At 42.9% G+C, this 137,370-nt stretch overlaps 4 protein-coding genes and 3 long non-coding RNA genes across 16 annotated transcripts; 2 read left to right on the top strand and 5 right to left on the bottom strand.

Moving 5' to 3' along the window:
• The first annotated feature begins 18,126 nt into the window (after window positions 1-18,126).
• LOC144060660 (uncharacterized) lies at window positions 18,127-39,812 on the top strand. The gene is made up of 2 exons (XR_013295970.1): window positions 18,127-18,356; window positions 39,347-39,812. It is a non-coding gene; the product is annotated as an uncharacterized LOC144060660 (long non-coding RNA).
• Window positions 27,686-29,404, top strand: LOC144060661 (uncharacterized). Its single transcript, XR_013295971.1, has 2 exons — window positions 27,686-27,769; window positions 28,953-29,404. It is a non-coding gene; the product is annotated as an uncharacterized LOC144060661 (long non-coding RNA).
• Window positions 34,659-58,535, bottom strand: impg2a (interphotoreceptor matrix proteoglycan 2a). Of its 4 annotated transcripts, none has more exons than XM_077580396.1 (22): window positions 57,779-58,534; window positions 57,479-57,709; window positions 56,972-57,138; window positions 55,460-55,485; window positions 55,328-55,360; window positions 54,278-54,324; window positions 54,121-54,176; window positions 53,709-53,864; window positions 52,990-53,048; window positions 52,839-52,859; window positions 49,512-49,720; window positions 48,855-48,898; window positions 46,599-46,782; window positions 44,687-45,354; window positions 44,340-44,615; window positions 44,048-44,267; window positions 41,058-41,268; window positions 39,302-39,490; window positions 37,758-37,959; window positions 37,596-37,675; window positions 37,431-37,487; window positions 34,659-36,206 (listed from the first exon to the last, which is right to left on the bottom strand). In XM_077580396.1, the coding sequence occupies exons 1-21, from the start codon at window positions 57,840-57,842 to the stop codon at window positions 37,445-37,447; spliced, it is 3,186 nt and encodes a 1,061-aa protein (XP_077436522.1). In that variant the 5' UTR covers window positions 57,843-58,534; the 3' UTR covers window positions 34,659-36,206; window positions 37,431-37,444. The 4 variants fall into 4 exon arrangements, with proteins under 4 accessions (XP_077436522.1, XP_077436521.1, XP_077436520.1 ...); XM_077580395.1 differs by having other exon boundaries at window positions 54,121-54,179; window positions 57,779-58,533; XM_077580394.1 differs by having other exon boundaries at window positions 54,121-54,179; window positions 57,479-58,535.
• Window positions 58,536-59,494: 959 nt separating this feature from the next.
• Window positions 59,495-79,610, bottom strand: LOC144060878 (sentrin-specific protease 7). 4 transcript variants are annotated; one of them, XM_077580789.1, is made up of 22 exons: window positions 79,455-79,610; window positions 76,829-76,920; window positions 74,377-74,492; window positions 73,251-73,481; window positions 72,586-72,692; window positions 70,250-70,356; window positions 68,746-69,040; window positions 67,669-67,841; window positions 66,935-67,066; window positions 66,812-66,845; window positions 66,013-66,234; window positions 65,477-65,943; window positions 64,584-64,711; window positions 63,136-63,252; window positions 62,948-63,064; window positions 62,774-62,869; window positions 62,404-62,597; window positions 62,293-62,324; window positions 62,130-62,173; window positions 61,994-62,062; window positions 61,768-61,918; window positions 59,495-61,618 (listed from the first exon to the last, which is right to left on the bottom strand). In XM_077580789.1, the coding sequence occupies exons 2-22, from the start codon at window positions 76,886-76,888 to the stop codon at window positions 61,493-61,495; spliced, it is 3,018 nt and encodes a 1,005-aa protein (XP_077436915.1). In that variant the 5' UTR covers window positions 76,889-76,920; window positions 79,455-79,610; the 3' UTR covers window positions 59,495-61,492. The 4 variants fall into 4 exon arrangements, 3 of the variants coding, with proteins under 3 accessions (XP_077436915.1, XP_077436916.1, XP_077436917.1); XM_077580790.1 differs by lacking the exon at window positions 76,829-76,920; XR_013296031.1 differs by lacking the exons at window positions 59,495-61,618; window positions 61,768-61,918 and having other exon boundaries at window positions 62,404-62,554.
• Window positions 79,611-80,828: 1,218 nt separating this feature from the next.
• Window positions 80,829-82,847, bottom strand: LOC144060522 (uncharacterized). Its single transcript, XR_013295934.1, has 3 exons — window positions 82,735-82,847; window positions 82,191-82,280; window positions 80,829-81,240 (listed from the first exon to the last, which is right to left on the bottom strand). It is a non-coding gene; the product is annotated as an uncharacterized LOC144060522 (long non-coding RNA).
• A 393-nt stretch (window positions 82,848-83,240) lies between these two features.
• atp6ap2 (ATPase H+ transporting accessory protein 2) lies at window positions 83,241-89,778 on the bottom strand. The gene is made up of 9 exons (XM_077581054.1): window positions 89,632-89,778; window positions 88,489-88,619; window positions 88,203-88,331; window positions 88,028-88,123; window positions 85,538-85,675; window positions 85,396-85,449; window positions 85,160-85,309; window positions 84,973-85,092; window positions 83,241-83,858 (listed from the first exon to the last, which is right to left on the bottom strand). The coding sequence occupies exons 1-9, from the start codon at window positions 89,705-89,707 to the stop codon at window positions 83,664-83,666; spliced, it is 1,089 nt and encodes a 362-aa protein (XP_077437180.1). The 5' UTR covers window positions 89,708-89,778; the 3' UTR covers window positions 83,241-83,663.
• A 729-nt stretch (window positions 89,779-90,507) lies between these two features.
• On the bottom strand, window positions 90,508-130,558 carry bcor (BCL6 corepressor). Of its 4 annotated transcripts, none has more exons than XM_077579253.1 (14): window positions 129,827-130,556; window positions 117,035-117,116; window positions 113,817-116,921; window positions 111,343-111,399; window positions 110,629-110,809; window positions 109,507-109,758; window positions 108,064-108,333; window positions 105,396-105,703; window positions 104,183-104,467; window positions 97,070-97,236; window positions 95,973-96,118; window positions 94,056-94,133; window positions 92,601-92,754; window positions 90,508-91,549 (listed from the first exon to the last, which is right to left on the bottom strand). In XM_077579253.1, exons 2-14 carry the CDS (start codon window positions 117,035-117,037, stop codon window positions 91,195-91,197), a joined length of 5,361 nt encoding a protein of 1,786 aa, XP_077435379.1. In that variant the 5' UTR covers window positions 117,038-117,116; window positions 129,827-130,556; the 3' UTR covers window positions 90,508-91,194. The 4 variants fall into 4 exon arrangements, with proteins under 4 accessions (XP_077435379.1, XP_077435377.1, XP_077435378.1 ...); XM_077579251.1 differs by having other exon boundaries at window positions 130,093-130,556; XM_077579254.1 differs by having other exon boundaries at window positions 91,398-91,549; window positions 92,618-92,754; window positions 130,093-130,558.
• Between the last annotated feature and the right edge of the window lie 6,812 nt (window positions 130,559-137,370).

Below are 137,370 nucleotides of genomic sequence, written 5' to 3'. Positions count from 1 at the left end.
CCTGGTGGTTTGGGGTGAGCAGTGGCGCTTTTGTATGAGACAGAATCACGCTGCCATGTTTAAGTGTGCCATACTTGTTAATCTATGTGTATTTTGAATGAAGAATTCCAGAAAGCTTTTATTAAGACACTCTGGAACTAATTGTGAAAATTACACAATACTGTATGTCTACTTCAAGCAGACCACACATATTTCTATTATATTAATTATCTGCTGCAATAAACCCATTGCCAATGTTGTGGCAGTACATTGTCTATTTTTCTACATTGAAGTTCTGGGTTCATTTAAGTGCCCCGAATATTCCCTTTCATCGTGACTACACAAGACCAGCAGACACAATTTCATCCCCCTGGGAAAGCAATTTGTGTTAAGTGCCGACATCAAGGGCACTTGCTTGGCTCTGGTCACAGATCACATTCCTAACCAACATTCCAAAGACAAAGAGTGAGGTGGCAACGACCAGAGATGGTTTGCTTGCAGTAACTCATTCTGTTAGTGACTTGACTGAAGCATTACAGGGTTAAAGGTTGTCATCCTGCTGTCTGACGAAGAAATACAGACATCTGAGTGGTTGTGGAGACATGCTGGTCAGGTCAAGGTCGCAGACCTTCGCCTCCAATCTTATCTTATTTTCCCTTGCTTGTTAAGGTATGAGATTCAATTAGAATATACATATATGTAATATATATATAACGCACAACCGCATCAACCTGTGGAAAGATTTTCATTTTTAGTTTCAAATAACTTACTTGAACCTCCAGGATCAGAACCCATGGTGTTTTTTTTTTTTTTTTTTTTACATTTGGTAAAGTTTTAAATTTAAGGTAAAAGGTGCAAAACCTATACTGAACTCATTTTTCTTTTACAGAAACGCGCTATTCGTGTCGTGTTTGGATGTGGATACAGAAACTACACTAATCCAATATTTATAAAACTAAAAAATTAAAATAATGTATAAAAGCCCATCACGAAATGTTACCAATTAACATTGTTATACATTATTAACATTTTTAATTATTTATTTCATATATTAACCATGTTGAAATGTTTTATAGATGTGTAGAGTAGGTGATATAACGTTGAACTCAGTATAATTCGACCTTAACCTAAGCTGGTAAATTGTTTGGTCTAAAATTCCTTCTCAGTGTTCGGTGCGAAAACATTTTGTTCGTGAGAGAGAGCGCGCACTCCCACAACTCTACTACATTAGGAGCTGTCCAGTTCAACTTGTTTGTGAGATTTTGTTATGGGAGAAAGTACGAAAAGTGCCCTGAGAGTGTATTTTGTCTAGAGATGAAAACAGGTGCAGTCTGTGTACGAAAATAATATTATGTAACATATTGTGTGACAACCAATCTGTTCTACTCATTCTTTGTAGGAGGAGAGAGGCGTTTTACTTTACTATAAGAAGCCATCTTCCCCGAGGGAGGGGGCACATTTCGGCACTTTTCAATTCCACCTTTTTACGTGATGTAAATTGTTGCCGGTGACCGGAGAATTCTCTGTTTAATAAATCATCCTTGCAAGGTGTTTTTTCTTACAAGAAATCTGTCTTCAAAATTTTTGGAACACGCAAAAGAGGACAAATAATTAGCCTCTTTCAACATGCAAATATTTTTTTTTTAAAAGTGAGTACAAATTAAGAGGAACAGATATTTTTTTCCAAACATAAGTACAGAGCAAAACAAAAAGAAAGATGTATTTCAACTCAAGGTGTCAGTTCAGTCAAACAATCTGGATTATAAAACTAAATCATCTCAGCCCATTTATATTTTTAAAAAAATGTATAAAAGCTCAATTACTGGAAAATATATATATATATAGCACTAAGCAATGCTCTTGAATCATTTTGTCTTTTACTAAATAGCTTCTTGACTGCTTAATATTATTATTACTATAATTGTTATTTTTTTCATTTTTAGTCGACATTTTTTGTCTTTTTTGTTTGACTTCTTTCTGTCCCTTTTCATTTATTTTTTAAAGAAAGAAATACATTTCTTTAATTGGATTGAATTGCATTGAAATCCACCCAAATTGTGTCTGTCATAGCAGCTAGCTAGCGCTAAATTAATCCTTGTGAATTTTGCTCCCTCCAGTCCAGCAATCGAAGTAATGAACTGCCTAGATGGGCCTTATTGACTGATTGCTTTACAGTTTGATATCATGCTAATGCCCAATTCGTATCTCAATTCGACCCACCACCGTGGTAAACGCATGCCACCTTCATAAACCGGACCTTCATAGGTCACTGTTCGTACCTTCTCCAAGGACTTAAAGTGAGTGCACCGCACAACACTAAAAAAAAAAAAAAGTACACAAGCACCCCTTTCAGGTATTTTTTTCCCCTAAAAACAAACTACTCAGACTGTTTACTGCCATGTTTGTCATCTTTTGGTGAGCCAGAAGAGGCGTAGACCATGCAAACGCCGCGCACGACGGCTAACCAAACAATCAAGATAGCGACGTGCATGTGCGTGCGCCGGCGCGACTGCCAAACCAATTTGGAAGCATCCTTTCGATCCCCTTAAAAAGAGTCATCGTGCTTAGGCCTCCTGGTTTGGCTGCCCGCGTTAGCCGAATAAACACGCACACACGCACACACTGAGTCAGCTTTTTGGGAGTCCAAAATCGTTAAGGGCTACCATTATATTCCATGGAAACATTGTCTCTCATCATGCAGTCTATAAATATATTCTCCGGTGATGCCATGGAGACACACCAAGGTCAAATGTAGCACCAATATGCCTTGCGACAGCGCTCATTACAACTTTAGCTTCCTTTCAAGTGCGAACTGTACAATATATCATTGTTTACAACCGACTTTGTTTTCTTTTAACATGTGTTTCTGGGCAGTTTACGTGCGCGCGTTCCTTCCCCTTTTTAATGGTGGCCGGCCAAGACTTTCTGGTGGGCCTCAAGGACTCGACGTGTGTAGTAAGTGTGTGTGCATGGCGCACACATGTCGGTTCGCACGTGCGTGTACGCGTAGCGCGGCGCGGCGTCCCCGCCCTCCCAAAGTACTTGATTATCTCACATGTCATTGCACGAGACAGGAAACGGAGGGCGCGCGCCAGCGGGGGCGTGTCCCCCGAGGAAGCAGGACCTTGCGATGGAAGCACGCCTTTCATCACAAGCAGAGAGCACATTCAATATAAGAATGACAATAATAATAATAACAGTCTGCTTCGATGATGGACGAGCGCGGCGAGTAATCAACCTGACCTGGCCTGCTTGCTGACTGGATCTGTCAGTTGGGAGGCAGTTCATGACATCACGTTACATAACATACCAAAGTTTTTTTGTTTTGTTTTTAATGGGGTCTACGACTGTTGCTACTTTGAACTACAGTGGACAAGGCAAGCACGAATGTATTTTATTTGACGTCGTTTATTTCTTAAATATGATATGCTACCATTTTCTCCGGAGCAATAAAAAAGCAAAACGACTGTTCTCGGACAGTTTTAGCACCACACACGTAAATCTTTTCGGAATAATGTTTTCCGACGCTTAAGCGGATGTTTTCGGAATGTCGGCAGGTGTGAGTCACATGCTTTCAACTTGTTGCTGACTTTCAAAACAAATCAAGTAGAGGAAGGCAAAGCATTTCTGTCCTTCATGAACTCTGAATGCTAATGCGGGAGGAAAAAAAACTTGCTTCTCTTAAACGTGTGTGCCTACAAATCAAAGAAACAAGACTCATAGTCAAAGGGGATTTGTTAGTTTTAGTTTTTGGAAATGTTTGATTTTAGTTTAGTTTTTATTATTAGTTTCTGTATTAGTTTTAGTTTTTTAAATACCTTGTGTGCAAATTTTAAATAAAAACATCACTGTAGCTATTGTGTAATAAAAATTCAAAAATATATATTTTTAAAACAACCATCCACAAATGAAATACAGTTATTGTAACGGTCCACAGAATTATGTGCAGTGCATAATACTGCTTTTAAAGTTGGATACATCACAACCTTATGTCTAAGCTAGGAAGGTCTCGCTTTCCATCCCTTGTTTGCCAACTTCTAAAGTGGATTTGCGGCGTGAATTCCTTTTAAACCCAGTTGTACAGTGTACTATATTTTTTATACCAATATTTTTCGTATATGAACCAAAACAGGAGAGCTGTTACCTAGTGTGAAGTTCGCTAGTAGTAGTTATTTCATTAGTTTTCCTTAATTAAATGACCTTGTACTGTACGCTACTTAGAAAACGTAAGGGATATTTGCCTTCCATGTGAAATTTCAGTATAAGTCTAAAATACACAAAAACCTCTAAAAATAACTTCATTTGACCTTCCCTAAACTTTTGAATGCTTGTCCAACTGTTCAATGTTTCAGTAAATTGAATGTCAAAATTTTAAATGAAATATGAACAACAGGATAATTAGGGATGTTTAAATAGCAATTCAGGACATTTATTGGTTATTAGCTCTGGTGTGTGTGCAAACAACATGTTTCTAGAAAATGAATCCATTTTCAAGTATAGTGTGTTAAAAAAAAATCACACTTTAATTGTTAGATTTACATTTATGAGAAAATAGACATTATTGCCAATTCACATTAGGTCCATTATCCGATTATGAAAACAATGTAAGGACAACCAGTTCTTGTCTTGGGGGGGGTCTTTACTTTTCTTCAAGGGAATATGTGGTCAAAAACGTATGTGTTGGCTGCGTATGGAGATAGCTGTCCAATTTTTGTCTTACATTCTGATGGACAAGCAGATTTGATGTAGAAAGTCCAAATCGTCATAAGCAAACATAAAAGAATATCCACGTTACGCTTCCCTTTGCATCTTGCCTTGCCATGTAAACTTGTCTTGACACCGACTTCTCTTCTTTCCACACGCTTCTTTTTCTATCCTTTCAGCTATTACTCGATTCCAGAAAGAGGCCCTGCGAGCTGGCTGTGTGGAATTCTGTCTGGTTTGTATCAACATGCAGAACAATCGACCTATACGATGCTCCCTCTAAAGCACTGGATCCAGTCATAAGTAAGCCTCAAACTCTCAGATAGTTTTGATTACCATGTGTTGCGGTTCACTCATCACTGTCTTTCTCTGTTATGTTTACTCAACTTCTTTTAATTCGCAGTTGGACGCAGCGGGAATAAAAACAAATCCAGAGTTCATGTAAAAGTTTAGATGTTTCCTGATTATTTCTCGTCACGGCCCGTATTGAAAGGCCGACTTGACTGAGTAAAACACCACACGAGGGACTGAATTTGGCATCTGGTTCTTTGTTGTTGTCAGGGTTGTCATACTTGAGGAATAACATTTGCTTTGGATTCACGTGGTCGTCTAATAATTTCAAAAGTTGCAGCGATTGCTTTGACGACATTACCTCTCTTTGTTTCACACCCCGTCTCCTAACCACTTACGAGTCCCTGTTTGTCAGGGCTGTGGTCAGCTACGTCTCCGAGGATTTTTTTTTTCCATTATGGGTCTAAACAAACTTTTTTTTTTCTTTCCCTTTCAGCTTAACCTTATTCATGGGTTGCCACAGTGAATCATCCTAATCCATCTCTCCCTGTCCTCTGCATCTCCTGCTCTAACTCCAGCTGTCCACAAGTCTTCTTTCATCACATCCATAACTCTCCTCTCGTGTCTTCCTTTTTGCCTCTTACCTGACGGCTCCAATTTCAGTGTCCTTCTAGCAATATAGGCACAATCACTCCTCTGAACATGTCCAAACATTCTCGATCTGGCCATACTAACTTTCCCACTTGGCATATTGGTTGCTGGCGTCTGGTCTATAAGAAATTGAGCGCTAATTCAGCCAATTGATGCCCCACTGAGAGAGTCACATGCAAAGACTCAAGACTGACTGAAATTATTGTTGGCCTGTTTTCAAAACAAATGTTATCTCTTCTTGATAACGCTTGACTGCTTGATGTGGACACTAGAGTTTTTTGTGTCCCTGATGAGGCCAGCTGAGGCTGTCTCCATGGCAACGAGACAATATGTTTTCACATGTGCAAGTCTTGAAATTGGTTTATAACGTGGCTTTAAGTGTTGTGGTACATCATCGCAAGGTTCAATGTTAAATTGTGTAGATGTTAATTTAATAATTTTTTGTTTAATTTTAGGGCTGTAATTTATGATTAAATTAATATTTAGTAAATTAATTGATTCATCTGATTTTTTTTTTCAAGATATAGTGGTCCCTCACTACTTCCCGGTGCACTTGTTGTCAATTCACTTTATCGCAGATCTTTATTTGGGTCCATTTATGTTGAGATTTTGGTCCTTTTTTGTCATATTTGAGTAAATAAAAATAGCTCTTTTTGTATTCACCACAATCTATTAGATTTTTAAACAAAATATATAATATTTGGTAAATTAAGAAACGTGTACAATGATTAGAAAAGTTAACATTTTTCCTCTTCTTTTCCTCTCAAAAAACAAAACAAAACATTTTTCTTCTTTTAATTCTTCTTAGCAAGTCAATGTCCCATCATTGTGAGCTATTACGTAACCAAAGTTAGTGAGGCCAAGAGGCGCTTTCACTGCAGGAGAAGTAGACAAACAAGTTAATTGAACTCAATTAACTTCAACCAGGCCACTGTTTACACAACTCTGCAGGAAGAACTCATTAAGGTGACAGATAGTATTAGAGGTTAATGAAGGGGGAGGATTCTGACAATTCTAAATTGAACAATGTCTATGAATTGATTATCAAAATAATTATCGGACGAACGCTGTGCGTTTGGATCTTGGGAAATGTATTGTAAATTTAGTTGTGAGGTGTTTTTACAATGCCAACTTAACTGAACTGAACCGTACTGTCCGTCCATCCGTCTTCTTCCGCTAATCCGGGGTCGGGTCGCGGGGGCAGCAGCTTTAGCAGGGAAGCCCAGACTTCCCTCTCCCCAGCCACTTCAGCCAGCTCATCCGACGGGACCCCAAGGCGTTCCCAGGACAGCCGAGAGACATAGTCTCTCCAGCGTGTCCTGGGTCGTCCCCGGGGCCTCCTGCCGGTAGGACAAGCCCGGAACACCTCCCAAAGGAGGCGTCCAGGAGGCATCCGAACCAGATGCCCGAGCCACCTCAACTGGTTCCTCTCAACGTGGAGGAGCAGCGACTCGACGCTGAGTCCCTCCCGGATGACCGAGCTTCTCACCCTATCTCTAAGGTAGAGCCCGGCTTGTATCCGGGATCTTGTTCTTTCGGTCACGACCCACAGCTCGTGACCATAGGTGAGGGCAGGAACGTAGATCGACCGGTAAATCGAGAGCTTTGCCTTTCGGCTCAGCTCCTTCTTCACCACAACGGACCGATACAGCGTCCGCATCACTGCAGACGCTGTACCGATCCGCCTGTCGATCTCCCGCTCTAACCTACCCTCACTCGTGAACAAGACCCCAAGATACTTGAACTCCTCCACTTGGGGCAGGACCTCCTCCCCGAACCGGAGAGGGCACTCCACCCTTTTCCGACTGAGGACCATGGTCTCGGATTTGGAGGTGCTGATCCTCATCCCAACCGCTTCACACTCGGCTGCGAACCGCTCCAGTGAGAGCTGGAGGTCACGGCTTGAAGAAGCCAACAGCACCACATCATCTGCAAAAAGCAGAGATGCAATGCTGAGGCCACCAAACCGGACCCCCTCAACGCCTCGGCTACGCCTAGAAATTCTGTCCATAAAAGTTATGAACAGAATCGATGACAAAGGGCAACCTTGGCGGAGTCCAACCCTCACAGGTAACAAATTCGACTTACTGCCGGCAATGCGGACCAGACTCTGACATCGGTCGTACAGGGACCGAATAGCCCGTATCAGGGGGCCGTACTGCTTGGTGCAAAGTGGCTGTACCTAATGAAGTCTCTGGGGGTCTTTTAAGAGTCTTTCCCCGTATATGAGTTTGTGGATGGAGGACAATGGGCCCTCGCTCTGCTTTTGTCATCATCCTTTTCCATCGTTTTATTGCTTTTCAGCACATCATCAGCATCACCCGCCAACACGCGCCCGCCACGCAAGCACAAATCTGTGTCAGGGAGAGATAAAAAAGAAAAAATATCTTGACAAGGTCTCGTAAAAGAGCGACATTTCGCGCCAGTTTCCGTAAGCCGGATCAGATTCAATGAAGAAAACCTCCAGGATTTTTGTCCCCTCTCATCCGGCCACCAAACTCCCCGAAGAAGAAGAAGAAGAAAAAATCACCACTGAGTGGAAAACCGCTGGCCCAAAAAATCCCTCCCAGTGTGACAGTGCCATGTTCGGACGTGAAGCTCGTGTCGTGACTTTGGAAAGGTCTAATTGTGGGCCAAGAGCAAGAAAGTCTTTTCACAGCTCAGCTTTTAGGCCTGCATTTTTTCCCTCGCTTGACCTGCTTGTGATGCAGAAGATGGAAAAAAAAAAAACAGAATTGAGATAATTTTTCCACTCACGGTTACCTTGAATGCAGAATCTTGCATGCTGCAGGCATTCAAAGTGAATTTTCAATTCGATAACCTCTGTGCAGACTTTTTGATCGTATGGATTTGCTCAATTTTTTTCAACATGACAAATTTCAACATTCAGTAGCAAGTGGAAAATATGACTGCATTGATTCTTAAACTAAACAGTGGCTTGTGTGCGTGCATGTGGTTCTATGATGGCTGCCAAGTGTTCCCATCATTTGTGTTTCACTACCAGAGGATATTGTTCAGTGCAAAGTTTCATAGTTTGCAGTCAAAGCCTTTGTGAAGGCAAAATTAGTACTTCTTATCCATTATATGCATTAAAATAATCTCCCGCGGCTTACTATTCACAAATTTACCCATTGCTGTTTTTTTTCGAGGGGGGGGGGGGGGGGCATGTATTTATGTTTTCCAGGAAACACAACATACAGTAGATAGAACCAGGTATAACACTTATATAAAGTTTTGTGGGCAATTGGAGACTACCTTGCACCCCCATCTATTTCTGGGGGTTGTATTAAATATTTTTATTTTAGATGATAATGCTAATAATTTGAGTAATGAACTGATTTCTAGAATGATTCTGAAAGACGCTGTTGTCATATTTAAAAATGAAATCTAATGACATCCAACACACACGTCCGCAGAACACCAAATCCGTCTCCCTACGCCTCGATCCAATCCAACAAAATCCAATTACACCACCTGCACCACTAGTTAGACCTGGTTTTACTGAGTCTAAAATCTCATCCATTTTTGGGGAGATGCACCGGGGGGCGCAGCAGCTCAGTGTGCCTAAACCCCCAGCAAGGAATGTACCAAATTAAAAAAAACATGCTTAACTAGACTTGCCCCGGCACCAAAATGACGACATGCCTGTTTTTGTGCCAAGCGGACGTGTGCCTGTCGATGAAAATACGGACCAGTACCATGGACAAGGCCGCTTAAAAAGACAGTGTGTATAATTTTATGCCATCTGGTGGTGAACTAATTGAATGCAACAACCTAATTTGGAAGCGCATGGACAGGTGTGCCTCAGGGAGAGCACACTTCGCAAGCCTACTAACAGTTACTAAAGTTGTTTTCCTTCGGGTATCCGTAGCAGAAAGATGGCGACGAAACATCAGCTTCCTGTAAGGTGCGACGCAACCTATGTAATACGTTTAATTAGCAATTAAAACATCTAAGATGATATCAAAGAATGTACATGGATGTAATAGAACATGTTTTTTTGCATATTATTGAAATTAATACTATGTTTTTAAGATGAATGATCATCGGAAACACAGTCCTCTTAAAACCCCTTTTCACACTGCACTTAGCTGCATGTCGTCAATGAACCCATTTATTGTGTGAGGGGCAAGCAAGAGCAGTGCTGCGATCCCCTGTCCGTGACCCCGCCGCGCCACCGGTTGAGTGGTGGGGGGGGGGGGTCTGGGGGCGGCTGGGGCTAGGTTGGGGTGGATGAGGGCGGGGGGTCGTGGGGGAAGCGACTGTGGACCGGTGGGGTGCCTGGCGGGCCTGCAGTGCCCCGTCCTGCTGCGTTGGGTTGGGGGCGCGGTCCGTGTTGGGGTGGGGGGCGCTCCTGCTCCTAGGTTTGTCCTCCGGCCGGTGGCCCCTGCGGAGCCCGGGGGTTGTCCCTTGGCCCTGCTGTGGCCTGGGGGGCCCTGAGGTGTTGCGCTTGCTCTGTCCTGGCAGGGGTCAACGGCTCTCCTCTTTGGTGGAGATTTTCATGCATGCCAGATCCACCACACCAGCATCTATCGAAACTCAGACACAATCTTCCTCAGGTCATTGAATCGGTGGAGGCTGGTGTCTGTGGATCTCACTCTGCTTCGTCTGTCCTTCCTTCCTTTCCTCATTCTCTCCTTTGGTCTCTTGAGGTCTCCCTGATTTGTTGAAATCTAGATGTCTCTGGGGTTGGTGAAGGACTCTGGTTGGTGGCCTGGTGGGTGGTGTCTGGTCGGTGCTGGATTTCACTTTCCTTTCTTTTCTTTGGTCCTTCCTCGGGTCTCCTGACGGCCTCACGACTCTGGCTGGAAGTATTCGGTTTAGATTAATGGTATGTTAATAAATAAAAAAAAGAGAGCAATGATGATGACATGTCAAATCGGTAAAATTACCGAATGAACAATACTGAGCAATCCAGAAAAAAAAAAAACTTTTCACACTGCACTTGTGTGAGGGGCAAGCATCGCTGAATGGACTGAGTGCGATGGTGAGGCGCCTCGAATTGGAAAATATTCTAATCGAGAACAGTGTCGCCGTGATGTCAGACAATCAGTCAATCAAACTTTATTTATATAGCAACTTACCTACATTAAAATGCAACTCGAGGTGCTAAACAATTAAAACATCCATAATACTATAAAAAGAAAAAAAATACACAAAGACCCCACAAGGGGGGGAAACAAACAAACGTGGCGGAGCACAGAGAAACCATGTGAGGAAAGGCACCCAGGAAACACTGGAGCTCAAAACTAAAAGGCAACAAAATAAAATAAAAATTAAAGACTAAAAGAGAACAATAAAGAGCAAAAACAAAGCTAAAAGACAATATGATAAAAGGAACTGGGAACTAAGAAAAGGGGTTAAAAAGATTATTTAAATGCCAAACTAAAAAAGTGTGTCTTTGGCGCACACCCTAGGAAGAGTTAAACGGCCCCTGTAATCTGTGTAGCCCAGTTAAGCCCCTCTAGTTTTTTTTATTTGATATTCTAAAATATATTTAATATAATTTCTTTTGTCAGCACGCCTTTAAGTTCCGAGAAACCTGGACCAGAAATTTGACATGTACGAGTAAACGGAGTTGTAAATTTGGTCACGGAACAAATGAAACGCTTATAAGTCATGGTACCACCTCAGTTCTGTGTGTGCCCACAGCATTCCAGGTTCATCTGCAGCAATGATTAAGTTCCTTTCTATTTGCATGACGGTATGATGACATGTTTCCTGCTTGCATCCAAGTTTGTGTTGAGGGGCCTCGACAGTTGATGGAACATCGAGGCGGTACCTGGACTCTCTCTCCTCGCTCATGACGTCAACGCTGATGACTTGAACACTTGTTGCGGTTGCTGCTCAACGACTCAAACATCAGCAAGCACCACTAAAGACTTCAGGTGAACAGCATGTTCATGCACGGAATCTTTTTTTTTTTCATTCCCAGCAAACCTTGATGTCAAAACCATCATTTCCTCGCAAACAAATCCAAATGTTTATTACCTGGGAAAAGACATGGAGGGATTACACAGTGCGAGTCTCAATGTGGTTTTCATTTGTGCGCTAGCGCTAGTGTGGTCTTATATATCTTCACTGTGAAAGATGGATGGCCACGTTACAAGGATGATGATCACGGTTGACGGCAAGCAAATCCACTGGCAAGAAACTGAAGTCTGGCAACGATGTAGCCACTTCCCAAAAAAATACTTTTTACGCATGAGCGCAGATTTAGTGCAATGTTGTAAGAACAATGCATGAGCAACAGAAAATGGTAATTAATGCTTAATTATGCTGTTTCCCAGCAGGCATTGGAGCACAATTTTAGTTATTGAACGGCAGAGAATATTGTATGCGATGTCAATAGGGGCATTTATCATAGACAGTACCTGACATGCATAGTGTGGATTCACTTCCCACTCGGTAACAGAATGAATGTGAAAGTGAATGGTTGTCTTTTCTGTAAAGTAACGAAAAAACAAGTCTAATTCACGCACACCCAAAAATGTTTTTAAAGTGCTTGAAATGCTTATGTCAAGCATGCAGTACATAAAACGATGGAGAAGCGCTGCGATGTCAATTTGGCCGCTGGTAAGTAAATTTTACACAATAAGGATTTTATGGAACTACAAGTAAAACAATTTTAAAAAAGATAACCAATCCAGTCCGATCAAAATACGGACCAATATATCAATTTAAACAACTTAAGTTATTTACTTTAAGGTCACCGCCCACTATCCATGGGGGATTGGGACTGGACCGGCCCACAAATAGCCACATTTTGTGTAAAATTGAGCCCTATTGAAACGCATTGGGGGGGGATCATAACAATTAAACACTAAAGATTCTCCCAAAACGCTGATAAGCATTCAACACCCAGAAAATAAGGCGTAATATTATTATAATTAATTAATAATTCTTGCCCAAGCTCCCTCTACAGTATTGACCAAACGCCAATGGTGTACATGTAGCCAACCTATCGCACATACAGTATAGACAAACAACCATTCGCACAATTTGATCCTCAATTAACCTAACAACATGCATGTTTTTGTAATGTGGGAAGATACGGGAATAACTAGGGAAAACCCACACAGACACGGAAATAGGATGTAAACTCCACACAGGAAAGCCACAAGCCAGAATTGTACCCGCAACCTCTGAAGTGTGAGGCGGAGGTGCTAACCACATGCTACTATAGTGGGAGTACCATGAGGAAAAAAATAGGGTGGGAAATATGGAGGGAAATATCTCACAAAGTTGTAATACTACAGATAATCATATAATCACATGGTAAAATTATTAGAGAAGCTTGAAATTTCATAATGAAACATGAACATTTCATAAGGAATCTTCAAATTAAAAAGAAAAAAACATTTTATGGGATAAAAAAAAGTAGAATTACTTAGGAGTTAATACTATAAGTGTAGATGTATTAAACATACTGTACCTGAGTTGTGTTAAGGACCGTTTGTTTGAATTCCAGTTGTACAACCACAGCGGGTTCTTTAGCACTTTTGTTGTATTCATGCTAAAGCTAAGCTAACAGATATCAGTAAAATGTCAACAATCCCATTCATACTGTGCAGGCTGCTCAAGCAACTGCAAGAACGTTTTCATGCACTGTGACTTCCTGAAAAGGAATTTATGAGAAAAAGAAATAAGTGGAACCCAATGAGGTGTGTTATTAAACAATCGGCCATTTTGTGTTACAGTATCAAGTGCATTCTTCCTGGATTTCTAGGATTCCACCGCCACATTTAGAGTCCAAATTCAAAAAGCAGATGAACATCTTTACTATACTCGCTCGAGTCACATGGCAGATGTCATTTTCAGCTGGCGACACCCTGAAAATGACTTATCTCGTGTTTGCTTTCAAATTGAAGACACTTTTAGGTGAAGAGAGGTTTACTAGCGGAAAGTTAGCCGGGTGGGGGTGTGGTTGCTTATTGTATGAAGGTCGTGGAGTGCGGGTGAGAAAGGAGACGGCGTGGAGAGAAAACACAGCAGCCTTTCAGCGTATAAACTGTTTACAAGTGTTTGTACACAGTGACCACAGCGCCACACGCTTCATGTCTCCCGTCTCCTTGTGTAATGCTCCAAATTGTTGTCACACAACTGAGCAAACGCATGCTAGCATAGCTTGTCAAAGGGCTTATGCTAAGCTCCTATTCCCAAACTGAAGTTGGGTTCAGAGCATTTAACATCTCACAGCTGCATTCACTTTGAATAAGACACAAATTCAATCATAAAAATTACATATTGTGATTTAAAAAAAATATATACTTCAAAGTAAGTGCATATATATTTAGATGAGCAGGATAGCTTGTAGCATATACAGTTAATGACGAGTAAAATTGATTCCTTCATGATTTATTTCTGCTGTCTGATTTTCACTTCCGGTTTTGGGATGTTTTCCCATAGATGCTATTGTACACGTCTTGGGACTCTGAAATGTCCTCCACAGCAAGAGATGCTCACAATTAAGCCATCTGACTAATTTAACCACCATGTTGAAAGAAGCTCGGTGTGGCGGCGGTTGCGTGAATTAGCGCCACTGTTGCATTGAAATTCTTTTGAATACGCTACGTAAACACTAGATCTCATTCAGAAATGCTAAATGTGATATTTAAGTGAAAGCTGTTAAATTAAAGCTGAAAGTCAGCACTTCAATACATTGCCTAATGTCAAATTCACTGTGTTGTATGAAGACAAAATCACAACGCTATCAGGCCGAGTGCAAAAACCAAATCCATAGAGACAAAATATGAAGAAGACATGTCGTCTGATTGAAGCTAGTTTGTTTTCTTGGTTTTGTAATGTGATTGAACCACACACAAAAAAATCGGTCTGCTCTACATATGATTCCTCCGGTTGATTAACATAAATAAACGTGAAGGCACTGATGGAGACAGAAGGTTGGAGGACGGGAGAGATGTGGACACATTTAGGACAGCCAGATCACTAGGTGAGATGGAAAATAATCAACCACCACCTAATTTCACATTTACAGGATGTCAATGACACACTTTATCGAAAATTATGCAATGGATCGAGAGAAAAAAATCTTCTGTTTGACACAAAGGGCTGACTATTAAGGCAAAGGGGGAAATGCGAAGGAAAAAAAAGGACTTACAAGAATAAAGCCATCGAATTGATAAAGACTGTATGAAAATAAAGTCACAAAAATAAGAAAGAAATACTGTATATTTTCTTGAATAAAGCAATTCTATCATCTGGAAAAATAATGAAAAAATTGTGAGGAAAAAGGGGAAAAAAGAAAGCCGTATTTATGGTAATTATATACATGAGAGCTAGAGACCTCATTAGAATAACAAAATGATGTGTATGAAGGGGGAGTTGTATTTTTTCCCCCAAAAAATGTTATATTACGAGACAAGGAAGTGAAGTGATGGTACAAGAATAAAGGAGTCCAAACATTTATAAATTTATGACAAATTCATAAAATCAAGAGGAAGAAAAACTTGAAATTAAACCAGATTTAATTTGTAATATTCCAAAATAAAATCTGCACTATAAGTCAATTTAAAATATATATATATTTTATGTAAGCACATTTTAAAATTTAAAAGAAAAGTAATTAAATGTTACAACATTTTAGCTGTCATAAGTGAAAAATACATTTTGTTTAAAAATTTAAAAAAGAGAAAACATTTAACATATTTATTTTTAACTTGGCATTTTACTAGAATTAAGTTACACTTTTGCATTGTCCTCTGTGTGGAAATTTAAATTCAGTCATTAACGTCACAACTTATTTTCTGCCTCATTTCTTGGACCAACGTCTGTAACATAGCAATGCAACTTTTTTTCCGTGGACGCAGCATGTGTCCTCAATGGCTTCGAGCGAGGCCGGGCTGTACCGAGCATGTTAGGCCTTGATTGTGTTTAATTTCATGCAAATGACGACATCATTCCAGCAATAGGAGACAAGACCGCTGCGTCACGTGAAAGTTAATCCGCAACCGTTCGACGTGGAGAAATGTGCTGCAGGTGTTAGAAACCGACATTCCCTTCAAGAAAACTTCCTGACACAGACAGACGGGCCAGCGTATAATTAGTTCTGGAGAAACGGGGATCTTTTTTCTTTTCTTTTTTTTATGATTCGTCCTGACTGTGTTTTCCATTAAAATAGTTTCCAGTGCAAAAGCCTCAGGTAATACCTGCAGGAGGCTCTGCCAGAAGGTCGGCCTGAACTCCAGGCACCTCTTATGCTATTGTTCTCTCAAGCTTAAAAGAGGCATTTCATTCCTGCTTTCATCCAAAATGAAAAAAAAAAAAAATCGTCTCTAGTGGTCGAAATTAGATGAAGAAAAAAAAGGAGGACAAAGGACGCTCCCTCACGTGTACCTCAGTACATTAAATTAAACAGTCAAATTTTAGAGCACATCGAAAGCAGGCCTTAGCCACAAAAAGCAAGAGAAGAAATGTATCGAAATAAAAACCACGAAGACATCAATCGTCATCAATGAAGCATCAATCGCTAAAGCTAAATGCTAAATCTTAGTTGACTGTTCAGCAGCTCTAAACAAGCCGATAGAGATCCGGACGTCACGTGACTATTTCTCTGAACGGCCCCGTGGCAGGAAAGTAGCAGCACAATGACGAAGAAAGATAAAACTAGCGTTTAACTTTCCGCACAAGAGCATTAACACTCATGTTGATGAAAAGGACATGATTTACATGGTGTCAGGAGTGTTTTTTTTGTTTTGTTTTCTTCAACTCGACAACGCTGCTCCATGGAATTACCGTCTCTCTTACACCGGTGAGTGCTTTCAAATCTGATCATACAAAGGCTTTACAAGTTTGTACAATCCGAATTTATTTCCTCTTTATGTGTGGTCAAAATGCCATCAAAGTTAGCAGTTTCACGCAAGTCTTAATTGGCAGTGTTATTTAGGTACGTTAGCAACTTAGCATCTGCTAATTCGACCGATGCCGCCGTCATTTATGCCGTAAAAAGCCGTTAGTTATTAAATTCAACTGTGTAATATCTATTAAACCGTAGCAGCACAAACGAACAAAACAGATTATTTGCCCCGTATTTTGCGTGTGCTAACACAGGCAATTTAGCATCTGCTGATTCAGCCACTACATTAAAAGTGCCCGATCACGTGTTTTGCCTTTATTTAATAACTATACAATCAAACTACATCTACACGACTGATTCAGTCTGGTCCACAACCGCTGTCAATCATTGTTAAAGTGTGGCGCTTACTCACGTTTACTCAAAGTGGCAGATGCGTTTTCGCCTATTTTGGGATGCGTGACGTCAACGTCCGGATCTCTGTGCACTCACAATTATCCAATGTTTTTGCTCGGTCCTGACAGCTATCAGAAGCTGGCTGTGCTGTTTGCCTCGCGCTGCTCATGCATTGTAACATTGCAAATATACAGCTAGAAAGCTCAGCTTGCTTGCATTGTCTGTCCGGCGAATGGCAACCCCAGTGAATAGTAGGACCACATTTCCCATGATTCTTAGATGCAAAAGCAGGAAATTGTTGTTGTTTTTTTCTCCTGGAGAGCTCAGTATTGTTCATTCTGTAATTTTACCGATTTGACATGTCATCATCATTGCTCTCTCTCTTTTTTTTCTTCTTTTTTTCTTTTTATTATTTTTGTATTTATTTTTTTGTATGTGCATGTGCGTGTGTGCGTGCGTGTGAGTGTGTATTCATTAGTTCACCTAAAACCTATTAAAAAATCCCATACCGTTCACCTAAACCGAACACTTCAGAACCCAGCCAGAGCCGTGAGGCCGTCAGGAGACCCGAGGTAGGACCAAAGAAAATCCAGCAGGAAATAGTTCTAGTGCCGGTCAACGCCTCTACGTAAGTCTGTCCTGCTACCGACTAGATGCGAATGCGAAAGCAAACGTGTATTTGGAAGGAATTTAACAGTTACATTGAATCACTATGAAAACTGAGTGACGATGTTAAATATCCGCAAAAGCCAACTTGACATCCTCTGCAAGTGGGAATCTCGCAGTTCCTTTTAAATACGTTTTGCGCGGGCCGGTCTCCTGCATCTATCATGCAGACTGCGCAGCTCTCTCTCTGCACTGAATTTAAAGGGAATGAGGGGAGCCGCTTTTATCGGTAAGGAGTCGGCTGCATTCCCTTCCACTACAGCGCAAATGGCCACTTTTTTTTCTGCTCAAGTCGAGGAAAATACCAAAAGAAAGAAAACTCCACAAATGTGCACAGTTAAATTGCGGTTTGTGTTCGACTTGCACTGGGGCACGAAAATACGGCCTAAAGAGTAAATCCTCTGATAGTAAAAGTAAATAAATAAATACAATTAATTTGAACTCTGATACTAAAAATAAAAAAAAATATGAAAAAAATGCTGCTACATGTTTATATTTTGTTGAATATAAATGTGCCTTTTTTTGTTTGAAATGGGAACTATGCCACCTAGTGGCCAGGTGTGTATAAAACATTACCCTTAATAGTGTGTCTGCAGCCTCATGAACGAGCCAAGTTGATTGAACCAGGTGCGCTGATTAGGAGTGTGGAAACTTTGTCAACAGCGCCTACAAGGCTGCCTCTTCTGATTTTGATTTAGCAACTACAGTTTATTTTAAACATAGTATTTTGGGATTTAATACCTTGTGCACGCATACACACACATACACAATCAACACGATTACATGTCACATACATACACACGTCTGAACAAAGAAAAGGTCAAGGAAAGACAGAGACTGAAGTCATCTGAAATAAGTAAGTCAAACAAATCTTTTATGTCTGTGGGGCATGTTGGCGTAATATCCTCCAAAAAAAAAAAGAAATTAATTTATTAATTTATTAATTTAAATTAATTAAGGCCAACAAGATCCACATCTTGTTGGCCTTAATTAATTGTTGGAAAGGAAATTAAGGCTAAAACATGTTGTCTATTGAGCATTACAAATTTGGAGTTGCAGAATTATCTAAGGGCCAACTTCTTTGCCAATCTCAAGAAGGAGTCATGCCGTATCCCCCACATCTGCATTTCCTTTCAGCTGTGGCATTTGGAAAGCTATCATGTGTGTTTTAAATGCAATGTTACACAGGATGGACTCATACATGTCCATAATAGATCTCAATGTTAGTAAATCACTCAAAACATGAAATGTTAGGAGTCTCGCCAGATGTTGTAGACAAGTTCACCTGTGCAGTATAAGAGATGAACTTGCGTTATGTGGAGACGAATGTGTGCATCTCATTTGCTCTCTTGAAACCTATTAGATCAGCGCAGTAAAAAAAAAAGATCTCATTTTAAATGAAGAAGGCATCGTAATTGTTTTTCCAGTAGAGTCTGACGTGTGCGGTTGCGTTTTTGTGTTCCAGAACTAATACGTTGAGTTGCTACTTGACATATTAGTGGAATTAAGGACAAGCTTACGTTATGTGGAGACTGTTTATGTTTTAGGGAGTTATGCAACTCGATAGTTCTGCTCAGTATTATTAAAGATGGATCTCTTGTAGACCAGCATCTTTAAGAAGGCTTTTGGTAAACGCCGACCTTGTTTCTCGCAAGGTTTTTTCCGCATGCCACATTTGTGGTCGTGTTACCTTAAACGACACCTGGACTTTTGTGTAACTTTTTCGTTGGTTTTATGCAAATATTTGGGTGTAGGGCAGCAACAATTATTTTAACAACCAATTAATTTTGATTATTACGGTGTCAATTAATTGATTCATATATTTTGTTTGTTTTTTAACACATTTTAATTTGCATCCCTATATTCATCATTGTTTCAAATTGACCAAATGTAATGCCAAAATGTAAATGATTTTAGAATCACATACTGGCGTTGACAATTGTTTTCCAAAATAAAAGCAGATGTTTGCAAATATCAGGCCTACAGAATCAGAAATGTGCTGTTGAGAAGCTCAATTCCAAGAATTTGGAAACATTTTAAAATTAAGATCTCTAAAGATCAAAATAATTATTGATTAGATTGACAATCAATTAGTTGTCAATTGCACCTGTAGTTGGTCCTACATTTTTTTAATCTATTTTGGAAAATGTGTTTGTGAGCCTTGCTAATTTTGCTAATTCTGTTGTTGCAATTCAGCTCATTTTCATATAGCAAGTTTTTCCAGCCATGACCTGGCAGCGAAGTTAAGCAGAGCTGCAGTTTTATCACAGATTAGCAACTAACTGTGTTACCAATGTTGTATCTTGTTTTAACCGATTGCTAAATTGTTGAGATTAGTAGTCGGGTGTGGATTTGTTTGATGATGCAAATATCCACAAACTGCAATTCAACTGCTTGCTGAGAAAACACAGTCAACTCTAGGTTGATTATTTTCTATTATAACTATTGTTATCAGTTATCGTGGTAATAAAAGTCATCCTCTGCATTTGTGTGCCTGCAACCACCTCACAAAAATGGAGAAACTTTAATAAGCATGATACAAGTGGATGAAAACAAGTGCTGTAATTTTTTATAATTTGTGTGCTTTGACAGACAAATGTCAAACTTCTTTTTAAGACAAATGAGAATTGTTATAAATGTCTAGTTTAACAAAGGCAACACTTGTGCTCAATCATTATATTGGGGGTGTTAAAAAAAAATCGATTCGGCAATATATCGCAATATTACAGTGCACAATTCTCAAATCGATTCTATATGTGGTCGAATCGATTTTTAAACATCAATTTTTGATGGAAATATTCAACAAAACGTGTTACTTAGGGTTAGGATTCACACATTAAGCATTAAAGAATGCTATATTAATGGAACATTAAGCCTTAATATTTTATTTCAGGGCTGTTCAAACATGAAACAGACTGCAACCTGTTTGTTAAATACAGTAGCTCAGTTATAAGCCTGAAGTTTCAGGTAAATAAATAGATCTTCATACAAATCTTACAGTGTACATGTAGAAGTTTACTGATTAGTATTTTCAAAATTTGAGTGAAAAAAAATCGCAATAATCAATTTATAGATTTGTATCAAGATTAATCGGCATCGAATCGAATCGTGGCCTATGAATCGTGATACGAATCGAATCGCCAGGTACTACGCAATTCACACCCCTACATTATATGATTACTTGATTACTGGAAGTCATCCCGACAGCCGATCTTAGCTAACTTATTTTTACACTTGAAAATGAGATAAGGTGCATCTGCGAAATAAAAGAAGGCAATTTCACATTGCCCATTAGTCACTGGAGTAAATATCAAGTGTTTTATTGCTGATTGTTTTCTCGTCTTCTATTCAGCAGTCTTTTTACACTTCTGTGACATTTGAAAAGAAAATAAATTCCACCTGGAATTTGTGGGGCTGATCTGCAACGCAAATCACTTTTGCAGCTCAGTTTCAACTTGCTGAGTCAAAGATCAAGTTTTTTTTTTGCATTCCAAAAAGTTGTGAGGCTTGTCGCATTTCTGCATTTGTGCGTGCGCTTGCGGTCCTTGATATGATTGAGAGGCGCCCGTCTGGCCGTGATTATGCGTCCCAAAGTAGTGAAGACATGCAGGCCTAATTGTAAGCAGCTGACCGTCGGGCTCGCAGTGGACACACTGGGGGAATAAAAAAAATAAATAATGCAACTCACCTTTCAAATGCCACAAACTGGCTTTTGTCCATCAGAGGCCTTTCTCTGTTTTCCACATTCCATCATCCACCTGCACGCGTACTTGCAGACGTATTCCCAATCCACGCTGCACGCGAGTTTTGATGTGTCGTGTTCGCTTGGATTGTTTATTGTCATTTGACAGGTTAGTGTGTAAAGCGCGGCCTCCTGATTACACGGACTTTGTTTGGGCAAACCACCATCTGGTTCCCATACGACTGTCAGGAGTAACTTACCGCTGGCCGCCAGCCACAACATATCAGCCAGGGAGCCGAAGGGCCCGCTCGCCAATCTGCGAGATTCCCCACACAACAATGGACGCTTCATCCTACAGCCCACGTTTTGCGCCGCTTAGCTTCTCCCAAGTGCATCCAGTCTTATATGCGCCATTTGGATGGCTTTCCACAAACGTATTCAGTCCACCAAAAAATGGTCATCACAGGAGAAAAGTTTCCAATTTAAATTTGGTACACTTACAATTACATTTGCAATCATTCCAAGACTCCAAACTATCAGCATCTTTTTTATTAACTATACAGGCTGTGTTATAAGTAACATTTGTAATCAACCAATCTAATATCAATCAGTTAAAGTGGCACTAAGGAACTTTTCAACCTTGATAAATTATTTTCATAACTCTTCGGATGAAACATCGACTTAAAACTAGTTGACTGGTACCTTTGCCATGGCCTGAGGGGGCGTGTATCATTTATTTTTATTATTATTTATTTATTTTTTTGTATTTGTATGCGTGTATCATTTTTACTGGCACTAAGCAACTTTGAGGAGGATGGTAGGAACGCTGCCACACAAAAAACTACAAATGTGCTGACGGCTTTATGGCATACGTCACTTCCCCCTTTCCACATTTGTTACAAAGACGGAAGTCAATTTGAATGTTGACGCACGATTACTGCTTTCCTGGCAGGAGCTGAGAAACAACGGAAAAGTTTTGTCTGACGTGACAAAAAAAGAAAAAAGGAAAAGTGAAGCTACATTGACATTTCACTCCTGGCGTGAGCTAAAAAAAAACGACGCAATGCGCTTGTCCTCATGGGAAATGTGGTCTTCCTTCAGACATAACAATACCACTTTTGTCCATTTGGCGCCGCCATAATTAACGTAAACTGAAAGTTTCTTAGTGTTGCTTTAAAAGCATTGAAACTGTAAAAAAATAAAAGTGAAAAAACATCCATAAAGGAATACCTGAGCGAGACTCGAACCGAGAACCTCACAGTTGTAAGCCACTAAATCCATTGACGCCAGCAAAAACCTAAGCAGTACCATTTTTTTTCTCAAACATTTCTAAAGAAGAACTTATGACCATTTTCTGTTTTATGATAGCTGTAAAAATTGTCCAGCACAGAACCCTTAAAAATAAAACGTCACACCTTAGCAAACTCATTACGTTCCTTTCAGAAAAATGTCTTCCCGGATTCCCGCAGAGTCACTAAAAGAGTCGCCTCCTGCGGTCCAGCACGTTCTGTGGATACGTCGTGTGACTGCTGAACGTCACCCTTGGCTCCAAACGAAACCTCGCGCAGTTTGAAATAACATCCAAACAAACAAACAAAAAATTGACGAGCTCTCATTTCAGGCTCTCTGAGGATTTTTGAGGCTGCGTCATGGCCTCCGAATCAAATATAGTATGAAAACATTATAGGAAATTTCAATTCGTAAGTTCACATCTCACACACGACGACTATCCAAATCAAAGCAACAAAGAAGCTCCTTCAAACAGTCAGTTTTCTTTAGAAAAGTGCGAAAATGGAATTCTTCCCGTCCCTTTTCCCTTTGAGGGAATCTGGTTCACATCAAAGTGGGAAATGGAACACTTTTGTTTTCTTTTCTTTTTTTTATGGATGATTCACCAAGAAGATCAAAGATGATTTATTTTTGTATGTTTATATGAGAAGAATTGGTAGAGGTCGGGTTCACTTGGGAGGCTTCAAACCGCTTGGAACCTGTTGCTCATCTCTTGAAGGTTTACAAAACCGCCTAGTGGCCAGGTGTATAATCACAGGCCCCTCATAATGTGCAATGCATTGGATTGATATTTTCACATTATTTCTTGATAAATTATCACAAATGCGTATATTAAAATATTGTGTATAAATTCACCTTAAATAGTTGCATCATCTGGCATGGCAAGTTGTGTAATTATGTTTTTATGTCACTTGAGGAAATCGCTGAATAAAGGCAGAGGACCGTAAAAGTACTTATGGGACAAGGTAGAGGGCGCCGAAGATGCTTGTGCTGATTGGTGGATGATGGATTTTCCTCATCAGAGTTGTAGGTTTTAATTTCTTTCATGCACACAACTTCTCACACACTCTTTCACTTGGTAATGTCAGCGTATGAAATAATGCCAGGGCAAGATTTTATCAAATGTCAAAAGTAGGGTGTCAAAATTTGTGTGTGAATTTTGAGTTAATTTTAACTTCCTTTAACGCCACTCATTTTTTTAAACAGGCAATTAATAACCGCCCCTTACTTGGAAAGCCTGTACTGGGGGAATTCCAGTCGCAACGCGGCAGACACGTTCATTCACAGCACAATTTAGCAGGAATAAATTTAATAATAGTGCATATATTTGTGGAGACTAGGGTCAAGTTGTATTTTACAATTTAAAAAAAAAAAAGTGCAGAATTTCACAAGTTACTTCATGTTAAATATTGGATAGCTCGTAATATGAACAGAAAAATTCACTGCCACCAATGTCTTGCAAATGCAATTATGCCATCTAGTGGCAGAAAAATGACCTAAACAAATCAATATCACACTTTTTTACAGTGCAGTACATCTTTGACCAAATTTTATGAATTATGAAATTGTTGTATCATTGACTAAAAGATGCAGCCATATTTCTATTAGTTTAACATTTTTGTTCCACTTTTATGTTAATAAGAGTATAAAACTTAGGATTTTTTTTTTGTACATTTTATTGTTTATTTACAAAAGATATAAAATTTGCGATTAATCGTGAGCTAACTATTGAAATAGCGATTAATTGCGATTACAAATTTTAATCACCTGACACCCTTAGTGAAGAGACAAGGGGCTGATTGGTGGACACAAGGGACCGGCCTGACGAGAGCAGGTGGAAACAAGAAAGCAATGAAAAACAGACACGCATGAAAAAAAAAATTAAACAAAATTTAATTTGATGAAAATGATCAACAGAAACACAAGTCCTGATTGGTGTGAATGCGAGCGTGAATGGTTGACTCTGCAACTGGCCGGCGACCAGTCCCGGATGTCAGCTCAGACACAACCCCTCTGAGGACAAGCCGTACTGTATAGATCATGCACGGAAAATGCGTGAAATGCCCCTTCCTCACTCTCCTTTCCCTCCGCCCGCTGCTTAAAATATGGCCGCCTCCACTTGTAAAATCCCCTTGGTTTGGAATTCGGACTGGACGCCAAACCGCACAAACGAGTAGGTGATGTCACGGTGGCTGCGTCCGCTCGCCAATGCTTCTCAGATGCTCTTTTATTGCTTCTGTGAGGCCCCGGGAGAGCACTTTGTCCCGTGAGGAGGAAGCACAACGTGCGTCTGACTGCGTGTTACGTAAGCGCCTCGCACACAAGGTAGCCTCTGGACAAATATTCATCACACTTCAATTTCACACGTGAAAAGTGCCCACCTACCGCATTCAACAAGTGTGAGGTTGGAATGACACCAAAAGCTGGATTTTCAAGGGCAGACAGACACACGTGCGCATGACATCAAAACAAGCGCTTGTTAATTTTTCCTGCCAGGGCAAGTCTAGTTTACCATGTTTGGGATTTTGGCAGACCGAGGGCATTTTTTTTTTTGCACCTGACAATTTGGTGACAGAAATTAAGACTACATTAGTCAAGTCATCTTTATTTAGACATTAGACCAGATAAACAGAGGTCTAAGTTGTGGTACAGGCAAACTAATTCAGCCCGATCCCTCTGACTCATTATCAAAATTAATTAATTAATTATTCTTATTGTCATCTTTAATATATTTCGAAAAGCACCGACCTGACCGCAGGCGCATTGTCACACACGAGTGACATAATAATAATCATCATACTAGTAATGCATTTTATTTATAAAGCGCGTATCAAAAGAACTTTTAAATGTACTTTACACATGCCAATTTATTTTATGGACTCTAAGGCTGTGCAGATCGATCCAAGTATTGACAGAATCAATACTAAAGTGAGCATCGGTATCATATCGATACCAAAAGAGCTAGTATCAATCCTTTACATTCTCCCCAAACCTTGCAGTTCTAACCACATTTTGTAGGGAGGGGAGAAAAATGCCTCAAAAGTTGCACAACAGCTCAAGAGTTTCAATGAATCATTTTTTAAAAGTAAGGATCTCAACTTGAAGGATACAGTATTTGTTACTGTTTGTTCTGCATGTTCTTTTACAGCTCACCAAGCTTTAACCGCCGGATATCACAGCAAGTGCCCTTGGAAATAATAATTACTGCGCTGTGTTATTCCCGGAGCAAAAAGAAAACAGGCTGACTTCCATTCATGTTCGTCTGGGATATAGTCTCGTCCTCTGAGACCCCCCGAACGTTGTTCTTATTCCCGGCCGATGCCGAGCAGACTATTATGCAACCGCGGCCAAGAAATCATTTTGGCCATGACATCACTCCATGAGCTCGTTGAGAAAGAATGGCCGCCAGAAGGCGAGGGAGTACAACAATGTTAGTTTATCAGCGTTTCCTTTGTTTACCGTTCACGCTGACCCTCGTGCCGTTCCGTGCCGGGAGTTTGTGGAACATAACAACGATCACCAAGACACCGTACCAAAGATCTCGCTCGCTGATGCTTGCTGACTCACCATCTGTTCTGTTCCGCTGCCAAAGGAGCTGCTCCGAATCGAACCCTGATTACAATGTCCATTCCAATGTCAGCCTCCCTGATAAAGGCCAAACCACAACCACCTCCTGGAGGGCATCGTGTGTTCGGCGTCAGCGGCACACTGTAGCATTCGTGTAGGATTGAATCACACCACACATTTTGAGAGAAATATGTTGAAGATGCTTTAGGAAAGGAATTGTGGTGATATTTTTTTTTTTTTATCTTATTAGACATTTATCAAAACTTTTCAGGCAATGTGTATAAAGGTCAACCACTGTTTACCTTAAAGTTGCTTTTTGTAATAATTTGCCCAAAAATATATTTCCAATAGCCTTTTTATGTGACCATTCATGACTGAATTCACTGAAACATCTTCTAATTAGTAGATTAACACTTTTGCTGTTCATAATGGCCAATGGTTTTCAGACCGAATTCGGGTTCGAATTTCACATCCTGTCCCTGCGGCTGCGGCGTCCCGTGTTCATTGTGTACGTGAAGAAGGGAGTGCGTAGTTTCATTTTCTGGCCACAGGTGGCAGTAGCGATTCGAAATCCAACTTTCGGCGTTCAGCAACTTTAAAGCGTAAAAGCAATTAACAATAACAATAGCGGATTTGACTACGTTTTTACAAAGTGCAAAACGATGAAACACTACCAAAGAGATAGCAAAGACTAAAATAAATTCAGCATAAAGTAACATAACATTAAGTAACATAAACTTTAGTCATTTAAAGCAATGTAACGTATACGGTATCTCAAGTAGAAAAATATAGCTTAAAGTAATATCACCAAATGCAATGTAACATAATGTATCATTAACTAATGCAACATTGTTTATTTTGACCTAAAGTAACAACATTAAGCAATGTCAACTAATGTAAAATAATGTCGCTAAAGGACAGGTAAAAATATAAGACATGTAACATAAAAGCAATTTAACATAACGAAAACTGATTCAACTCAGTTAACTCCCGTAAACGTACATACGCTATACTAAGTAAAACATGTAATGTAGCATAGTCAAATGACGTAGCTTGACATGAAGAAGTAACTGTCTGAAAGTTATGTCCATTCAAGTAACGCGACGTAATATTGCATCATGTAACGTAAAGTCATTTAGCAAAAACTCATTTAACAATTCATATAACGTACAGTAACTAAGTAGTACTAAGAAATAAATCATAATGTGAGGTGACAAAACAAAGTAAGCTCATAAAGCTAATGCAGAACAGAAATGTAAAACGACAGCACAGCGTAAACGCATGGAACGTAACGTCTCGTGACATAAAGTCACTAACTGTAGCTTAACGTAAATGTAATGTAATGTAAAGATGCGTAACCTGGCAAAACAAAGTAATTTTGTATAACTTAAACATAAATGTATCTTTAGGTCAACTACAGTAAAGTGATGTATAAAGTAAGGAAAAGCAACCTTATATAAACAAATGCACTGTTATGTAAACTATCACTTTAAACAAGCAATCAACGTAACGTAAAACTAACGCAAAGCAACAAAAGACTAAAAAATAATTAAATTTAGCATCGTGTGTGTGCTGCCCTTTGCTGGAGAAAGTGGTGTTATTTTTGTCCCTCAAGTGCTACCGTAGTGCATTGTACTCCAAGCAATGCTTCTACTCGGCTACACAGCTAAGCTAATCCAGAGTTTTGAAGCCTGTAATGTTTAATTTTGGCTCCAGAAAGATCTCTGTCTGTAAGTATATTATTTCCAGGGGTGTTGACGTGCACTAGATTATTGAATTGGATGTTAAAATAGGGTTTTAAGTTCTAATGTGACATGAGTTACTAGGCGCTAGTTAGCATAGCATTTCCATGGTAGTGCCCATGGAAACTAGCATTATGCTAAGGGCTAAAAACAATCCCGTTTTTTGTAGGGTTTGCAGCTAATTTTAGTAAATGATGCAAATTTATATTATTTTAAACTTTAAAGAACATGATTGTAATGTCTCCTTATGTTTTGTATATGACAGTTTTACAGTTTCATCCAGTAAATTGCCAAAAACAGCAAGAGGCTTCCTGGTCTTTATTAGAAAAGCTGTTAGCTATCTGTACAGCTAGTTCCTAAACATTTGCGAATACAGAATAATTTAAACTAAGCTAAAATGACCTACAATAATGTAAACTCAATCATAGTGCTAATGTTGGCCAATTACGTCACCTGATTTTCTCTGTATATTCCTTCAGGTTAATTATTTGCTCACTCCCGTCAGCCAATGTGATAAAGACGAAATCATAACAACCTCCTGCAGGGTGTCACACCTCACATTATGATTTATTTCTTAGTACTACTTAGTTACTGTATGTTATATGAGTTGTGCGTCTGCAGATGCTGATGGAGTTATGTCAGGAAATGTGGTTGTTCGCTTGATTTTTGTGAAGCATCACGCCAAAGCAATCCAAAGACGCCATGTCGCCAGCGCCCGATTTGATTGAACCCTCAAACCAATTTGTTGCTTTAGCTGCACCGTCTCGTCCAACGTCAGCACTTTCTACTAACTTCAGGTTCTAGCTGCTTACTCACGACGTTATTCCCGTGATTGCGCTCCGGTCAATTTTCATTTTGCGCCTACTTTTAGAAGAATCAAAGCTCCGTGACGTTTTTTTCCATTGGCCTCTGTGGGAATTCCGCTTGGAAGCAGCTTGTTTTTGGATCAATGCTCCTGGGAGAGGTGGAAGATCCAAATTTTCAACAATTTCTCATTGGCCTGTTGCTGCAGACTACTTTGCAAATTAGTGGAAAATCTCATAAAAATGCAGAGGATTCCGCTTACTCGACAAATCGTCGTCTGAACATCCCGAGATCGGAGCCACTGTTTTGTTCATTTGGAATTATCGAGGAACTACGCAGCCATCCCTTTTTTTTTTTTTTTTTACAGCGCTTGTTGTCATTAGTGTTGCTGGTGAGTTAGCGCCTATCACAGCGGACTTTGGACAAGATGAGAGGAACAACCTGGATTGGTCACCAGTCAATCACAGGATACATGCTGGAGACAAACACTCACACCTATTCACACCTATTGACAATTTTAAATCTAGTAGTAAGGATGAACTCAATTTATTGGTGATGATCCAACAGAAGGGAAACAGTCACGACATAAAGGAAGTGTAAAGATAGCCATAGAACTCGCTTCCCGTTCTCCTTTTGTTAGTCATTGTTTTCATTTTTCTACTCTGTCCTAATTGCTCAGTAGCAATTGATAAAGCTGTCTTGTGTCGCGTACACTTACCTTTTGCTCCATTTTTGTCCTTTTAAACGTTTTAAGTTATGTTTATGTTCTCATACTCATGAAATTGCATATCTTCAATAAAATGTTTTGAACTAAACATAGGCCAGCCTGAGCCATGAAACTATTGTGAACTATTGTGTGAAATTTGGTATACTAAAGTAACAAAAGACAAAGTAACATAACCAAAGATCATGTAACAAAGTCATGCAACGAGAAGTAACTAAATATTACCGAAAAAAACTAATGGAACATAACTTAACGTGATGAAACCTCATTAGCTAACCAAGTTAGCATATATAAAAGTTAGCTAACAAAGTTAGCCTATATGAGTAAGGTAAAGCAACATATTGAAAAGGATTTAATGAAGATTCTTCAAGTAGCCATAACATTTTTTTAAATATTTAACTTGTTCTTGATACTTGACCATTAAATATGTTTTGGATATCAATTTAAAAGATAATAAAGGCAAATCCCAAAAGTTATGTCCAAATAGCAAGGTCACAGCAGGACAATCGTAATTCAATGAATCTCTGTTGACAGCACTGATGATTTTTGGCAACGGTGTCACGATTTGCTTTTTACGATCCCCCTAAACTAAAAGGCACTTTGTCATCTATTGGACCTTCAAGTGTTTCCCCTGCCGAATATGCTGGAAACATGGCAGATATTTGTTTTACAGTCTCCACTATGTTGAGTCATCCCAACGGCTCCGCGCATCTGCGTCATATAAATCAAACTCGGCGAGACATAGAAAACCCCTCGATTTAGCACCGCTAAGAGATAAAAGCACCATGAGCCCAAATGCATCATTTGGAATGGACAAATTCATGCAAAGTGTAATCCGACGGGGGATGCACCTGCAAAAGCTTCGTGTTGTCTTTAAAGCGGGACTTATTGAAAGCCACTTGACAAATGAAATCCGATGTTTTGCTCTCCACTAAACATCTGAGCGGTCGCCATAGTTGTTAAAAAAATTATTTGAAGTTCTTCGGGATCATTCTCTCGGTGTCTGCAAAGCGAGGCCATCTGCACTCGAGTTGTCGTCAGGTGACTTGAGGTGATGTTATTGTTGTTTTTCAACCACAAACATCTTCTTGACATGCTGACGAGAGAAAACCAAACCCAAGTTCAGCATCTTGAAAGCGAATAGAGGGTGAAAATGCTCAAAGGAGCCAAAAAGAAATGCAGAGTCCTCTTAAAAGCAATGATTGTCAAGGTTTGTCTTCAAAACCTATTTCCCCGTAGGGAAATAATGGCAATGGAAATCATCTGTTGCAGTTTCAAACTGATAATATTGAACCTATACTGTAATTATGCAGGCATTTTTCAAAATCAAAAAGTAGTAAAGCTGCTCATATAAGAAAGCGCTTCTCTGGTCATTTTCATGCTAAATCGTTTATATCTATCTATCTATATATATATATATATATATATTTATTTATTTATTTATTTATTTATATATATATATATATATATATATATATATATATATATATATATATATATTTATTTATTTATTTATTTATTTATTCATTCCAAAAAACTGAGAAAAAATGTTCCATCAAACAGAAAAAAACATTAAAAACTGGAGAGAAAAAAACAACAATTTGAGAAACAAATAGAAAAAAATGTATTCCCAGAACAAAGCCCCACAAAATTACCCCCCAATTTTTTTTTTTTAAACGTGACAAACTGATTGCAGTGCGCTCCGATAAGAAAAAGTCTTTATTTTGTATTTTTATATAAAAATAAACATGTAACCTATGTTTTTAAATAGACAAGAAACCTATTTATTTTAAGTGAAATCCAAAAACACTCATTATTTTTAAAAAAGAAAAACAAAAAAAGCCTATTTTATTTCTAAAGTAAACTTTATTCTTAAACATTACGGCTAAAAATACTTCCAATAAAGTCTTGGCAAAACTAGTTGCCATTTTTATATTGAGGCGTTGTTGTCGGCATCTGCTGAATGTAACGAATTAAGATACTTGTAATATAAATGAGTTACTTTTAAAATCAAACGATTAGCAAAGTTCTTTTACTTTCTTTAAAGTACTTTTTAAACCAATCAACCAGTAAAGTAACAAAGTTCATCTTTGTATTGTGGAGATGCAACTCAATATTTTCACTTCACTGGTGCATCACGACTAATCAGCGTCTTCACGCATCCTTGTGTGTGTTTTTCATCTACATCACACGCTCATAACTCATGCTGGCTTTATGAGACACTTAACGAGAGCGTCTGCATGCGGGCTCATTGAGACGTCCACCGTATCCCCCTGCAGGCTATCATTACTGTCAAGTGAAGCGCGACCGCAAAGCCAAACCATCCCCGACCCATTGGTTATGATGGCGCATATTTTATTTCGCCCCGGTTGCCACGGATACCGGCTCTCGCATTTCAAACACGGGTGCCCTTTAAACGCTTGTCGATGGCGAATTAAAAATGCACGTCGGGAGATTGATGAGGCCTTCAGTCAAGTTGATGCATGGACCTCTCTTGCGGTCTCATTTTCCTCCGCCGCCGCCACCGGAGTGCCAGGAGGATTTTGAAGAGTTAGCTCATCCAGTTAACAAACAGAAATAACAGCCCCCGTAAGTGCTGATCGTGCGCATTGGAAGTGAACTTTTGCTTCACCTGAAAAGGCTCATCAGTACAATATGGAGGAGTCCCTCAGGGCACTTTTTATTTGGACGCGTCCAAGGCCTCGCTTAATTGTGGACGCGCTTTCTGCGTTTCATCACAACTTTCCGTACCTTTGCGGCAGAGCAGCTCGGAGCAGCTTGTTGAAATCAGTTCTGAGTCTCTTCATATGACCTTGTTGTTGTTTGAGTATAGGAACAAGCACCAGATATCTTATCAGGATGGTTTCTTTCCACCCGGTGAACTTTTGACTGCCGCTCATCAGCACAGATCCGGATAAAAGTGCGGATTACAACCTTGCCGATGGTGTGGGATCGATTGCTGATTAATCGCAGAAAGGAGTGCACTACATGGCTGCAACCAGCAGAGGTGCCGTTGTTTCATTCTACTCAGAGCCGTTGATAGAGAGAGTTTGTCCAACTCGGTTTCAGCAGGGTAACAAGATGGCGTCCATATGTCATGTGACCAATCACAGCGTACCACATATAGACACTGAGTTGTTACCCTGCTGAAACTGAGTTGGCCACAGCGTAGTACTCTATGATGTGATTGGTCAACTGTTGCTCACATGACATATGGACGCCATCTTGTTACCTTGCTGAAACTGAGTTGGCCAAACTCTATCAATGGCTCTGACTCTACTAGCATGTAAACAGGATCAGAACAATTTGGAGAGAGATTCTAAAATCCATCTACTTTATCATTAATGCTTTTCCTTCCAATTCAAACACCCCAGAGATCATACAATTTGGAACATGGCAAACCATACGGGCTATTTTTAAGAGTAGAAATAAGTTAACCACTGATACTGAAATAATTGAAATTAAAAATATATATATATATATTTTTTTTTTTTTGAAACTAGGTTATACACACTCATCCTTTTTCGTTAGTTGTGATTGTTTAAAATGTATAAAATTGTATTTTCATTTTAAAATGTTTGTATTCATAAAGAGGTTAACATGTTTTTATATACGTGTGGCCATAAAAATTGCTATCAGATTTAGTCTTTTGCAATCAATTTTCCCCATTGTAAATAATGCCACCATAAAAATTAGGAGACAAAAGTTTTTAAGTGTAAAAGATATTAAAGTGTTGCTTATAATTTTAATAAAGCTAAAAAATGAGATGCACTTGTCGTCCGTTGTTAAAAGTTAAGCAAGTGTTTTCTTGTTTAACGCATTCCTATGTACTGTGTTTGACTTGCATGACGAAAAATGCTGATCAGTGATCCATATCTGATTTTTTTTGTATTTGCAACCAAGGAAATAATGGAATGCCAAGATGAAACCAAAATGAACTGTACAGCCCAGGCACTGTTTGAAGTAATGATCATAGGAATGTAAAATAGGTTTTAACCACTAATAGTAAAATGTAAAAACAGTAAAACCAACTAATAATTGATAGGCTTTTTGCATTATTTGCTCGTTAAAAGTGGCTAAAGAGTGTTTCAATATGGCAGTAGTAGTTTCCATTTTAAGAATGTGAGGATACTTTTTTTACTTTAAACGTTGCCTAATTTTACCTATTTCTTATGGATTGTGTTCTACTCGTACCTTAGTGGATTCACTCTATGTCTTCCAAGCAAACACAAAGATATTGTTGTCGAGTATCTATAATGTCCAACATGCCAGGGATGTCTAAACCTTTTCCACTCAGGGCCACAAACAGAAAAATGGAAGAAAGTAGGGGGCCCATTTCCACTTGTGTTTATGTGAAGCGAGCTAAAACTAATTTAATATCCTGTATGTCAACAACATGCTAAGCAGCAAAACAAACCGTGCAAACCGTCTCAGCTTCTTGGTATTGATGACTAAGCAAAACGCTTTTGTGATATCAAAATCTTTTTAATTAAAAAAAAAATAGCGTGTTTTGTAACATTCAACTTAAAAAATAAATAGTTCAATTGTGTGATACCTTATATATTTTTAATGAAAAACAATGTGTACTTTCTTTCTTTTTTAATGAAAAATTTATAAAATTGATACCTCATAACATTCAACTTTTGCTTCATTTTTATTTTATTTTTTAATTATGTCATATAGTTTAACATTATAACTTTTTCTCATAACCTTTTGATGACTGTGTTTCAATTTTATTGTTAATAGGCAACAAACGGGCCAGTAAAAAAAACACGCAAAGAACCATGAGACAAAATGGCGGCCCCTGTAGACACATTATGGGTATTACACTTCTTAACTCAAAGATGCCATTCATTTGTCATTTCCACACTAGTCCCTGCTTCTTTTTTTTTTTTTTGGAATCTTTTTCTGCCTGCTGCTTTTCATCCAACATCGACATTTTATACTGTCCTGCTCCGTTGCCACCAGGCACGGCTCCAGGATATTTTCTCTCCCGGTGCTAAAGGGGGCTTGAACGATACATAGGGGTCCGACAAAATAATTTGAAAATATATTTTGGAATATCGAAGAAATCTTGGAGTGGTACACCGACGCCATCGCTGAGTTCACCAAAGTAAACAAATGCGAGCATCTGCGTCCGTTTGTCCCTCCCAACATCAACACACCCGCACGCTTGCGCCACTTGTTAAATTTCGACACGTGTGCGTGTGTGACGTAGGCCGATTAGCGGCGGCTCGCAGGCGGGGCCGCTAATCCGCACCCCTGAGGCTAATCCGCTCTCTGGGTTTAGCTGCTAATTCCTCAACCCGGCAGAGTGCATCAAGACAAAGTGTCACATAGAAAGTCTGATCTGTTACAAAGCATTTTATTTTGCACACATGGCTTTGGTTTTTGTACATGGCGTTGAAGCAGCTGCGCAGTATGGAAACACATGATTAGATGAAGAGTATAAAAAGGAACACATTTGGGAGATACATCTGAACTGATATTTTCAACGGTTATATTTACATAAGACGGTGTGCGCAACTGTGCAGGAGTGAAAGTTTGTCTATGTTGGCCTTTGCTTGAAATGTTAATTTTTTTATTTATTTTTTTAAATGCATAACTGAACATCGAAAGTGGCCAAAAATCACTTTTAGAATCCTTACAGGCAATAGAAATAGTCTGACCGTACTGGCAACCTGTATAATAAATTAATTTAAAAACAATGCTGACTATAAAATATTGTGTCAAGTTCCAAATTGTACAACCTGGTTGGACTTTACCACTGTAAAAAGTGAGTGACTGCAAAAGGCATGGTGTTCATCAGGTATGTGTGCGTGTTTGTAGTTTTCTAAAGCGAGCTAAACATGGTAACGAAGTGGGACAGCCACGATTTACTGCTCAGCGGGAGAACACTGATGGAGAATAACACGTCCAAGGGTGGAATGTGAGCGCAGAACCAAAGAAAACACAATGACGGGGCCAAACTGGTAGTCGCATTAAGAAGGAATTGCTGCTAACCTTCAAGTGTTTTTGTCGCTTTCCCCTCGTTCTTCAGCAGTGACATATGAAAGCCCACCATTTGTTCACAACATTCTCCCTGGGCAAAATGTGTTTTCACTTATTTCTGGATGCTGCCGCTAAACGGGGTTTGCGCTTTCTGCCTTCGCCGTCCGCCTCGCCACGTCCAAACATGTCCACGCAAGTGATTCGGTGGAGCCTTGAAATGTCGAGAAAAGCTTTTCCACAAAAGTGAATATTTGGCCACCTTGACGCAAAGTACTCCATTAGACAAGAGTTTATCCCAACGTGTCACTTTCATGCTAGTTGGCTACATTGAAAACATCGATAAAACACCAACAACGAGCAATAGCACCATCCACTAAATAGCAGCTAACTGCATCTCTCGGCTCTTTTGGAGCGTTACGAACACGGAGACAAGTGTCACTTTACTATTCTATTAGCTCAGAGGTGGGCAATCTTGGTCCTCGAGGGCCGGAGTCCTGCAGGTTTTGGAGGTTTCTCACTTCCAACACAAGCTGATTCCAATCAACAGGATCATTATCAGGCTTATGCAGAGCTTGCTGATGAGTTGATCATATATCAGCTGTGTTGGAGAAGGACAACATGCAAAACCTGCAGGACTCCGGCCCTCGATGCCCACCTCTGTATTAGCTACTTTATGTTGCTGTGGCTACATGAGCAATTCTTGACGTTTTTCATCATCATCAGCTTGACAATATTCAAGTTTAAGTACATTTTCCATGGAGGCACAGAGGAAGGAGGAGGGAAAAAGGGACAGCCTGCAGCCGCTTCTCATGCGGTGACGGATGCAGACGTGGAAAGAGGTGAAGTTGCGTGACGGCTCGTCTTCGATTGCTCAGACCAGGCATTCCGGAATATGCAGGGCTTGTTCTGTGAACAAGGAAATACAGGTCAAATTGCTACCATTAGTTGGTTAGTAACTTAATATTTATTTGGGTGATTGGCTGCTTAATTTAGTTAGTTAAATCACCCTTTCATTTTATTTTGACTAGTTGCAACGTCAACTGCCGCCTTCAGAAGCTTTTAGTTAGTTTGTTTTAATTGGGGGTTGCTTAATTAGGGTTGATTGATTAGTTAGCCAGCTTGTTGGTTAGGGTTGCCTAAATAGTTGGTTGATTGGCTGCTTCCTTGCTTGCTTAATTTTTGGTCTTGGTTGGCTGTTTGCTTAATGTTGGTTGGTTGGTTGAATAGTGATAGAATAAGGTTGCTTAAATATGACTGGTTTATTGGTCAGCCCATTTGTTTGGATTAGTTGGCTAGGGTCGCTTGGTTTAGTTGGTTGTTACTTTGCTGATTAGCTTTTAGTTGATTTTAGTTGGTTGGCTGGTTGATTGGTTGGTCATTGGTTATTTTTTTGTCAGTTGGTTGTTTTGTTTTGGTTGGTTGGTAGTTGGCCAGTTGGTTTTAGTTAATTGGTTAGGTTTGTATAGACTGGCTGTTAGTTAGTCATGGGCCATGATCAGAGGGATGTTTTTTTTTTTTTACCGTTACTCTGCTTGCATTGAGGCCAAACGGGGCAGTGACCCAAAAGTGGGGGGAAAAAGCTCGCCTTATGTGGTAGTTGACACATTTCAAAAAGCACAGAATGTACTGGGTTGGAAGAGTATCTCACAGAATGTCATTTTTCCAATCAAACGAGTCAGACAGAATTAGGATCCTTCGGCCTTGGGGAAGGTCTAATTTTGTATTCACAAGAATGCAATCTGCCCGAGGGCCACAATTGTTCTGTTTTGTAGAGAGTCGGAGGCGCATTGTAAATGTCCTCGAAATGCAAAGTTGCAGCCAGAAGGCGACTAACCTTGGCACTGCTGGAGCTACAAAATCCTTGTAAGAACCGCAATACAAACACTCGTCTCACAGCCATGTGGTGGCCTGGCACATTACACCCTCTTCATTCTGCAACACCACTTTCTGACTTAGCAAACTAGATGGCGGGCTTTATGTGGTGACAATACATGCTTTTCATTGGACTGCCACCTTTTTATTTTTGAATTATCTTGTATTTTCATCACACGATGATGTCTTTTATTCAGGGTTACAGAAAGGCATACTTTTCATTTAGATTTTCAGAGGAGACAATTTTACTAGAAATACCTTCTTTTCTTTTTTCATGTGTGCGCAGAAGAACTTTCTCTTCGGGTATCCAGAACACTGCAAAAAAACACGCACTTGAGAATCACTTGCAATATAAACACGTGGATGCATTTGCGAGGCTTTTATGAGGAATGGAGGGTGAACAAGTGTGTGGTGTTTGTTTACGCTTGATGCTGCCGCACGAAATCTGCAAACTGCCGGTCCTTGGCGTAGAGCTCGATGATGCGTATCCTGTCTTGAATTTCCTGTCGGAAAGGAACACACAGATCATCACACACAGATAAAAGTTTACACTGAGCACAAGTGTGATACCGCACGGCGACCCACCTCCTTGGTCAGTTCGCTGTTCTCGTAGATGTGTCGGATCTCTTCGCTGCTGAAGTCGGTGGAGGCCTCGGCGCTGGCGCTGCTGTAGACGGGAGCCTCGGGGTAGCGGCGGTAGTAGTGGCTGTAGCCGGTGGTGGCCTCGCTCTCGTACATGGGGTTGTACTTGGTCGCCCTGTCCAGCGACGGAATGCTCTCTGCGCGCCTGTGGAAAATCGTGACGCAGGGGCTTGGGTTGGCTTCTTTCACACAGGCATATTTTGGAACTGAAGTTCATTTTCTATCCGTGTGTATCATAACAGTACACTTCCAGTACTTTGGCCCTAGACTGTTGTAAAGGTACGATTCCCTGGCCCAAGAACAGTTGTAACAGTACACTCAATCGTCCAGAGAAGGACTGTAATCGGACACCTCCTTGGCTCTTGCACTGTTGGATTGGTGCACTTGCTTGGCCGAAGCATTATTGGAACTTACTTTTCTTGGACCCAGAACAGGCATAGTGATACACTTCTATCGCCCTAGCATCATACAGTTCTTTGGCCATAGCACAGTATCCCCTTGTTTTGGCCCTATCGTAGCTTTAACAGTCCACTGCCTTGGTCAGGTGTGAACACGGTAATCAAACTGTGTTACGGACTTAATCAAGCAGTTGGTCTGGAAGTAGTCCGAGAAACAAGAAGTCAACAGAATGGCCTGCAATAAATGTACCTTTAATACCCCTTAATAATGTAGAATAATTCCTCTAAGCCTAAACCACACTCCAGACTATCACAAGGACGATTGCCTTAATACTGCAAATCACCGTCCTATCAGAGTAGATAATCAAATCACTTGTGGATCGAGGGTAAAGAACGTGTCCTCCTTTTGTGTGACTGCCAAAAAAAAGGATAATGAATCAAGAGGTAAGTGAAGGATTGTGTGATGACTAAAGTTGAGGGGCCAACTGCCAGTTCAGCCATGAGAAGTGTCCACTCATCATTTGACCCCTTAAACAAAATAACCATTGATTCTTTAGGAAATATTATTTGAAGGTATGAAAGTCTTCCATTTTAAGCATTTATAGCACACCCACACTAAGTAAGCTGTACTTAAGAATGTTAAGCCACTAAAAGATACTGTTGGACTAGTTTGGGCATATCATACCATATAATCAAGAATGGTACATTTTATTGGCCTTGGCATGGTGACAATTCCAAAGCATTATTGGAACAATTTCCCTTTCTTGGACCCAGCATGATTGAAACAGTACACTTCCTGGACTCTTCCAAATCTGGAACAGTTCACTTCCTGGATCCCAGCGCGGTTATAACGGTATACTTCTAAAACCCAGTAAGGGTCTAAGGTTCACTTCCTTCATGGTTGTAGCACATCACTTGAAAATAAACTGCTTTCTCTGAAACCTCCAAAACACTTCATGAAGACTTACATGTACCTTATCAAGAAAATATGACATTTAAAAGAATGAATGATGCTTAGGCATTGTACAATCTAGCAAAATGTGAGTTCAGGCTAGGCTAGTTCAGGTGTATATGAAAAAGTTCCCTTACCGTAATGGGTCCTCGGACTCATCCTTGTCGTACTGATCCCGTAAGGTCCTGGCGAGGAAGAAGATGACTCCAGACGCCACCAAGAGGAATCCTGCCACTGAGGCCACCGCGATGCCGACCACCAAAGGCTCCGAGACGTACTCCTCGCAGTGCTCTCCTCTGTACCACCAGTTTTCTCCAACACGACACCTGGGAAGGGCAGTGTACGTCCATTTTGTTTTTATAATATATAGAATTGATAGAACTGTCAACCAGTCCTGAGCAAGCATTTGTGAACCAAAGACTTTGAATTATATCTTGTGTGATCAGTGTCATGTATTTTGAGCTATCTGATACATAGCATTGTGTGGGGAATGTATACAGTTATGTTAGCTTCTCACGCTAGCCACCGGCTGGTTAACTGCCATATGCTTGTTACTTGTGCTCAAAAGGTATAGTTTTAACATTTTACAATATGTACGTTGGGTTGATTTATGTTTTATTGGCGTGGCAGTAAACGTTGAAAACATGAGATCCACCATCATTTGTTTACTTTAAACAGTACCCATAAGTACTTTATGATGAAACAAAAGGTTTGTTTGACTTACAGCCTCCAGCGTGTCTGTTCATAATTATTTGGGTGAAACCGCAGTGAGCACAACAACCGCATGTTCCAAATGCCCTCTTTATCAGGGTTAACCTCATGCATGGGTATAATAAAACAACAAGACGATCTAGGACAATGAAAAAAATAGGGCTAAAAAGATACCGGAGGCACAGTATTCTTTCTCATAATTATAATCCCAACAAACAATGCTAAGCAGATATTGACATGCAATCAAAATGGATGCCACGCGTCGCACTAAAAGGCAGATGTGATTTCATGTCATCATTTTTAATACTGTGCAAGTTAATATGGCAAGACTCCAAACTTAGTTTCATCTCAGAAACCGATTACATGCCTCTGTAGGTGCTGCAATTTTAAGCAGCAACAGAGTCTATATTACATACAAAATATTCTTATAATATTTTATCATAGCAGGTAGTTTAAGTCTAAGACCATTTCACTTACTTCAAGCATTTCTCTTCTTAGAAAATCTCATGGTATTATAAGTTGTCATTGTAATGATTATAGGTGCAGGTTTTTTGACATATTGTATTGCCAGGTCAAATTTTACTGTTTTATTGGTTAATAATTTGTTTTTAATTTAGTAATATTTTCCTCATTTTATTAAATGTTTTCTTTTTTTTATGCCCAGGTTATGAAATGTAACTAATTAATGCCCGTGTAGGAATGGATACTTACAGTATATGCTATCTATTTGTGGGAGGCGTTTATTTTTCTTAAGTGAATGATGCACCATTTCCTGACGTGCTTTAAAGGATAGCCACTATTTAAGGAAAATTAGACACAATGGGGTTATATTATAAGCATATACCGTATAATAAGTGTTCTATGAAGGGTTAAAGCAAGTCCACAGTTGTATAAGTCGTCATTGTGTGTGGAAAAAGTAACACAGTGTTTTGAGAACTCAAATATATTATGTTGTATATAATTTTAATGCTTTCTCAGTATGAATTGGAAGATTTGGACGGAGGGACATTGGACTCTTGAGCAAATATAAAAGCAGCAGGAGGCGTTCTGTTTTCCTCTCATACGTTTCAATGCAAAAGACAAGACGTGCCTGCTGTGATTTAAGCCTCGAAACCCGGCAGACGCGCTCGCCTGACCCACACACACACACACATGGATCATTTCCCCCTAATCTCCACCCACCTGCAGATGGCTCCTTGGCCGGGGATGATGTCACACTTGCCGTCATTGAGGCAAAAGTCGCTGCGTAGATCGCAGATGCTCTGACAAGGCAGACCGTCCACGCTGAAGTAGCCGGCGTTGCACACGCACTCGGCCTCGCCCGACCACTTGTTCACCTTGCACTGGGCGTACTCGTTACATGCCTGGAACTTGCACGGGTCAGCCTGGTCGCCTGCAAGTCGCAGAACCACAGGAATGTTATTGTGCAGTAAGTGTCAAAGCAGATCAAAAACACATTTAGTACACATGTGGTATCAGCACTTTAATAAGAAGGGGAATAGTTTCGCTTTTTAGCAATCATGTTGGGGCGCTGGTCGCAGTTCATAAGACATTTTGTATGCTGATCATGTTTTGCCCAACAGAGTACTACTTGGCATAGTAATGGAAACAGTATAAAAATGCTAGCTAATGCTAAGTTGACAAATTGTGTTTAAGATGTTCGTAACAACTGCTAATGCTAGCAGCACAGATAACAAATACAAGAGTGGCTAATTAAGGCTCCCAAAACATCTGACCTGAACAGCCCCTTTTTGTTGGGGTACTACTTGGCATAGTAATGGCTACAGTATGAAAATGCAAAGTTGACAAATTGTGTTTAGAATTTTCGTACCAACTGCCAATGCTAGCACCACAGCATATATAACAAATACAAGAGTGGCTAAGACTCCAAACCTGTATAGCCCCTTTTTGCCCAACAGGCTACTACTTGGCATAGTAATGGAAACAGTATAAAAATGCTAGCTAATGCTAAATTGACAAATTGTGTTTAAGATGTTCGTAACAACTGCTAATGCTAGCAGCGCAGATAACAAATACAAGCGTGGCTAAGGCTCCATCTGACCTGTATAGGCCCTTTTTTGTTGGGGTACTTGGAATAATAATGGTAACAGTATGAAAATGCTAGCTAATGCTGAGTTGAGAAATTGTGTTTAGGATGTTCGTAACAACTGCTAATGCTAGCCGCACAGATAACAAATAAAAGAGTGGCTAATTAAGGCTCCCAAAACATCTGACCTCTATAGCCCCTTTTTGTTGGGGTACTACTTGGCATAATAATGGCAACAGTATGAAAATGCTAACTAATGCTAAGTTGAAAAATCGTGTTTAGGATGTTTGTAAGAACTGCTATCAGCACAGCACATATAACAAATACAAGAGTGGCTAAAGCTCCAAACCTGTATATCCCCTTTTTGTTGGGGTAGGCTACTATTTGGCGTAGTAATGGAAACAGTATGAAAATGCTAGCTAATGCCAAGTTGACAAATTGTGTTTAAGATGTTCGTAACAACTGCTAATGCTAGCATCGCAGATAACAAATACAAGCGTGGCTAAGGCTCCATCTGACCTGTATAGCCCCCTTTTGTTGGTGTACTTGGCATACTAATGGTAACAGTGTGAAAATGCTAGCTAATGCTACGTTGCCAAATTGTGTTTGGGATGTTTGTAACAACTGCTAATGCTGGCAGAACATAAAACAAATACAAGAGTGACTAAGGCTCCCAAAACATTTGACCTGTATAGCCCCTTTTTGTTGGGGTACTACTTGGCATATAATGGTAACGGTATGAAAATGCTAGCTAATGCTAAGTTGACAAATTGTGTTTAGGATGTTCATAACAACTGCTAATGCTAACAGCACTGATAACATATATAATAGTGGCTAAGTTAACATTATGGCTATAGCTGCAACAAAACTGTAAAGATGATTCTTAACCGTTGTCATCTGTTCCTACGAGAGCAAGATGTCTTTCTGTCTCAATAATAAGCACATAAGCTATGTTGGTTGTATCAACAAGGGAGCAATAAAAGAAAGCCGACATGTGTTTGAACTTTATTGCTACAGAGGAACATATGAACAGGAAAAAAAAGACCTTAGTCATGTTTTTTGCAACCTCAGAAGTGTGCAAAGCATTTGATTTAGAAAGACTTTGACAGTCTGCATTGCAAACAAAACATGAGTGACCGTTTTTGGGGATGGAATATTAGAAACTGACTCATGGTCTCATGTTACGTGAAGACATTATTTTCCAGGGTGACTTCATGGGCATGGCGGTAGCCTTTGATGTTCAGTGAGGAGTTAGTCGACCCACTCATGATGTCATGTTTGATGTCACTACTTAGCCCTTGCCCAAAAAAATGTAAGCCACGTGTACAGGTTACAGTGGACTATTAATTTCACCAAAAACACTTCTGTGATCCAGCCATTATCTGAAACCCTTATTCGGATTTGTTTATTTGTTGTGACGTTGTACTACATCGGCCATTCTCGCTGTCAATGGGTCGAGGTAAGACTTGTATGCCGCGCTCTCCTAATAGTCGTGATGTTTAACGAGAATCCCTGCTCTTACTACCAAAAAAAAAAAAAAAACTGACTCGCACCCTCTTTAATAACTTCTGTCATATTTCTTCTATATTTACCTTCTTTATGTTGTGGGTGGCGGGGTGGTGGTATAGTGGTTGGCACATCCACATTACAGTTCTCAAGGTTTGACTTCCTGTGTCTAATTTGCATGTTCTCGCCGTGCTTCCTCCCACATTCCAAAACCATGCATGTTAGGTTCTTGGAAGCCTCTAAAACTATCCTTAGAAGTGAACGTGAGTGTCAATGTTTGTTTGTTTGGACTTTGGGCTCGGTGATTGGCTGGCTCTCGCCCAAAGTCAGATGGGATTCCAGATGGAGTTCCAACTCACGCGTGACCAACATGAGAATAAGCAGTATAGAAAATGGATGGAACAGTCTTGCCGTGAAAAAAAATAATCAATCATTGTCATTACACTCATCCACACCCCCTGTTTGGGAATCTTTGCACTACCGCAAAAAACAACAACTCTCTGACAGAGTTGTCACACCGTCTCCCTTGAGGAAATACTCATATTTAACCTTTTTATTATTATATCGGACATCTATTACACTTAAGATCTTACCCATAATCTCACAGTAAAACACCAACCTGACTCGACATCCAGGGAGTACTTATCGATGGCCAGGTTCATGGTCTGGTAGGCCGTGTTGCAGAAGTCCTCCAGGATCAGATAGACGGTGGTGGTGACGCCCTGAGCCACGGGCTTGCCGAACTTCATCCGGCTGTTGACTACAATGCTTCCATTGCGGAAGTTCAGGATCTCCAAGTTCTCAAAGTTGGTTAGGTTGGACTGGAGGTAGGGAACAAGCTGCAGGACGAAGTTGTACACGTGTTAGTGAAAATGTAAATTAGCATAAGTGATTGTTTGTTTTAGGTGTACCAGTTCTAGGAAGCGTTGCTCCAGTGCTTTGTACTCAGCGGAACTCTTGTTGAAGAGATCCTCAGAGAAAATCATGTTGGTCACCCTCAGGCTGAAGAACACCATGAGTGCTCGACCCGGGTTGGCCGGCATGGCAATGCTGGCCGGATCGGTGCCTTGTGATACGCTGAACGGGAACCCTGTGCTGCCTTCTTCCGTGTGGTTGGTCAAGCCGTAATGGAAGATGTCATAAGCGAGGTCATCGATGGGAGAATCATTTTCACCATTGTTGTGGATCTAAGGAACAAGGGTAGTTTCTTGTGAGTCAGCGTCAACCTTCTTACCTCCTGCGCCATATTCAGGCTTACCTCCACGAGTGAAGGCACGTCAATGTCAGGATGGCCCTCAACAGCTATATTGACATCAGCTACACGCGTGAAGGGGGACTCCTTCTCGGCGGACATTGCAGTTGGTTGGGCGGGGCTTAAAGGAACGCTGACCGATGATTCAGGTGCATCCTTGTTGACCAGCAGGATGTCGTCGTCTGCGACGTCGTCACTTGCGATTTCGGAAACTTCTGGAGGTTCTTCAAGAGACGCCGGAACTGAGCCTGGTGCTCCTTCAGGAGTTTGCCCGTCACTCTCTGTTGCTTCTTCCATGACAGCTTCTTCAACTAAAGGTTCCTCAAGATGTTTTGAGTCTCCTTCCTCAACTGCTTCACTCACTACATCAGGAACAAAGTCATCCTCTGCGGTTTCGCTCACGAGGAGGTCTTCAGTGTCGACCCCATTGTCCAGATGTTCCTCTTCCAGAACAACCACGTCTTCAGTGCCTTCTGTCGCCGGAGTTGTATCTGGCCACAGCAGGTTGTCCACGTCACCTGTGCCTGAGGCCTCCACCACCACTGGTGGTTCAGGCAACGTGGCGCCATCTTGATCCTCTGAGGGGGGAGGCTCCCGCTGGTCTTCGTCGGCGGGTTTGTCTGCAGCAGTAGTCTGTACGGTGTTCTCCAGAAGCAGATCCTCTTCCTGGATGCCTAAACAAGAAATTTAGTGAAACTGGTGCGTTAGGAATGAAAAGATGGGATCGTTTTTTGCAAATTTAAAGAAGCCCCTTGCTCACGGAATCCTTGGCCTAGTTGACATAATGCTGTTAGACTGAAAACTGAATATGTTCAACCAGTGAGCGACTAGCAATGGTTTAGGTCACGGATCTGCAGACTGCGGCTCTGAAGCCACATGGCTGTGGCTTCTTAAAAAATATTAGTTATTAATATAAATTTTTTAGATAAAATATTCTTTAAATTAATTATTTAGATAAAAAAAAAAAGAAAACTAAATATTCAAAAAATGTCTCAAAAAATTTAATTGACAGAAAAAGAGAGACGAAAAGTAAATAAAAAATGTTTTTTTAAATTACTAAAAATGCCAAAAAAGTGATAAAAGATGTTTAAAAAGAAAGAGGAAAACAGACAATTACCATAAAATGTCATGAATTTGCCAAAAACGTCAGATAATTCAATTAAAAGGCACAAAAAGAAAATGCTCAAAGTAACCATAAAATGTCCAAAAACAAACGTCTGAAAATGACCATAAAATGTCTTTAGAATTGCCAAAAAAGCCTGAATTTTTTTTTTAAAGGCAAAAAAAAAGTTTACAATGTAACTATTAAATATCCCAAAACCAAAGAAGAAATCCAGAAAATTACCATAAAATGTCCACAAAATTGACCCCCCAAATTTTAATTGATAGCAAAAAAAGGCAGAATTCCCCCCCCCTCAAAATAGCCATAAAATGACCAAAAACTGGAAGAAGAGAGGCAGAAAATTACCAAAATATGACCATAACATTGATAAAAATGTCAGGAATATGACAGAAAGGCTGAAAAGTTTGTGTATGATAAACCAAGTATGAAAAATGTCACCAAAAAAATCAAAAAGCGGAGAAAAAAAAGGTAAAAGAAAATGAATCTCAAAGTATTGGATGCTGCATATTTATTATATTAATTTTGTTATGGTCACTGCATTAGACTAGCACTAACAACTGTTTCGTTCATCGTTTTTTGGCTCCAGACAGATTTTTTTGTTATTTCTTTGGCCTAAAATGGCTCTTTTGACAGTAAAGGTGGCTGACCCATGGTTTGGATTAACCTTATTATAACACTAACTCTAACTGACCAGCTACTATTAACCATGCCCAAACTAGTTCATAGAAAATGTTCAAAACATGGTTAAGATTTCTCCATGGAGATTCAAAACGTGGTTTGACAATAAAAACTCACTGCCAGTTTCTGGTGCAGATGTCACAACCACAGCAGGGGCGGGTATCTCAACACTCTCCTCCAGAACAACAATGTCGCTTTCAGATGGCTCCACCGTGTCTCCTTCAGCGCTTTCAGGCAGCAACTGGTCTCTCTTGACGTCATCCATGACGTCGTCCGGGATGAGAACCTCCGCCGGTTCGTTCTGCATCACAAACATGATTCATTGTTTAAAACCAGCAAGCCCGTTCAAGGTTGTAGTGGGCTTGCGACATCTGTTTCAAGTCAAGACCTATATGGTAATTTTCAGGAAGAAATTCCAGAGAAATTGAAAGCAATGAATGTAACATGAAAGTTGCCGTGTGTATGTGCGTACTCCCGTAATTCAACCCTGTGAGTGTCGACACAAAATGGGTTCAACATGCTCGCTTAAAAGCTTAACTGGAATTACCCACTGGCTTTCATTATAATAATTTATCTGCAAACACATTAAAATGCTTGTAATATGTTGGCAATGTTTTAATTGGTTGTATTAAGTAAAAGTTAATGCTGACACAATTCTGGCTTCATCCACGAGAGTCAAACATTTGGAGCTCTGCTTTTGCTATTAATTCAAATTAATGAAGATGAGCCGCACCAAAACTGTTGAGACGATGTGTCAAACATGCGTAAGTACGAGGAGTGCAGTATTAGAAACACTAGAAAGCTTTGCTGGTAGGCGAGTTATGGACGATTCTTCCTATATAGCGTGTCCGTTTTTGTTTGTGTATCTGCGTTTCCATCAGGGCTCCTTTTAGCGTTCCACTAAGTGAATCTGTTTTTGTGCCCGGGCCAAAGTTTATGGAACACGATGCCGCCATCAATATAGTAACGAAATGATATTTTCCAAAGAATGTCTGAAAAAGCACTGCAATCAGCCGAATCAAGGATTTGCTTTCAGCTTTTATTTACTTCCCGGCATTTATTTTTTCACTTCACGGAATTGTGGCTTTCAATTAAGTCAACCACCAGACGTTATTTAGAGCAGCCCCGAAGGGCTCCGCCGCACAAGTCAAGTCAGACGTTAGATGGTATCGCTTGACCCCAGAATAGCAGCAGATTATTACAACAATAAACAAACTAATCCGCTTCATCCTTCGCCTTGGTGCGCTCATCCCTGTTACACCTGGTGAGCTGCTGCTAACTGCTAGCTAGCTTCAGTCACAATACACATACAGCAAAGAATAAAATCCTATTTTATTTTGTATTTTGGAATACAGTGGAGCCTTTAAATTTGAGTTTAATTCATTTTAAAATGACCAAACTCATAATTTGAAATTAATGGAAATGCTATTTTCCATTCAAGCTCACTAAAAGCATTAACATTTTTAACTCATTTGCACCCAAAAACATATAAATACGTTCTATTTTAAATATTACCAGTGACGCAAAGATGCATTTATACATTTTTATGTTTTGTTTTTTTATGCTAGAGCATACAGAAGGCTTTGATGCAGCCTCTAAACTGCAGAGAACGGTTAAATTAATGGTAGTTATTACAAAAACAACCAGCAGGTGACAGCAGAGTATAAGAGAATTATCCAGACCAAGTTGCAAACAAGCCGTTTTCCCCAAAGTTTAAAACAGATTTGTGAATAATGATTAAACTTGGCTATATTCTAATGCTAATTGCTGCAAAATGAAAACTTTTTTTTAACCGATGAAAGAAGAGACTCTAATCTTTCTTTTGGTAGGTTTCATGTTTTTTTAGCAATAGAACACAATATTCTGTAGGCCTTGCAAAATCTGTCAAAATCCAGTCAAACAGCCGGGAGCGAAGGGGGTTGCTTCAGTGAAAATGGGAGTGAATGAGTTAATCAGGAAAAATATAAAGCTATAAAAAGAAGTGTAATTAAGTGGGCAGGTACTTGAATAATGAGGGTACGGTCTATGTCACGACAATGTAAAATTCATATGATTTTTGAAGAATTTGCAAACGACAAACCGCATAGACTTAAACAATGTTACACACTCATTGTGACCGATGTTACACATAAAACAATGGAAAAAACTAGTGTTTGATGGCCAAAAGTCCCGGCTTTATCATCACTTCTTAATAGCACAATTACTTGCACATTTCACTTTCTTGGGAGCCGTACTGATTGCTAATACCTGACATACGTGACGCACCCGTGACCCTCAACAGGATAAGCGTTATAGGAAATGGACGGATACGATTAAAAGTGGGCTAATCACATCTGTGTCACGGTTATTGTGCTTGTGCCGATCCGGACTCACCGAGGTTTCTCCTGCAATGTGGACGGTCTCGGGGGTCTCGGACACTGTGGAAGCAGGAGAGAAACACCATCATGAATACAAAAATGAGGCTGGAACGGCAAACTCCGAACTCGTGCAACATGTTTCAATCTGACAGCGTTTACCTTCCTGACTAAACACCTGCAAGATATCTGAAAAGGTCATCAGTTGACAAAGCCATGCCATTAAGTTTCAGGTGCAGCAGTAGAGGCTTTAACCTACTTAACGAGCAGATGTGTGCAATCTCTCCACATCTTCCCACGGCCAAAACAAAAGCCAAGTCAAAATCCCCAGCGTCTCCCATTTCTTGTCCTCATGGCTTTGCGGCACAGTCGGTGACAAGGACCCAAACCGCAGCGCAGTCGGGTTACGCCGTCCCGAAAACCTGCCGCTGTTATTTGTTCATTAAATATGGCCCACTTTTCTTTTCTATTTTGCTTCTGTCCTCTCTGACGACGAGAGCAGACAAACAAGAAACAGATGAGTGTGCTTCAGAATGTTTTCTCAAGTGGCAAAAGCGTCGTGTCGTCATGTCGCTGCAGCGTCTGCCGAGTGTCGGGTGACACGCCAAAGTTTGCGTTGGACGGCGGAGCAAGCGCCTTCACAAGTAGCCGCTGTTATAATACAGGCGCGTCTTACCGCTCTCCAGGGCGTCCTTCAGGAGGTCCTCCGTCACGAAGGTCTTGAGCTCGCTGATGGCGTAGACCAGCGTCGGGTGCTCTTTGACCTCGCGGTACGAGTTCTCCACCTGGTTGGACTGTAGGGTAAGGTAGTCCAGTTGGTCACTGCTGATGCCGGCGTCGTCCACCGCCAGGGTGACGGCGTAGTCCACCACGATGCCGTCCAGCCTGGGTGGACAACAGACTTTCTGTTAGTTCCCGGAAATTCGATTTACACATAAGTTCTTGTTGACATGCAGGGGATTGCGCTCTGAGCAGTTGACGGGTATGCGCCTTGCTCACATCACCCCGGCAGTGCTTGGGGAATCTAACTGACGTACCCTAGTAAGTTATAGGGGAAGTCAACCTCAAACATTTCTTTAAAATAATGTTATGTGTGACATCACTAGTCTAAACATGACATTCTGACTTCCCCTTTTAACTCATTCACTCCCAGCTATTTTCACTGAAGCAACCCCCTTTGCTCACGCTATTGCTATCTGTCCGTTTTGCAGCAAATAGCATTAGAATATAGCCAAATTTCATCATTATTCACAAATCTGTTTAAAACAGTGGGGAAAAGAGTTTTTTGCAACATGGCCCTGGTTGATCTGTTATACTCTGTGCCACCTGCTGGCCGTTTTTGTAATAACTACCATTGCTTCAAGCATTCTCTTCAATGCCTTCTCTAGCATAAAAAACAAAGAAACATAAAAAATGTATAAGTACGTTTTTGGGAGCATGATCATACTTAAAATAGAACGTATTTATACGTTTTCCGGAGCAAATGAGTTAAAGGCACAGTGTGTAATAAGTGACTACTAGATGTCACTATAGCATAGAATGCAGCTGAAATGTAATTTACAAGCACGCACACTATGGTGGCTCAGACAGACCACACTTTGCAAGTCTACCACCAATTCTTATTTAGCGTGAGCAAACGCGCATCTTGACGAGCGACGGCAACTTGGCAGCCTGTGTGAAGCCCGGTGAGTGACACAAAAAGACCGAGCGAGTCACATTTAGCCGAAGCATAGGCTGGAGTGGCTAACAAGAGCAGCTAGTGGGAAGCTAAAGTGACAAGAGCCCGAAGGCCACAGCTGTGGAAGGTAAGCGATGGTCGACCCACTGGGTCCGACACTCGATGTAGCAGCAAGATGGCGACGAAACATGGCAGCCTCTTGTAATATAATTAGTGATTACTACCTACGATTATACATATATATATATATTTATTTATTTATTTATTTAATGTACGTTAATGTGATATTATTTTTGCTTATTGAAATCAATAGTGAGTTTTTAGATTGAATTGATTAGTTCACCACTAGATGGGGCTAAAGATCATACACTTTGGCTTTAACCACAAGGGGCAGACTGGCCATCGTAAATTTCAGGAGTTTTTTGGTACAACCGGTCAATCAAGAACCCTGACCCAGAAACATCCAGAATAATTGGCTTCCTGCTGAAACAAAGAGCGTGTATGACAGTGAGGTGTCTCATCATGTGACGCTAAAGGCTGTTAAAAGAGTTGTTCATCGCCCAGCCATGACGGATGACTCGGCCAGTCGACTCCTGCCCGGGAGGCGCTATAGGCCGAGTCAGCACAACGATCAATATTTTGCTAATGGTGCGGGACACGTCCAAAGAGGCTTCGGAGAGGAAAAAGTCATCTATCAGCCAAGGATGACTACTGCGAGTTGTCCACTCTGACCTACTTTGCACACAGTGGAGACATTGATTTACTCTTTTCTTCTGCCCCTCCTCACAGTCACATGGTCTTGGTGACATCATCACGGTGAATAAATGTTTTGTCAGCACACCTGGTGTGTGATTCAAAGAAGGGAACTGGCTAATGGTGATGATTGCGCAAATGTATTTAATTGGATGCACCTAATCAACATGCAATCACATCATCGCTTTTTTTAATCCTACATTTCACTGGATGAAAATGAATTGAGTGGTTCACAAACTTAATTCATTCTGATATTCCAAATACAAATGTAAACAATACAGTTTTCCATTGAGATGAATGGAATGATCTGTACTTTGAGATTGTTTGTGTGAACCGAAGCATGGTGCGTAAACAAAGGCAATACTTCTTGGAAAGTGTTGTGGCATTCACGAGCCAAGGTTCCACTTAGTACCATTGCTAATGTTAGCTGCTAGCACCACCCGCAGATTGACTGGCTAGCGAATCGTTAGCTGAGACACTAGTAAGGATGTAACCATAACCATAATGGCAATATTGTGATATCGCAATATAAAAATTGCCACAATATCGTCGTCGTCATGTCACGATACTAAAAGCAGAACATAAAAACGTGAGAAACGGTTCGATTCCATTGGTGACGTTATAGCACCTTCTGGTGCTTAGTTTATTAGAGCAGTTTAATTTTAATTAGGAATTATTTGGCAGTGGTTATCTTGCATATAAATCAATCATACCAGCAAATATTTTTCAACATCTCCATAAATAAAATAAAAAAACATTACTACTTTAGTTCAGCTGAACACAACATTGTGAACTACATAGACCATGATACTCACCAATACGAGCACATGACAATGACATGGCCAAGCCTATTTATCCGTTACTGCTGTTATGTATAAAAACACAATATTGTACTCAAGTATCATATTGTTTGCCTTAAGATGGAGTATAACAATAACTAAGGTATTAGTAGCTGCTAGAAGACATTTAGCTGTGAGACGGTGGATTTATGCCGCCACTGCTAACATTAGCTACTAGTGCTAGCTACAGTTTGACTGAGTAGCATCTTTTTTTCTGGGATATAGCATATAATATTGAGACACTTTTGCAAATGTTAGCATTTTTGTCTGGGGATGAGTAAGCAGAATGAGGACTGGGTTAAGAAACAACTTTAGAATGGTTCAACTTCTTTCAGCACTTGTTTTAACTGTTAACTTACACCAGTAGAGACGATAAAGGTTCGAGGATGGCCACAGTTTGACCCTGGAACAGACTACTGAAAATGAACATCTGAGCATCTTTTCTTTTCTTAAGTCATCATCTTCAGGTGCTAAAGCGCTAATAATCATTCTCACCGCCCCCTCCGGCCTCGCCGCTGATCCACTTTAACAGGTGACTGAATCCTGCTAAGACCATTAGCACAAGCGGCGAGTGAGACGCGGGAAACACGTGCCCACTCTCCCAGCTACACACACACCAAATAAGCACGTACACACACACACACACACACACACACACACTGATGAGGATCTACAAGCTTAAGGAACTACTGTTTTTTTAGCCACAGTTCAAGGTGAGAGAAGGCTGACTCACCCTTGCAGATCCTTGTGAGGCCTCCATAAAAACAAGGGAAACGCCATTTTAAAGGAGCGTCACTTATGCACGGCGTATCTGGCAGTAAACATCAAGTGGATCCGACACAAATGGGATGAGGTAGGATTAAGCCACGTGAGAGAAAACTCACCTGAAGTCCATCACTGACACGCTCTTGAAACCGGGAAGTCCCGACAGAGCGTCCTCAATCTACACAAATACACTTTGTTGTGATGTTTTGACACTGGACATTTCATTAGGTACAGTACTGTGTATTTTTGTTACATGATGGTGAGAGGAAATAAATAATAGAAACGATTGTGCGAAAACTACCACCACAGTCAAAAAAACATTAGCATTAACGGGAAGGAAGGTTTAGCGGTTTAACAAAAAAAATAATAATAATAATATATATATATATATATATATACTGTGTATTATTTTTATTGCTGACATCAAAGGTGGCAAATCCAGGTCCAGAAAGTAAAAACCCCACCACAGTTTGGCTTTAGCCCGTGGTGCTAGCTAGCTCCGTAGCAGGTAAAAGAGCACCATGGGAGCTAGCTAGGGAGCTAGCTAGCACCACGGGCTAAAGCCAAACTGTGGCGGGGTTTTTACTTTCTGGACCTGGATTTGCCACCTATGATTGACATACATTACATCTCAAAATATTTTTCCCAATGTGTTCATTATAAAATGTTCATTTTTAAAGAAGTGTACATACTGTACAGGCTTTTTTTTTAATATAATATATACCTGTACATATATTACACCTGGCTTTCCAAATCTTTACTAAACTGTGTGTGTGTGTGTGTGTGTGTGTGTGTGTGCGTGTGTGTGTGTGTGTGTGCGTGCGTGCGTGTGTAAGACCTTCTGAGCAAGCTGTCTGCTGAGCGTCTGATAGTGCAGCGAGTGGGGGTCGCCCAACTCATCGTTGTACATGACTCCCGTGAGGAGGATGCTCAGTTCCACCACCTGCTCCAATACGCCCGCAGATAACGGCTCCACAGGAATGTCGTTGTCCAGCTGTGGAATTGCGGTGAAGAAAAATCAAGCACATGAATGAATAAGCAGAAGAAATGAATTTCAGCTTTTCTCTGCCACGGGTCGCCACGGCGAGTCTCTCGCATGATTCTGCTCGGAATAGTTGTTAAGCCCTTCCTGGCGCAACGCGTCCATTTTTATCTGAGCATGGGCAGTGGTTAGGTATTGGTGCACTGACCGGGAATCAAACCCGCACTGTCGTACGCTGCCAATATTCATGTATAGAGCATGGACTCACCTCCATTTCTGGCACAATGACAGCTGCTTCCTCCACTTTTTCTGTCTCTCCAATGTCTTCTGAATGATTGAGATATAATATTCTGAATTAATCAATACAATTAACAGGATAATTTCATAATTATAAAGTATGCATTTTTGGTGGAAGGGATGCTCACCTTTGGCAGAGGCCTTGGTGGTGATCGTCACATCGGGAGCCGGAGTGCTAAAAATAAAAAACAATAGAATATGGATATACTGTAGCTATGGAATTACTAGTACTAGTAAGAGTAAAATAAATATTAGTAGTAATATAAATAGATTTTGATATAAAAATAACCACCAGAAATTTTAGATTGGCTCTAATGTTTTGAATAACTTTTTTTTAGGTTTTTTTTTGAGTGAAGTGGCTAAGAAGAGTTTATTTACTAAACTGTAGGTACGCAACGTAATTTTAATGTGGTAAATACTGTGAAATAGCAAAAAATTATTCTTACTTACTTATCATAAAAATATTTTTTTTCCATAATTAAAATACAGATTTTTCCTTATTTTCAGTCTGTTTTTAATGTTTAATTAGAAAAATTAGCACATTTTAAAACAATTAAATTATTTAGAAATATAGTAAGTATATGTTGTATCATGAATGCTAATGCTTAAAATTACAGAAATGTGCTGTTATCAATTGTTTTTAATGACATGATTTTATGGAAAGATGGCAATTTACAGGGGGAAAAAAAGCATCTAATTGGGAGAAGCTTCATTATGTAGCAAGACAATCACCCAAAACACACCGCCAACACGAGAAAGGAATTCATCAGGAAAAAGTAGAAGGTCTTAGATTGGCCAAGTCAATCACCAGGCCTGAACCCAATAGAGCCTACATTTTACCTCATGAAGAGGAGACTGAAGGGAGAAACAAATAAGAACTGAAAGAGGCTGCAGTCAAAGCATTTCAAGTTTTTGTCTTATATTTTATCTTTAGCTCTGAAACACAAAAGTCTTCATTGTTCAACAAAAACAAGGGAATTGACCTTGCCGCTCCAATACTTTTGGAAAGGACTTTACATAATAATAATAATAATAATAATAATAATAAAGGTTTACCTGTAACATAAGATAAATTGCATCCTCACTAGTATGCATATGCAATTTTTATAACGTGTTGATTTAAACGACGATTGACTGAGACACGGCGACCAAGATTTGAAGAAGTCAGGTGACCTTACCTGCATGTATGGTGTCCGGACCTGGTGGGTTCACTACACATTATCGGAGGGGGAGGCAATTAAAAACAAAAGAAATCAATGAAGTCAACAGGCAATGTTTTCATGCTGGCGAACACCATTGATTGGATTTACCTCTTCAAGCCGGGCGCCGCCATTTTCTGCAAGTATGAAGAAGAACAAGGAAAGGTTAACAAGCATTAGCCTCCTCCTGCTGAGTTTGTTGTTGTTGCACTCTGTGTCAATCTCAAGCGCCCAAAAGGATTGACGGAGGTCAAGGGGACCTCCAAGGAGACGTACAGTGGATGCTAATGTGCTCACGTTAGCCGCTGCGCACTAGACAAAAATAACATCAATAGAAAATAAATCATGATTAATTCATCAACTACTGTAAGGGACTCTGTAAGGTCTAGTAATATTATTAGTCATTTTTTGCATAGGTTTTGTTAGAATTGTTAGACTGTCTGTCTACAGGTGTTGCTGCAGTTTGTTGGTCAAATATCAGTTACTTAAACTGTTGTAACAATGCAACATGCTACCTGTACAGAAAAAAAAAAGTCAGAAATTTGATCATGTACATCAGTTGCACATGATTAAAGGTGATAATAAACTGGCTTAATTATTCATAACAAAATCTTTGCTAATATCATGTGACGGATATACAGGCAGACTGTTACTATTTTTAAATGCACCACTATTGCCAGTGTCAGGCAGGCTACTTGGAAAATGTAATGAGCGAAGGTACACGTTAGTCTACATTAAAGAAATGTTATAACACTGAAGCTACCCAGGAGAGAAATATTGCAAGTTAAACTAAAATAAGGTGGCAAATGTAAGTCAAAACATTAACGTTCTTTTAGTTATCATGAGCTTGTTTAGGCAAATGGCTAATGTGATGGCTCAGCTAACGTGTGCTAGCTAACTTTGATCACTAACTTCACACTACACTGCTGTTAACTAAATAAAAATAAAATCATAATCAAAACTCTGAACCACTCACAGTTTTAAATGACTTTAAGTATGTACATTTAATAGAAGAAACCTACTTTTGAAACTTAAGTACATTTTATGTTAGAATATTTACTAAAGTGATATTCTACAAGGTTAACTTTTTAGTTTCATTAGTTTAGTTAGTTTGTGAGCTCAGACTCACTAAATCCTAAATCGAATGGTTACTTCATGTACACACCCCCCCCCACACACCCAAAAAAACATGTCACAGGCCAACAAATGAAAAATCTAATTTGATCAAAATGCTAAATGGTAAATTAAGTGCACTAAGTTATGTAGCGCTTTATCTAGACCAGACGGTGTCCAAAGCACTTTACAAAACCTAACATTCACTTATTTGAAATATATCTATTGAACCGAAGAGTACACGTTTGCGTTCGCCGTTTCTACAGCCAGGAAATGTTTTCTTTTCAATTTAAAATGGCTGATTTTAACCAGGTTCGCTTCATTCATTACTTGATTCGTACTTCATTCATTCATTTGTTAGTTAGTTGTTCATTATTTAGTAAGTTCTCCTCTTATATTGTCAATTTGGTCTACTTTCATGTTCTAGTTTGTTCATTCTTGGTGAATTAGTTTCGTTCCTTCTTTGTGACTTGACTTTCCCGCGATCACGTGACCTTAACGTCCACACACCTTTTTGACCACCCCCTGATGCTCCTCCGATTGGCTGAAGTAGGTGCCGATGTCTCGCGCCGTCACCACTCCTTCCTGGCACTGGTTCATCCAGCTCTGGTACTCTTCCTGCTCGGGGAGGCGGTCCCAGAAGATTTTGAAAGCCTCCCACACCGTCTCCTGGCACACTAGACACGTGAGGAAGCACCAAAATCAATACAAGAGAGCGGACCGGACAAGGATGTGGTACGAGAAGCACGTTTCGAAATCTAAAGCAAGTCCTCATTCTAAAACCGATCGTTTAAAGACGTTTCAAAATTTGACCAATCAAGTTGAGAATTCAGTTCAACTCCCTGTTACGTGTGATGTCACACGCAAATTCTGCAAATCTCAAAATAATTCCATTTAGTAAGCTTCAAATACATGAACTCAACAGGCACGTTTTTGTTGCTCCCTGGCTTTTTGGGACAAAAAAACAACCACAACGGGACATTTTGGGAGATATTTACAGAAGTAAGTCGGACTTACCTCTGAGATGGAAGAAACTGAGGTGGTTTGCGACCACCTGCTTGGCGCTTTCCTGCGCGCACAGCTTGACTCCGCTGGGGAACAGGATGTTGCGTTTGCGTCTGAACAGAGCCACGCGACTCCCTCGGGACACCGTGACGTCGGACACACTGACAACGCGCCGGAACGGCGCCGCTCGGTCGCCAAGCGGCGCCTCCAGCGGACCCATGGAGGACCCTTCCGGAGTGGCGTCTGGCGGACACACAAAGAATACCTCAGGCTGGACTTTTGGAGGAAATCCCACAATGAAGTCATACGTACCTGTCCTCGGGTCCCAAAACGTGAGCACTAAACTAAATAAAAGACATCTCCACAAGATGGACATTTTAAATCCTTTAAAGTCTCCCGGTGCAGAAGGAGGTCACAACTTTGGGAGCGAGCGAGCACTTGTTTTCCCGCAGAGACAACGGCGAGGCGGTGGCATGGTGCTCATAGACACTTCCTAGCTCAAAAGGTAGATGGGCAGATGGCTGCGGGAGAGAAGATCTTTGAACGCGCTAATCCTGTTTAATCTAAGCCTTTGAGCGGAGTTACTGGAGCAACTGGGGGAAAGGAGAAGGTGCTTAGTGCTGCTGGATGAAACATGGGCAGAGAAAACTTGCTTGTTTAAACGTGCCCTACCTACTAGTCAGCTAAAATAGGCACCAACACTTTTCCAAGCTCATACAATAAAATCATCTGAATCTGGATGGACTTGATGATGATAGTAATAGGATGGCAAATGGGGAGTCAATATGGAGTAAATTACGGGGGGGGGGGGGGTCCTCGGATAGATGAGGCCAATGTGCATGTGCGGCAGTGTTGATTCATTTGCTTTCTCCCTACCATAGACACCAAAAGGATTGAGTTGCCTGGTGTGGAGCCCTATTATTATAAACAGTCCTTATGATTGTGGTAACTATTTGAACAGACTACAGCTCAGTGTGAACTTAACTCATTCACTGCCATTGACGACTCTAAAAAATTCATTTGAACTATTTCTAGTTTAAAAAAAAATTTCCACGTAAGTTAAAAGTATAAAAACCTCGAATTTTTTTTTGTATTAGAACAGATATAAAATTTGTGATTAATCGTGAGTTAATTAGTGAAGTCATGCGATTAATTACATTTTTAAAAAATTATCTCCCGACGCCCCTAATTAAAAATAAAAAAAATCTTAAAGAAAAATATATATTTTTTAAATAAAAATTAAATTAAAAAGATTTTTTTTGTTTTTTTAATAAAAGGTTATGAAAAATTAGGGGCATCAGGTGATTAAAATTTGTAATCGTAATTAATCGCATGACTTCACTAGTTAACTCACGATTAATCACAAATTTTAGATCTGTTCTAAATGTACAAAAAAATCTAGGTTTTCATACTCTTGTTAACAAAATGCAAATAAAAAAGTTTAAATTACATTTTTATGTCTATAGCCGTCAATGGCAGTGAATGAGTTAAACACGATAAGGCTTACAGAAATAATTGGTGTTTTTATTTCCGATCAAACACTTTCCAAAGACTCCAGATTAGCTCTCAGCGCCACTATCAATATGATTGGTCAGTCTGACCACAATGTCATTGTTCCAGGAGTCAGCGTCAAGCTGGCTTTCTTTCCTGCGTAACTATGATTCAGCTGTTTCTAATCATAATAGCTGATTAAGAGCAAAGACGGGAACCATGACCCGCGCAACTTTAGCCACGTGGGCCGCGACGGCTACGTGGCTCGACGCCACACTGGGAATTACGTCAAGTCACATCGAGAGGATGGGCCAGACAATAAATAAACACCTCAGTGTAAACCTCTGAACAGATTAGAATGGCCGACATTGTCATGTAAACAAGCTAATAAGAATCAGCACTATTTTGTCTACAATGTAACTAATCTGTATAACCTTATTTTAAAATCTAAAAGTGACATTTGTGCTAAAGGGGACAGAAAACAAGATGAATGAGGAGGATGCCGTTAACTCCACCAAGGAGTATTAGCGAGCCACATTGAAGTTGGAATATTACGAGGGATGTTTATTTTAATCCAACTCTTTTTTTTGGGGGGTCAAACTTCAATTTCCGATGAGAGAAAAAAATCATCAAGTTGCAAAAATAAAGTGGTAATATCACAAGAGTTTAAAATGGTAATCATGAGGAAAATGTTATACTACTAATGTAACTATAATATAAACATATTCCTGTTAAATAATATAATTGTCTAGTTATTCTTCAGTTGTGGAAAATAAAAGGTTGCTTGAGAGTAAAATTGAAATATTAGTGGAATAAAACTGCTTAAATCTTGCAAGATTTGTTAAACTATATATATTTAAGAAGCATTTCTTGCATTGACACGTATGTCACAACTCAGCTTTTTCCCCTCATATTTAAATTCTGTCTCATTTAAATAAATAAAAAATTGCTAAATTTTTTTGTGGTTTGCCTATTACTGATTTATTCTTACAACCATTTATGGAAAAATGCCTATTTTATCCATTATTCTGGCAATTTTATGGCTTTTATTATATGACTCAAAACAAGTTGTGATATTATTATTCTACTATTGCAGTTTTCTTGAGAAAAAAAATTAAGATAAATTTGACATACTGCTGGCGAATCCTTGAACCTCTAAAATAATCACTTTTCAGGAGACCCACAAAACACTATGCATGTTCAAAATATAACGTTGCATCCTCAAAGCCATTTTCAACACTAACTCCGTCAGTATAAATTAATTTGACAAATTGCTTTTGTCAAAGATTTTCATCATCAAGATTGTTTCTCGTCAACTAAAACGTGTGAATTTGGGGGGAGTCTTTGATTTCCTGAGCTAAAATTCTCCTACTTCTAGTTCAAGTGAAATCATATAAAAAGTTAGTAACTGCAATTGATTACATTACTCAACATTTAATATGGTTTACCATTTCCTCCCTTTATGTCCATCTTCCATTTCAAACTCGTACTAGCATAAAGAACATTTGTCCTATTCCTAGTTAGCTGGTCAAAGGTCAAAAGCACAAGCATAAACATATTTTATGTTGCATGATCAAATGCTAGCTGCTTAAGTCGCACAAAGGCTGTTGCCTTTGCATCGTTTTTTGTTATACAATAAAATGCTTCGTTTGTTTACATTTTTTTTTTTAAATCACTCCAGTGTAAAATGTTTCTAGACAAAATAGTTAGCAACTGCAATGCACAAAGTGAAAAACAACAACAAAATATTTGGTTGTTCATTACCAAGTGAAACATACTAAATTAAAAAAAATAGTTTATCCAATTCTACAGAATTTTCGGGAACACACATCAAAATATTCAACAGCTGCAGCACTACAATCAACTTGTCCCTGGGATTAACCTGAAAAACTTGCTCCTCAAAATTACAAAATTCTTCCTTAAATGAAATCATCGATTAGCAAAATTGCTCATCAAGGATAGAAAAAAAAAAAATAAGTTACTTCAAGCTTGACAATATAGATGTTAAATATCTATAAAGGTGCTTTTGTCTCCTGCCGCAGCTCCGCAGTGTAAGGAAGCACTTTGTCCTTTTTTGCCCAACGTGTTTGTTTTTTTGCGCAAAACCTTTTGTGGCCTCGAGAGATGCAATGTGAAGCACAATTAATGAACATCTTAAATTCATTCCAATCATAACAATTTATGTGTTACACAAATCACATTTTGAAAATTTGGGGGGGAAAAAACACTTCTTGACCCATTTTTTGTTTGACTAGTGAATTTGTGTAGGAGTTAAATAAAGAGCATTATATTTATCAAAAATAAAAAAAAATGTAAAACAGTCTATAAAAACCTCTAAGGTGAACACTAAAACAAAAGGCAATGTACATTTCAGTCAAAAAGTAACTGGCGGTCGGCTGCATTTTCACTTTGGTCGTCCGTGCGAGGGTCCGATTCGGAAGGGTTCAATTTCAGGCAGAAATGGGTGGCTCAGTATGAGCGATGCCGATTCCTTGGGTGGGCGGGCCGTGTTCTTACTGCGTGGCCCTCACTTTTTTAGGTCATCTGCTGTCGGTACAGCTGCAGCACCAGCTCGCGGATTTCGTCCCGCTTCCTGCGCACCTGTCGCCGCGAAAACCAACGTCGCAGGTGTAGAGGCAGATCGAAATGCACCACGGGGTCCTGCCAGCACAAACAAAAAGATTACATCAGCCATCCATACGTTTTCTGGAGTGCTTGCCCTCATTAGCATTACCGCTTCATCTCATACATTGATATGGTTAAAAAAACAAACAAAAAAAATGACTTTTTTTTTCTTCTTCTCCCCCCACCTTGAGGAAACTCTCCACGTACTGCAGCAGGTAGAGACCACAATCGCTGCTGTTGTCCTGCAGAGGAACCTGACAGTGGGAACTTTTCACCTGGTCGGGACCAAAGCCGCGCGTCGTGCCGCGTCGTGATTCCCATTCCGACTGCAGGTACCTGCCAGGATGAAACGGCCGCAGCGTGAGCGCTTTCCTGAGACACACGCCGCCGCCACGACAACGGTCTACTCACTCTCGCAACACTTTGAAGATGCGCTCGTGAAGAGACAATTTGAGGGAGTCCATGATGAGAATGCAAGGCCTAAAGGAAATGAAGAAGTCAAGTCACTGTGATTGCAGTAGGAAGCTTTTAAACGGAGTAACCTCACCTCTTTGATACAAGCTTTCTACGGCAGGTTTTCTCTGTGCAGTTCTATTAGGGGATAAAAACAGTATTTATTGCAAAGACAGACAAGCTGAATCGCTCCTTCCAAGGCTGCTGTCATGGATGCTTGAGGCAGCGTGACATCAACAAATGTGTTTCTGACTCACCACGTGACTAAAGGATTTCGCCGTCTCTTTTCCTAAGAACACATGAAATCAATTTGATGATTTGCATTCATTCTATTGAAAACGATGACGGATTCACTTGGTGTAACAGACCAGATGGCGTGTCCACACTGTCGCCGCAGGTCAACTTGAGCATCGCCGTCGTGGCATCGTTTGAGTTTCCCGAGCCTTCCGCTTCCTCTTGCTCGGGTGACTCGTCTGTCCCGTTGTGGCTGCTTTCTGCCCAGGGCTCCGACCTGGACTCCTCCAGTCCGGGAAAGCAGATGAGCACCAGATACCAGTGAGCCCTTAAAAAAAAATATATATATATATATATATATATATATATATATATATATAAAATCATGTCTCTTTATATTTTAACTATTTTTTTTAAAGACTTTAATTCTTGTAACTTTTATGAATGAAGTCTTGCGACTTTGTGCCAATTCTTCACCACTTTTGTGCATGCACGCTAACTTACTCCTGATTGACAGGAACAAACAGGAAGTCCTTTTCAAAGATGTCCACATGGCGTGTCCACGTCTTCACTCTCTGGTGCCGCTTCTGTCGCTGACATCTGAACGTTCGGAAAAAAACGGATTTCATTCATTGTCATTTTGACAAACATTTTTCATATTGAGATCGAAAGACTCACGACTCTGTGACATTGCCTTCGCTGGCGTTGTCTCTGCGGGTGAGCTGCTTGTAGAAAAAGCTGCTGAAGATGTGCGACCGCTCGGCAACGTCCCGCAGCGAGTTCTGGAGGAGGTATCTGAGGGGAGAACGTACACATTAGCGCCAAGCGAGCAAAGGCGTTGGGTTTATAATCGGCGTTACGCTGACTTGAGGTAAAAGTCGATGATGACGTCGTTGAGGTACTGGCCGCTGTCAAGACACTGCAAGTCTTCCATTGTCACGGTGATTCCACCTTTGAGTGGCGGTGGAGGAAACTGGATCAACCTAAACACAAGTTGAAGAAAGACCAAATAAGCAAAAAAAAAAAAAAGAGACAAGTTACAAGAATAGTTTGAAAATGACAAGAAAATCAGCTACACCACAATTTGATTCTTTTCCAAGCTTTCTACAGCGGCCCTGAAGTGAAAAGCACAACGGCACTTAACACAACAGCAAATTCAAGTGGAAGTTCCCCCACTAGCCTAAAATTGGTATTCTGATCAAAGTTGCGTGTGGAAGGTGAATTAAGCAGCAAAAAAAATTTTTTTTAAAAAATAATAAATTAAAAAAAATAAAAATATCCATCTCAAGGGGCCGCCATTTTGCCCTGTACTGACACCGTTGGTGACTGAAATTGACGTCACAAAGCCCTCGGGCTCAGTTTACCAACGTCACATCACCAAAGTCGGAAAGCAGACTAGCTGTTTTTGTGTTTTCCCAACCTTCACGGTATAACTGATGACGGTAGGGGTTCTGCCCGCTACAATTTTTGATATACATATATATATGTGGTCCGGTATCAAATTTAACCAGTGGTTGGGGACCCTTGCCTCAAAGAAATTGAAGATTTTTCAATGTTCATTCATTTTAAAAACCCAATATGGAATATCACATCAATATACACTTTTTATTTATTTATTTGTAGGTCTTGTAATTATTATTAATATATTATATTATTAATGATGTTGCATTGGTTGTGCCGCACCTTACACCTGTAAGATGACATGTTTCGGCGGCGGCATCTTTCTGCAACGGATACCCGAAGGAGAAGAACGTCGCAAACTGAATAATTGGTGGTATGCTTGTGTGTGGTCTCTCTGAGGCACCGCAGTGAACTTAGGTTGTTGCATTCTACTAGTTCAACACTTGGATGGCAAAATATTCGACACACCATCCCTTCAAAGTGTCTCTTTCGAGTGGATCTACACGTGTCACATGGGGCAAGGCTGTGGCGTGTTGGACGGACCCAATGCACGTCAGCTGGTCCAGCTATCTAGCTCATAGCTAGATTTGCAGGCCAAGTCACAGTGGAACGGTCCAGTTTGCTATCAGCTTGCTCCGTGCGCCACACATGCCATTACAGCCGCAAAATTGGGATGGTGACAAAGAGTTTGTTATATCTCAACAATTAGGACAAATCAAAACAAAATGGTCCCCAGCCTTTGCACATCTTTTTAGCACTTGTCTTCAAACCTATTTAATACAGTATATGAAGAAATCATGAAAATGATTTGAAGAGGACGTTAGCTGCCTGTGAAATTCAATACACCAGGAATTACATTGGGTGCAACAGAACAGAATCATTTCTGCTTCCTTTATACATTCCTAGGACTTACCGATGGGCCACGCCTTGATGTTTGTATGCAACCCAAGTGGAATCTGGATGGCACATGGTCACCGTGTATGCTCCTGTAGTTCTACGCCGACAAAGTGTGTACGGAGGGGTGCCTGCCATTTTCTCCTCCTGTAACACAACAGGAGAACGTCATCGTTCACTGCAAACCTCTTGAATACTCCTTGGAAGACTTGTTGACACTTATGGAGTGGAGGCATTCTTATGCTGTAGCTTTCACTGCACACAAGAAAACTGAAGTCTAAATAATAATGCAATCACATAGAGACACATAGGTTTTAGAATAGGCAGTTCTTCCTGTGACGGCGGGGCTGGCACTGATCCGCCTGACTTCCTGATGATCCCAAGGGAGACAGAGGTATGACCCAGCACTCATGTTTATACTCCACCATAGTTTTTGTACTTCATGTTTGTTGTATTAAAGAAAACTTTAGTGTAATAGAATTTTATTTGGAATTCCTTTGAGGGTATTTTTTCACCGATGAGGCTGCAGGGAACTTCCCCTAGGGGTCTCATCTAGGAATTCCTTAAAATGTCCACACTTCAGCTTCTTTATGCGGCTTGACGGGTGCTGCTGTTTTTGTTAGCAACAGTGTTCTAAAGAAGCTAGCTTATTTAGTGTGTGTGTGTGTGTGTGTGTGTGCGTGTGTGTGTGTGTGTGTGTGCGTGTGTGTGTGTGTGTGTGTGAGTGAATAATAAAATCTATGAACTGAGCTTGTGACTGCTGACTGTTATTCAATGTGGGATATAAGTAATATCAAATTCAGGTAAATGGTTCCGGCAGGTCTGCCTATTTAGGTGAGGTGCGTATTTTCTTAAAATGACCAATAAGAATGTGAAAATAGGCCCTAGAACAAACTTGACGGGGTGTCATACCGCTTGATTCTCCTGATCCTCATCTGGGCTGTGCTGCATTCCAAGATCCACCTCAGAATCCTGCTCCTCTGTGGGACTTGTCTCCTGCTCAATATCGAGTAAGGTCTGCAGCTCAGACATGTCCAGCAACAGCGAACACTCCGCCTCTGATGCCGTCTCCTTTAGTGTATCCACGTCCACATCGGAGCATGAGCTGTGTTGGTCCAAATCGGATGTGGAGGTGGCCGTGTCCAGACAGAGCATCCGCAGCAAGAGGGGATCTCGGCCGCTTGATTTGATCAGCTCCAAACTTTCATCAAATGAAAGACATGGACTGACGAAGTCCTTCAGATCGAGCGTCTCAGCGTGGCTTTCGCCATTTGACAGACACTTGAGACAGTCGAGTTCCAAGAGAGAGTGCAAGAGAGCCCCTTCCATGCCCAGCAGAGGGTCCTTGAGAGTCAGCACGAGGAAGGGGCTTGGGTTTCCTGTGGCAACAAGAACAATCAGAAACACGGAGTGATGTTCTGGACCGGCATTGATTGTGTAAGCATTACCAGTGGTGGATGGTGAAGCATCTTGGGTGCAAAGGCAGACAAGCTCCTTCTCCACAGTCACTGCAGCACTTTGCTTGACACATAACAAAAGGATGGTGCAAGGCTCAGCGACGGATGCCCATCTGAGCCCTCTGGATTCCAGTTCCTCCTGCTCCCAAACGCTGTACCTCCTCAGCATCGTACAATCCAAGGTCAAGGTCACATCCAGCTGGCGGTTTGAGTCTGAGGATGAGATGACAGCAGAATTGTCTTAGCACAGCTGCCTCATTTCGTTAGATGATACCCTTAAACCTGATCCCCACACCACAACTTGTGAACAATAAAGAAAAAAAAGGATATTTGGTATTTATACTATTTATTATTTACAGAGTATTTTTTTCATAAATATTGATAATTTAACAAAAATTCACATTATAATATAGTACTAGAATAATAATTAAAACATGTTTATCTTTATCTTCATTAATCTTTTCAGATGATGTTGTATTGAAGTTCTGCCAGGGTAATTACAGCTCAACATTTCTTCCCTGCACTGGAAAGATTTATATAAGGTGCATGGATTATTTATTTAATGGACAGTCCACTTATTGGCCATCTATTGTGGTACACTGTACATGAGAACAGAGGTCAGTCACTATTATATACTCTTCAGGATTTGGTAGTTAATGCTTTCAAAAGGTTCTCTGGACTCTTGGGAGGGCGTGTACTTTTGGAAAACACATTCCAGTAGACTTTTCTATCATCTAAAATAGACCACTTAGCCTGTGAGGAGGTGGCGTGACGGGCAACGACACATTACCTTTCAATGGTATGATGATTTTTTGGTCCAATATCTGTCAATGGGGGGGGGAAACAAGTCCATTTACATCACGGTCATTTCCTGAGAATGGTGATGATAATGTGATGAGGAATCATCATTTACCATGAGGTTTCCATTTGCTTCCCCTTGGTAACGTCCACAGAAAATGGAGGTGAAGGCCACATCTAGGTAAGAGTGGTCAATTTTGGGGGTTGAAGAAACTGATCCGGAGTCGCCAACAACCATATGCAACACCTGTAGAAAAAGACATGCATGACTTGCATACACAGCATCTTAAACAAAGGGTCAAAATCAATGGTCTTTTCTTTTTTTTAACTACAAACCCAGTGTGTGAGCCATCCGGCATTACATTACACAACCAATACAACTGTTGAGTGCAAAATGTAGTAATGCAGTTCTATTCCTTTATCTACATCGTTACTAAAGCTCCCCCTGCTGGACACACCTCTTAAAAAAAAAAATCCATCTTACCTTGAGCTTTAACCCATTAAGGCCTAAGGCGCCTGGCAAAACTTGCCTCTAAAACCTGGGTGACTATTGAGTCCAAGGTTCATAGAATTCACAACACTACATCAGAAATTAATATAAATTTATATTATATTTTTAATAAGCAAATGTTAACCAGTTATAGTCCTCAATTTATTGATGTTCTGCGTAATTTAAACTTTTGTCTTTTACTCTTGCTTTCTGAAGGAATTGCAATTTGTACTTCTAAACAGCACCTGTGAAGCAGCATTCAAAACTATTCAGAACAACCTTATTTTAGAATTTGTGCTCCCACAAGGTGGTGACCTTTACATATCTGAATGGACTATAAAGGGAGATATTGAGCACACCTCCACATTCTGCAAATCAGGGCCATCAGGCTTTTTGGACACAATTTCCTGTGATGAAAGCTGCCCACGGTGGCCGGCATCTGCATCTCCTGCCGAGAACAGTGTACGACGGAGATGTCTGACTCGTCTTCGAATAACGTTGCTGCTCTCTTCATCGTCACTGGAAAGCACAACTGCAAGCAAAAAAGATAAAGAAGAGATGATACACCTGATTTAAAAAAAAAAAAAAAAAAAAAAAAAGCACAAAAAGCAAAACAAAACCTACTTAAGATGGCTTATGTACGGAACTATGACGGCGTATTAGGGCCACGTATAATTGTTTTTTTTTAGTGTGTGTGTGTGTGTGTGTAAAGTTTATAAAGTGGCAAATTTTACACGTAGCGTATTCGGATGTTTGTGCCAATTTGGTCGGGTTTTCAAATAAGGAGATAGTAATTCATTGCTTTAGCAAAGACTAACCATATCATGTTAAGCTTTTGCACTTTGAAGCGTTGGGTACTGCCAGCGACGAAGACGCCTCGCTTTGCGAAGGTCCACACCCTGAGGATCAAGCATTTAAGTTAACTTGTTAAAATGTATATTTACTTGTACATTTATGTTTCCAGAATTATTATTTACAGATTCATACATTTTGGTATTTTTTGGTACAAGTATCTAAGTTAATGTGTCGAATCTGCTGTTCTCCATCATTCACTTGCATTTACCTAAAGTAGTCTAGCTTCTGATTGGTTAGTGTTAGTCAGCTGATAGGGATCAGCAAGTGTTGTCGCTCTCGCTGCCGTATGACGAGTAAAGTTTAAATTAAGAATAAATCCGTCTCCATCCTGCCTTTTTGTTTTATAAACAGTGTTCCAATAACCACCTACAAATCACGTTAGACTATGACGTGCATTTGTGGTAAGTTTCTGAGTGTTTCGTCGCAAATTTACCACTTTATAAAGAGGCAAATGTGCAAATTTTTACTTGTAAGTTAAATGTCTCTGTAGCAATTCCAAAGTTTTATAAAGTTACATCAAATGCTTTCGCTGGCAGTTGTCGGCCCTGGAAAAAAGTGTCATTACTCCTGTGTGTACTCACTCGGCTCTCCCGAGATGGCTGAATTGTCCTGTGCGGGTACCCGACTGCAACAGGGAACTTCATTGATGTCTGCCGACTCAGTATTGATACTGGCGACTGCTCTGTCAACCACTCCCAAGGAGAACTGCACTAAGTTGCTGTCCGCATCACAGTCTTCTCCGGGTTCGATCAGACTAACCGGGGCCAGTCCTCCTCGTCCACCTTCCCCGGTAAGGCGAAGCACGCTTTCTCGTTGGCGTTTCGGGCTGCTTGTTCCATTGCACTTGGACGGTCTACCTACACGTCTTTTCCTGTTCTGTTCACAAATAACACAGACAATGTTTGAGTGTCTGATTCTTACTATAGATTGGCATTGATTAATTTATCATTAAGAATGTACATTTTGCTGACTTTATTGATTCATCATTCCTGGAAGCAAAAGAGGCAGAATGCAGTGGACTACTGGATTGCAAACAGTAGGGGCCCTTTTAATTTTCCTGTAAGTACCATATTTGCTCAAACAGTGGCCCCCACTCTAAAGGCCTTTTCACCCTGCACTTGGTGTTCGCCGCCTTTTCACCCTGCACTTGGTGTTCGCCGCCTTTTCACCCTGCACTTGGTGTTCGCCGCCTTTTCACCCTGCACTTGGTGTTCGCCGCAGGGCAGCACGCACAGATGGCAGTAGCCCATGGAAGCTTGCCCATATTTGGCAGTGCTTGCGAAGCAGCCAACAAGGGAAGTAACAAGGAGTTTTTTTCTGATGGTTTACCTTGTTGCTATGAGTATTTTGACACCACAAAATAACCACCAGCTTCTCTCCTATTGTAGACAGGAACTCCATGACAACTACCGTACTTTCCACCAATCTGATTTGGATTGGTGGATACTGTATTTTGGATTTTTGGCAAATCTTGTGATCGCCGCATTGTCCCCACCCCCACAGTTCCCACCCTTTTAAGCACTTGTTACACTAAATACATTTAATCAGAAAAATAGCAGAAAAGTAAATAAATAAAGAAAACATTTGGAGTACTCACCATCAATAACCCGCAAAATGAATCTGCAATAACCGGACCGCGATATAGCAAGGGACCACTGTATATAGTGATCAGGATATAAAATGGTTTATATTGTGAGAGAAGACTTTTTTTTTTCCATATCTCCCAGCTCTATTCCAGGCTAGCCTGGGAACACCCCGGAGCTGTACTAAGTGGCTATGGAAAGCTGCCCCCTGCGACCCGACCCCAGATAAGCAGGAAGAAAACGGATGGATGGAAAGCCACTATACTGTATGTATATGATTGCAGTCTAAAGAGGAGAATGTGATGTCAGCTAAATGCATGCAGACCATGCATTAGGTAGCATGATTTTAAACAATACAACACAGACATTTAGCGAGATTGCCCCAACTTATCAAAATGGAAGGTGGGGGGTAGGGAGGTACCACATGATTGGAAATTTAGTCAAATGTGCACTATCCGTAACGGTTACCATCATAATGCTGGAATGTTTGGCGGCCACTCACCAGACAATGTTTCTCTTGAGTCCCAATGTCCTTGATGCGAGTTGAGGAAAACTCATCAGCGTCTCCGGGATCCTCTGCTGGCTTCCAGCACACTGACAAGCCGCAGTCTGTCGACAAAACCCCACAAGTACTGACAACCCGATTGCCACTAAGAACGCTGTGTCGTCAAGAATGTAGGACAGGAAAAATGCGCGACGTCATTGCAGATGTTTTTTGGTCCAAGAAAAATAACGGCTTGGCGCATCGTTAAACCTGCGCTGAACTCGTGATGGACAATAGCGAGCAAACAGCTCGTAAAAGTGTGTGGGTCAAACAAAGAGGTGATCTGTCCTGAGTTGTTTAACACATCTAGATGTACCATGGAGAAAAAAAAGCTGGAATCCTGGACTTTTGTCTCATATTCATCTTTTGGTCCAAACCCTAATGTCTTCAGTATATAACAAAAACAAAATTAATAAAGTTGTTGGTCTAATGCTTTTAGAGCGGACTGTATATTGTGGATATGTTCCCCCCAATATATAGAGTAGCACAAAATCAAACCATTATTTGATAATAGTGTTTCACAAGTTGCTAGTGTACAGACAGTGTTCCCTCACTTTTTGCCAGTGATTCGTTCCATGACTCCGTATGGCAGGTGAATTTCCATCAAGTAGAGGAACTACGAATTACTAAGAATTACGAACACCCCCCCACACGGTTCCCATCCTTTTAAATACTTGCTACACTTACTAAATGCAAAATGAATAATACTGTAAATACAGAAATAACATGCAACACATTTACTGTAATAAACAAAAAACATTTTATGGTGTACTCACCATTGAAAATACTGCATCCAAACTTAAATTAATGATGATGATGATTAAGATTTAAAAAAAACTGTGCAGGTAGTTATGAAAATGAAGATAATGATGATAGCCTGCACAGCAAATGAGTGCTTTAAAGCTCTTCTGACGGCGCCTCTGACACCGGTTGAGGATCGTCGGGATCTTTTGTAACCTCAATTTCTCCTTCCATTTCCACATCTTCGGCTGAAGGAGTACTTGTTGGCGCAGGCGGTTTTACCGGCGATTCTTTCTTGAAAAACATGGTGATGGGTAGTTGCTGCCACTTCTTTTTCATTTGTGTGAAAATGGCCTTATTATGGTGTCAGCGCAGCGAGTCGACATGGTTACAAAATTATACAGACCGAACCATATCATCGTCGTACTCCTGGGAATAATGTTGCAGTTCCCTTGCGGCATTTTTGATGACTGCCAGATGTTCAAGAATTAGGCTTGTTTCTTCCATCTCTTCCTCATTGGCAGATTTAGCCGGTTCAGAAAGGTCCTCTTCGGTCAACAGATCGAAATGAGCGACAACGAGGCCATTAATGTCTTCTGGGGTCACGTCGGAGACGCCTTCGCCACTGAGAAGGCGCGCCAGCTTCCCTGCCTCAGCGAGCGGCATGATGTACTTGACTGGCCACGAAGCCCCAACAATCCTGGACCACAATTTACTCCAACTGGTCTGGATGGTCTCCGTTTTCATTTCCTTCAGTGCCTGATGAATGTTCTGAAGGCACGAAGCAATTGTATATTTGCACCAGTACTCTTTCAATGCGAAGTTGTCATCGCTGTCGATGGCATTAACTAGATATGATAGGACATTGCCGGTGTTGAGGGCCTTGAAGGTGCGGATTACGACCTGAAACATCGGCTGGATCAGCAATGTGATGTTTGGGGGGGAGGACCTCAATTGTTACATTGTTGTACTGCAAGTTAGTGGTGTGGCCACTCGCATCGTTTAGTAGTTAGAGCACTTTGAATTCAAGCCTGTTCTCCGCTAGATAAACTTTTACTTGGGGTATGAAACACTGATGGAACCAGTCAGAGCATTTGTGAGGCAGGCCTTCAGGTTATGCATCCAATACAAAGGCAATAAGTTCTTATTTTTATTTTTCAATGCACAAGTGTTTTTTGATTTGTACACTAAGCACAGCTTCAGCAAGAAGCTGGCCGGCCGCATTACCACACTTCACTAAGGTCGCTGATGAGAAAATGGAAGATGGATTCCCGGACACTATTGTACTATAATCTTTAAGAAGAGACGCTTCGCTTAAGGAGCCAATCAGCACGAGGAGCAGAACCCGTGTGTGCAGATTAAAACATTTTAATGAAAAAAAAAATCTAATTTGGGGAAAAAAGTGAACTCTGTGAAATCCCCACGAAATAGTAAAGTCAACCCGTAATAGATTAAATTGTGGTCGTAAATTCAAACCCCATGATAGAGTAACGCCGCAATAACCGAACCGCAAAGTAGCGAGGGAACACTGTACAACTGTCTACGCTACCTACCGACAACTCCGTAGTCCTCCCCATTTGCAGTGACAAGGACCGCCTCCTCCACATCTTTGTTTGTTTCGCCATTGTCAACGTTATGTAACCTCTTCTTGAAGCTCGACCTGCAGACACACAAAAATTCCTTCAGGTATTTTTTTTGGTTTTTGTGTTAAGCCACTATAGAAGGGTTAGCAAAAGGACTAATTGAGACCCAAGAAAGTGGTGCACATGACTCAAAGCAAACAGAGGGCTTCAAGAACAACAACACATTGACAATAAAATAAGAAGAAACGCAGGCTAGAATATGATCTGTGTCAATGTGACGTGTTGTACATCGCACTCCCGCTATTTGTGTGGCAACGCATCAATCTAACAAAGTAGCGAATTTCACTTTACTTTAACGTGTGTCAATGTCCCAATATTTATGAAACTGACTATCTTAAAGTGTTTTCCGCACAAATGTTTACTGTTATGGTAATATGACTTTACTACTGTGTAGATAGATTGTGCAAATGTCTTTCGTATAAATTCGGGTTACCTAGGAAGGTAAAAATGCCCCAAACTGTTGACCCCTTACAATCAGGATTCAGTGTTCCGATTTAGTACTTTAAAGACAAAAAAAAATGTATGTGTTTTTTGACATGTCCAGTCACTTCTCCCTTAAAATGTCATGCTACTACCTTTGTAAGGATGAAAGGCCACGCTTCTGGAAACATCTTGGCTTTGCAGTCATGTTGGTGCCATTCCTGCGTGGCTTCTGGCCTTGACATCTGATGGCTTCTTTCTCGCTCGGGCATCGCTTGCTCGCCGTTTGCGCCATTTTGTCGCAGGTGCCACCCAGTTGCTTGTCCAAAAAGGCTTTGCCGACCTCTGTCTTGAAAACATCAGTCAGGACCAGACAAAGCCTCCTTCTGCGGAACCAAAGAGAGGTATTATTATTATTATTATTATTATTATCTTTTTACCTGGCAGTTTAAGTTGTTGCTAACACACCTCGGCAGAAGTCATAAGGTGATGCAAAGGGAGAACGCGTAGGTAGGCAATCACCTGACATAGATGAACCATTTGTTGGTTCCTGGTAAGCGTGGTTGAAAGCACGTCCTTAAGACTGACTAAGAGGCTATGTTGCTGCTCCACTGCCAACTAGAACAGTAAGAGACCACATTTCTCTTATACTGAATTTTTGACTCGATTAATCAAATCAAGTGTCCCCTCCTCACAGAAAAAGCTTGATTATTCTTTGCTATAGCTTGTCTCAACATATCAAGCTATTCGAGTGCAACACCTTCAGAGTTCACGTCAGCTTGTGGTTCTCTAAAACTAGTTCTCCCTTCCCAGGCGAGCACTCGGCAGGAAGCCGCCATTTTTAAGTGTGGAAACGACGATGTCATAACGCATTTAGACCGGACACAGCCTGGCCATTCAGATTCAACCGTTTATATGACGTTTGTTCAGATTAACAAACAGAATATGCCACCCCTGTTATTACGAATAAAATTCCATTTGGATTCTGTCTTTTAATTCCGAATGAGGTGTTTATATGGAGCATTTCATTCCATTTGGTTATTTGGATTCATTCTAATCAGAATACTGCACATGGCTCCATGTAAATGACAAATGTGCTCGACTAATAAGCAACCAGCAGTGGTTATATCATACATATGGTGTAGCCCCAGTTGAATAGGTATCAAAACTAACGTATAATAAAAATATAGAACTTCTCTGCTAGCAAATGATTGTTTTTTCTTCAAGTGGATATCATTGTATTGGGTTGCTAAGACAAACGTCAGCAGGGTGTTGACTTACCTGGCCATCCCCCACTCGACCCTAGCGGCATGATTGTGATCAAATGCCTTGGATCCCTTTTTGAGCTTTAAATCAGATTTTTTGAGTTTACAACCAGGAACTGTGGCACAGGACACCTGTTCACAAACAAAACAAAAAAAAATAAAAATAATGAGCTCTCGAGAATGATCGAGATTAGTCATGACATACACAACCATACGACAACATTTGCTCTTACGGTATATGATAAACTGTCTTTTTAAATTTCCAAACCCTGATAAGAGGAGATTCTGAGCCGGTTATCCATTTGAAATTGATGGATTTTTTTGGTTACCACCTTTGCATATAATTAGAAAACTGGTTTTCAGAACACAGGATATTTTATATTCCATACTGATAAATTGTACACAACGGAGTTTCATTACTCAAAAGTTGATGGAGCAACACTAATCATAGACAGTCATGTCCCATTTCTTAAAAATACAATTAGTAGGACATTCATGTTGATTTTGGAGTCGCCGCTTTAACGGTAAACAAATGGCAATATAATAGTGTTGATTTTGGGTACGAGTCCAGACTCTACCAGTATACATAATACATGTAAATAAGTATACTGTATACATATTACATAATCTAATACATAGCGAATTTAGGGCTGAAATAATTAATCAATAACAAATCATTTGATTACACAACAAATTAAGCAAAATCTCTTCCTCGAGGCTTTCAAGTGATCTTTTTTCCACACAGACCAATATTACTGCAGATGAGCAAATCACTCCATGTAGAAAAAATATTGCAGGAGGAAATAATATGAAAAAGACAGAGAATGGGAAAAGAAAAAAAAAGTTCAAGTGTAATGTGTAATCAAGTAACACAACAGCACGTCCTGTTATCTATAATGGCAAACTTTCATCTGCTTTATTAAAAAAAACGGTAACAAAATAAATAATTGACCTGTATAAACGTTTATACACGAGCTGCTATGGTCTTAAATGACGCTCAAGCACTCAACAGTATGCAGACTGGCTAACTGTTAGCCACTGATTTAGGCCATGGGCCGTCGTTTAATGTCATACAGATTTAAAGTCAAGGATATTTCAGTGTGAATGTGAGAATGTCGACCCCAAGTGGACAACAATAATAACTGCACCTCACATGCGCATTTTGCCGTCATAACAACAATTCCAAATCAATCTTTATCAGATTGCTTAATTAATCAATGGAATATTATTAGGTATAGTAATCAGATCTAAAAAAATATTCTATAGCAGCAGCTCTAATTACATTGTTGTGAATAATTAAGGCACATTACTAACTTTGAAGTAATTTTGGAGCCTATCCCACAGCTGTCTTTGGGAAGTAGGCGGGTTACACAGTAAACTGGTCACCGGCCATTCCCAGGATGTGCAAAAAGGAACAACCATTCACACCCACAATCATAATTATGTACAATTTTGAGCGTTCGATTAACGTTCCATGCATGTTTTTGGAATTTGGGAGGAAAGAAGAGTTTGCGCAGAAAACCCACACAGGCATAGAAAGAACGTGCAAACTCCACACAGGGAGGCCAATGTGCTAAACAGTTGTCTAACGAAGGGAGCTCAAGGAGGAGGGAAACTATAATAACAGACGCTATTTTTAAAGCCTAAATGCTCTTGCTAACCAAGTTGAGCTGCAATGTGGTGCCTCTGCTATTTGATGCAAAAATAATGAAAACCATTTACTTCTCCTGATAACATTTGTTACAGGAAAGTGCATGTCTGCAAAGACTAGTGATGCTGCTGCTCTAGTGTCAAAGAGATCATATCGTCATACGTGAAATAATGGTATATGTCATATTTTGACAAAATTTATTTTTTACCTAAGCATCTCCTCGGAATGCCGGGCACCTCTGCTAAAATCGTCTAGTTCCTTAAACAGATCATCCAATGCCACCCCAGAAATGAAATAAATAATATATATAACACATAATCAGTATTTTTTTTAACGTTTTCTGGGTGGGGGGTGGGGGTGGTTGGGTTGGCGGGGGGGGATAGTCTGACTATTATTTCAGGAGGGTGATATTGCTACTGTGCTTGCTATCTTTATATAGTATTTTTTTAATAATTGAAAATAAAGTCAGTCTCCTCACAGACAAAGCTGCAAATGATCATTATATTTCACACAGGTTGTCTTGTGTCAACATACAAGTATCAAGCAAAGAGAGTAAAGCTTTCACGTTTCATTTACTGTTTCGTAATACTGCATACGGAATATCCAAAGGCAAAATGGGGAAACAAAACTTTCAGGTCAGACTCTGGTGCTTCTGGTATAGGATGCAAAATAATTGGCAACCATTCCACAGAGAGGTAAATAACAAATCTAGATGAAAGAACGTCATAAATTAAATGTTGCATTCTGTGATTGTAGAATTGGACAGCCCTGCCTTCAGGGAGAAGACTGGCGGTGTCCTCAGCTGAGATCCACTTACCGGCTTATTCCCATCAACTGTAAATGGAAGCGCCATTGTGGCTTTCTGGGTGCCCATCATGACTGCCAAATTAGTAAGGCACAACAGCAAAACTAGGACACAGAACACAACAGGTCAGTCATGACTATCTTGGGAGGAAAATGGACCCAGTAACAAATTTTTGTGGAAATTTTGCCCTGAACAGCGACTCGCCGCTTTGCACTATTTTGCCGTGAATTGTGCAAGAACTAAGTACAAATTATGTGCCAGTATGTACCAGCTTTGGACATAACGGTTAAGGCAGTCACCCCAAAAGTGTGGCGCTATTGGTTCAAATCCTGCTCTGTACATTTTTTTTATTTTTTTATTGACTACTACAATTTCTTGACGAGCCTATATGCTCTACGGCAGGGATCCCCAACTGGCGGACCGCGGTCCGGACCCGGACCCCGAGACCATTTTATCCGGACTTCCAAGCATTTTTTGTTTTAAAGTACGATAATACGTTCATTCTTAACAAAAGCCATTTTTGAGTAGGCGCGCGCGAGGGCAGCTATGATTGAACCGGGGTCCTTTGACCGGCAGCATGCTCTTATTTACATGGGACAGGCTTTACTATGGGAAAGTGGGTGAACTATGGCGCTGTCTAAAGTTAGAAAAGTTGACTCTGGAAACCGAGTCTTTAGAGATGAGTGGACTGAAGCTTACGCTTTCATTTTGCCAGCAGCGAGTGCTACAAGGCCAGTGTGTCTTATATGCACGGAGTCTGTTGCTCTTGTTAAAAGCGCCAATATCAAGCGGCATTACGAGACAAGACGCAAAACCTTTGACGCAAATTACCCGCCAGGATCAGCGACGAGGCCACAGAAATGTCATGAACTGAAAGGACAGTATGAGCGTGCTACACGGGTAATTGCACAGACGCTAACAGCACAACAACGAGCATACGAGTGTTCACTACGTGTGCAGTGGATTTTGGGCAAGCACAAAAAGCCTTTTAGTGACTCCGGGATGATATAAGAGTGTATGGAGGCGATGGCAGAAACGCTATTGGAGGGAAAAGAGGGACAGCAGCTTAAACAAAAGGTCCGACAGATTCCACTATCATCCACAAGTACAACAAGAAGAGCCGAGCTGCTATCTGAAGATGTGCAGTCCCAGCTCGACAGCGCCATTCAAAGTGGCCCATGCATCGCATTAGCTGCTGATGAATCAACTGACATGAGTGACAATGCACAACTTTTGGTATATGTCAGATTCTATCATGAAGAGAGTAAAACATTTGTAGAGGACATTTTAGGCATCACAGCTTTGAAAACACACACAAGAGGAGAGGACATCTATTTAGCCATAAAGGAAATGCTGACACAGAGGGGAATAAATCTAAAAAATGTTGTCTCTATCACTACTGACGGGGCATCATCCATGATGGGACGAGAAAAGGGTGCAGTTACTCGACTGAAACATGACCACCCAGAACTCTTGTCATATCACTGCATTATCCACATGGCTGTCCTCTGCTCATCATGTCAGAGCACTATGGAGATGCTATGAACACCATCACCAAACTAGTTAACTTTCTCAAGGCTTCATCATCTCACCAGCAGTGTCTGCTGAGGGAATTAATGTCACCGGTTGCACTTTAAGTGAAATACTTAATCACAATGTTAAGGTTTGTGCAAGAGCACACGTATTGCACTTCTAGGCAGTATACAAATATAAGAATAGGAGTTAGTTAATGCGCAATACATTTTTGTTACACTGTGATTTACATTCAAATATATTTGCACTAAAATGAATGAAAGAGAGTAAGTTTAACAAGTTGTATTATTGCCAATGTAACAGCACGTTTGCAATTTAATAAAATAACAGAAAAATGAATTATCGTCTGAATGTTGTTGCATGTTCGAACCCTGGTCTACTAGGCTGATGGAGTTACTGGACCTCTTGCCGGTTTAGTCGGGGACCCCTGCTCTACGGGTTATGGTTAGGCTGGTAATGCCAAAAACAGCCTATGCTCTGATGGTTATAATTAGGATTAGGCAAGTAATGCTGATAACAGCCTATCTTCGGTGGCAAAACGAAAACTTGAAAGACACGGGGGTGAAGCGAGGCAGGAACTACGCCCAGCGCACGTCTCGGTCCGGCGATTGACCAATAAGAGTAATTCACGGCAAAATAGCGCTCGCAAGAGAGTTGCCGGTCACAGCAAAATAACCACTGCTAAGTTATTTTGTTTACGTTTTTTTTTTTGTTGCTTCTAAGCCCAAGTTGCAGCAAATGTCTTATGACAAAAGTAAATAATAGGGAAACAATTACAAACAAAATGTTATTATAGACCTCGCGTGGACTTGCATTTATCTTGACCAGCTCATGTACTGCCTTTGAGGTGAATATAACAAATAAGTGCATTGCTTTAATATATGTTTACCGGTAGTTTAACCACAGAACTTAAACTAAGGTTATTTAAATGTCGCCATTCAAGTGTGCACGAATATAACATTGTTTTCGTTTTTTCGTCCCAGCAAATGCAGTACATTTGAAATGAAAATGAAAACGGCGGTTAGCCACGCTAGCACACAGAGCTAGCAGTGGTGCTGCCTCTCTCAAACAAAGATGCACAAGACCGGAGACAGTAGAACCTTACCATGTTCCAGAGTTTCACTTTTCGCTTTATGTGGAGATAATGGAGATGTGCAGATAAATATCTGAGAGTGAGCACTTCACTCCATGGGCCACGGGTAAAAACGATAAATAGTCATTACTTGAAACGAACTGGACCGCACACATACATACACATTAAAACACCGAAAGACATTCGCGTTGCACCGGAAACTACGTCACGAATAAAAACGCTCTTTCATTTTCTTTCAACTATTCTTTTAATGCAAATATTTACTTAACATGGTGTTGGTTTGGTTGTTTTTGTTTTAATTTATTTTTAGTAATGTATTTCTTGTTCGTTTTTTTTTTAAATTCAGATCATTGTGCTCTCATGTAAATGATTACGTCACAAGTCAAAATTGCGGTCTTAAATGACATTGTCCGCTTATTGAAAAGCATTGGCCTTTGGATCCTTGTAATTTGATTTGTAAGGATTGTAATGAAATTAAAAAACTATATCAATCTGCCTGGTTTGTATGATAGTCAAAGCCAAAAGCACGGAATTTGCAATGTTTTGTTATTGATTGAAAAATGGAAAATTGTTGCTTCTTCAGATAAATATTTGTTAAATTGTCCATGGGCATGACATTGAGTGTGGCTAGCTGTCTTGTGTCCAGCAAATAGTTGGCAAGTGTGAATACATTTGAAAAAGTAAGTACATCTTTTGAGAAAGTAAATCTTTTATTTGCTGCCAAATTTCAAAATGTGTAAGCAGGAAATTCTCAATATTGTCAAACTTTGACATCAATTTTTTTTTTAATTTACATAACGTCACCACACCGAGTTTCTCTGGCTGTGATTTAGAAATAGGGTGTCATAGATCTACCATTTTCAAGCAACTACTGGAAAGCACTATCACATCAGAGCAAAATCCTCAGCAGAGCATCAGCAGGCAGCTATATCAGCCATTGATTCTGATGACCAGCACAAAGTTACAATGCACTGTCAAGTCAATCACAAAGAGTTAGTCAGCAGCTTGGTGCTAAAGTGCTGCTTCTACAAGAAAAAAATAGAAAGGGTTAAGGTTTTTACAGATTAATGGCATTTTCAGTGGGGAAAATGGATTCATTATACAAGTACCGGTAAATAAAGCTACATGGAGAAACAAAATAAATTTGTATATCAAGGACACCACTGCACTGCAATCTTGCTATATTTAACTTTTTTCCCCCAGCAATTTGCTGGGAGAAATAACATGTTTCTAAAGTAATTTCTTCCCTTATTATATAGTAGACCACTATGTTAACCAGAAAATTGTTATGAAAACAGCTTTATGTCTTTTGTTTTGTTGAGTTGTAATGTTATTCATAAAAAGACAGCTGTACTGTATACATTGTATAAAACAAAGAAAGGTGGCATAGTTTCACGAGTTTATTGATATTATCATTGCAAAACACATCAGACCTGATCAGCCTCTTTGGAGAGGTTTGTGAGTTAAGTCTTCACACACTGCAACAGACATTATCAACATTTTACAGCACAAATGTTTTAACAAGAGCACAGTGTGGTCATTACATAAAATTCAATTAACAATATGAGATATTATCATTACATTGTTATTAGTATTTGCTGTCATACAATAGAAAGACTAATTATATATATTGGCTATTTATAATGACCAGTGTGATTTTTGTTTTAACATCAAGAGCCATATTTCTGCACAGTCAAAGGCGTCCTGGAGGCCGCTTCCCCGCACACGACGTCACCATTTTCAGACGTCATTACGGCCTCTGGTGGCTCTCTGGCCGCTCGCGCCGCTCTTTTTTCAGCTGAGTAGAACAGAAGAAAATAAACCACTTTACTCAAACAATGCATGCACGGAAACACCTCAATTTTGTGTCTGTTGTACATGTTTTACGACAAACAATTGAATCAAAAATAATTTGGCCCACATGAAGTAAATGTTTCCAGAGTCACTGTCACCCATCGTAAAACCTTTATTAACTGTACTGGCAACGTGTTAACAAACTTTTTAACATAATTGTCAAGTGTAAAAATAAAAGAAAGAAAGAAAAGAAGTTCATGCTACATAAGACTAAAACAACACACCAACACAAATAATAAAACAAAATTCTATATAACACATTTAAAAAAAAAAAACATGTTATGAAGAGAGCTGCCAATTATATCTCGTCCTTATATCAGCCTAATGAAATGTAATTTCAACCCACGGTAAAGTGCATAAATTTGAGGACCCTTGTTTTATTGATTTGAATACCTTTAACACAAATTATTCAAACACAAAATTTATTTGGTAAGCTCATTGACCCTTGACTAAACATAAACACTTGAAGCCAATCATGAGACGGCCTAGTGCCCGCCTACAAGGACCGGGTGAGTCAGGGCTGTTCTAAAAATAGCTCAGCCGTGATAGGACATTGTGATTTTCTTGGAATGTTTTAGAAGGGATCGTTTAAAAATTTAAAAACTAGCAGAGATTTATGAAAATAGTGGTGCATATTTTTTTGCTTCCGAACCATTGAGAAAAAAACATTAACGTGATTGATGCCTTCATAAATATTAAATGATTAATTATGAACATTACACATGCTAATATTAATGAGAATTTGAGCAAATATGATACTTCAGAGGTGTGTATCAAATTAGTAGGCCTACGCACCAATCAGTAGCAACGAAGTAGCCCTCACTTTCAAAACGTTGGTGACTCTTGCCCTAGAGTAAACGATTTATGATGACGTCATTACTTTGAACACCTTACCGATAGCACTACATGGCGTCACAATGGGCTCTTCCAGTTGCTCTCCCCGAGCAATGGCCGCCCGGATCTTCCTGACTGCGTAGATGCTCGCTGTCATGCAAAACACTATTATTAGTCGTAGTGATGATGATATTTCAGATATTGTACACATGTTCTTGTTACATCAGACTAAAACTTGACCTTTAAGTCACAAGCTTTAGTTTCTCACGAATATTATTAGTCGTAGTGATGATGATATTTCAGATATTGTACACATGTTCTTGTTACATCAGACTAAAACTTGACCTTTAAGTCACAAGCTTTAGTTTCTCACGAATAACTTATTAGGTAACACTAGAATTAGCCATTGGCAACATTGATGGAAAACATAAAATAATTATTGCATGTACAGTATTAATTAAACTGTCAAACACGTCTTGAGTGTTAAAATCAACTATGACTGGTCAAGATGTAGACGTTGCCTGGATTGTTCACAACACAACGCCGTTAAATAGTAGGCTAAGTTAAAGACACTTATGGGTTAGTAAAAACAACTCAAATTTACCTTTTATAATCAGTCAGACCATACTTTCTGCTTCTTGAGTTTTTTCCTCTCCGCTGTACGCAACGAGTAAACAAACAGCACTACCGGAATTGTCGTAGAAGCTCACGACCAATGAAGTACGCCGAAAGACAATAAAGGCGGGGCGAGAGGTGCCAGTTACGTTTTAACTGGCTCAGAGTTGACGCAACGTAATCACGTGACCAAGTGAACCAGGAAAAGGCCCACAAATGGCAAGCTGGCATGCCTAACTCGTCATTTCCCTGTGCCTTTATAATGAAAAAATACATAAAAAATAAGTAAGTATATATGTCGTTACTTTTGTTAGCGTGGAAATGGATTAATGGACCACTTCGGCACCAGAAACCGAAGATCTCTCAGCGCCTCAGACCTTTGCTAATATAAAATAAACTGGGACCCCAAAATATCTTTTAGAGGAATGCAAAATCAATATAGCAAAAACACTCAATTAAACATTGTTTTGTCAATATTAGACATGTTGACAATCGTTTGATCCATAATAATTTATTCATTATTTCGCAATTTTACAGTTTAATTACTTATTCTTGCACCATGCTTACAAATAATGGCCAAGTTATTTCAAACAATAAACACGTTTCTATGCAATCTTTTCATATTGAGTACAGCAGTTTGTCACACAGTTGCATTTTCAATATATACACATATTTAACTTAAAACATGTTCACGACAAATTCACGCAGTCTTTCAAAACAGGACCATACATCACAAAAACTTAGTGAGCCGCTTTATATGGAATGATGTGGCGTAATGTTGATATTCACTTCCAACCACAGCAGCGTCCAAAACCAATTGGTGACTCACTTTTTACTTCAATGTCATACAAACATAAAGCACAAAACAATCACAAGCAGGATCCAAGGGATGGATGGAGACTTTGAGGGTCAGGTTTTTTAGTCCATCCTGATCTTCTGGTTGGTCATCCTGTAGATGATGCTGTCGTAGCCCGGGTCCATGTTCCACAGGTTGTAACCGACGGCAATCACTGCAAGCGCCAGCACGATCATCAGCCACAGTATGATGTTGAAGACCACGGCGTAGTTGAAGTTGTACTTGTAGGCCAAGTTGTATGGGCTGCCTGGGTTGCTCTGGAGAAGGACAAAAATAATAATAATAATAAATAAAAAAAACTTTTTAAACAATAGATTTTGCATGTTTGCACTTAATAGAGAAATATACTATATTTCCTCAAATAGCAGCCTTCAGTAGTTAGGCTAATATATGTATAAACTACCACTGCTAAATAAAACAATCGAACAATATGCAGTATTAGATTCTGATGGTATGAAACAGTGAGCAAAAATATTGCAGTATGACAGTATTCAAATTACAGTTCTTGAATGAAAGAAAAATAAATAATACTTGGGTAAATAAAAACAGCATTTCCCCCCTCATTGAACACAATCACTTTTGCTATATAGAATATTTAGTACAGAAGAAATGTGTTAAGTTTAAATTAATAAATAAATGTTAACATTCTTCTTATTAAGTCACAGTGTCCCATCACTGACGCCGATCAGTATGTTTGTTGAGTATTGTGATGCGCATATTGTGCAATGTATTGCTGTTTGATGGCAGACTGAATACAAATGAAAAATATAATATATATATATATATATATATATATATATATATATTTTTTTTTTTAAAAATCACAAAAAATATTGTGCCCTGCTGAAAACAGAGAAGAGCAGCTCATTCCCAGTGACAGCCAGAACTGACATTTTATTGAAACCTTGACTTTTTAAAAACCACGATAAAGTGTCAAACTGGTAATTGGCCCATACCTTATACAGTTATAATTAAGCATTTCATACAAATAAGAGCCTCCCCTCAATCAACACATTGCCCTTAAAACAGCCCTGGTACTAAAAATAAACACTCATAGCCATTATATGCAAAACTATGGTATGGTATATAATTATTGTAATAGTAATACACTATGAATATTTTTAAGTACAGTATTGTGGAAACATAAAATGTAATAGGTGATGATAAGTGTTTTTTAATTTTATTTTTTTTTTATTTGTGGAAGGTTTTCAATTTAATTTTATTATTATTATACAAATACTATATTGAAATCTAAGTCTAAAAATGAATTTTCACAAATAAACGCCCCTCCCTCAAAGGCCTTACCCATACTAGAAGCCTGACGCTCGCTGCGGAGCAGGAAAAAGACTTCTGCACACAATATGGACTTACGATCTGTTTAGATTCCAAAATGGAGCGGGATTTCCTGGTGAGAGGAGCCTCAAAGTTCTTCACGGTCACGACCTCCACCACGGCGCTGTTGCCATACAGACCGTACACGTCCTCTCCAAACTACGAAACACAAATACAAATTGAGGCTAAATCGGCGAATTGGAAGTCTCCTCCTTCTCTTCTTTACCTTCTGCAGAACAGAGGAGAGAATGGCGATGGCATCGCGGTACTGAGGAGAGTCTTGTCCGTAGACGCGGCTCAGTTCCTCCAGGCCCGACAGCTCCAAGGAGTAAAGGTCTGGGGAGTGATCCTTGGCCAGATGCCTGTGCCTTTGCAGCTGTAACAAAAAGTCACATCGTGAAGCCAGAGCAACGTTAGGAAATAAAAAAATAAATAAAAAACTGTGCCGAAGTGACAACTCACCAGAGCTGTGATGTCATGCAGGACTTGTATCTCAGAGAGGAACAGCAAATCGGCCTGCAGACATGACGCGCGACAGAAGCGAGCTTAGATGGGATGTGTGTGTGTGTGTGGTTGTGTTACAGTGGTGCCAATGGAATGCGACCTCTGCGTTCCTGCTGAGGGAGTTGAGGGGCAGGGTGGCCAGCACGGAGCCATCTTGTGACAGGCGGCCTCGGATCTGCTGCAAGGTAACCGGCAGATCCTCAAACACGGCGTTGGCTTTGCCCAGCATGTACAGCCTCTAACGGTGGACACAAAAAAATGCACGTCACAAAAAAACACACGCTCACAAAAATAGTTGATCAATATTATTAGTAGTATTTGGTTATTTATTTTTTTAAATAAGAATCATCAGAAAATTACTTTACAGGGTTACTGCAACATTATGCTCACAATCATAATAACAAAATAATTTAAAAACATACTTAGATTGTGATTTAATTGTGCACATAAGTTACATAAAATTGTAGCGAGTACATTTTGAAAAACAAACATTGTTCTTTCGTGTGCCACTAGAGGGAGCCCATGCTTTGAGAATCACCATACTAGCGCCTTTAACTTGTAATAAATGTTGTAATAGAAAAGCAAGAGAGCCCATGTGGTGAAGTGGCGTGCTGCCGTTTTGGGGCTAATAGAAAAGAGGCAGTATTCACCTTTTTCCCATATCCAAGAAAAAAAGTTGCACATTCTTGGAAGTCAAACTTAACTCTTTCACTGCCACTGACGTTTAAAGACGTCAAGTAAAAGCCTACGGTTCACTGCCAATGACGTCAAAAGACGTCATCCAATGATTTTTTTTTTTTTTTTTTTGAAACGGGTAGAGGAAACCCTTCCGCATGTCTGGTGAAAGTTTCCAGTCTGTCTGTTGTGCCTAATGACTATTTTTGGCCCCTAGAGGGCAGCGATGACTCTCTTTTGACAAGATCGGGTGGGCGTCAGTAGAGGCGGAGCTAGAGCGTCGAGCAGGAGGTGAGAATGGAAGACAAAGGAAAAATGGCGGCCGGTCGCGAGGAGCTCACGCCCGAGACGTTTTTTTCAAAGACCAAAAGCATCGCTGAAAGAGCACATTGTTGACGACGATGATCATCATCGATGATGAAGATGAGGGTGGTGACTCCGTGGTTGAGAAGCATTGACGCAGCAGTAGAAGACGTTAGATGGAGCTAGATGGAGGAGGGAACGGGCAATGGCGAGCGTTTGCAAGCAGCTCTACACTTACAAGACGAAAGGCATCGACCAACGCTAAAATAGTACATTGATGACGACGATGATCATCCTCGATGATGATGAAGGTGAATCCGAGCTTGACGGCGAAATTGGAACCGCTGACGCGGCGGCTATGACGGTGTCGTAACGCGGAACACAACCGAGCACGCACAGGCGGACGTTCGATCGGACGACGGAGAGTGCCCCGAGTCCAATGCATATTCATCGGAGGAGTGTGTACAGTCTACTACTTGCTTTTTATTCCCGGGAAAAAAAGGCCGTCAAGAAAGTGTAACGTTTGCACGCAAAACGGACCAATGCGAAAGTGAAAGTAAACTGTTGTGCGAGTCCTGGCGTCTCCTTGCACGCAGGAGAGCGTTACAAAAGGAAAAACTGTATTTGAAACATCCACATAATTGTAAGTAGTACCACAGTTGCACACGTTTGTAAATAGTTTGCGAAATTGTTTTGTCAAATTGTTACACTGTTGAATGGAAATAAACGTATTTTGCAATCAAAAAAATACTTTTTCATTGTTGGTGAAAGCGTTTTACAGAAGTAAAGCACTATTTAGGTGTTTGTGGCATCATTCATGGACAAAAAGAAGTGTACAATTCACTAGAGTGCATGAAATAATATCGTTTCACAAAAAGCTCTTTTTCTCCGTTTTTTTGTTTCAAAAGAGAGAATTTCGGTGAAAGTAACCATTTTCTATTGTTGATTACTGAAGAACGGAATAAGGTAGAAACAAACTTTTTTTTTTCTGATGAAAGCTGAGAGTCCAATCTTTCATTTGGTAGTATGTGTGTTTCCATAGTCCAAACAACATTTTCTGTGGACCTTGAAAGATCACTCAAAATACTTAAATCGGCTGGCAGTGGGGACAACCCGTTTCTGAAAACATCTGGCAGTGAAAGAGTTAATGATTTCTTGCCAATAATATGTTGTATGTGACCTCACTAGTCTAAACATGACATTCTGATTAATATTACATTTGTGGAATATGAGTTAAGAAGCAAAATCCAGCCGTTTTGATCCATCTGAGGGGGCGGCCATTTTGCGGCTTGCTGTCGACTGAAGGTGACATGACAGTTGCTCAGGGCTAAGGCAGTGACCAATCACAGCTCACCTGTTTTCTGAAGCTGCGCTGTGATTGGATGTTACCTGAAACCTGAGCAACATTGATGTCATCTTCATTCGACAAGTGGCAAATTGGCCGCCGCCTGAGATGGATCAAAACGGCTGGATTTTGCTTCATAACTCATACTCCACAAACGTATTAACCAGAATCATTCACTGGGCTGAAGGTTCTCAAAATTTGTTGACATCACACATTAGCCTCAAGCCCATGTTTTGAAATTCAATATTGTAATGACCATGTTTGTACCTCCTCACTCGGTGCGAGCTGCAGCACGACAGGCGTGTCCTCGGCGAACAGGGAGTGCACCGTCTCTGCGACACTATCCAGAGTGAAGGGCACCGGCTGGGAAGAAACAAGGAAAACCTCACGATAAGCTACCAGAGGTCCATTTTGTTTGTAATCCAGATCCAGGATGGCTCACATTCTCCAAGGGATAGGAGGCCACACTCTGAGGCAAGGCGAGGCGATCGGCTCCTCGGACCACTATCAGAACATTAGCACGGGGACGCTGGAACAAGGGACCCGCCTGCAGGCCAGGCCAAGACAGATCCTGAATGGAATCAAGACACAATGTTATTAAAATGCTCATTGAAAACTTACTTGAAGGAGCACTGTGACCGACTGGTCAGTAAAATATCAGCTTTCCTATGTAAAGGTTTATAATCGCGGCAGAACTTCGACTGCTTGATAATAAATTGCCACGTCACCTCTTGAACAGAGAAGCCCATGGTTAGGGCCACCAGGTCGGGAATCTTCTCGCCAGAGACGGGCCACTCTCCTTTCTGGAAGGACACAAACTCTGGAGCTTGCAGCACCGTCAACCCATCCCCGCGGACATCTGCACGATGGGATGGAGAAAAGATTTTATAATGTTATGAAAAAAATCACTTTTTAATTTCTTGAACTCAAATAGTTGGATATCTGAAGTGCTAAACTTGAAGAATAGTGGGACCAATTAACATGAACACCTACAATTAGCTTCTCTGCATGATCTGTTGGACTGGATAAAGATTCAGAGTCACTTTCAAGTGTCAGAGAGAGCAATACACTAATATGCAGAAACATCTATATTCCAAACAAGTGCTTATGCCAAAAAGTTAAGCTGCACACCGTCCAAACAGTGACATGGATGAAGTGCTGGACTCACGAGTGAAAATGCCTTTAATTAAATTTTCAAATGAATTATACTCATTCAAATTAAATGGAAAATTCAACTTTCTTTTTTAGCACTTGCTCCTTTTTTTTCTACCTCAACATTCTATGTGCTCGCACCCACAAGTACAAATCACTCAACTTTGTAGTGCCACCCGTCATAAACAGGCTCATTACAATTTCAATTTGTATAAAACGTCAAATTTTCAATCAAAACTGAGCATTATTTCTTTTTTTTGTAACAACACAAGCCAGGCAGAAACTCGTGATGGAAAGAGGGAGAGGAACTTCCCTGTTTCGTGGCCTGTCACATGACTCACAATCCATTTAGGAACTAGAATAAATCAATAATTATCTCATAACCTGGTTTTATTATGGCCTAATCAAAACAATGATGAAACGCACTTTAGAGGGGGAGCAAATAATTACTACACAATATGCTTTTTGCTATAATGGAATGTTCCCCAACAATATGACAACAACACAGAAAAATGGGACGACATCACCTCGACGCATCGCATGAATATACATCGAAAATAGTGTCAAATGAATGAACCTATCGACGACGCTATCGTTGCTAGCTCGGTTAGCCAACTGTGATCCGCTTTGACGACACGACGCGGTAATGTTACACTAAAGCAAAAGGAGATCCGTTTAAAATAAACAACCGGCTGCCTCTATTAGTTCACAATTCTTACCGGTCGTGCAGAGGAAAAGGAGGACGGACAAGGCGAAGGACAGTGACTCCATCCTCGGCCAGTCAGTAGGCGACATCTTCCCTTCTCTTTGCTTCAAGCAGAGATCACATGATCCAAGACGTCACGCATAATCACGTGGTACAGAACGCGACGCCGCATGCGCACCAACAGCCTTTGTGGCCTCTAGTTTTAGGACTGGTTTGCGACAAAATTCAAATATGTCTATATGTTAATTTATATAATTGAGTACATTTAACAAATATTATATCGCCACTCTCTTAAAAATAATGGTCTTAGTCATATTCTGACAAAAAGTTTTTTTTTTTGGTCTTAAACATCTCAAGATGCTAGCCACCTGTAACCAGTTTATTTAAACACCGTGGGATAAATGAATCAAAATCAAAGCATAAAGGATAAACTAAACTAAAACTTAGTTTAGTTTATCCTTTATGCTTTGATTTGTGAAATGTAGAATTATACTTGAAAATATAACAATAAATTAGATTAGCCAATTCCAACAAAATATATAGAAGATAACCAATTCCGTTTGATTAATAACTATTAATATATACATTTCTGACATTAATAACGGTGCAAAAACAATATATAATACAGTCGTCCCATCGAGTGTATTTGTATCATGCAATGACCAATTTTGTCGTTTGGTGACGCTGCAGGTCTGCAATAAATTGTTTGCTGTGCGCTGATGGGCTGCAGAGACAAAGTGCAGCTCGCGACAATACAAATGTATTCCTAGAGATGGCAATGCAGGATTACGTCGTCGCGGACAATTTGGCTAAACGGTTTAATTTGACATTGACACCCAATTCATTTAGTTCCAAACGTAACCTCACAATTAAAGGAGCAGCACACACATTTCATCTTGCAGTTTGTATATTTATTTTTTTTTAAAGCAACTTCTTTTTGTAAAATATAAATACAAATTAGGAGATATTTTAATTACAAAGTTAAAACAAAACAAAATGAATACCCAAAAAAAAGTTTGATTTACTGCAGTAGCCTCACTGTTAGATATATACACAAGCCCTTTGCCAAAGGGTGAAGATCAGTATTACAATAGAACTTTATTATACAATCAACGCTGTAGCTCCGCGTGTTAAATTACAGACTGGACAGGAAGCACAATTTTAACATTATAAAATGAAAAAAAAAGATACAACAAAAAGAATTGTACATCATGTGCTCCCTGTGAACTCAAATAGCACATTCAATAGCACACATGCACAATGTGCTGCGCTCACGCGCTGTCTGGTTATCAGAAAGAAGGGGAAGGAAAACTATGTACACGCACACACACACACACACACACACATATGTATATGTACATACATATATTTATTTAGATTTATTTGTACATATATTAATTTATAAAAAATACGACCATCAGTTATTGAGAGTCAAGCATATGGCTAAGCTAACACAGGCCGGGTCAGCCAGCAGGTCCAAAAGTCTTTATGTACAGTGCCGGGCGGGGAACTTTGGGTAGCAAACTGACTCCAGACGGATAAGAAAGCCAACCGCAGCCCGAGAGGGTGAAGAAGGTCAGTGCTTGTTGTGAGCCGGGTTAAGGATGAGGCCCACCTGGCCGGCCGCCTTGATCCTGTCCTTCAGTTTGTCCCTGGCCTGCTCCCAGCGGTCGTCCAAGCACTCCAGCGAGGAGCCCAGCAGGGCGGCCAGTTCGGCGCTGTCCTCCACCAGGTCCAGCAGTTCCTTACTGTCCGGCTGGAAGCCCTCCAACTCCTCGGGGCAGGAGAAGAGCTGCGACAGCGAGGCCTGCCGGTAGAACTCGGCCTCGGACACCGTCACCACCTCCATGTGGGGGAAGGCCTGTCGGAAGCCGCGGGCTGACATGCGCAAACGGCGGAGCACATCGGACAGGAGGAGCCAGTTCCTAGGCCTGAGAGGGAGGAAAGAAATACAATTTATTACGGATGAGAAATGACCACTTGTAAAGTATCTACATATTTTACTAGTGCATGTCATTTAAAAGTCATTCATTATACTTTTGCATTACAATATTCTGCACTATTTGGAGTTACTTCCCACAAAAAGAGCAGAAGGTGGTATTCATGGCCTGTGACTGTAGTTTAACTGTAATTTAGTTTTATTTTTTAAATAATAAAAAAATAATACATTTGAAATGGATTTATTTAAATGTGATTTTAACGTAATCTTAAACTTTTCATTTATTGGAACGTGAAATTATTTTATTTTAAAGATAATGGGGAAAAAGATTGTAGTAAAATTTATGGTACAAATTGATTATAATTTACAACTTGAAATTAAAATATATTTACTTAAAAAAATTGAAACAATTCTTATTTATAAATTTAAGAATTAAACATTTTAAATTACACTATATTATATTATGTTAAAATTCATTTTTTAAAACTCAAAATCTGAATATATGTTGACATTTAAGGATTATCTTAAAATTAAATTTACCTTAATTTTTTTATCAATCAATTTTTAGTACAAAAAAACGACAACAATCAAACAAAACTATTCTTTTAATAGCCACACAAAAAGTCTGTTAACAGCATTATACTTTCAATCTTCCAGAACATACATGTAAACAACTTTGGAGGCTAATCACTGGTTGTGCATGTAATGACAAACACGATCTACAGTAAGTGACATCACGACCAATCCAAGTGCTGCGTATAATGACTGACAGGTAAACAGCTCAATGTCTGCATGAACAGTGACTGAACAGCTGATCAGTGACTGTATACTTGTGCAGAATTTCCTGAGTTAGATATTCATATCACAGTGTAAGTGCCAACTATTATAAATTCCTGGTTGGAAACTTTTTAGAGATGTCCAAAAAGTGAATCTGGTCACGATGATGTACAACTGCATCGTAATGTGCATTCTAAATTGTATTTCTGCATTATGGCAAAAAGTACGGCATTATTCCCAACACTTGGGAATGGCGAGACGCTCACCCATGAGAGACGGACACCTGGATGTTGTAGCACGGCAACAGGGGCCGGTCGGAGAACTCAAACTCAAACACCTCCCTTTTGTCGTCCTCCTCGTCTTCGTCAGGGCCCGGCGGGTCAGCCAGGATGTCGTAGGCTCCGCCCTCCTCGGCAGACTCTGAAAGGTGCAAAATGAAGGTGAGCTGACGTCTTGGGACACACTTTTTCATACAAAGATTCAGTGGAAGGGCAGCGTCACAGGTGACCCAAATTAAAATTTTACGCAAAACTCAGCCATATTGCTACAACACTTGCATATATATAAAAATATATATATATAAAAAAAAGAACAGACATATCATGATAAAAAGACTGAAAACACTAACAGGTAGTGTGGACGGACGGGATTCAGTTACACCTGTGATACTAACACCAAAGTTGGAAAATTGTCAGGACAACTGTGAACTTTGGTGAACTTTGTTCCATTTGTTCTGTGACAGCATTGTTTACAATAATAGGGACCCAGCCCTTCTGTCAATCCCAAAAGTTGAGTAAAAAAAAAAAAGAAGCCATAAAATGGCACCAACGCACTACTTTTAATAGACAGGGCTATGGCTTGTCTAACTGAAGCTCAGGTTCCTTGGCATCAAGATGCCTCAAGATGGCACTAAAGCACTACTTTTTTTCTTTTCTTTTTTTAAGAGTAGGCTAGGTCTTGTCTAATAGAAGCTCAGGTTCCTTGTAATCAAGAAGGCACCAAAACACAACTTTTTTTTAGACTGGGTTAGGTCTTGTCTAATATAAGCTAAAGTTCCTTGTAATCAAGATGGCACCAGGGTACTACTTTTTTCTTTTCTTTTAATTAGACAGGGCTTAGGCCTGTTTAGCAGAGGTTCAAGTTTCTTGGCATCTAGATGCAACAAGATGGCACCAAAGCCCTTTTGTTATTAGACTGGGCTAGGTCTTAGGTTTTGGTGCTGTCTTGTGGCAACTTGGGGCGTTTCAGAATAAGCACAAAAACTGAATAGGCGTAGGGGGGGTTTTAGCCAATAGAGGAGAAGTAAAAAATAAAATAAAATAAACTCAAATAGGTGAATTTTTGAATTGAATCTCAAATATGCATGGGGAATACTGCATACAGAACAGCAACACGGCTGAAACATGTCGGCTTTTAAGGCAGTGTAAAGATTGTTTCCATTACAGCTGCGTCCGAAAGCAGAATATCTTCAGGTCGCCCAACGTTACGTGTGCGTGCCATCTATATAGAAACTCAACAAATAAATACCGGCTTTTACAGGCAGCGTGAAAGGGGCTTCTGTTACTGCTCTCATATTAGTTCTGAAGGCAGAAAATTGCCGGATCGACTTAGTCCCCCCCCACCCGTTTCCGCTTCAGTACAGAACAGCGACATTGGAAAAGGGTGAAAAAAAAATCTCTTCTACAGGCTGATAGAAAGGGATCGTTGTGATCAGTACTCACCACACACAACGCTGCCGTAGAATTCCCAATAAACTCCGGGGTCGTCATCTGCGCGGCCCTGAAGGTCAGCAAAATAATCTATGGAGAGAGGAGAGGAGCATGTGACTCACCAGCCAGAGCCCGGGGGGACAGGCAACGAGGCAAACAATTGCCCTTGGAGACAAGAGCGGCGAATGGATAAACGGCAGTAAAAGAGGAGGAGGAAGGGGGAGAGAGGACATGTTAGAGGAGTGTGGAGTGGTGGAGCAGGGGCGGGCGGGGGGAAGGGGGGGGGGGGTAATGGTCAGGGGCCAGCAGCTTCACCACGGGGGAGGGAGCGACTGTCTCTGCTGGGTTAAAGCTGGCTCAGTTCAGAGCGTCGCTGCAGACGGCTGCCAGGAACAAGAACCACACACAGTTTTGCTGGTGCGCGCACACGCACGCACGCACACACACACACGCCGAGAGAGCTGGCTAAGCACACGCGGCGAGAGCAAAGTGTGTGTTCAGCACATACACACAAACACACGCACGCACGCACATTCGGCGAATCAGAGCCGGGCTTTGTGCCAGCGCTGAGGCGTGGGGCGTCTGGCGTGTGTTTGGAGGGATTAACGGCCTCCAGATGAGTGGGACCAGGTGGAGGGAGGGCGGCCATCGCTCGCTCGCTTGCTCACTCTCACTCCCTCGCTCGCTCCACAGTCAGGCATCGATCTACGTGTCCACGCTCTTATCAAAGTTCAACACTACCCTTTTGCAGCCATCTCCCTGTAAAGAGGGGTGACAAACCCAAGGCCTGCGGACCACATATGGTCCCAAAGCCCCCAAACTTTTAACCCTCCAAATGCTCATAGCATATGCTGAACATATCTTTCATCATCATTTATCAAGTATTACCCTTGAAATCTGATAGGAAAAAGCAACAGCTTATCATTTTCTCTTGTGTTTTCACCCCGATGAAATCAACCTGACATTATGCACCGGCAACAGCCGAGTCCCATTCTCCCAGTCTCAAGTTACCTTGGAGAGACGCACACGGGCCCTAACACGCACTACAAAAGCAAAGTCTCCGGGCCGGAGCGAAGCCCATTTCCTCACGTACGCTGAGCAAACACAGTTGGCGTTGCTAAGTAACCAGCTCAGAGGCAACAGCACGCACTCGCGGGCTCAATCTCCCTTGTCTAACAGGTGGTCGAGGGAGGGGAGGGGAGGGGGCCCGCCGGAGGGGAGAGATGGGCTGACAGTGGCTGACACGTCTGCTGACGGCCGCAGGCGAGCGCGGGGCGGAAAATGGGGAGCGGCGGGTGAGGATTTGCAAGGCGCGACTCGGAGCAACAGGTTGCGCAGGGGTCGAGGCGCTGAAAGAGCTGCAAACAGGATCGAGGCCTTCGGGGACTGGCTGCTGCCGAGCAGCTGCTTTAACATTTGAACCCTCATCACCTGCGTGTACCACCCAAAAGCAACCCCTTACCCAGTTTATCTCCTGTCCTACCTTGCGGCACTTTGTAATACAAGGTCAAACCTTTGCCAGTAGCTTGTCCACAAATAGAACTATGAGGGTTGTTATGCATTTTTTTCGGAATCATCTCTTTTGCACCCCAGGGGGGGCGGCCATTTTGCCACTTGCTGTCAACTGACAATGACATCATAGTTGCTCAGATAACGAGCAATCATGGCTCCGCTTCAGACAAAAGGTGAGCCGTGATTGGTCGATACCTGAGCAACTACAATGTCATTTTCAGTCGACAGCAAGTGGCAAAATGGCAGCCTCCTGAGATGGATAAAAAGGGATGGACTTTGCTCATATTCCACAAACATAATATTAATCCAAATATTTTGTTTAGACTAGTGGGACTGCAAATAACATCTTATTGTATAGAAAATGTTTGAGTTGATTTCCCCTTTAAAGGAAAGAAGAGCCACGAAAAAATTGCTTACCGGTGAGGAAGCGCTCCATGATGTCACTGTGGGTCATTTTCAGGAGACCCCGGCCAGAGTACGTTGCCAAGGTGGGGTCGGCACCATAGGACAGTAGGACGCGCACCACGTCCAGGTGGTCGTTCTCCACTGCGTCGTGAATGGGTCTACAAAGGCATGTGCAATCATTTCAACTAACTTTCACATGTATGCCATTTTGATAAAAGCAGATTCAAGTGTAGTCGCTCTACCGAGTAGAGATGTTGACAAATAACCATTGTGTCAGCGTTGAAATTCATGGAAATAAAACAAAAGACGCCATCTTTTGCCCATGATAAGATTGGAAGAATGAAAATGATGAATAACACTGAATGTATTATCCTTGGGTCTTTTACAAGGCTGTTGTAAAAAAAAAAAAATATATATATATATTTTTTTAAAATAAGGATGTTGACCATCAGTAAAACTCCAGTAAAACAGCCGGGAGCGAAGGGGGTTGCTTCAGTGAAAATGGCTGGGAGTGAATGAGTTAATGGCAATTTTCTATCCTTTCAATTTCTAATTTCTAGTTTCTGATCCTAAACTGGCTGCACGGGTATCAGCCACTGTCAGTACCGATACCTTCAAATAAGGCCGGGTATCATCCATTCTTAGTAAAAAACACACACAAAAAATAAGATATAAAACTAATAACTTAACAAAATATAGCGGTGAGCTTTCACCCACTAAGGGAAACACAGAAGAACCTTTACTAACATTTTCAAGCAAATATTGCTTCGGTTTTTGAACTATGCTTCAGTACGTGAACTGCGCATGAAGGTGAGTTGGTCTTGTGACTAAAACGGATTAACTGGATTCATATTCATTTAAAAAAATATATACTTTGTTTCATGAACATTTCAGCTAGCGAGCAAAGTCTCTGAAGGAATATCATGACAGCTTCAAGTTCCAACCTGTGGAGCTCGTGTGTCACAATGACGCTCTAGGCAACAAACGATCAAATCCATCATGCAAGTGACGCGTTACGTGACATGAGCATAAGCCATGACAGCCCACTGGCGCATGCTAAAGAGGCCACGTTAGCATTGCTTGAGCGGTTCAGAATTCAGCGGCCGTACCTGGTGCCGTCCTGCGCGCTGCAGTTGATGTCGGCGCCGTAGTCCAGCAGGTGTTGGACGATAGTGAGCCAGCCGCGGGCGCAGGCCTCATGGAGGGCGCAGTAGCCGGCGTAGTCTCGGTGATTCACCTCGCACACTCGGTTCTCCAGGCAGTAGAGCACCACCTCCTGTAGGGAGCCAACACAAGCACGAGGCTTCAGTACGGGAGGGAAAAACAACAGAGTCGTACAAAGACAGACGGCTTCTAGCATATAAAGTTTCCTGTGGCAGCCAAATTAGGGGAAGGAGGAGGAGGGGGAAGGGGAAATGAGCGTGTTCCTGCGCCGGACTAACATAAAACTCGCACACAAACGCTCCATAATGCTGCAGCTGGCGGCGAACGAGGCCAGGAGACCGAGTATGACTCAACGACGTGTCGCCTGCCAGATTCCGAAGGCGTGCGCGCGTGCGGAGACAGTCGCGGCAGGCCCGGGCAGCGAGCGTGGCGTAATGGAAGCGGAACAAAGAGATTTGATGGAAGCACTCAAGAGCTGGAAATGTTTTCTCTGGTCTTGGGGCCGCGACAGCCGGCATCCAGCAGAAAAATAGACGGGGCTGGTTTTTATTGGACCGCCGCGGTGTCTGCTGCTACTAAACGGAGGAAATGGCGAGAAGGGATGGGGACGGAGGGGGGGGAGTTTTCTTCTGATAAGAGGAGATATGCAAAGCAAATAGGAGCTGCCGCATTTATCGGGATTTTTCTAAATTAGGCTTTTAATTATGTCACCCACGTGCATCCATATATGCGTATAAACGCCAACGCTTAGGCGCTGTCCCTCTAACAGCCCGCCGCCGAGACCTCCCTCCTGTGAACCTGGGGAATGACTCCAAACTTCCATTTCTATGCTAATTCTCACCCTCCAGCTGCTCCAAGTGTTTATCTCGCTCGCTCCCCATTTGCGCGAAAGGGCGGCTGGAGGGACGGAAGGAGGAGGGGGAGTTGGGGGCAGGGGGCGGAGGGGGGCTGACTTGACTGGCGGGGGGAATGGAGCGGGCGGAAGGAGGGCCGCGGCGGCGAAGGCAACACCCCGACAGATGACAGATTAATGAGTCTGTGGATGAGATCTGCCGGGGCCGTCCGCTGGGCCGCAGCTGACAATAACAAGAGATGAAAGGGTGGGCTTGTCGTGGGTGGCGGTCCAAAATGTGTGTGCGGGTGTGTGCGTCTGCGCGCCGATAAGAGTGATTTAGAGGACGTTCCGGGCTGTGGAAGGAGGAAGGGAGGGAGATACCGGGAAAAGAAGTGAACAAGTGTGTGCAAGAAAAAGTGTGAGAGTAGAGGGGGGAAGGTGGGAGGTGAGAGGGGGGAGGCAGGAGTGACGCGCCAACTGGTTTTCACCCGCTGCCAGAATTCCGTTTGCCTGCTGGAGAGAGATTCAGGAGCGCTGTGCCGAAGCTCCCCTCTGGGGATTCCACGTGTGTGTGTGTGTGCGTGCACGTGTGAGACTGACGACGACAGTGTTGATATGCAGCTCGCTTATGTGTGCGTGTGTGTTTACGTGCTGCTGATGAGCGTGCGCGCATGTGTGTGTGTGGCTGCGGAGGAGGTGTAGCGCTAAACCTCTGGAGCCGTGTTTAATATCGCTGGGAGAGAGCGAGGAGCTTAGCACGAGAGCCCCGGCTTCCCGCCAGATACACGCACACACACGTCTCCGCAGTATAATGAGGCGCGCACACACGCGCACACACATCCCTTCCCAGCAGCCCCCCACCCCTTTCCTCCTCCACCGCCGCTTTCCCTCCGTCCTCTAATCTCCCTCTCTAGAATGCTTCCCTGCGCTCGCCTGCAATCAATGCATCACTCAGACATTTAACCCCTTGCAGCGCGGCCCCGCTACGCGCCACGCATACAGGCAGATGTGTGTGTGCGTGCTCTTTGAGCGACGCTCGGGTAGCTCGTGCTAGTTCTGATGGAGCAGGGCTACATGCCCGGAAAGCTTGGCTGTTTTTGCTAATAAAGTCAGAAATGGATAATCAGCTCTCCTGAGTATAATACACACTTGCAATAAATACACCCCTTCTTAAAAACAACTAAATATAATAAACCGAGCAAAAGGGAAACAAACATTAAAAAATGAAATAAACAAGCCTGATGCTTGTGTCTCGTTAATGTGACTATACTTGAAAAGCCAGGCTAGCAAGCTAGCGGCGAATGTTCGACAATCCTAATGAGCGAGGACTGTACAAAGCTCATTAAATCAAGGGACCGTTGACTGTCATCAGGTACCACCTCCGCATAACCTTCTCTTACATCAGCAGCTAAGGCTACATTCAGAGTCTGCCAGGAAGTAGGACGTATCCCACTTTGGAGCTCACGAGCCATAAAGTACTACGAAGATGAAGAAGAAAAAAAATCAACTGACAACTGCTGGCAGCAAGCCTGGCAACAAAAGCGAAACCTTTTTTTTGGTAGTCTCGATACTCTTTCGTACGACATTTTGAGGGTACGAGTGGCGTAAGAATGCGTTGTCATGCGGCAGGGATGCTCAATTAACACCTTTTTATTCAATTTGTTTCCCCAGAAACAAACAAACAAAACAGGGCCCAGAAAAATATTCATCAACGAGTGCGGATGACGAACAACATGTGCCAAATCGTATTCGTTGATGGGGGAAGGGAGGGCGCATGCCGGCCACATGTGGCAATTACTTTTCATCAAAGGGTGGGGGTGGGGGTTGAGGGGGGTGCTTACACTTAGCCATAGGCAGGAGGGCTGGGTGGTGGTGGTGGCAAGAAAAGCCTGACAGCCCGCCAGGCTAATAAAGCACTGGGGGAAACCCTGCTATTGTATATTGTGACAGACTAGAGTGTGTTTTGAGTTGCAAACAATTTTGCAATGTTGCCGCTGTAAAAACTGAACTCTGTCCAAAACCAAAGCACCCCAGTTCATACCAATTTTTATGGGGAACAAATACTTTTGAATGGATAGATAATAAATCCAGATACATTTCAGAAACATTTACATGACAAGCTAGCAAAAACGCAACCGATAAACCAACAAGAATCTCCTAAAAATGATGTAATATGCTTTTGGCAATGTTTTTGGTTTTTATTGGGTACAAGCAATAATGCTTTTGATTTTCACAAACTTGTCTTGTTTGTGTATTCAGGCCAACAAAGTATACATTCCAGGCCAGTAGTTGATGACATTAAACGGAAACGGAACGTCCCAATAGTTACATTTCCCACGGTGCCACCAGATTACTGCTCCCTGGTAAACTTGCGATGTATCGACAAGGGGCACTTTTCAACTCTGAGATTGTGCTTTACCAGTTTCAATGGTAAATGATAAACGGAGTGCACTTATATAGCGTTTTTATCTATACAGTACATTAGTATTACGCAACATGGCACATCCCGCTATAAGCGTCCTAGAAGACCACCGCTAACGTTTAATACATCCGTGGCAATTTGAGGTTGGGTGAGAGGCCGACAACTCCGTCTATTTATCTCCTCAAGCAAACAGTCCAAATCACCCCGCAATTCCCCAGTTTTGCCCATTAGAAATGCGCCGGGTATTTAAAATGCAATCCAGCTTTCCTTGTACGCCGGCTTGAGGAGAGAAAATCAGACATGATTTATGTGAGGAGAATAAATGACAGATTGCACCTTCATCCTGGCTTTCAATGGGCTGAAGCGAGGGGGCCTGTTGGAGCACCCAGCATGGGCAGAGATGGGGTGGTTGGCGGGTTGGTGAGTTGGTTGGTTGAAGAGAGGGATGAAGACATCCGCAGCATCTCTCCTCATTACCATTTCAAATGCTCTGCCAGCGAGCGAGCGAGTGAGGCAGACGGGGGGAGAGCGAGCGAGCGAGCGAATAGAAAGGGGAGCGAGGGAGGGAAGAAGCGAGCGAGTGGGCTTTCATGTGCGCCGGCACGGAGCGCGAAACTAAACGAACATGAATATATGCGCGGTGTCGCCCGGGCATCGGGAGCGTGTGCACGCGTCTTAAATTATGTGTGTGTGTGTGTGTGTGCTTCTGTGTGTGTAAAATGAGTGTGTGAGTGTGTGTGTGTGTGTGTGTGTGTGTGCGCGCCTAAGATGATTAGGAATTTGCATGTGCAGGTGTGTGTGGGTGTGCGATAGCGTGATTTTTTTTCTCCTCATTTATTTTTATAACATCAGTCATTCCGTGCGGCCTGTTCAGAAGAGCACGCCGGCGTGACTGTACGTTTGCTTATTAGGTCATAACTGGCGCCGCTCCGTGTGTCACACTAATCAGCAAATGTGAGTTGTGTGTGTGCGTTTGTGTCACTGTCTCCCAGGCCCTTATATCTCGCTGCCTGCGTGTGATAAGCCTGGAGCTTGCGGCACTAAAACACCAGTACGGGACAAGCACTGTGCATCTACAGGCTTGTATGCTCGTGTGTTTGTGTGTGTGAGGCACTATGCATAAATCGCTGTGTATGTGTGTGCGTGTGTGTGGGAGCCCCAGGGGTCTGCCCCAGGCTTATCACACGCAGGCAGTGAGAGACGCGCTTCCTGAGAGGCAGCGAGAGAAAGAAAGGGAGGGAAGGAGGGAAGGGAAGGCGGGGGTGTTGTTTGCGCAGCGGCCAGTGCCTTGTTTGTGTAGTCTCAGGTTTTCTCCTCCCCCCTCTCGGCACGCAGGAAGGGGAAAAAAATGCTAAAGGGGGTGGGGGGCGGTTGTGAGGGATGGCGGGGTGGGGGGCATGGGGGGTTGAGTGGAAAAAAAGAAAAAGAAGCGGGAGGGGAATAAAACGTTTGAGAGAGACACATAAATCACAGAGACGAGCCAGCTTCTCTCCCGCTCGGCTGACTGCGCCCCGCTGCCGCTCGCCACCGCCGCCGCTCGCCGTGTTTGTGTGCGAGCGAGGAAGGAAGGAAGAACAGCCGCCGCTGCTGCCGCCGCCGCTAACCGCAGTCACCACGGCACATTAGAGGGCCATTAGAACGCGATTATACTCCCAGCGCTTACCTCTCATTCACACTCTCCGCCACCCGCTCTCCCACTCTGACTCACACACATCATGACGCACACACGCCTAATCATCATAAATGTGTGTCTGAATGTGCGTGTGACCATAAAGCAACCGGTTAATGAGCAACGCGCACACCTACTTACAGTTTGGTGAAGATGCCTCTGCTGGTGATTAAAGATATTACACACGCGAGAGTACGCATGGAAAGCGCAGAGGCAGACAAGCGAGTGAGCGAGCGGACACGCGGCGCAGCTGAGGAGGCATTAAACTGCGCCGATCAATAAATCAATTTGGAAAATCTGTCAAGAGGCGCGGCGCGCAAAGGGCGGAGGAGGAGGGGAGAAGGAGAGAGACAAAGGGCCATCCGGGTTTAATTAAAAGGCAACGTGCAGACCGCACCTTTGCTCGATTTACGCCAAGTGAACACGAACCCACCTAGCAGTTTCGTTCAGCACAGTTTGGAAATATTTGTTTACCGTTATAGCAAAATAATTCCCTAATGATGCTAGCTGTGTCATCTACGTAATACACAAGTCAGGCTAATTGGTCAATTCAGTCAAAGACAAAGGCTACACAGTAAAAGAGTTCATAGTTTTCGGAAATTACTATTTTTTTTTTACCCCAATGAAGATTTTTTTTTTCTAAAGATGAGCTGACAATCAATTAATCAATCATTTAATCAGGTAAATTGATTTGTATCTTCAAGCAACTGAGGCGAAATGGAGTGCAGAGCTTGGCTACAACCATTGGAGGCGCTGTTGACCACTCAATTTAATAGAATTCCAACTCCAGTTCTTTATAGGTCTGGTGGATCACCTGGCTGTTCTTAACCTCTCTCCGCACGAATCGGTTTTATCGTATCTCTTTCGCAACCCCCAGGACGAATATTTTACCTGGCCAAATTTTTTCCCCAGTATCGTCCCTGACCACCAGGCTTACCAAGTTTTCCTGGGAAAACTTTGCATTACATCATCTGTGGCACGTTGAGCTACTTTAGGTAACATCCTACACCACAAGAGGGTAGAAATTATTTTGGGACTTTCCACAAAATTTTGGCGAAAAATTGTAGCATCCAGAACTGAGCTGAAGTGTACTACTTTGGTGGAAACTGGTCTTAGAATTTCTTTCAGGGCCCGCCCGATTAACCAAGCAACCAGACCACACTCGCATGTTGACATGATTTAGTGTTGACCCACAAAACCCAAGCTCGCTATGTGTCAACATGTGAGCGCTAAACAGCTGAATGTTGACTCCTTTTTGTGCGTTCTGGTTCCTATCCCTTGTTGTTGTTCTGGCAAGCTAAGAATTTGCGTCACGAACAGAGCGAAATCCGCATCGCAGCGGAGACGGAGAGGCTGCCAAAGCTGATGAGGGCGCCTTCGCGTTAAACACCACCTGGCGCCAAGCTCTTAGGTGGGAGAACCGGTCTTTCTAAAAGCTTTGGGAGCGATGGGAGATTCTTGTCTTGCGCTGTGCTGTGGGGCAACTGCCAGAAAACAGCGCGGTAGGGCATAAAAGAAGTCCGGATGCACGAGAGAAAGAGAGAGCGCATCTCCGCTCTTCTCGGTATAATGATTCCGCCGATGCCGTCTGCGCGCGCGCGTGCGCGTGAGTGTGTGTATGTGCGCCTGCGCCCGTGTGTGTGTCACACTTCGCCTCACGGAAAATTAATGAGATGTGAGAGCGGAGCGAGGCGAGAGAAGGGGGGGATGCGGCGAGGAGGAGGAGGAGGGGGAGGGTGGGTTAGCGTGTGTGTGTGCTCGCGGGGTGCCAACGACAATCTGAGTCACAAAGAGAGGAAGAGAAAGAGCGCCGAGAGGAAAGAAGGGGGAGGGAACGAGCGGAAACCTGAGAGAGAGCGAGAGAATTGGGGCGGGGGGTTTGAGAAAAAAGCCTGCACTCTGGTGAAAGAGATGGAAGATAAATAGAGGGATGAAGATAGGAAAAGGAGGACGGACGCAAGGAGAGAGACAATTTTGAAAATAGGCGTGGAGCCGCGTAGCAGACAGGAACAAAGCGGGACGAGAAAATGAGCTCAATTTAAGCGGAGAGGAAGTGAAGACGGGAAACGAGGCGAAGTGTAAAATGTGCCGAGAGGCGCGTGTAGCCAAGCTAGAGAACCCCCCCCCATTACCTCGTAGCCCAGACGCGCCGCTCTCTGGAGGAGCGTCTCGCCAGCATTCTTGTTGACGATCAGCCGGCGTGCTTCGGGCGGAATGGGCCGCACCACCGGGGCGTCGGCGGCGGGCATCCGGTGCGCCCCGATGACCTCTGGCGGGACGCCGCCCGCTCTGCCGTTGGCCTGGGGCTGCGGCGGGGGCGGACAGAGCGCGGCGGGGGAGCAGGGCTTGACTGGAGAGCAGGGATAATGATTAGGAGAGGCAGCTCGCTTCCTCGGAGCCTCTCGCTGCTCACTCAGCTGTGGAGAGAGGGGACGAGAGAGAGAGAGAGAAAGTGTTAATGACGCTGACACATTGACGCACGCGGAAACTGAAGTACACACACGCGCACAGGTGGACACAAACACACACACACAGTCCATTGAGAAAGAAAGTGTGCCGTTCATGACGCATTTCCGCGCACAATGGTGCTGTTGTCTGTGTGTGTGTGCGTGTGTGAGGCCTTAATGTGCAACATCTGTGTTGTTTTTATGTCAGGAAGACACGCAATGTGCCGCACGTGCACGCGACGCCTCTGCTTTGACGCTACAGGCTGGCACGCCACTTTTCCTTCAACCACTAAACCAACAGGCCTGCGAGCGCCAGGCGAGAGGCAGTTGCCTGCCTCCGCGCGCACTTGTGTGTGTGTGTGTGTGTGTGTGTGTGTGTGTGTGTCCCCTCTCCGTGGAATTCCATGTCGGAGCAGCTGTCAGGCTGAGGAGGAGCAGGGGAAGAGAGCGGCGCGGGCGGAAAACAACTCGCCTTTTTTTCCCCCCGCAATTTTCCCCGTGCTCATTTTTTCTCTTCCTCCCCCCGCTTTTGAAGTTCATGCGCTCGACCGTGGCTGCCACATTCCTAGCCGCGCAAGCGGGGGAGGGAGGGAGGCAACGCGAGCGGGTCTCGTGTTCAGCGCCGCTGTATAATTGCTCCGGGGTTTTGTTGTTATGTCAGGAATGCTCACCGACACGCACCCTTTGCACACGTCGACGCGCCACAACGGGGCGGACGAGGCGTGCTTGACAATTAAGCGCCGAGACGAGTCGGCATGCACGCAGGCGCTCTGAAGGGAGGCGCCGAGGGCACGGGCGGGGAGGGGGTCAAAGCGCCAGCCGCCCTCTAAACATCGTAAACATGCTTCCTTCCTCTCCCTCCCCACAAGCGGCGGCAGCGGCGCAGACAGGCGCTCACCTTGTCCTCGGCTGTTCCCAGATCAGCCGGGAAACGCTGGCCAGGGCTGTTGGGCGCAGCTTCTTTTCTCCTCTCACGCTCCCGCTGGCTGGTGTGTTTGGTCTTGCACGGCCGCTTGCCCTTGGGCTTGTCCGTGTCGCTATGACGACGCAGCTTGAGAGGAGGGGGGCCTCCCAGCGAGGGCTCCGTGCCCGGGGAGGGAGGGCCGCGCCGAGGCTCCTTGAGGCCACGGTCACCTGAGAAGGGGCCCGGCGGGTGCACTCTGTCCTTCAGCTGGCTGCCGGGGTGAAGGGGAGGTGCGGCGACTCCTGTGGGAGAGGAAGAGGAAGAGGGGGAGGGAGACAGCATTAGTGTGTGGAAAGGCGGGAAGGTATTGCAAGGCCATCTCTCACCCTCTGCTGGTTTATTAATGAGCGCAGAGAGCTGTCTGCGAGCGCCGCACGCCTGCTCGATCAGGAAGAAAATACTGCCCCCCAATCCCACTCCTCCTCCTCCTATAGAGACGCGCGCACTGCAGCAAGGATCATCTTAAACGCAGAGCGGCTTCAAGTTGCGTAAATACGCCGCTTTCCGAGAACAAAAACACAGGGTCCTCAAAAAACCACAAGGTCAAAATGGTATTTAAGGACTTAATGGAAACCCGTTTCCCCTGGAGGATCGTCGTGAAGCGCTTCGCACCAGGCGAAGCAAACGCCGCTTGCGGTTTGATTTGTATTACGTTACAATTTTCAGAATAAACACGCCATTAAATTGTATGGCTTGGCCGGGGGGGCCATTGAGGAGGAATGTGAAATTCTGTGGCCTTGTACAGCACTCATGCATTAATATGAACCCACCCCCACATACTGATTAGGCTGCTTGACAGTAAACTAAACGAGGCTGCCGCTGCTGCGTCTGCAACCGCCGTCTTGTGACTGCTGTAACATCATTTGGTGCCGGCAGAATGGCGTTAAGATCTAATTTTGTCAGCGCATACATAAAGAATGGGCTGCCTGGGTTACCCCAAGTGTTTTATAAGCCTGGCGGTTTGCCCCCCTCCCCCCCCCCCACCACCACGTGAGGATAAGCGTCCCCCTCGACCCTCAAGTTTACGGAAATTCTCCCGGGGCAAACTTAATTCCTAGTCCGTCCCGGACCAGGCTTAGCTACTTTTCTGAGGGAAACCCAGCGCTGCTGTGATTGGCTGGCTAGGCTATCCAACCACAAAAGCATTTCAAAGTGCTACTACTCTTCACCATTTATTTCTAAATTTTTAGTCAATTGAGCCCTAAAAAAATATTAGTTGTCGAAGGTTTTCTCTCAACTGATGCCACTGCCTACACACTAACATACATAGTCATGAACTTTTAAATGTAAATGTGAGCTGTTTGGACAAGAGCAAAAATGGCAGATACATAGAGTTCCCATTTTCACACTGCCTCTAAAAGCGGGTTATTTCCACCTGTTTTGCGTAACGGCATCGAGACAGAAGTTGTAACAGCGACGGGACAGCCCCTGCGTGTAAGGGTATTCCGCAATACAATGGTGCAATCACATGGTGTGAAGTTTCACGCCACCCAATTGTTGCTGACGCATTTAATGATCTGACCGTGGGATACGGTGTCACGGTGTGAAAGCGCACACATTTAAAGCAATAACCTTTAGACGTACTGTTAACTTTGACGCGGCAATTTTTTGCGGGATCTCTGTGTCAAAGAGGTTTCGAAAAAACTATTTTGTTTGTACATCTGACCATGGGGGTGTATTGTTGCTCCCAAAGGTTGGCAGAGGAAGTTCACCCAAACACGTCGTTATGGTCCTTGCTTGTAGAAACTAACAGAAAAAGAGCCTTTCCCAAACAGCTCCTGCTAAAGTTGTAAGTGTGCCTTCCTTCAATGATTTGAGTGGTGTCCCAATACTTTTGTCCGCATAAGGCACGCTGGAGAACAAAGGACAAACTGCAGCCCTGACAGACGCAAGCTAACTGAGTGGAGGGGGGGGGGGGGATAATCGTTGCAGGGCTGTTGCCAAGGTGACGTTATCTGAAAAGGTGAAAGCAGGGAAGAAAAAAAATAATGAAAAGAAATCAGTGGCCAATCAAGGCCTGTGGTTTCTGCAGGGAACATAAAACCCAAATCTTCTCTGATTTATTCACTTTCTTTCATCTCCGCCTGCTCTTTTATTTTCCTCTTCGCCATGCTCGTCCCTCCGCTTCAGTCTGGGCACGCGAAGAAGGGAGCGCATGGTTTTAATAAGTTAGCCCCCTCTCCAGTCCCCCCGACACACACACTCGCTCGCCTTTTTCCTTGCGAACGGCCTTTTTTGGTGGGGGGAATTATCACACATTAGTCACACTACACCTGCCCACGCATATCTCCACTAGCCACTTCTCTCATGCACGCTTTCATCGCTGTCACACAGCAAGCTGTAGGCCGGTGGAACAAAAAAAGCTCAAATCGCAAGGGGAGGGCGGCATTTTAGATTTGTGTCCCCGAGCTCCCATCTCTGATTCGCAGCCTTTCCCCCTTGGCAGAAGGAAGTATCCTCTACCTCATTTCCTCCGCCTGCTTCCAAAAAGGCTCCTGGGAAATCCCCCTCTAGACAGGCGGCTCAACAAGAAAGCGAAAGCCAAAGATAGATTTCCGTTACCCTGGCTGAACCCGCACGACGTGGCGCGGCGCACACTCACCGTTGAGCAGTCTTTCGCAGCCCCATTTCCTGTTGATGTCGGCTCGCTGCGCCAGCGCTCGCTCGTCACGCTCTCGCTGGGTCTGCACCGGGCCCAGCAAGCGGGGCCACGGCTGCTCTTGTTTGATATGGGGGCGGTCGGGCGAGGCGCCCCCCTGGGCGGGCTTGCTGAGCCGCAGCCCTTTCAGTTCAATGCAGACTTTGAGCTTCCGCACCTCGTCGTCGTCCTCGTCTACGGCGTCCTCGTCAGCACTTGTCTGCTCGTGCTCATCTGCCAACAAAATGTCTTGTCAGGTCGACATGAAATGGATCCTTAGGCAAACAAGTACCAAGTAGAGATGAAACGGTTAACAGTTTAAACGTATTTTTGTTTAAAATTTGTTAGCATCGCTGGACAAACCATTGGACGGCAATAACCTTAACCCCCATGTGGGGGCACTGTTGCAATGCTTGTATCCGTAAAAAAATATTTTTTTTGTCTAAAATTTCACATTTTACGGATTAAGACAAGGTCAGGACTGAATATTTTTATAATTCAATATTCCATCGATTATCGTGTAAAAAAAATGTGGGCATTGTTTATTGCAAATTTTTTCTCGATTTTTTATTTTATTTGGGAAGCAATATTACACAAGAGGGCGTGACGTTGAAAGCTACTTGGAAACTGATTCATGCAAACAGCTGCAAGTTTGATGGACACTTGTGAGGCTGCTTCAGGTTTAACTAGTTGTTAGGTACAGGTTGTACTATGGCTACAAATAATTATTTGGATAACTTTAAATTGAACAATGGCTCAAAACAATGAATGTATTGTCAAAATCGCTGTTGATTGATTATCAATTAGTTGTTAAATAACTGATTAATTGAGACACGACAGGCTCAGACGTTAAAAAAGAGAAAAAGGGAAAAAAAAGGATACGTCTAAGTTTAGCAGGGAAAAATAAAACACGAAAGCTGAAAATTCACACAAAACGCACGTTTGACTTGTCAGCTTTTGCCGGGGGAAGAGTGTGGTACCGCATGCCGGAGTGGGGGGACAAAAAGGAGTAGACCCAAACAGATGAGAGGAGATGAAAAGAGAAGAAAAGAGCAGCTTTGAAAAGGGAGGTGGTGGTGCAGAGGAACGGTGTTGAAAGAAGAGAGAATGACTGTCCCCTCTTCCTCGCTCGGCGCGCAGGCTCGGCCTCAAAGACGGGATTAAACACTTGCCGTTGCTGGCTACTGCACAGAGAAAACGACGGGACGGGGGGGCTGGAATGGAGGTTGGGCGCTGAAGGGGGTGGGGGTTATTTCCGAGTAACGTCGTTTAATTTTACGGCGGGATTGATTTTGGGAACTTCTGTTCGCAAAGCAACACAAGGGGATGCCAGCAGACGTGCGGTGAAGATTTGAAGAAAAGGAGCACAGCGTGTGTGTGTGGTGCCGCAGAATTACAAATTCTCACCAGCAGACATCCTGGCTCTTTTCTGAGGGTGGAACATCTTCTCGTCTTCCTCCTGCTCAGAGTCCGGCTCCACTTTGAGAACGCGCAGGCGCTTCCTGCCGGCGCCAAAGTCATGACCGAGTGCCTCGTCGGGAGAGTCCCTCACCGCCAAGGAGGGGGGACCCCCTTCGGAGTCCAGACCCAGCCTCAGGCTCTGGGCACCGCACCTCTGAAGGACTGGGACACGGTTATTGGGGTACGCCAGCAGGACACCTGAGCGTGGACGGAAAATGGGAAGCGGGGAGTTAGCGAGGGGAGATGAAAGAAAGCCAAAAAACAACGGATGGTGGTGGTGGGAGACGGCGTCAGCGGGAAGACGCTAGTTAAGAAGCAGGCAGCTTTTATTCCACTTTAAAGACAGGCAGTAAAACTTTGATGGGGTAAAGACTTTTTAATCTGATGTCAGCCGAGCCAGCGGCTTGATGGTTCACTGCCGACGCCGACACTTCCGCGGAGGCAAGACAACATCCTGTGTACTTTTGCCGCTTGCTCGCCGCCACAGACCCCCCCCCCCCCACTCCTCCTTTCCGCCGCCGTGTCCTCTGTCCTCCCCCACGGCATGACCGCACCACGCCCTTCTCACATAGAGCGTGACTCTCCCCCTCGCTCCCAGATTCCCTCTCCATGCCATAATTAGGCTCACACGTCAGCCGCGGCCTCGCTCCAACACGCAGCTGGGCTCCACGCCAACCTAACTAACCCCCCCCCCTTTCCGTCCCTCTCTCTGTTGCGCTCTCCCATCCGCTTTCACCCCCCTCGCATACTGCTTTCACTCTCGCACAATCTCTCCCTCCCACCCTCCCTCTCGATCATACCCATGCGTGCAGATAAGCACAAAAGGCTTCTTGAAAATAAAACTCCCCCCTTGCGTCCCTCCGGCTGACTCGCGCTTGTGCAAGAGCGTCTGTGCCGACAGAGGAAGAGCGTGTCTTTTTTTAGAGTGACCCGGTCTCGCTCGCCACAGCGTTTGCCGTATGTGCACGCCAGCGCACTTATTGTTTGTGTGTCACTCCCCGAGTCCTCATTTATAGCATGCTGATGTGCGTGTGTGCGCATACATGATGCGTGCGTGTGTGTGCTCACCCTCCCTCTCCCCCTGCCGGGTGGCGTATTGGCCGAGTTCCAGCGCTCGCTCTCTGTGTTGGCCGTCCGCCAGCTCCCGTCCCGCTGTCGGGGCTGACACGCACACACCGCCGCCGCCGCCACCACCGCCGCCGCCCTCCTTCTCCTTCAGCTCCAGCTCCGAGAACCGCATCATGGCCCGCTGTGCACGCACATACACACACAAACAAGAAGAAATGCAGAGAAATCCCATGAAAACCACTCGTCGTCTGGCCGAGCCACACACACTCTCTTAAGCCTCAATCTGGCCTCAAAAGCTATAAATGCAAAAAAAAAAAAATCATGTGCATTAGGGGAGGGGGGGGAGGTGGAGAATCACTTCTTTCTTTTTTTTAAAGAAAATTTAATTCAAAGAAATTGCCAAGAAATTAAACCGACACACAAGACAAAAAAAGGGTGGGGAGAAAAAACAAGCGTCAAGACACAGGTTAGACTACTGCAGCCGATGTGAGTCCATGCGCGCTGGGCCTTAAAGTCCGGGCACATCTTCCCTTCCTGGAATACAAACATGGCTAGGAAACATACATCTAAGCCCTCAGGCAGTTGGGAAGAGGAGGGGGGGAAGGAAGGGGGGAGGGGGCAGTGCAAAAAAGGAGGAGTGTGCAGCGACAGAGTATACAACAAGGAGACAGAGGCCATCAGAGGCAGATGTGATAAGAAATGTAAAGAACTGACCTCCCAGTTAGCTGCAGGTTGACTTATATTACTCCCCTCTCGTGATATGACTTCCATCTAAGCAATTAGAATGGGGGGGGTGGGCTCAATATAACTGTCCATCATTTCATTCTTTTGTTTATTTGTAAAGGTTTCTCCACTGTTTCTTGACACATTCACAAGGCAGTCCCACAAAATGACAACATAAAAAAAAAAAGACTCAACAGGTCAACACAAAACTATCAAATAATTTCTGAACAAGATGTTAGTTCATAGGCGTAATGGAAAAATTGATAGTAACTCGGCATTAGCCTTTTGTATTCCGCTAAACAAATTCAATTAACACACATCCAGAAATGGAGCGTTTGATAGCTTTGTGCCGCAGCTGCGCATTGACAAGCATGACACAGACAAAACCACAGTTCACGAGGATGCCTTCAACAACACAGACAGACATTTGGGACACATTAACAAATCTGCCTCTGCGCCAGTGGATAACAAAGCATAGGGTTTGTTGGCTTTTTATTATGCGGAATGTTGGCACATAGATGCGAACCGCATGACAAGTGAAGAAGGGAAAAAAAACACAAAACAGTAGCTCAAATGTGTGTATGTGAGCGACAAATGTCAAGTGTACTAATCGGGGTGTGGAGCCTATGGGTTGTGGGTCCGCGAGAGCATTTGATCCGGCCTGTCATACAATTCTAAAAACAAATTAGAGCCACGAGCAGAGATGATCGGGTGCTTCAAACCACATGCACATGAAGCGCATACAATTTGTGAGCACCAGTCAGAGGAAATTTTTATTTATTTATTTTTTCAGGAGCGCCGTGATTGCTATTACACATTTTGGCCAGTAGGGCACCAATTAATCTCTCCAGGGTGGAATTTTTATCACACACTAACATGACACATCTGGTCGTTCTCGGACCTTGTGCAGCTGACTTAGAGCAGTGTGTTTTATGGCGAGAAACTCACATGCGCAGCTCAAACTCTAAATCTTTTTGAATTTAACTTTGCCCATCCGTTTGGTATGAGTGCGAAAAATCTCTTGGACTGGTTCATTTTTGAAGGACCCTTGGATATGGCCAAACTACTCTAAAATGGCCATTTAAACCAAAATGGTTTCCAGTATATTGTCGGGCATGGATGTTTTTGTGGTTCTGATGATAAAAATGCTTACCAACCACACATTTTCATTAGGATAAAAACAATTGGGTGAGTTTTTGTGCCCATCAGAATGGTAAAAAAATGCCGCTCCAACATGATAGGGAAAAAGGTTCTCACCCTTGGTGTAATTTATGTGAACCTAATTTGATGTGTGCCGAGTGAGAGAAAGAAGGGTTGAGTGAGTGGGTGGGTGGGTGTAGGGTCTTTCTAGCCAAAAGGGGCACAGGAGAATTATGACCTTGGACAGCAAGCAGGCAAGCAGGCGAGCACAGCGGGTAGCAACTACCGGTAGGTGGGGAGGGGGAGGGTACAGCCAAACAGGAAAGCCTGCCTGGCAAGGGCAGCTGCTCGTTCTTAAGCACGCACGACAAGCCCTCCGCTGCCCCTCACCTTGGGGTTAAGCATAGCCGGCGGCAGTTATGCGCTGTGAGGCCCTGCCGCAGTCATGCTCGGGAAAAAACGACGCGGAGCCAAACACGCGTTCTCGCCCTGGGGCACTCGCACAAGGACAAGCGCGTACGGACGCGCGGAGAATAACCTTTAGCAAACGCCTGCTCACTAATCAACATACAGACATGGCAGGCCTGGTTAACCTTTGAACCGCCATCCCTGATAGAGGGCGTCGACTGGCCTTGCACGCGCTGACTAAGATGGTGATAAACTAAAAAGGAGGGGGGAGGGTCAAGCCTGTTGCCAGGACAGAAGCATGACAGCAAGGGGATTAGTCTTGTGCTGTGCTGTGCTGGAAAAGCAGTGTGCCAGTCACATGCAAGATATGTTCTTCCAGAGGGTGTTCTGGGAATTTTGGCATGGGAATAAAGAGCTTGCCGGGCTTATTCCGGTGTTTTCAAGTACAGCAGAACCTCTTAAGTCCATCGCACAATTGGGGATAAATGCGCAGCTAAAGTTGCACAAAAACTTGGAAAAGGACGTGAGAATAGAACAAGAATATCCATTGGGGAGGTTACGTCAAGTAAGTGGACTTTAAAGCAGTAACAATCCACAGCTTCCACACATGCATGTCACATATTGCCCACATCTATTTTACCAATCAGCTTTGCATTACAACATCATTAAAAGTGATTTTATATTTTAATATTGAAAGTGGTTAAAACGTATATATTTTTATTATGTGGACAGTTTGACCCTGAAACAGATTAATTCCATTACTTTGTAAGAGGAAACCAGTTTCAAAACCGAGCGGTGCGTTCAAACTCAGGGGTTCCACTGTATGATGGAAATGTTTGTGGTGCACATATTGATTTGCTCAACATATGCTGCACTGTACATACACAAGCACACACACAAATGCTGATTGGCCTTACCTGCAGAGCTCTCTGCTCGCGGCTCAGCTTGCTGGAGTCAGCATACAGCTCCGTGGTGACGCATTTAAAGCGGTCGCCGACATAGCCCGACGAGTTGGCAATTCTCTTGGCCAGACTGGAACGGCGGGCGGCTTTGGAGTTTTGGCAATCTTCGTCGTCCTCGTCATCACCCTCTCCTTGAGACTCCCCAAGGTCCACAACACTGTCTTCATTTTCAGTGTCTCTACATGCCAACGCATCCTGGTTCTCCTCTTTGCCCATAAGCGTGCAATTTGGAGTGACGTGAGGAGCTCTGTTGTCTCGTGTCCCTTTGTCCTTACCAGAGCTACGCTCACCAGACGTACGGGCGCAACGCAAGGTACTCTGGTCGTCGTCAGCAGGCTCCGGGCTAGCGCACTGTTCCTCTGAGGACTCTTCCTCTTCTTCTCGGCAGAGCTTCCCAGGATTATTTGGGGATGTGCTAGATGTCACTCCAGGACAGCCCGTGTCCTGAACAACCTTTGGCTTTCCATAGGTAGTTTCCTGCTGTCTGTCTGTGGAATTGGGCTTTTGTGTTGGGCTGTGTCCAGAGAGGATAGGATAAGGATGGGAAAGGTGAAATTTTGGCTCGTAGTCCACCTTTGCTGTGTTTTGGTTGCTATGGTAACGCTCATTTTGGTCAAAAGCTGAGGATTCTCCAGAGGGTTGTTTCTGGACTGTTGGAGTCAACTCTGCATCAGTGTCCGAGTAGACAAGGTCAATGCATTCAATCTTTTCTCGGTACGCTACAGACGGTGATGATGTTTTAGTTTGACTGCCACTTTGTCCTTGTGCTATCGCTTCTTTATCTGACTTTGGTTGGCTCCCTTCTCTCATCTCCTTGCTCATGTTCTTCTCTCTTTCTTCAAAAGGACCCCTGGATTTCTCATGACCCCGCGGTTTCAGGCTGCCATCCCCTCTTTCTGACGGTTTGTTATCAGAATGAGGCTGCATTAGTGGGTGGGACATCTCCTGTGAGTTATAAGCAAGGTATTCCCCACCTCCTGAAGCAGGCGGTAGGTTGTGGTAGGGTAAAGGGGGCTTTGCTGCCAAGTGGGATGGGTAAAGGCTATTGCTGCCCAGCAACACCGGGTGAGGGTAGACTGGACCTTTCCCTGCAATTGGCAGGGAGTGAAGTGCCATGCTGTCAGGGATGGTGTAGTGCAGATATCTATTGGCATAGGCCAAACTGTGGGTTAGGTAAGCGTCACTTTGAGGAAGGTAAAGGGGGCCAGCTGGGTGGCCGTTCTCCAACATGGGCCTTTTGTACGATGACGCCTCTGGAATCGTTTCTGCTCTCTTAGCATTCCCGGAGGACTTCTCCACTCCCTCTCTGTGGTGGCCCATGACTGGTACATGATCTGATTGAAGAGGGCTGTGTTTGGCCCAATCGCCATTTGATTTGGGAGAAAGACCCCTGGATGTGATGAGAGTGGAATCCGACGAAACAGAGTTGGGCTCATTTATCCTCGGACAGGACGAGCTACGTGGCTGAGGGAGCACTCTTTCTAGATTCTTGTGTTTGATGACAGAGGGGGAGGAGCCTTTGGCTTGAGAAGCTCCCAGATCTGCATTAGGTCTGGGAGATGGGGATAAGCCTGAGGCGTGCTGTGTTTGAGAGGGAGACCGGCTGGGTACTACCCAGGAGGAGTGTAAAGTGCTGATCATCTCTGGTCTTTCTGAGACCTTTGCAGAAGTGCTGTTTACCACAGAGTGAGGGTGGGAGGAGGGGGAGAGGGATAGGTTCTCTTTTATTAGTTCTCCACTAGGGGGAAGTCCATAACGTGAACCTGGAGCAATAGTGTCCATCTTAATTGGGAAACCATTAGGAAGTCCAAACTCCAGTATTCTTCCAGACAAATCCAACGGCTTCTCTGCCAATTCTTTGGTTGCATGGGGTTGGTGAGCGGTCCTGTCAAAATTGGACTTTGAGGGTGACCTACTGGGTCTCCTTTCAGCACCTGGCGCTCCGTCCCTTGGCCGTGGCCTGGCAGGGGATGCCTGCTCTGACGCCATGCTGCCGACAGACAACAGATGAGAAATAGGCTGCGTGGCAGACGATGACGATATTGAAGCCGAAGAGACGGGTGGCTGTCCCATCCTTGCGACTGGCCTTTGTAAATCCAGTGAATTGTCAATGAGAGTTTGGGAGAGGCGAGAGGGTGCATGGGGTGAGGAGTCAGTAGGCAGGCTATTATTTCCACAACTGGCAACAGTCGTACTTGTACTACTGGTGTTATTGCTGACACTGCTGCCAGTCCTAGAGGGAGGTCTACTTGGTCGACTGCTCCTGTTGGGTGATCGCTCCCTGTCAATAGTGGATGGATGATGTTGAGGATGAGAGGACGGTTGGTGAAGCTGCTGTACAAATGGCGAAGCGACACCAAGGCCCTTGTCCTGGCAGTGGACAAGTGATGTGGGGGCCACTGAGACAGGAGGAATCCTCATTTGAGGAGCCACCAGAGGAGAGGACATACTAGGAGGTGGATAAGTAGGCATATAGTAGAGCCTTTCTGCAGCAGAGGTGACTGCTACAGGATTGACATTTCCACCTTGGGGTGCACAAAGAGAAGGGTAAGCCAGATGCTGGGGAAGGTAGGGGTTGGGTTGGCTGAGCAACGAAGCTTTATACATGTTCAGAGCGGCATACTTTGATGAGTCCATGAAGGGATACATGCTCGCTTCTGGGTAAGGGTTGAGCCACGGCAGACGGAGGTAGCTACTGCCAGCGCTCCCTAAGCTCATTTCAGGTGCTTTTTCCCCAGGTGCCAGTCGTCGATCCAAGCTTAAACCTTCCGCTCCAGGAATCAGCACTGGTTTGTGAAGATTAGGAGGGATGCCCTTATAGAGGCCCAGGTATCCATTAGTGGGTTTACGACTGTCCAGGGGGCCATCCGGCTTGTAGATAAGCTCAGGTAGACCATCCCGGTTGTAACCCAATGGGAGAATGGCCGCCTCTCTAGTCTTCTCTGTCTGCAGTGTTCTGATCCCTGGATATACAACGCCACCGTGCAGGCGAAGACCATCGTGGATGAGGGTGCCTCGGTCCAGCCCCATCGCCGCCAGGGGTGTCAACCTTGCATCCACCTGCAATAAAAATGGTGAACAGGAAATAAGATCTTTTGTAAAATGACAAAAATGTCTCTGTTTTTTTCCCCAAGTTGTGAAAATGAGTGGAAAGGATAAACTCAAAGACTTACCATGTTTTGTGTGATGTGGTTCCCTTGTCTTAGTTCCAGATTGGTTTGTGTCTCAGCATCGACATCACGAACAGAAGTAACCCTGTGAAGACGAGCAAGTATTTAGCACTAAGTGTCTTGGCTCTGCCACAAAAACCCCGTTGTACTCCAATTGTACATGTTCTCGAAATATATCCGCTTATAGAATTCCCAACGTCAAAGCGCCATTATTCTTTAATCACTGGGGCATGAGAGCCAAACAATGATCATATGTCTTAGAAGTCACACACATTTGGGCATTTATCCTTTGGTTCTTGCTTGTCGCAATGGCAGTAGAAATCATCAAAACCTTTCTCTTTTGAAACTAAGCTCAGCACATTTGAGAGCCATGAGTTAAGCTCCTCTTCCATCCGTCACAAACACTCAGCACCATACAAACACATCCACCCTGCAACCCCCTCCTACTGACCCCCATCCTGACCACCCCTGTAGGCTTGACGCACACTGCGGAGCTGCCGGCATTCAGTCACATTCCCCTCACACTGGTTTTTGCTGGCCCCTCTGACCCACGCTCTGGGTTCCCTCAGCCCGCCAAGCGAGGCCAGATTATACATCAGAGACCACTTCGGCGGGGGACCATTTACCGCCCGTCGACACTGTAACACAGATCGGCCAACGCGCACGTGTAAAAGCAGAGCATGAAAACAGAACTCTGTGCTCAAGCTACAGCAAACGAAATACATTTGTTGTGAAGACAGACAGGAAGAAAACTGAATAGCGATGGTCAAAACAGATTGTTTAAGGTCGAGCACGAACGAAAAAAAGGGAATTTGATTATGTGTGAAATTACCTTTTAATCCATTATTAATTGGTATGTTAAATTGATAAATCGCAATTATTCATTTGAATGGTCAAGGAAATTATGATTGGCTTTTGACATTAAATCCGGTGGGTTATGACAATCGTTTGGACAAAAACATTTTAAGCAAGACAAATTTCAACAATTTTATTTTGTTTGCTAGCCATGTCATCAATGGATAATAGTTTTTCTTTGGCACTTTTTGTGGTGACAAATTCACTGATAATTCAATTTCTGGTTCTGTGGTTGACTGCAACGAACGTGGTATGTGGGTCTGCGCCGATGCTACTCAGTACACTATGACCCACTTTTGATGTAACCAGGAATGCTAGCTTGCCTGTTGCTTATAAAATGGATTTTTAGCAAAACAAAGCTCTAATGCAAGATCCTGTTTGTTTGTGACACCTTGGCAAATATGAACAGCAATAGCTTCAAATGATGCATGCTTTTAAAAGAAAACAAGCAAGTTGAATTTCATTTGGAATGGTCGCAAAATTACTCCCAATTTTGTTCTACCTTGCGATACTGTATTATGGAAAATTACACCTTTTGTTGATTTGGGCCGTAATTTCCTAACACAAAAGTTTTTTTGTGGGGGCTGGAATGCTAAAATTGATACAACATAATAAGGCCGCATTAATTCAAGACGACAAAATGAGAAAATGGCAACTTACAATCACTAGGCTAGGTGCTTGTCCGCATTTACGTATGCGATGTCTCCTTATGAGGACATTTTTTTGTGAGGCGGCCCTAATAAGGGGAGCCGGCGCAGAAAGGAGGTGTGGGAGGCCGAGGCGTGGGGGGAGGAAAGAGCCTTTAAATAGTAAAGAGCGAAGCCTTGCCGTGCTCAGCAGTGCTGAGAGCAGCAGAGAAAGCGCTCTCCTCTATCATCCCAGAGGAACGACGCCGAGCCTCGCTGGCACGCCACTTTTATTGCCGTGACCCGAGGCCCATTAATCAGGCTGCTGCGGGCCCCTCATCACGGTTCCTCCCTGTCCCAGTGTGCCCACCCCCTCCCCCTTCTCACACACATAAACCCACACACACTCACACACATCACCTCCCGACCAAGGCAAGCAGGCCTGCCTAGACAACATCCGCATATGACAGAACTGAAAGGGCGTGCGTGCAGAGGCGCAGCGAGCGCATGCACGTGTAAGTGCGTCACTCCCGCTTCCTGTCTCACTCACGCACACACACAACACCGCCACAGCAGCTCATCTGGCATTGAAAAAGCAATCTGCGCTCAATGAGACTGAACAAGATAACAAAAAATAAGCCTCTTATAGGAATGTAGACATTTGACGGCATGCTGCCTTGACAGACAAATGCGCAACTTAAGACGACAGCGTGGTGAAATGTGGGGGTGGGGGCATGAACAGGTTTTGGCTATTGTGCAGATACACGCATCCACTCAACTAGAAATAAAAGTAACAACAAAAATGTGAGTAAGAAACAAAGACGGAAAAGCACAAATTCTCCCGGAAGATTGTACAATATAGAAAATGATCACCATTTTGGGGAAAAATATGCCTCAGGGGCCATGCCGTCACGCAAGATGGCCACAAGTGTCGCAAGACGAAAGCTAAGGGAGCTTCCAAACAACAAACTCCCTAATTGTTTTCTTTCTTTTGATCGCCATTGATGATAACCATATAATCAGAAATTGAACTCATCACAGCAAAAGTTTAACATGTTCGCACAACAGCTGCCAACTGTATGATATAGCCAAATTGACAATAGGTCAACATATAATCAGGAACCTGCACCTTTCTTTGGATCTCTTGGGCAATTTAGCCACATGGTCAGACGTTTGCTATAACATCTCCATAATGGGTGCTCAGTACAAACTCTGTCAAAAACGATCACCTGTACAACAATTAATTTGCTGATGTGCACATTTTATTCATATATCTTATCTATGGTAGCGGAGATTGTTACTGTTACAACGTTGCTGATTTACAGTGAATCAAGTTTTGACCATTGATCAAAATGTTTGCTTCTTCCTTTGTTTCCTATAGGAAAAACGGTTTCGACATCTCAGCTTAAAGGTTCCGCTGTACCGTCTCTCCCCCGCTGCCTGTGTCTCTCCTGATTGAGTAAGTAGCCACATACACAACAACATGTCTAATGCCATGACACATTGTGTCTAACGAGGAGCGAGCCGGCAGTGCATCTTTATTAATTGGCTGGCAAATGTAGGTGTGTTGACTTTGACTCGAAAAAAGACTGCCTGGATCAGACAAGAGCGTTCTCTTGCGCATTGTCTGGCGTTTACATTGAAAGGTTCACAGGTGGCGAGTACTGACTTTGTTAAAAAAAAGTCATTAACAACAATCATTTGCTACAGTCTGAGACTACACCCCCAATTATCTTGCACACACGCACACACATACGTGCTCGTGGCCGACGCATTTCCGCCAATCCCTCATTGCAGCCTCATTGCGTGCACAAATTGCGCACAGTGGGATGAAGCGCCGCTCCATTATCCGTCGTCATTATGGGCTGAGCCGACAGCTCAGGAAAATGGGCGCATCATACTTTGCTAACATTAGAATAATTAGTCGGCATTTATACAACGCTAAATGTCCGTCTAACACTCGCACCGCTTGACGCTTCGATACTTTGAAGATAAATCTGGTCTTAAATACGTTTAAGAGTTATATACTATTTGTTGTTGTATGCACACATTCTTTCATTTATTTGTATTGTTAGCATCAAAACTACTACAAAAATATATTTTAGCTGTATTAAACTTTTACCACAACTAGCAGTGGTTAAGTTGGTTGCAGCCCTTTAAATCTATGTTTTAATTTTATTACAAATTGCCTGAGTCTGAAAATGAATATTTGAATACAAATCATAAAATGTACATATTTGAAAATTACAGCATTATTGCTTTATATAAACATCGGCGTTCCACTCGCACATGGCAAAAAAAATTATTTTTTAGTTCATTGATTTTTTTAATTGTGAACTTAAATGAAAAAGTCGAAACGCTACATTATCCATTACAAACCTACACATATGTCATAATTACAGTAAATATTCATAATGACATTTCACAACAGAATTACAAAACAACTTAATAAAAACAGAAAGCACAGCAGTAACTGAGCGTGCCACATGACTATGTGAATTTATTTACGCTGGTGAACTACGCATAAAACCACAAATGTCAGAATTGCGTAAACTGAAATTAACCAAAATTGCCGTTAAAATGTAAAATCGAGAAAGGCTACTTAAAAGACACACTCATTTGGGGAAAACAAGCACTTGCATACGAATGATGCCATGTTGTGACATCGCCAACTAGTGACCTGGCATGCACATTACACCGTTTTCAAAATCTGACTTCAGCTGGACTAAACCAATCATTTGTTTTTCTCCAACGCTATGTTGACATGCGCACGTGGAATGATTCTGGATGAGGGGGTGGTTTGCGGCTAAGGGGGGTGGGGGGGATGGCTATAGCAGTGTGTCGACGCACGTCCCTGGCAACAAACAACTCCCGACGGCCGTCCAATCCATCACGCAGGCCGGCCGGCAGCAGGCAGGCAGACAGGCAGGCAGGCAGGCAGGCTGGAAGAGGAGGGGTGCGGGGAGGCAGTGGGGGGAGGTGGGGGTTGGGGGGGTGGCTGCAGCGGTCGTGCTGCGTTTATAAAGCAGACCGCAGCAGCGGAGCCCCGACGCGCGCCATTAAACAGAAAAACCACCGGGTGTTTTTTAGCCGAGTCGCTCTGGAGTTCAGTATTGACCGCTTTTTTGAAAAGAACAGGTTATATATTTAAAAAAAAAAAAGGGGTGGGGGGGGGTAAGAGGAGCAGAGCGGACGGACGTTTGCGCCTGCCTCATCCCGCTGATTTCCTGCCTGTGACAGCAGCGACTTGAACTCGCTGTGACCTCCATCACCGGAACAAACAACGGCGCCGCTCATCATTTCCTCCTGGGCGGAGGCCTCCTAATTCCCCGCGTTGTGGTCGCGGGGGCACAGGGGGGAGGGGGCAGCAGCCGTGGTGCGTGTGGCGCACAAACAACTTGGCCAGAGTGCTTTTTATGGTCACTCGGGGGAAATTATGCACAAAAAGTCAACGACAGATTTGATGTATCTGCTAGTCTGCAGGTGTGTGGAAGGGGAAATGTCGGTCTGGTGTGCCGAGATGATGACGGCGCCCTCCCGCTTTTTTCCCTTTTTTGTGTGTGTCCCTGGAGCCCTGCCAAGCGCGCTGGAGCGCAGAGCCGCGATCAGCTCTGGGGGATGAAGGGGGGCGCGCAGTGTGACGCAGGATAATCTCCACAGCGACGGGGGTGGGAGGCGAGGAGGGGTGGGGGTGCGGGGGGGGGGATAAACAGGGATTAAACGGTGTGCACGCACACACACAAATCAGAGGCTTCGTCTCGCCGCCGCCATGTGCGTGTGACAGGATTTTCTGCACGCACACACCTACGGACACACACATTACACTAAAACGCTCAAATGAGCGCACGGAGGAGAAAGGCACACTTAACGTGCACGCTCCTGTCGACAACATTAACACCTTGGCGCCATAAAAGGACGCGTGGCCGCCTTTAATTGTTATTGATCATCAGGCTGACGTGTGCCAAATGGTCCGATTGATCACCCCCTCCCCCTCCAACTCCCCCTCCTCCCACATGTCTATCCTGCTGCAAGGGCAGCGGAAAAAAGGTGCACATCCACCTTGATATTTATATTGAGTTCCTCCGCTATGTCGTTGGTTCATCATTCACGCTATTGCGCAGATTTCGAAGTGATCTTTTTTTTTTTTATGCCCGGCCTTATTTCAAGGTATCAGTACTTGCAATAGCGGCGATACCTCTGGTGGCCTTTTTACGATCAGGAAGTAGAACTATTTATAAGAATAGAAAATTGCCATTAATTTCAATCAATTTGAAAGAAAAATGCTATATTAGGATATATACTGAATATAGGCCTTTGTATGGTTGGTGAGTACTCGTACTGGAATCGGTCTGGAAAACAGTGGTATTGAAGATCCCTAATAATCATCATCACTTTGACATCACTGACACGATTCTGTGGTGGCATAAAGTTAGAAAAATAAAAGCCAAAGGAAAGCCAAACCCTAAGCCCCGTTTTACATGCTTACCGCGTTGAAGGTCACAATATTTTCTGGTGTGAGGCTAGTCTAAACTGCACGTTTTGTTTGAGTTTTGAGGAATATGTTTTTTTCAAAATTTGTCCCACTTTGGGGCCGCTTGACTTTGGAGCTTCCGCTGTACAATGATGGGGGGACACGGGGCTGGAAGCGAGACAGATCCACGCAGAGCCGAAAGGGTGCCGGCGGCGCCTCCTCAGCTGTCACATTATTAGCGAGCACGCTGTAAACAAGGGGCCCCCGCGTCCTCCAGGCCCGCTGCACAGACGCATTCAAGTCGCTGGACGGTTCAGCACCGCCGCCCCCCTCCCTCGCCTCTTCTCTGCCGTCAACAACGGCGACATTGTGATTCTGCCGCCCCCTCCCTCCGCTCCCCTTCCCTCCCATGCTGACACTGGGGCCTGGGCGGCGGCCACTGAACTGGCTCTATTCATCGCGGGCCAAATGGGAACTAAATGGCTCTTTATGTCACCAAAGGGCCCGATTGTAATGGGGATGCGCTAGGCAAGAGTCGGGCAGCATTTTACCGGAGCTTTCTTGACTTTGCTTTGAATACGCTGCCGCTGCTTTCATGCTGGATGGTCTTAATTAAAGCGCGCAGTGCTAAAAGGATCAGCCCCCCCCCCCCCCCTTCCAGAGATCACTCCGCCCCCTTTAGATGAATGGTTTTGTTTAAATAGGAGCCTTAATTATTGGTAGCCTATAAAAGGTAAATTGGGCTCTATGAATGTCAGTGAAGCATTCACACCTATGACGTCACCCCGCCTAAGGAGGTGAAGGGTTGGACTGGCATGTGCTCAGAGTGACATTTGAAGCAGGTTTCAGAAAGATAACGCATTGCTTGGTAGCATCTACATTTTACATGTGGCGTAAGAGTAGTGTTGACCAACCAGTGTGAAATCTGGGCCTGTTTAATTAAACACAAAGCTAATGCTCTCAGGTAGCCATGACTTATGTAAATGTATAAATAGTAACTAGTGGATACATGGGATTATTGTACATTTAAAAAGAAGAATTATCTTTTTTTGGTCATATACACTAAATTGCATTTGACCAGTCGCAGCAAACACCTATTGTGTGGCACCCACTGAAGCAGGGGGCTGTTTAAGCACCCAGAGAGGAGTTCAGGGTATCGGTGCCTTGCTCAAGGACACTGCAGCTGTGTCTCCGGAGAATGTCTTGAACGCAGGTTCCCACCGTGGGGTGACAATCTTAACCACAAACATTTCATTGTGCTGTCAATCCCTGTACATCACTGACATAGATAAATGAGAAAATATATATTTGTAATTAATACAGAATTTTCAGGCAAAATTAACTGAAATTGGATCATTTCCCATGGCACCCACGATGATCTCTCACAGCACGCAACAGACTCATTTCCGGTTTTCAAGCGTGTGCAGCTCTTATTTTATCTCTAGATGCTTATTAATTGTAATACTAATTTGCTGTTCATTGCTTGTTCCAGCCAGACGTGTGTATACACAAAAGCACTTACATTGGTCTTTGGAGACTTTGTATTTCACATTAGTTTAGCAATTAGCATTAGCTACTCCATCTTCTCATGTTCGTTCTTCTTGCTTGGTGTTTTGCATGCTTAGCTACTTGTTGCCACGGAGGCGAGGCTTAGTTCCTGAGAGGAGAGGAACCGCACTGCGCAGCGCAAGTTAGCTTAGTACGTAGCGTTCGCGAACGCAGACCTATGGAGGTTGGCAACATTTTTTAACCAGTTCATATCATGACCTCTCCACATGTAGCATTCTGCTTCAGAGATCATGATTTCGATCTGAAATGTTCAATCCTAGTGTGTCTTGTCAATGGGGTTAGGCATTTTAAATGCTTAGCAAAACAAGTCATTGGGTGTTAAGCGCCCCGGGTATCAGCAGTTCACTGTCTTGCTCAAGGACACCTGAGCAGTGGGGGGTGTTGGGGGGTGGATGATCTTGAACTGAGGTCCCCACGGTGGCAAGCGACAATCCCATTTTTGCTTAGCTACATTGTAAATGTTTAATGTACGTAAAACATGGCTAGGAACGCAACAGGAAATTGTTTTCTTTCTAATTGCAGCGATACTCTCATGTGGTGGAGAGTTGGACTTTGAACAGCACAGATCAAAGTTGTTTGAGTATTTTGAAAACAAAAGAAAGTGCAGAACTGAACCGAACCATACTGCGTGGTGCAAAGAAGGCTCATACTGTTAAGTTGGTGGGAGCTTTGCACGCCGGCCAAGTCAGGTGGAAATATTCAACGAGGCGATACACATTCCTGCTGCGCGCAGACGGCGGGCTAGTGGCCAACGCTCCGTTGTGCACAGGCAGGATTACGTCAGGAATATGGATGCCCGAGGCTCCTGCTGCTAAAATTAAAACTAGGCCCAACCAAGACGAGCCTGCAGAGGGACCGAGGAGCTTGGCGGCACGTCCAATCAATGGTCCGATCATCCGGCGCGAGGACACTTAAGACCAGAGTGCGTAATTACGCTATGTGATCTCGTAAAGCCATCCATGTGCCCGAGAGAAAACGTCTCAGAGCGAATCGCGTGCAAGCCAACACCACAGGAACACGTGCCATCACGTGAGAGGCCCGTCTGGATCTCGGGGGGCCGCACTGGTCTCGCTCGGCCCCCCGGAGGAGGGGGAGGAGCGGCGGCTGTCACATCTCTGCGGGGAAGCGCTCCGAGCGCTCCAGACCGCGTCGAAACAAAAAGCTTTGTGGAGCGAGGCGAGAAAAGAGCGGGCGCGGGAGGGAGGGAGGGAGGGAGGGCGGGAGGGAGTGGGAGGAGGAGGGGGAGGAGGAGGGGGAGGGCGTCCGCTCTCCCGTTTCATGGCGAGGTCCCGGGAGGCCGGCACGGAGCATAGCTTCAATCAAACCGTGACGTCTCCTCCGGGAGCTGCGCAGCGGCGCCTGGAAAACCGATCTCTCCTCGGCTTTTGTTCACACGCAGGCCGCCTCGGCAGCGGCGAGCCTGTTGTCTTCCATCCAGGCGTGACAGCGAAAAAAAAGAGCCTGCGTCTCTGACTAGAGACATGAAACACAACACCGTCCTTTTCGGATTTTATTAATTTTGCCCCCTCTCCCCCCCGCCTCGCCTTACTTGCGGAGCGCTGCCAAAGCGCCCGCGTGCTTTTATTGATGTGCTCAATCAGGGGGAGCTATTCCGTGCGTGGTCCTTATTGATTCCAGATTAGAAAAGCGGACAAACAGAAGGTTAATTGCTTTAAAATGGGGGGTGAGCACGGTTGTCGCTAAACGGCGGCGCGGCGATTTCGCGCATTCACTTGACGCCTCTTTCTTTTGGAAAAACACAAACTATTGTCTGATTTACATAAAAATAAAAACATTCCCAGTGTGTGGCCCCCTCAGCAGAGTGAAAATATGCTCATTTGAATTAATGTGGAAAGATAAGGCTCAGACGCGTGATTGCATTTTTATAATTAATAGAAGTCAGTTGTGCTAATTGAATTAGTGCATAATGAAGCTACTTTAGCGCGAGGGGGGGTGGGGGGTCGTGAATCACCTGGAAAGTGCACACTTTCTTTGACAAATACATCGTGACGCAATGTTTCTGAGGAAATGTGAGGTCACGTGACACGACGGCAAGTCAACGACCCCCTCCACCACCACCACCACCAAAAACACTGCGCCTCAGACCCCCTTGTTCCAACACCTGGAAAACACATCAGCCCCCGCGCTGGCCGCGCAGTGGAAAATGACAGTCGCACTATAAATAAGCAGCGCGCAAAATGCCAAGTATTTGGGTTTGCGCGTCTGCACTCGGTCCAACGACCGAAAAAACATTCCCGGCCAAGCAGGCTCGGCTTGAGAGTTTGTCGGGTTATTGGAGGGAATAGACGGGATGACATTTGACAGCAGATTATTTTGGTAGCTGCAGATGACCTATACTTGTATGTATTTTGGCTAGCAGCACGGCGAGGCCTAACCAAGAACGCTGAGCAAGATGGCAGCCTGCATTTGAGTCATCAGCAGCGACACGCCAACTGGTACCAAAAGTTTGAGGGATCACGCCGCCACACACGTAAATAAACACGTCGAATCTGGCCAAGCGGCTGGATTCTAGGGCAGACAGGTGTGTAATCTCTCTTTGCGCTACGTGCGCAGTTTATTTGTGTCCGAAGCGAGAAGTGACTGCGATCTTAAACAATGCCGTGCTTCTCCCCAACCCTTAAGAGATTAGCGCGGATGCTATTTCACAATATCGATTTACCGCCACCAGAATTCACCGGGGTAGCAGCCCACGTTAACCTTGCCAAACTACACCCACGGTTAAAGCGCGGTTAACCCTTTATTGGAGGGTGGAAACATTCTTGTTAACTTTAGCATTTTCCCTGACTGCCTCATTTAGACAAAGGTTTGCCTGACCAAAGAAAAATAATACAGGGTAAATTCTGGTCTAGCAGAGTTTATGCTGAAGGAAATATATGAGGCTAACCCACATTAACCACAGGGATGAAGGTTCTCATCTGGGGTTATGGTATAGTTCAAGCTACATCAAATTTGGCCATAGCGTGTGAGATTTTGATTGGCATGATGATGACTACATCAAGCCAGCGTCAAAAAGCTCAGAGGAGGTCCTTCAATTTTTATCTGATTGTCCAGTCATGACGATAAGCCAAGTGCTTTTGTAACAAATTACGAAAGTCTCCATTTCTGATGCCAGTTTCCATCATTAGTTTCCTGTGTGGATTAGCGATGGGGGGAAAAAAAGACTGAAGTGAAAACAACCCAAATCACAAGTCTTGATATAAAGTGTAACTATTCCGTTCAAGAAATACTTGATACATGTTTACAAATCTTTTAACTTATTTGTTGCAGTGCAATGAAGCACCACTTGGCCACATGTCAAATGATCCTTTCGTTTGTTTACTTAAAGTGCACATCTATCTACCGTGTCATCGATCTAATTATCCTGTTGCGACAATTAGAAAATCCAAAAGTATCCGTTTCCAAACGGTTGATATCATCTGTTTCTCAGCTGGACTTGTGAAATAGTTTGTCTCAAATGGTTTGGTCGGTTCGGTGGTCACAGTCACTTTGTCCTGCACCATGTTTAGTTGTACAACAAATGGTACCATAACACTCGCGACTGACGATTTCTCTGCAATATTATGTCTTTGGTATTCTGATAAACCATGTACCATTTCATCCCAAGAGTGCCTACCTACCATGTTGCATGTTTCGTTTACCTGCTCAGAAGCACTTTTCTAATAAATTGTGACAGCTTTCTTTCCAGTTACCAAACCTTTGTTGGATTTTTGCGTTGAAAAGTAGACTCGCCTCGCTCTTTACGATCTTCCCCCCGATGTCAAGGTTTGCTTTAAGCACATTTAACCTTTTATTCATGTGTCAAAGCCCCCTGACGCCTCCTCCACCTCCTACCCCCTCCGTGCCTCTATCACTTAATCCTCCCCCTCATAAAAAGCAGAGGTCCCAACACGAGGCCCCTGGCGCTCCCAAACCTGCCCTGCTGCAGCAGACGCGTGCATTTACAGCCCTCGCCAGTCCGACGTGGATTGGCTGCTTACGTGAGGGTGGGGGGGGGGCTTGCTGAAGCTTGAGCTCTTACGGCCGCCTCCCTCACTAAGCTCGTTAATGAGCTGGAGCCAGCCAATACGAGGCGCATCGATCGTCCTAAGAGAGCGTCCCCCTAATTAGTGCCCGGGTGGCTCCAGGACAGAAGGCGCGGAGCGGCGCGGGACCACGACATATCGTGGGGGTGGGGGGGACGCGAGCTTGTGTTGATTGGAGTTCAACTCGGAAGACGAACTAGTCCGTCCTGATCGCGGCGGCGATCGTTGGCGCCTGCTTCAAGTGCAAAGCCAAAATAAAACCTGCGATTAATAATACAACAATGGAAGGGGATGAAAGTGGCTGAGAGCTCAGGCGGAGATTAAGTGACAAAAATAGAGGTGAGGTGTTTATTTATTTATTTATTTTATTATTTTTTTTTTTTATTAAAATCTGCAGGGGGGGTTCTTTAGGATGGGGCACGAGAATGGGGGGCTCAAAGTCACAAAGAACACACCTGCTAGACCTTGATCCATGCATGCATGAGTGTCTGTGTGTGTGTTGTGTACACAATGCCACACGCACACGCACGCGCACATTTCCCTAACAGCTTCGAGGCTGACGAAAGCCGCCGATCAACGTCCACTCTGTCCAAACAAAACAGACACGCGCGCGCTCTAGTGACGCAGCCACACTCACGCACGCGCGCGCACACACACACTGCGGGGATGCCCTCCAACTGAACCTTTTTGGCAGGGCGAGGCTGCCTTCCGTAACCTTGTTTTTTAGGCACGGGTTCCGTGTGCGCGCACGTACACGCCCCCACCCCCCCCCCCCCCCTTCCCCCTCCCATCTTCACCGCCACCCACGCATTCAAGACACTCGGTCACACGACACAGAGTGTGAAAACGCTGAATTTATTCACCGCGGACGACCGCCTGGCACTCGCGCCCGGGGTCCGCTTGACAGGACAGCCGCGGGGTGGAGAGGGGGGGAAGGAGGCCAAGCTCACGGCCGGACCCAAGCAACTCGCTTGGGTGTGTGTTATTTATCAAGCACATGCCATTGCCTCGCCGAAAACACACAAAGACCACCCTATGCGCTATTCTTAGAAGTGGCCCGTTCCGCTCTCTGTGTGCGCACACCACCAAGCAACCACCACCATCACCATGGCAGACTTCTTGTGTTTTTCGGAGCCATCACGAGGTCCCCCCTTTAGAGGGACTTTTTCCTCTCCGTCTCTCTCTTTTTATTCCAAAACATATAAAAGTAGAGATATGGCGTTCGCCTCACCTGGGTAATTTGGCGTCACTTCCAGCCAACTTGTGCCGTTTTGTCCTCTTTTTGCCAAGTAAAAAAAAAAAAGTGTCGATCCGGTTATCCGTTTGAAATGAAAGAAAACTAAAGGAAAGTCATCCTTTGAGAAAAGTAGTTTCTAGTTCGCTCTCAGAAGCGATTTTGTTCAGTTTAAAATCCCGTCGAGCTTGCTTGAAGTGTCCGCGAAAGCACCGGTCGGTCCACCGACAAGATACAGGTGGCGACGTCCGAGGAGAAATTACCTCAGCTCGGTCGAAACTCGCGGCGGCGGCGGCAGCGGCAGCAGCGCCATGTTAGCTTTGAGCGGAGCACGCCGTCCGACTCGGCTCTCGTCTCCGTCACTCCATGGCGGGCGGGCGGCCGCGCGGAGCCCGTCCGTTCGTCCCTCCGTCGTGTCGTCCGCCTAATGGGCCGGCTGGGCTGAAGCTAGCCGGGGGAAGGGGTGGCTCAGGTCCGGAGGTAGTTCCGCCTCGCGCGGTTCCCCTCTTCAACACGCCACCGAAGAAGGAGACTCAGCCGACAAAAGACGGCGAAGAGGGAAAAAGAAGCGTTGGTGGAGTGAAACACGAGCAGCCCGTTCGGACGGAGCCGTACGTACGTACGGGGAGTGCCGCGCGGAGTGGTGGGTGAATGCTGTCGAGACCGAGCGACTCGCTCCACTCCCACTCACGCAGACTCTACCCAGAAGGCCAGTCGGGAGACCGCAATTAGCATAAGCCTCCAAGCGCGCGCGCACACACACACTTGCGCACACACATCAGAGAGACGCTGACGCACACACACTGACACACATAAACAGTCGCACACACGCGAGCTCCGCGGAAACTGGAAAACAGCAATAGGCGAGGCATTTAGCAGCGCAACATGAAAGTTGGTGTCATTACGGCGAGAAGACAAATAGAATCTAATGGAAAAGTCGCAGGATGGCACACTTACAACACGACTGTTGTTGAGACTCCGTTCAACCCCACTGGTTTTATAGTTCAACTTTATAAAACCATTCCCCCCTCATTTTTTATACAATACATATTTAAAAACGACTATTACAAACTATTTAACAAATTGTGGTTTACAGTGGCTTGAACGGATTAATGGCATTTCAGTTCATTTCAATGGAGATATTGATTTGAAACATGAGTCATTTGAGTTACGAGGCACGTAAATCAAGGTACTGTACCACTATTAAACAGGTTTAAAATTTTGCGGATTCACACACACCACACCACAGGATAATCACTCAGGATAATCTTTTAGACTTATCCGACAGTCACTTATTTACTCGCAGGGGAGGGAAAATGCTCAGGTTAGGCCAGATAGTGTGGCTAGTTTACGTGAGTGCCTTCCTTTACAGAGACACATCAACACTTTCCTAGGCCCCCCTTGAGAGATGGCCGACATTGGCCCATAGCAATGACAAAACACTGGCACTGCTGCAATGACAGGGTGTCGGAAATCCCCCACTTTTTACTAGCTGTTGCTGGCTGGTGGCTGGTAAAGGTCCGAGTCGTCCGACACAACCAAAACCCCCCCTAAACACTGCAACGACACGTCAGGATTCGCGAGTCTACCTTGGGGCCCCCTTCTAACAGGCTTGTCAAACACACAGACAAAAAAAAAAAAGAAGCAGACTTAACGCTCAGGGAATGCAATGAGGGAAAATAAAACTAAGAGGATGAAAAGAAAATGTGATAGTTATGTTAACTACGGAGGGGAAATTCACTGTTCAAGTAGTCTCCATATTGAAAACAACACATACAAAACAGGTATGCTGAATTACCAATAATATTAAAATATTAAACAGTATCTAAGGCAGGTGTGTCCAAACAATGGCCCGGGGGCCATTTGTGGCCCGCCATCTATATTTAGGCGGTCCACAACATACACTAAAAAAAAGACATTTGCCACTAATACATTTGTTTTATATACTGTAGAGCTTTTCTAAATATGCAAATAACTATTTATAATTAAGCAAATAATGTTTTCTTAATAACACTGTTGCGAAAAATGAAAATTATTTTTTATAAGCAATAAATGGGTTCCTCCAGTTTCTGCTCTACCTCAAGGTCCAAATTGTGAAAATATCACATGAGTGATTCCCAAGTAACTGTTTTAAAAATAGTCATCCTACAACAGATGGGATTCGGCTGATGTTCAGTGCAGGGGCTTATATTTTCACCCCCAAATCTTGTAGAATCCAAAACTACGTGCCTTATAGAAAGCAGTTCAGGAAGCAGTTTTTCAACAAACACTATAATATATAAACAATAGGCAATTAATTGATCGACTGATTTTGGTGTTTTTGATAAATAAAAGTTAAAAAAAAAAAGAAGTCAAAATCCTTTGATTTTTCGGTATGTGGCCCTCGGAGGATCTAATGGATCTGAAAACCTACTCTCCATATAAGCCTTTTTTTTTTAAATACAGAAATAAAATCTAAGTCATAATGTCAGTGTGGTCTGAAGGCATGGTAATTAGGATGCAGGATGTTGAGGTCATGTGATATTAGCGTTTCCCTCCCAGGGTGGAATTAAAAAGCCGCACAGCCTCGGGGAGGGAAGATTCTGCCAGTCTGTCAGTGGAGCAGGGCAGTGACAGAAGCCTGTCACTGAAGCTGCTCGTCTTCCTGGAGATGGTGTTCTAAAGTGGATGCTGTGGATTGTCCACAATGGACGTAAGCTTGCTCAATGTCTTATGATTTAAAAAAAAAAATTAAACGCTGTTGTCAAACTTAAGGCCTGGGGGCCAGATCCGGCCCGCCACATCATTTTATGCGGCCCACAAAAGCAAATCTGTCAACCCCCCATGATCAAAAAGCGCAAGACATTTTTCCCAACACTTTAGATTGGTCAATAATTTGTAAAAATAAATAAATAACACCAACACTTGTGGAATGACCAATAGTATAGTTTTTTATTTATTTATGTGAATTTGACCAAATTGTGTGGTTTCGGCTCGACACTGGCAATATGCAAACTGAATTCTAACCAAATAGTGTCCATAGTACTGTGCTTTGATTATTCTTAGTTTTTTAAAGTAAGACAGATACAGATGTGTGACGTTAGCAAGGGTTTTGTTTCATTTAGGTTTGAAAAAGAGGCAGCTTCCTGCTATTGCTCAAGTGCAAAGGGAGGTCACACTAATGGGTGTCTCATTTTATATTCTGGTTGTGACAAAAAATAATGATACATGGTTCATTTTGCCATTGTAAAAAGCAATAGATTAGCTCTTAAGACGGGTACATGCATACCAATTTTTAACATGAATGATTTTTAAAATATGAGAAACCTGTTGTAGTACCGAGACTGACCTGAGAGAGGCAGCATGAAGCGATGTGAGCAAGTCTTAGGTCGCTTTCTGATTGGCTATCGTTCCGCTTCACGTCACAATAACGGTGTCCGTAGCTCGGCCAACGTCAGTTTTGAGCACACAATGTAAGGATTTGCTCTCGTAAATATTGAACAGGTTTAACATTCACGATCGTTGCTTCAACTGTTTTTTTCGAGCACATCGGGGAAGAAATAATAACTTTTAACACGTCATTCGTGAATTGAGCTGCGGTGAGCCAAGTAGGTACTGCACAGCTGAATAGGGCATAATTAGGGCTGCCTGAAACATGAGAGACCCCAGGTTCGATTCCCCTTGACTGGCATTGAAGGCACTCAAGGTTGACGTGTATAGAAGCATGAGTATAAATTACAAAAGTGGGCTCTTTTTTTTTGTTTGTGTTGCTCATCAGACTAATTGGGGCCATGGTGGCATAGAGGTTAAGAATATGGCCTATGACCTAAAAGGCCACGGGTTTGATTACATGAACTGGCATTGACACTTGCAACTGTACCCATGTTATTTAATGCTTACGGAGGTTATTTTATTGCGCCACAAGGACAGCATTTTGTTGGATGTTAACAATGACAATAACGGCATTGCATTCCAACCAAAGTGCCCTTGAGCAAGGCTGTGGTGGCCACTAATTTTGTGTTCATAATGGTAACATTTAACTGAATTGTGGTTTTCCAAACTGACGTTCAAGGGACCGAAATGGGTAAATTTAACATCTGTTGTGTTCGTTGTCATTAGTTTATGTACACTAGGTGTTGATTTTATGGCAAAATGTGCATTTTATTAGTAAATTTACATTTTCACATACCCAAATAAAGCGCCACTTTTTCCCCAAGTCGGCAGATCTGTGAGGCATGAGGCAGCGGAGATGGAAGGGTGAGGTGTGTGTAAATGTGTGTGTGTTGAGTGGGGGTGAGGGGGAGGGTGGGGTGTCCGCTCAAGGCTGGGGCACATCTGTTAAGGCTCCCATGTCAAGTGAAGGAGGAGGAGGAGGCTGAAGCCTGAGGTGTGTGCGCATGATGTGCCTGCGTGTTGGTGGAGCAGCAGACAGGCAGGCAAGCAGGAAGACAGTCACAAAGACAGGCAGTCGGGAGCAGAGTAGGAGTCGGAAAAGAGGAAGACTTGGCAAACGGAGGCTCTGGCTGCTTTTCGACCACAGCTGTTGAAAGTAGGAGTTGCGGCAGGCAGTAAGCGCGGCTCTCACGTGTGCGAGAACAAAAAAGGGAAAGAGAAAAAAAAATAGCAACGCTCAACTCTGAGGGCAAACTGTTTTGCCGTCGGGAGTTTTTTTTTTCTTTTTATGTGAGCATAGCGGGAGGACAGGAGGAAGGTCTTTGAGAGGAGAAGGGGGAGGAGGGGGTGGGTGGTTATCGTGCACACAATGGTGCAACTTCTATGAAACGCAACGACGTGGTTATGTCCAACTGAGTTTTCACAGACAGACAGCATTAATCCTCCCTCACCTGCTAAAGAGCCGAAAAAGACTGTAGTGTGCATGCCATGCCACTAGTTGGCGATATCACTTTAGCTGTTAGCTAATTCAGGGGACCCTGCTTTAAATAAGCATATATGAATCTTAGGGTTATACTTTTGTAAAGTTCACATATAGATAACATTGAGACCTGCAAAAGCGACTGAAAAGTGTGTAATGTGCTTTTCAAGACAATAGTTCAGATGTATATCAGTTTGGGGGCTGCGTTCTTAAATGCACGTAAATTCATTCATTTAACAAAAACGACGTAAGCAGCATGGTGGGTAAATAGTTAGCACGTCGGCCATGTCAAGTAGTTGGGTTACCCATTTTTATTCGAATTTTAAAGAAATGCGAAAATAAAACTGAATGGAAATGCTAGAAATTCAAAAACGGGCCCAAAATTCACCCCCCAAAAAATTTACGCTTAGAGGGGTTGGATTTTGAACGATTTTGAATGTTTGGGGCGACGACGAAACAGAAATCTTTTTGGAATTAATTAAAAAAGTAAATATTAATGCTAATTTAGATGAAAATAATCACAAGGCGCAGTTGCTTCCTGGTCTTCTTCTTCTTCTTTTAAATTACGGGTGGATCACATCTCTATGGTGTATACCACCACCTACAGCGGCGGAGTTTCATCTCAATATTCGCAAAAGAAGAACAGATGGAAACAAGCATAAATTGCATGTCCGTTTTGCGCATTTTCAGTAAACTTGTTTAAAAAATTCGAAAAAATTGGATGGAAGCCTGACTAGTGACCCTTCGCATATCGCTGATACATTCCAGACCCACCCACGATAAATACAAATCCGCTATATAGTGAAACCATATAAAACTAACCAAATTTGTAGACAGACAGACATTTTTCCTTCCATGTATCTGCACTCAGGAGACAAATCACGTGTAAAAGGGCATTTCTTATTTCCACAGAAAAAATGCCACTCCAAACACTTAGCCTGTTCTTTTTCCTCACGTTTGCTCATTAATTGTCGTCACAGGCAGGAAGAATAGTCACGCAGTGTGACATTTACAGTCATGGCTTGTGAGCGGCGTCTGCACAAACAAGTCATCTACAGTGTAGCCACACAGTCAACAAGGCTGTTGTTGCTAGTCCGCAGAAAAACACAAGGTCGGGATTTTTTTTAATTTATAAACCCTGGAGGCCATTTTAAAAAAGGGCTCCATTTTGGGTTGTAAAATGCTGACTTAGTGAAGACCAAGTGTTGTTTAACGGGGTCATTCCTTTTTGTTCAGGTTTACGGACGGTGACTGTGAGTTTTCGCAAATGGCTCCATCCTCAAAAATGCCATAAAAGTTCAAGGCTGCAAGAAAAATAAGACATTGGTATTGTCCTGGAATATTTTTTTTTCTTTTTAACCGAAGGCAAAGCAGCACTTCATGTGGTTCTGCCAACATTTTCAAGTTTGGCACCATCTTCACCCCTTGGCAAGGTGTCTTCGCACTCAGCCATGTTGGACCTCATCCCTGTTTCCCTCGCACTGACTTTTTTTTTTACACATGCCAGCCCTCAGTGTTAATATGTCACGGGTGTCTGCTGTCACTTTAGATGAGCGTGCTATCATTACGGTTGGTACGGCGCCAACAAGCCTGGATCCTTAGGGTTGCACGCACGAGCTGGACCTGAGTCAACGAAGCTCACCATTGATGATTCCACAGTCAGGTTAAAGGTTGGGTTGAGGGTACCATACCCTCTCACCTTGTGACATGTCGTGCCAGAAGGTAGGCTCAGGATTAAGGACCCCTTTGGGTTTAAGGCCCCTCTCATGAGGATAAGCGGTACAAAGAAAGAATGAAACAGTCCTCCAATAAATACGACCACATCGGTCATTTTGAAAGTGTTACGTATTTTAGTTTAGCGACCTCTATCGGCCATGTTAAATAGCGCAAAAATACAAAAGTGAGACTCGAACCCGGTAGGGGTTAAGATGAGGCTTTCAGTGAGGTTGTAGACCATTAGAAAACACGTAGTCAACACTAAAACAGTTACTGGACAAATAGCTCAGTCAGATAAACACTCGTCTTCCAACTAGACAGACCGGGTTCGAGTCTCACTTTTGTATTTTTTTGCTATTTAACATGGCCGATAGAGGTTGCTAAACTACAATATCTAACATTTGGTCGTATTTTGGTGCATGGTAAAACAACCAATACGGTCGTTATTGTTGGAGGACCTGCTGGAAAGAATGGATGGAAATGAATGGCTGATAGTCGACCACTATGAAACCATGAAAACTAGTCGCAGAACCCCTCACACTGCGAAAGCTGCAGTCACGTTTGGCCACATTCCTCGGTGTACAGCAGGCCTTAAGTGACTAGCATTCACTCATTAAAGTCGCTAGCATTCCTGCAAGAAATGGTTTCAATTCTAGGTTAGCTTCTCCTTCACATTGTCATTAGTTACGAGTTGGTAGATGAGGTTACTGGAGGTCAGAGGTGGGCAATCTCGATCCCCGAGGGCCGGAAGTCCTGCAGGTTTTGGAGGTTTCACAAGCTGATTCCAATCAACAGGATCAGGCTTATGCAGAGCTTGCTGATGAGCTGATCCTACATCAGCTGTGTTGGAGAAGGGCAACATGCAAAACCTGCAGGACTCCGGCCCTCGATGCCCACCTCTGCTGTAGGTGGTACCCATGCTAATGATACTCTCCCTTTACCATCGTGGATACTTTAAATGCTACTGAACTCG

The sequence above is a fragment of the Vanacampus margaritifer genome, chromosome 11, assembly GCF_051991255.1.
Source record: "Vanacampus margaritifer isolate UIUO_Vmar chromosome 11, RoL_Vmar_1.0, whole genome shotgun sequence".
In the NCBI taxonomy this organism is placed as follows: Eukaryota; Metazoa; Chordata; class Actinopteri; order Syngnathiformes; family Syngnathidae; genus Vanacampus; species Vanacampus margaritifer.
Note: the sequence above shows the minus strand (reverse complement) of the source record. Positions and strands in the feature narration are given on the sequence as shown.

Coding starts and splice junctions, on each gene's coding strand:
- bcor (XM_077579251.1), bottom strand. CDS start 130,142: ATGGCGCTGCTGCCGCTGCCGCCGCCGCCGCGAGTTTCGACCGAGCTG. Junction 117,117..130,092: donor CGAGTTTCGACCGAGCTGAG/GTAATTTCTCCT, acceptor TCGTCTTCACAG/GGTTACTTCTGTTCGTGATG. Junction 109,759..110,628: donor CCGGCAGGGGGAGAGGGAGG/GTGAGCACACAC, acceptor GTCCACGCTCAG/GTGTCCTGCTGGCGTACCCC.
- atp6ap2 (XM_077581054.1), bottom strand. CDS start 89,707: ATGTCGCCTACTGACTGGCCGAGGATGGAGTCACTGTCCTTCGCCTTG. Junction 85,450..85,537: donor CCCTCAGCAGGAACGCAGAG/GTCGCATTCCAT, acceptor TCATGTCTGCAG/GCCGATTTGCTGTTCCTCTC. Junction 85,310..85,395: donor TGCATGACATCACAGCTCTG/GTGAGTTGTCAC, acceptor TTTTTGTTACAG/CTGCAAAGGCACAGGCATCT.
- impg2a (XM_077580394.1), bottom strand. CDS start 57,842: ATGTCCATCTTGTGGAGATGTCTTTTATTTAGTTTAGTGCTCACGTTT. Junction 45,355..46,598: donor ATCTGCACCAGAAACTGGCA/GTGAGTTTTTAT, acceptor TTTCTTGTTTAG/GCATCCAGGAAGAGGATCTG. Junction 39,491..41,057: donor GGCCAAGGAGCCATCTGCAG/GTGGGTGGAGAT, acceptor TGCCCTTCCCAG/GTGTCGTGTTGGAGAAAACT.
- LOC144060878 (XM_077580789.1), bottom strand. CDS start 76,888: ATGATGGGCACCCAGAAAGCCACAATGGCGCTTCCATTTACAGTTGAT. Junction 69,041..70,249: donor CTCAAGAGAAACATTGTCTG/GTGAGTGGCCGC, acceptor ATTTGTGAACAG/AACAGGAAAAGACGTGTAGG. Junction 66,235..66,811: donor AATCATCATACCATTGAAAG/GTAATGTGTCGT, acceptor TCTCATCCTCAG/ACTCAAACCGCCAGCTGGAT.